At 45.0% G+C, this 143,238-nt stretch overlaps 4 protein-coding genes and 1 pseudogene across 7 annotated transcripts; 3 read left to right on the forward strand and 2 right to left on the reverse strand.

Moving 5' to 3' along the window:
* The first annotated feature begins 16,459 nt into the window (after nt 1-16,459).
* Nucleotides 16,460-59,113, forward strand: SLC25A48 (solute carrier family 25 member 48). 3 transcript variants are annotated; one of them, XM_060146255.1, is made up of 8 exons: nt 16,460-16,586; nt 21,028-21,071; nt 24,514-24,585; nt 26,569-26,827; nt 42,535-42,792; nt 45,323-45,456; nt 55,448-55,577; nt 58,748-59,113. In XM_060146255.1, the coding sequence occupies exons 1-7, from the start codon at nt 16,541-16,543 to the stop codon at nt 55,568-55,570; spliced, it is 936 nt and encodes a 311-aa protein (XP_060002238.1). In that variant the 5' UTR covers nt 16,460-16,540; the 3' UTR covers nt 55,571-55,577; nt 58,748-59,113. The 3 variants fall into 3 exon arrangements, with proteins under 3 accessions (XP_060002238.1, XP_060002239.1, XP_060002237.1); XM_060146256.1 differs by lacking the exon at nt 24,514-24,585; XM_060146254.1 differs by lacking the exons at nt 55,448-55,577; nt 58,748-59,113 and having other exon boundaries at nt 45,323-45,666.
* A 17,035-nt stretch (nt 59,114-76,148) lies between these two features.
* On the reverse strand, nt 76,149-79,180 carry IL9 (interleukin 9). Its single transcript, XM_060146258.1, has 5 exons — nt 79,067-79,180; nt 78,912-78,947; nt 78,794-78,826; nt 77,443-77,574; nt 76,149-76,259 (listed from the first exon to the last, which is right to left on the reverse strand). Exons 1-5 carry the CDS (start codon nt 79,178-79,180, stop codon nt 76,149-76,151), a joined length of 426 nt encoding a protein of 141 aa, XP_060002241.1.
* Nucleotides 79,181-88,522: 9,342 nt separating this feature from the next.
* On the forward strand, nt 88,523-89,342 carry LOC132518385 (small ribosomal subunit protein uS2B-like; annotated as a pseudogene).
* A 30,358-nt stretch (nt 89,343-119,700) lies between these two features.
* On the forward strand, nt 119,701-124,815 carry LOC132518256 (F-box/LRR-repeat protein 21). The gene is made up of 4 exons (XM_060146259.1): nt 119,701-120,066; nt 120,554-120,676; nt 123,655-123,826; nt 124,172-124,815. Exons 1-4 carry the CDS (start codon nt 119,701-119,703, stop codon nt 124,813-124,815), a joined length of 1,305 nt encoding a protein of 434 aa, XP_060002242.1.
* A 5,270-nt stretch (nt 124,816-130,085) lies between these two features.
* LECT2 (leukocyte cell derived chemotaxin 2) lies at nt 130,086-138,091 on the reverse strand. Of its 2 annotated transcripts, none has more exons than XM_060146260.1 (4): nt 138,046-138,091; nt 136,286-136,381; nt 134,666-134,812; nt 130,086-130,252 (listed from the first exon to the last, which is right to left on the reverse strand). In XM_060146260.1, the coding sequence occupies exons 1-4, from the start codon at nt 138,089-138,091 to the stop codon at nt 130,086-130,088; spliced, it is 456 nt and encodes a 151-aa protein (XP_060002243.1). The 2 variants fall into 2 exon arrangements, with proteins under 2 accessions (XP_060002243.1, XP_060002244.1); XM_060146261.1 differs by having other exon boundaries at nt 134,666-134,802; nt 136,285-136,381.
* Nucleotides 138,092-143,238: the final 5,147 nt, after the last annotated feature.

A 143,238-nucleotide genomic window follows, 5' to 3' on the forward strand; every position in this document is an offset into this window, starting at 1 on the left:
TTAGACCTTGATAAAGTTGATGTTTTAAAAGATGACTGTATAACATGAATTGAAATTATGATAAAACTAAAGAGATCAAAACAATATGGTATTGGGACAAAGAGAGGGACAGAGCAATAAATTCGAGAAACTGACTTGTGTTTGAAATAGTTAAGAACTTAGAATGTAGGTTTACTTTGTTATTTCAAATCAGGTTGGGGGAGAAATAAATTATTCATAAATGATGTTGAGTCAACTGACTAACCATTCAAAAGATAAAATAAAATTAGAGCCTTATCTATTACCACTTACAAAAAATCACTTCCACATGGATTTGAGAGTTAAGTCTATTAAAAGAGAAAAGTGGGCTTAAATGGCCCAGCAGCCCATGGGTCCCAGGGCAGAGAGATGGGGGAGACCCGCCTGGGCCCCGGGGGGTCTGCTGGGTCACGCTTTGCCTGGAATCCTGCACTGCGGAAGCCTGAGGTCCTGGAGACGCCCAGACCTTGTGGCTTCCCCATGGTGGGCTGGGGCTGTCCTGTCTTGAGCCCTCAGGCTAAAGTGTAACTCTGAAGTCCTCTTCTCCAGGCTGTCCTAGTGCTGAGGCTCAACTCTCCAATCTGTAAAATGGCCTAACAGTGATGCACTTTCTGACTTGAAAGTCTGTAGTGAGGACTGCATGTGGGAATCACCCAGTGGGTGGGACACTTGGGAGGTGACCTGGGAGAGAAGCTGGGGCTGCTGGCTCCATGGGAGAAAGCAGGCATTTGGCGTAATCAGTCCTTCCACAGCCGTCTCACGTCGTGCTCACTGGTGACCAGGGAAGGACAACACAGGAGGGGCTGCTGGGATGGAGAGCAGAGATCCAGGTCTCGGCTGCATCCCCGAGGGGACTGGGGCCCCCAAGTAAGGAGACGTCCAGACACTCTGGGCGGCAGTCCTTGGGACTCCTCCTCACCTCCTGCCAGAGGCCCTGGGGGACTCCACAAGTCTCGGGGCACAAGGCCCTGAGCAAGCTCACTGGCCCCGTCGTGGAGAACTGATCTGATTACAGAAGATGTCCGCCTTCCCTTTGTCCCCCTGAGTCTCTGGGGGAGAGCTGGATTAAGCTGAATTAAGAGGCAGGTGATGAGCCCAGGTGTTGGGCGCTTGGGCAGGAGTCTCCATGGTAACAGAGCCATCTGGCTTTCTTGCCTGGCACCAGGCCTTGTGACTTCACGATGGAATCTTCTCTGACAGGCAGAGGGGGATTTGCTAGGGGGAAGGGGAGGTCAGGAGGAAGGCACCTGCTGAGGAGGCTCTGTCTTTTCAGCCCGACTGTGAAGATGAGACTTGATCTTGTCATGACTCGGGGCTACTGCTGACTCTGGAACGGCCTCTGGAGGCGGCGTCCCAGGGACAGGGCAAGCAGCATTGTGCGTGTGCCATTTTGCCGAGCCCCTCTGGGGACCTGGAGGCACACCTGGCCTCCTTCAATCCAGGCCTGGATGGTGAAGTGGAGCCAGGACCCAGGCGGGAAAGGCTGCGGTTCAGGAGAGCTGCTGGCCCCCGGCAGGGAGGTCCACGCTGGGCCAGCACTACCACATGGCAGGAAGGGTAAGGCCTAGGTGAGCCCAGCCCACAGAGGGGGCTGCCGTCATGGCGATGGGCCTCTCCCCACAAGCTGCTCGCCAGGTGGGGCTGAGAGAGTGCTGCCAGTCTCCACCCTTAGGCCAGATCCCTTCATCCACGCAACCAGCCATCCAGCCAACCTGCGTGAACTAGTGTCCTAGGGCTGCCGAAGCAAGTCACCACAAACTGGGTGGCTTCACACAACGCAGATTTATTCTCTCACGGTTCTGAGGTCTAGGAGCGAAAATCAAGGTGTGGGCGGGGTTCCTTCCTCGGGGCTCAGAGGGAGCACCTGCTCCTTGCCTCCCTCCTGGCTTCTGATGGCTGCTGGCGATCCTTGGCATTTCTTGGCTTGTGGCAGCGTCTCTTCAGTCTCTGCCTCCATTGTCACGTGACATTCTCCCTGTGTCTGTGTCCAAATTCCCCTCCTCTTATAAGGACACCAATCATTGGATTTAGGGTCCACTCTAATCCAGAATGACCTCATCTTAACTGGGTTCCATCTGCAAAGAGCCTATTTCCAAATAAGGTCTCATTCACAGGTACCAGGGGTTAGGACCTCATTTCCTGTGGGGGACACGGTTCAACCCACGATACCGTGTAGGTCACAGTGAGAAGACCACAGGCTTCAGAGCAGGGCAGACTCGGGCTCAAACCCCAGCACTGCTGCTAGTCTCTCCTGTCTCTTTGGCACAACAGAGCTGGAAAGGCAAGTCTCTCCTCACAGGCCTCTTTAGGATTCCCGGGGAGAGAGGACTGCACAGCGCAGTGCCCATGGGGTGTCTGGGGAGTGGTAGAAACTCAGCAAAGGTGGCGTGAGCGAGACACGTGGAACTCAGAAGAGGGCCTGGTGCCCACTCTCCAGGAAGTTGCAGTCAGCAGGACAGCAGGCATTTAGCAAGGGTTAAGACTTACGATGGGGACCATGGGCTCAAGCTGCCCACAGGAGTGTGTGCCACCACGTGGCCTCTGGTGAGGGAGGGGCACTCAGGCCCAGAGTCCCCATCAAGGATCAAGAAGACCTTGGCCAGACCACAGTAGGTCCCTCCTATTGGGAGGGTCCTCCAATAGGGGCCCAGAGGCCACGCGTATACCCCAGGGACCCCACCATGTACTCGTGGCCCTGACAGGCAAAGGTGGAGCATGGGCTGGCTTTTCACTGACAGGTGCTCTGGGTCCCTATGTTCCCTCAGGGCCTGGGAAGTAATTCCTCGTTCTCCACCCTACCCTCCCCACAAGAAATGGCTTCTCCCTCCTGTCGACATTGAGTCTGGCAAAGACTTTGTTCCTGGCCAAGCCCAGTTCAGTACTCTTTCTTTCTTCCTCTTTCCTTCCCTCCAACCTTCCTTTCATTTCTTCCAATATTTGGTATCTACTGTACGCCAGGGCTCTTCTAGGCTCCAGGGATATGGAAGACAGATGGGCTTTGCCTTGGTGGACTTTATAAATTGTAGGATGAAAGGCATTAATCAAGTAATCATGCAGACAAATGTTTCACAGCAGAGGACTGGGTGCCTTGAATGAGAGGAATCAGGATGGTGGGAGTCAATGGTAGAGTGATGCAACCAGACCAGGGGACTACAGGAAGAGACCTTAAGCCAAGAGCTGGAGAAGTTGTCAACTAGGAAGAAGGAGAGGGGAGAGATTCCAAGCAGGAGCATTAGCAAGTGCAAAGGCCCTGTGGCAAGAGGATGCTTGGCAAGTAAGAAGCACCTAGAGAAGGTCTATGTGGCTGAACTGGACGGAGTGAAGGGCCTATGAGATGCACTGAGAGCAGACTAGACTGATCATTTGTTGCAAAAGCATAGGCTGAGTGCCTACAATGAGCCAGGAACACCAGACAAAGACCACCGCACACACGGAGCAGGCAGACCACTGACTAAGAGAAATGCTTCAGTGCAGAAGTGAAGGGCGAAGTGATCCGGAGTCACGTGGGGGAGGCAGGGGCTGGGAAGGCTCCTCTGAGCTGAGAGTCTAAGAGAGTCTTTAGAGCACAGGCTCTAAAGCAGGACCTGCGTGGTGTGACTGACGAAGGGCAAGAAGGCTGGTGTGTCCCGCGGGGACCTTGCAGGTGAGGCTTGTGGGTAAGCCGACCCTGGATGGGAGCCACCCTGGGTTGTAATGAGGACAGCCGCATTTGGAAAACCCCTCTGGCCTCCAATGTAGGCAGGAGCTGGGGTGGGAGCTGGAGAGGCTGGGGGAGTTGGGTGCAGTGACAGATGGAACTCCCTTCTCTTCCCAGACGTCCCAGAAGAGCTGCGAGGCTGAGCCCAGAGTCTTGCCCTCTCAGAGCCTCCTGCAGGAGGACGACCCAGAGCCCCCGTCCCAGCAACTGCAGGCCACCGGTTCAAGGGGCAGTGAGCCCCGCAGCAACCTTGACCTCTCCCGTGGGCCCCTGGTGGCCTTGGAGTACCTGCCCTTCTTTCGCACCTACGGGCAGCTCCTGGCTGAGGAGGAGCTGGCCCCGTGGCCCGAGGTTTGCAGGGACCGAGGAGGAGACCAGAGTATCAGAGAGGAGGACTCAGAACCACCCAGTGGCTTCTTCCCTTACTACCGCTCCAAGGAGGAGCGTTTTTCCAGCCTGGCCCTTCCTGGCAGGTGGTGTGCAGGCTCCCGTGACCCGCCCGCCAGGAGGGAGCTGCAGGCTTGCTGCTGCTGCAGGACGACAGTCAGCGGCAGGTGTTCCGTGAGTTGGGGAGGCCACAGAGGGTGCAGGGTGCAGGGTGCACTGTCCCAGGGCCCCACACCCCAGGAGGCTTGACCAGGCCCCCGAGGTCGGCTGGGGCTCCTGGAGCAGCGTGTTGTTAGATAAGGGCACAGAGCCTGGAGGCAGGCTGCCTCAATCCCAGCTCGGCCACTTGCTCAGAGAATGTGTTTTAAGCCTCATGACCCTCAGTTTCCTTATAAAAGACAGAAAGTAATAGTAGCTACATTTGTTTAGTCCTTAGGCTCCCAGACAAATGATTCGTGTGTGTCATTTCACTTTTCCTAGTAATAGTCCTATGAGGTAGGTCTTGTTATTTATTCCCATTTTATGGAATGAGCCTTGGAGAAGTTAAGCGACTTGGCCAAAGACACTGCTAGCAAGAGCAATCCTGGGATTTGACCCAAAGCCCGTGCCCTCCAGAGTTCCTAAAGCCACTCCAGCCCCACAAAGCCGGCAACTTGCCCTGTGACTGCAGGATGGAGGAGGTGGGATGCGTGGGTTCTAATCCCAGCTGGGAGCCCTGGGAGGGCTGAGTGACATCACATCGCCGAGTGCTTCCCTTCTGTAGAAGGTACGGCCCTGGCTTCTTCCCCTACGCTACTGTGGAGTGGAGGCACAGGCCAATCCTGGGAGCCTGGCTGACCATCTTGTCTCCTGCTGACCCAGGCTGGCCCGGCAGGCCCAGACCTCATCTCTGGGCTCTCTCGCTCACCGACTCGCTGCCCCACCCTGCTGGTCTCGGCAGGGCACTCCCGTGACAGCGGCTTGGATGCGCTTGTCTCCAGCGACGTCGCCTTCGGGGGCCAGGCCCTGTGTGCTCCAGGATTCGTGCCTTACTACAGAAGCCCTGAGGAGTGTCTGCGCACGAGCCCTGGGCCTCCCGCCTGTCCACTTTGGGGCCAGGAGTCCACAGGGAAGCTGCCCGGGCCTGGTGCAGCCTCACTGCGCCGGAGCAGGTGCTGGGGGCGGCAGGGACGACTGAAGAATGGCCCCCAGCACCTGATGATTAGCACACAGGCGGTGAAATGGCTGGCGGTGAGTTACCAGAGCTCAGTTCGCCCTGGACCTGGAGCTGGCCTGGGACTGCAGCCTTCAGGCCTTCATTTTCCCTCCCGGCGGGAGGACTCCAAGCCCCGGCAGGCTCCCCTGTGGGGCTGGAAAGAAGACCCTGCACCCTGCTAGCCAGTGGCTCTACCCTGGGGTGACTCAGCAGAGGGGAGAGCTCAGCCTGTACCCTACGTTCAGCCCCACCCCCAGGAAGTGACCCTCCAACCCCGGCTGCTTCCACTCATCTATCCTAGCTGGGAAACCTGCCCAGTGGAGAGCAGCTGCCCCAAAAGTGCCTCCACTAAGCAGAAGGGGCAGGGCTGGCTGGACACCTGGGAGGCACAGAGACCAGAGATGAGTTTGTAAATAAATCATTCGACTACAAGGGTTGGCGTTGGTGCGCTAATTTGATGCTTTGAAGTAATACCTGTGGCTTCCGTGTATTGCGCATTTGCTATGGACTAGGCACCTCACAGAGACCATCTCCATAATCCTTAGGGGCATACACTTGTGTCATCGCCATTCTACAGTTGAAAAAACAGGCTCAGAGAGGTTAAGTAACATGCCCGAGCTCACACAGCTCACCAGCAGAGGAGCTGGGAGTCACACCCAGGTCTGTCTGACGGGGGGGGTGATGTGGGGGGGCTGAGTGCTTGAGCACTTCCCCACATGCCCCTCCTCCGTGAGTCTTTACACGGCAAGGACAGAGCCAGCTGCTGCCTGCCAGGCTCCCTTGGACCCACCCCCAGCTCTCCTTTCCTCACTGCCCCTCTGCCTTTCCTTCCCCAGCTTCCTCCTCTTTGGAGCAGCAGGCAGGACACAGCGACACAGCACACATCTACCGAGGCCCTGCCTTCTTGGACTTCGCGGATGTGCTGTCTGGTGCCCTAACTCCAGGTTCCCCCCACGCACCACAGCAGAGGGCCCTGAGGCTGAAGCACATGGGATGAGGACACATGGGTGTGTCCCCCACCCCACCCACTCCTGGGACTGAGCACACGGACGTCAGCTTCTGTTTGACGCTGTCCTTGAGTGCCCAGTCATACACGTCATGTCCCACCTTCACAGCCAGTCTGTCCCGCGGCGCGGATTCCATGACCCACACGCCCCTGATGGCTGATTCCTGTTCCTGCACCAGGGCAATGCCTGCACCTCCTCCCCACTCTTCCTGAGGATGAGGAAGTTGAGGAGGAGGGGAAATAAATCAGTCGGTCACACTTCAGGTACGTGGAAGAATTTCTTCTAAAAAAATCCACTTTTTGATATTTCCTGCGACTTCCCTTTGGGCTGGGGGACTTGGGGTTGGGAGTATGATGGACGAAATCTAGGTACCTTTGCTGGAAGACTCCTTGGCTTTGCTCTTGGAGTGGGGGAATTGGCCTGGTCCCTTGTGTGTTCCTCAGGGCCGAGTCTGGGCTGGGTCTGTGCTGGCTGGCATCCTTGAGCCCTCACTGCCCTCAAACAGTTGGGAGGTGTCTGGGTGTGAGTTAGAAACCAGGGCGGGGTGCCACTCTTTCTTTGTGTTCTCCGAGCTGGGTCCCAGGTACGGCTCCCTCGGTCCGTGTGTGGGGCTGGTAGAGAGCACAGGTAGGGCTGGGAGCCCTGCAGCCAAGCGCCAGGGCTGAAGAGACCCTGGAGCTTTGCAAGACTGAGAGCTCTCTTGAGGGAGTGGTTTGCAGGAAGGATCTGGGGCAGAGAGGTCCTGGGTAAGTGGATGGGCTTCTCTGCAAGAGCAATTTGCTTCTCATCCATCCAGCTGGCACTGGCCAGGAGCTGCTCTGTGCCGACTCAGACTTGAGCACACATGAGGACGCAGAGGCCGGAACAATGGTGAGAGTTAACTTCTGTTGAGTGTTTACTGTGCACCAACCACAGTGCTGAGCACTGCACACTGATTTTGACTTTGGTTAGGTACAGTTAGCAGCCCCATTTGACAGAGGAGGATGTCCAGGCACAGGGAGATTAAATGGCCAACCAAAGAATACAGAGATGGAAAGCTTTAGAGCTAGGATCTAAATACTATCTAGCTCTGGAGTCCATGCTCTTAACTGTTATGCTTGTATTAGATGTCTATTTCCTTGTAATAAATTATCTCAAAACTTGGGGGCTTAACATAACAATGAACACAATTTCTCACAGCATTAAGGTTCAGGAATCTGGGAGCAGCTTGGCTGGGTGATTGTGGCTTGAGATCGCTCGTGAAGCTGCAGTTAAGGTGTTGGCCAGGGCTGCACTCATCTGAAGGCTTGACTGGGCCTGGAGGATCTGCTTCCTCCCTCACATGGCTGGCAAATTGGTGCCGGTTCCTGGCAGGAGGCCTCAGCTCCTCACCTCGTGGGCCCCTCCACAAGGCTGCTTGAGCAGCCGTGCAACATGGTAACTGGCTTCCCCAGAGCAAGTGATCCCAGAGACCAAGACAGAAGCTGTAATGCCTATTAACAGCTGAGCCTCAGAAGTCACATATTTCTACCTCTGCCATATTCTGTTGGCCACACAGGTGAGCTCTAATTCAGTATAGAAAGAGACCCCACAAGGGCATGAATGGTGAGAAGCATTGGGGAGCATCCTGGAAGATGGGCTACCATATGCTCTAATATAAGGTATAGTGCCAAATTCTGGGGATTCGTGGGGAGAGAGGGCTCATTCACCAAAGCAGGCCCTGGAGTTGGGGTGCGGCATCAGAGGGAAGTGGCATTAACACTGTACTTGGGAGGGATGTGCTAAGATAACACATAACCCAGCATTATGCCTAGTTCATGGGAGATACTCAAGCATTCATGGTTGGATGAATGGATGAGGCATCAATAAAGGCAGAAAAGGGGGCACATTCTGGTTTTATGGGGCCTAAACTTAGGGGAGGAGTGGAGGAAGGGGGATGGAAGCCTCCTTGGTCATTCTGAGGCAACTTCGGAGGCTGCATGCAAGAGGAAAAAGGTGGAGCTCCTCAGGAGAAGGTGGAGAGGGGGCTGGAAGAAGTGACAGGCAGGGGCAGAGCCGGAGCTCGGCTGCTTTGCTGGGAGACTGGATTGCAGCAGAACCGTGTAAGGCATGAGGCAGTGGGCAATTTCCCTTCTGCACGCCCCTCCCCAAGTGGACTGGTACCTCATTTAAGGCTGGTTCTCCTCAGCCTTCTCCCTGGCTACAGATTTGTCACTTAGGAAATCTCTACTTTGGAGAAAATTGAATCCACATGGTTTTGAGATTTTGTTCTTTTAAGTTTTTGCTTTGTACTTGCATCAAAAATGAGATGTCCTTGGAGTCCTTTAAATCACCCCTCTCTTAAAAACAGGAAGTTCCTCTTTGCCATGTTCACACTGACCCTGGAGCAGAGAGCAGTGGTTTGGGGTGGGTTCCAAGCTCAGAGTTTTGTCACCCCGTCTCTTTCTTTGAGGTGTGGGGTCTTAAGTCTGGCCTTTCTTTTAATAGATGGAGAAACTGAGGTCGGGAAGGAAGAGTGCATCCAGAGACGCACAGCAAGTGGGAAGACCTGTGCCATCTCTGCGGACGGAACGTGTTGCTGGTTCTCGTGCCCACGCCCCACCCTCACCCAGAGGCTGATGAGTGTGCTGTGCATGTGCTGGGTGAGGGGAGCGAAGGGACACCACAGCCCTTCTGAGAGGCTGGACCAGCACAGGCCTCAGCCTCCCCAGGCAAGCCCGCCAGGTTCCCACAGAAAGCAAGGCTGGTGTGCAAGGAGCCCAGGCCCGCCTCAGGGTGGGCCAGGGAGGTCTGTCCAGGTGAGATGCAGCTAGCCCCCAGATGGGTCCTCCGTCCACTCACAGGGGCAGCAGGAGGACTGCGGACCGCCGATAGACAGCAGATGCCACTGCCCACAGAGTCACCTGGCCAGCCAGGGCCCTGGAGCTCAGACTCCAAGCCTTCAGCCTCCTCTCCCACAGCAGGCGAGCTCTTTTGGCTCCCGTGCTCTCTCCTGCCTGGGGTCACTCAGCTCTGCCCTCTGCCTGTGATGTGATGGAGGCCCTCTCTACTGCCTCCGCAGGCCAAAATCCAGATCATCTTTTTAGAACCAGCTCCTTCCTGAGACTTCAGAGTCTGGCTCCTTTTCTTTTCAGCTCAGGCATGAGATGAGGTTTCCTGGTCTCCCTCAGAGTTCTGCCCCTGAAGTCTGAGCTGGCTGGTGGAGGAGACTCGCCACACAGCGGCAGAGATGGGGCCGCCATTCCCAACACAGACTCCTCTCTCACCATCCGAGTCACCAGCTCTCTGCACCCCAGGCAGTTCAGCACACAGCAGTGCTCAGCAGGGGCCGCCGGATGTGACCTCAAGAGCTGCAGTGGAGTCCCCCGGCCATCGCCCACCTCATGCCCCTCTTCTCCTGCGGAAATCCCTCAATCCCAGATTTCCTGGTCCCCGACTTGCCCAGCCTCCGCTTGTCCTCAGCACAAGCCCGCTTATGCCCATCAGCTGAGAAGGAAAGGGCAGGCTTGCCTTGTTCTCAGATGTGCACAGAGCCGTCTCAGCCCACAGGACCCTGGCAGGGAGGCAAGGACTGAGGGCAGCCCGGGGCGCTCCCCTTGATTCCTGAGACATCTGCTCCAGCAACTCTAAGAATGTGAGCGTAGTTGGCAAAGGTTAATACCATCTCCCTGATGATGGAGAAGCTGAGTCAGAGAAGTTAGGACATTTATGCACAGGGGCCAGGGCAGGGAGGGGGCAGGGCTTTGGGGAAAGTCACCTCCACTTTCTGAGGCTTGACCAGGAGGCAGCACCTCGGTTATGCGCTGGGTCCTGGAGTCAAACAAAAGGTGTGAAGCCTTAATCCTCCACTCATGGAGGTTTTGTGTGGTTTTGGAGAAATTGTTTAACTAATCTGAACTTCATTCTTCTCACCTGCAAAGTGGGGAATTGCCTCACAGAATTTGATGAGCTAGTGTAGGAGGAACATATAGCACTGGCCCAGCTTGGAGCCCTGAGGTGGAAAAGAACCTGGTAAATCTGAGGCCTGGATGAGTCAAGGCAGGTGAAGAGATGGAGGTGTCACCTGCCCTTACTGGGGCCTCTCCCTCCAAGTACAGAGTCAGCTCCCAGGAAGCCTCAGATGGGTCCACATCAAGCCCCTCAGAGGTCCGCTCTGGCACCCTCAGACTCCTCCTGAGCCTCCCGTGTCAGCGCATCTTCCGTTGCCCAAGTGTATACTGGCTCTGACTCTGCCAGCCCAGTGCCAGGGAAACTGGGCCGGGAACCTCTCCCCCTGCTGCAGCCAAGCCTGTCCTTTCCTCCTGGGAGTTCCAAGTGCTGTGCCGCAGCGCCCTCTGCTGACAGATCTTAAGAAGACGCCCACAGCCGGCATCTCCAGGGCCCAGAATTTTAGACTTCTCTGGACACTGAGGAGGCCCGTCTCTACTCTACAAAAAGCAGAGGGGAAATTGAGCCCTGGACTTGCCCAAGGTGCCCAGTGAGCAGCAGCACCAGAAGCAGAGCCCAGGCAGCCCAGCCTCCCAGCCTCCCAGCAGCTGCTTTGCCCCCTCACTTCACAGCCACTCACCTCTGTTACTTGACTTGGAGCATCAAATTGAAGGGGCACTGGACCAAATACAGAACATGCTCTGAACAGACTCTGTCAAAGAACTGTCAGTAAAAGAAGGAATCCTGCCCCAAATGAGAAACTCCAGTGGCACCTTCAAAATCACTCATCAGAGTCAGGGAAGGGACCCTAGAGCTCCCATTGTCTGAGGCCAGCACAGGAGTGATGCAGCAGGTACAAACACCCAAAGAAGAAAGACAAGACATGCATGTGTCCCACTTCATTCATTCATTCGCACTCAGTCATTAGTCATTACCGTTCATCTGCTCTGCAGCAGAGGCTTAGAATGCAGCAGCAGTGGACAAGGCGGACAGCTCCTACACTCCTGGGCCTCCCAGGCATTGCACAAAGACTGACCAACACGGTGAGGGCTGGAAGGAGAAGCAGGGAGCCTCGAGAGGGGCAATGAGAGAGCCCTCTCTGCAGAGGATGTTTCAGCTTAGTCCTGAGGGAGGTAGAGCTGGCCTTGAGGATGGCAAGAGGAGGGAGCTGCAAGCAGAGGGAGCGATTAGTGCAAAGGCCCTGAGCTGGAAAAGCATCTGGAACTTTTGAGGGCCTGCAAGGAGCCGGGCTTCTGTGACATGCCAAGAAAGGCCCTGGTCTCTTCTGCTCTGCCTTGTATCTAGACTCCTTCTTTGACTGCCAGCAGTCAGCAGGCCCTTCAGACTTGGTCTCTATGGCCTCCCCTTTTAAGGCCCGCTGAGCAGTGATGTCCACCGGGCCTCTGCCAGGCTCTGCAGGTCCAGAGGAGAATAAGGCAGTGCCCTCTTCTCAGTGTGTCCATAGTCCTGACGGGAAGGCAGACTATAATCCGTAGAGCGTGACGGCAGTGCTATGCATACGCCTGGAATGTTCTGGAAATACAGTTGAAAGATAGCAGATCCAGCATGGAGTGGGCCGTGAGTGCTTCAAGGAAGGCCTATCAGGAGAAGCTGAGCTGAGTTTCAAAGGAGTAAGGTGTGAGGGTTAGCTAGAGAAGAAGTGGGGAAAAGGGCGTTCCCAGCAAGGGAACATGTGGGCGGGCACACATGTGAAAAGCGTGTGGGGCGTGCAGCACATACTACTCAGCTGGGGCTTTGGCCCGCGGGGGGGGCGGAGGTGGTAGGAGGTGAGAAGTGGAAAGGCAGCCAGACCCAGGCCCACAGACCCTCACATGCCAAGCTAAGGAAGTGGAACTAGACTCAAGGCCGTGGGGAGTCATTGGAGGTCTGTCAGCCGGAGAGCAGGGACAGATTCAAGGTCTCAGAAACTCACTGTGGCAGCTGCTGGAGGGACAGAGGATTGGGGCAGAGGGACCCAGGGGCTTCCGTCCACCATGATCCAGACAGGCAGAGGCACAGGGCGGGGCTGCGCCACACTGGGAGACGTCAGAGAGGGATGGATGTCGGGGCCAGGGAGGAGATGGACCCTGGACTTCACAGCTGATGGAATGAGGCCTTGGGGGAGAGAGCTGAATCGAGGGTGATGCCCAGCGTCTGGTTTGGGTGGCCAGCTGGGTGGGGCACTGGAGGGATAGTTAGAGAGTTAGTTAAACAGAGAGTCCATAAAAGGATGTGCTGCGTTAGAGATGACATGGGGCCATCTACTCCTCAAGTAGAGGAGTTGAGGAGAGGAGAGACAGGTAGGAGATGAGGTGTCGAGGTTGTGATCTGAGAGGTGATGGGTGTGGCTGGGAGAGGGTCCAGGTGAGGACCCTGAGAGTCCCCAAACAGAACGAGGGGCAGGAAGTGAGTACTGCGGACAGAGAGAAGGAGGGAGAGCGCGGTAGTCAGGGAGAAAGGCCGCCCCACCGGGTGAGGGCACGCTTCCAGAAGACACAGGAGAGCAGGGAGCAGGGCCGGGTCTCTGCCATGGGGTGTCAGGTGGGAGCACCTGGCCCAGGTGTAGCAGGTGGGGGACCTGGGCTTGGCCAAGGAGGTGGAGCCATGGGGCTGGAGAGACTCAGGGTGCAGCCAGGAGGCTGCAGGCCGGGAGTCGGGGGCCGGGGGGAGTGGGGGGCCTTCCCTGACTGCTGACTGACACTTGACTCCCCTCAGTGCTCTCACAGCCGCCCCCATGTGGCATCTCAGGCAAACGGTCCCCTCTCTGCCAGAGCCCTTCCCAAGAGCAGAGACTGACACAGAGTAGGTGCTTGGGAAACCGTTTACCTGAAAGGGCAAATGAGAAATGGGAAATGCGCCACTCATTATCAAAGACTGTCGGCATCGCCCATCTGCCGATCCCCACTGCGGGGGAAGATGCTCTGGGGGTTATCTTTGGGGAAGGAGCTGAAGGAGAAAGGAAATTGGGTTTCCTTCTGACCCTAGCAACCGAGGGAGTTGATCTCTCTGTGCCTCAGTTGCTTTACCTGCTCTCTCCCAAGGGCGGAATACAAGTGTGCATGGCAGCACTACAAATGCTGCTCCAAAGCGGGGAAGCCAGGAACACGTAGCGGCTCAGAGCCCTCCCCAGAGCCAGCGTTCTGCTGGGTCTAGGATCCTCTGGCCAGGCCGTTGGCTGCCACGAGACCAGACCTGGGTCCTGCCCCTACCTCCCTTGTAGGTGTGCCTGCTGGGCAGATCTGTGGCCCACATTTGGGAATGGAGCACAGAGGTGCCTTCTGGAAAGGAGCCCACACCCTCCGCTCTGCTGCAGCTCATTAGCAGTTCAAGCAGCCGCTTTCTGGGCCCGGGAGGCTGTCCCAGGGCTCCGGAGCCTCTGCCTGCCAACTCAAGGCTTTCTTACTTGGTGCCAACACAGGACTGAGGGAACGACAGTCCGCCTGGCACCCTCTAGGTGGTCCTCCAAAAGAGCAGGCAGGCCTTGGTGAACTGGCAGACTCTCCACCTGTGGACTGGCTTCAAGGTGAGTTCACACAATGACCACTCTCTGGAGACCTTTCGTTTCTCATAACTGTCCTGGTACACGTCCCAAGCATGGCAGGGCACAGCATGGTGAGGGGGGAGAGGTGCTGCTGGTAGCCCCACTCCTCTCAGCCCTTTTCGGATCAAGCCTCAGGGGCAAACTTTGTCTTGCTTTGGAACAAGGAGCCCTGGGCAGCTTCCACACCATGATGGTCTTGATGATGTGACATAACTGTGGCAGTGGGAGAGGCCCCTTCCTTCAGACATTACCCCTCACCATTTTTGGCAATCCCAGGTGCTAAGGCTGGGCCCCTGCTGGAAACTAGCAGGACACTGAGGTACACCAGTCCTCCTCCTTCTTGGAGGGCGGCCAGGGAGCTCTCACTGGACCAAAAGCACCTCCACGTAGCCAGGTCACATTTCCCAGCAAGCATGGACCTCCAGCTGGGACCTGGCTGGGTGCAGGGCTGCCTACAGAGAGGAAGTCTGAGAGGGAGGTGACCGCCCCTCTGCCTTCCTTCCAGGCTGGCTCAGGCTGAGCCTGGGCCTGGAGGGAGCCGGGCCCCTGCAGAGTCAGACCCTGGCCTTCCAGGTCTTGCCTGCTCTGGGGCCAGGGCCTAGGATGTGGCTGGAATGTCAATAAGCAACACTGCCTGGGGGTGAGACAGGGAAGAGAGAGCCCGTGGCTGTTGGGGGTCAGCACAGGCTCAGGGAGACATGGGCACACCGTGAAGCACCATTTCAGGACAAGGGGCGGGATAGGAAAGTGGAGGGCGGGCTGAGAAGTGTGTGGAGAGAGGTCCAGAGCAAGGCTGTCCCTAGAATCCCTCCACCAGCTCACAGCTGGGGGGCATGAGACCCCCTGACTGGTTAGGGTTTCGTGAAACCTCCCTGAGTCTCCTACGAGCCGCCTCGTCTCTATTTTACAGGTGTACACAGTTAGGGTTCTACCAGAGAAACAGAAGCAGAGGGAGATTCTATGTTACATAATTGTAGGGTCCGGCTGGGCAAGTGTGACATCTGGAGGGCAGGCTGGCAGGCTGGAAATGCTCATCCCACAGGTGGCATTTCTTTCTCAGGGAAACGTCCATTTTGCTCTAAAGGCTTTCGGCTGACTGGACGAAGCTGACCCAGATTATCAAGGATGAGCTCCCAGACTTAAAATCAGTTGGTCGTCACCTCCACAGAATCCCCTCCCGGCAAGACCTGGATGAGCGTTTGATCAAATCACTGGGTAGTGTCACGCAGCCAAGTTGACACATAAAAGTGACCATCGCCGGGATGACCCCCAGTGCCTGCTCACAGCTGCTGTGAGGGGGAGTGAGGAAGTAAGACTTGGCACAGACTCTGGCTTGAAAACATCCTCAGGGCAAGGCAGCTCTGGCTCCCTGTGCTTGTCTGGGGCGTGCGGGGAGTGCGTTTGCAGGCTGGTCGGAAGTGTTCGAGCCAAGGAGGCTGAGCTGGGTTTGGGTCTGCTTGTCTGCAGGGGGTGGGGACTGGCTCAGAGAGCCCTGGGGGCTTTGTGGGTGGGGCATCAGCGGCTTCGGGGAGCTTCAAGGCAGGCACTTCCAGAGGCACAGCGTGCTGCCTGGCCACCCAGACCTCACGCCCAGGCAGCTCTCAGAGGAAATTTCCAGGCTAGCCTCATCCCTCCTGAAAGCCTGGCCAGGGGCAGGCTGAGAGTTTTCAGGGCTCTGGAAATTCCCACCTGGCCCGGGGTGCTCTCAGCAGGGGGCTGGGTGCCCTCAGCCGGGGGTGCTGCAGGACCTTCAAGTCTGGGTGGGGTCTCCCCTGGGCTCTCCACCGTGGCAGCTGGATCTCCTGGGAAAAAGCTCAAATCTGTCCTCACACAGCTAAACCTACAACTCAGGTGCGACAAGTTTCGTCTCCTAATCTGGACCAGTTTTCTAAAAGATTAAAATCTATTGTCATACAATCATTTCCCTAGGAATGAGGATAATAATAACACCCATCTCACAGGGCTGCTGTGAGGGGTAAGCCCAGGTACAGTGAAGGGGGCCCGATGTCAGTGCCCAGGAAATGTGGCACATTATTAAGAGCGAGTACTTAGCGCTGATTTGGAGACTGCCCCTGGGCTAGGTGCTTTCCACACATTATTTCAGTAATTCAGGAATAGATAGGGTTTTGAAACCTGGGGGCTAGAGAAAGGTGTGGAGTGCAGGCGGAAGAAGAGCCCCTGACCACTAAAGTTGTTATGGAAGATTGTGTGTCCTTTGTATTTTATAGAGAAACTGTCCATGGCTTTCAATCAGCTCAAAGAATTAAGAACTTCTGGTTTAGTTGATAGTTGGACATTCAATTATAATTATTTCAGCTCTGTTTTCGCTAAAAAGAGGATGTGTCCACCCAGCTAAATAATCCTATCACAGAGAGACCTTGGTGTTTGTAATCAAATACTTCTGGACTTCGGATAAAGCCTTCCTCTGTACCTCTTGTCATGAACTTTGAGAAATGTCCCTGAAATCATTTCCAGTGTCTCGGAGGAGATGTGAAGAACTACCATAACTACCGGTGGACACTCCCTCGCCCGGCCCGCGCGCTGCGCCTTTAAGGTCTACTGGGGGCGTGATGTCAGCTGCCCGCGGGCACTTGGAGCGCGAGCCCGGCGGCCCGCGCGCTTCGGCGATTCCGAGCCATTCCGAACCCGTTGTGGAGAAGGACCTGCCTGCCGGTAGCTCCGCGTCCCTGACTTCGCCCGTCCGGCGCGCTCGCCCGTGGGCCATGACCAGCAGACCCTGAACGGGCACCGACCCGGCTCCGGGAACGCGAGGCTCCGCGGCCCCGGCCATGGGCAACTTCCAGCTGGAAGACTTTGTGGCGGGCTGGATCGGAGGTGAGCGCATCCCCGGATGGGAGGGACCCCCAGAGGTGAGTGCGCTGACGGGACAGCCCGGCCCGAGAGGAAGAGAGCGAGTCAGCCGGGAGTTGCGCAGGCGGAGTTTCCACGCCGTGCCGGGTCAGGGAGCTCCGCGCCCGGGCGCTGCCCACACGCGCCCTGGGTGCTCGCTGCCCGCCGCCCGGCTGGTCTTGCCGCTCCTCGTCTGCTGCCGCGACCCCGGGGGAGATTCATCCCGAGCCTGCGATTTGCCTCAAAGTTTGGGTCCGCGGAACTTGATCCTGTAATGATTAAACCAATGGTCAAAGCGGACAGCCAATGGAACGTCCCGGCGCGTACACACCCTTCGGCGCCCTGGTGCGCACTTGAGTCTGGGGACTCTGGGCTCACAGGAACTCGTGTGTGAGGGTGGCGTTTGACCGCCGCCCGCCCCCGCGCGCGGGATGCGGAGCCCGGCCTGGCGCTCAGGCCGGCCCTTGTGGCGTCCGGCTGCGGGGAGCGGAGCGCAGAGCTGGGAGCCCAGCACCGGCTGCAGGTGTCCGCTGCCAGATAGGAGGAACCCTTCACGTTTTCAGCCACAGCCAACTGTCATGCCTCTCCTCGGGCACTGTTGGGCCCGCCGGTCCCTTCCTACCACTCCTGGAGACGCTCTCTGCTGAGCCTGGGGTGTGTTTGCTTGGGCAATAGTCGCATCCATTGCCTTGCTTCTCCATTATTCTCTTTCCAATAGGTCTGTCCCTCCTCTTTGCTCAGCTATTGGGGGGGGGCGGGGGTGAGGGACTTTGCTTATTGTCAGATATAGCCTTTCTTTTGGCTCCATCTAAGAGGACCATCAGAAAAGAGCTGTTGGCGAATGCAGTCCCTCCCCAATGTAAAATCCTGAGACGCTCGCTCATGTAGAGGCTATGGCTAGCATGTTTGTGCCCCACTAAGTGTTCTAGGTATGGAGACCAGGAGATTTGTAGCAAAGGGAAAAAAAACAAAAAAAAGCAACTAACCAGCTAGGATCCCGGGTGGTTCCCCTTCTGGTGGCACCCTCCCACCTCCTAGCAGGAGTCCATGTCTGTCCCCCGCAGGTGACAGGTGGCTGCAGGGCCCCTGCTTCTCACCCTCCCAAGCAAAGGTGATTCCTCTCCCTGGGGGCAGTTCCGTTGCACAGGCTCCCTTGGGTAGGGCTGAGACCTGCCTCTCCTAACTTTGCCAGTCAGGGGACTGTGCCCAGGGACCTACCAGGCACATCCAGACCCTCTTCGGACAACCTTTCAGCCGTCCGGAGGGAGAGGCTTTCCCCGGCTGCCCTTTAAATAGTCAGACCAACTTCAGTAGGGCTGCCAGGGGCTTGGTTTGAGAAATGTCCTGGAGGGTAAGACTGTCAGAGCAGCTCAAAATCTCTGATGACACAGAGACCCTCCCCAACTCACACAGCAAGTAGTGGGTTGTCCTTTATTCTGAGATTGCCCTTACTTTGTTGATGTCAACATGGTTTTGTTTGTTTTTGTTTTCGCTTCCATGAAATGAACACGAATGTAGTAGCAGTGAATGCTTCGTAAGTGTCAGGTGCTGTTTAAATGCTACATGGATACTTCTAAAGCAACTTTATTGAGGTTATTTTACATATCATAAAATCCACTCATTTCAAGTGTACAATTTAGGGATTTTTAGTAATTTTACCAAGTGTTGCAACCATTACCATAAACCAGTTTTAAAACATTTCATCCCCCAGTAAGATCCCTCATGCCCATTTACAATTAAACCCCATCCCCTCCCTCTCTCTCTGGGCAACCACTTTCAGGCTCTATAAATTAGTGTTTTCTGGACACTTTATATAAACAGAATCATACAATATGTGGTCTCATGTCTACGTATATTTCTTTATAGCTCTAATGAGGTAGCTACTATCATTACATCCCCATTTGACAGATGAGGAAATGGATACTCAGAGAAATTCAATGACTTTCCCCAAACCATACATCTAGGATGAACACGAGGATTCCAACCCAGACAGTCTGGTACCAGGGCCATTTTAAGCCCTGCACTCGTCTATAGCTGTTTTCTCTCTCAGTGACCTGTCATGATAAACTTTCACCATTACATCCTTCACATTTTGCTTGAAATTTTACTGGTCTGTAATATCCCAAGGTCTGGAAACCACTGACCTGATAATTCTGTTTCTTATCTTGTATCCCTGCTTTCAGATGGGTGGACTAATGAGTGTGCAGGGAGATAATGGCCCAAGGCTGGGTCTGGGGCTGCTGCCCTGGGCTGAGGGATACAGCCAGAGCCTGAGGACCAGAGCTCCTTCCTTCCCCTGAAGGGAGGGGTTCCTGTAGAGTGAATGGCCCGGCTTTCCGCCGCCCACCATCTTTCTGCCTCTGCCCCGTTCTGTGGGAAGGAGGGGTTGAGAGGGGCCTGGAGGTTCTAGACCAAGGGAACATTTGTTCCGGAATAGCTGGTTTCTCTGCCCTGTAGATATCTAATGTTCCAGGACCCCTGATCTGCCCTACCTGGTGCAGTCACTCCTGCTGGCAGAGACACTGCTTCCTCATCAGCATGATGGGGAATGGGTCTCAGAAGGATGGCTCCTGCTTCAATCTCACAATCATTGCCTTCTGCGGTACGGCCTCAGGGCAATCTTGCTTGCCTCCAAAATCATTCTGGCCTTGTGAAGGTGTGTGTGGATGGGCATTTTTCATTGAAAAGATCCGGAGTATCCATCACCTTTCCAAAGAGGCCTTCTTAAAAAAAAATCAATAGGGATGGCAGCCCCTCTGAGCATCCTGTAAGTGCCAAGCTCTGCTGGCCCTTTACCTTTTCTACTTCAGTTCATTCTTAAAATGGAACCGTGAGGTAGGTGCTAATGTTATTCCCACTACACATGCTACAAGGGAGGCGTAGAAAAGCTAAATAACCTGCAGGTACCTGAAAAGTTTCTGGGTTTTCTCTTCATACCCTCCCTCTTTTTTTTTGAGGTGAGATTCACATAACAAAATGAATCATTTGAAAGTATACAATTCAGTGACATTTAGTACATTCACGGTGTTGTGCAACCATCTATCTAGTTCCAAAACATTTTTCTCACGCCCAAAGAAGTTTCTGGACCCATTAAGCAGGTACCCCCATTTCCCCTCCTCCAAACCCTGGCGATCACTAACCTGCTCTCTGTCTCTACGGATTTACCTATCCTGGATAATTCCTATAAATGGAATCACACAGGATGTGACCTTTTGTGTCTGGCCTCTTTCGCTTTGCACAATGTTTTCCACGTTCATCCACACTGCAGCACGTATCAGTACTTCATTCCTATTTATGTCTAGGAATATTCCATCGTATGGATACACCACATTTTATTTAGCCATTCATCCAGCAGTGGACATTGGGCTGTTTTTACCTTTTGGCTTTTTTGCATAGTGCTGCTATAAACATGTGTGAACATGTACTTGTTTGAGTGCCTGTTTTCAGTTCTTTTAGGTATATTTCTAACAGTGGAATCCCTGGGTTATAGGGTAATCCTATGTTTAACTTTGTAATAAGCCAAACCGTTTTCTACGGCAGCTGCACCATTTTACATTTCCACCAGCAATATATACGAGTTCCAATTTCTCTATATCATCACGAATACTTGTTATTTTCCTTTCCTTTTCTTTTTTTTTTTATTATAACCATCCTAGTGGGTGTGAAGCAGAATCTCACTGTGCTTTTGACTTGCATTTCCTTAATGACTAATAATGTTGAGCATCTTTTCATGTATTTGGCCGTTTGTATATCTTCTTTGGAAAAATGTCTATTCAAGTCCTTTGCCCTTAAAAAAGTTTTTTTTTTTTCTTTTTAGTTGTTAGAGTTCTTTACATATTCTGGATATTTGACCCTTATCAAATGTTCGATTTGCAAATATTCCCCCCCCCCCGTAGGTTTCTTTACCTTCCTGAGAGTGTTCTTTTATGCACAAACGTTTTTAATTTTTATGACATCCAGTTTATCCAATTTTTCTTATGTTGCTTGTACTTTTGTTGTCATATGTAAGAATCTGTTGCAAATCTCCATTCGTGGAGATTTCCCCCTATATTTTAGCGTATGATTTCTGTAGTTGCAGTGCTTCCATTCAGGTCTTTGGTTTCTTTTAACTTTTGTATATAGTATGAGGTAGAGGTCTATTTATTCTTTTGCATGTGGGTACCCAGTTATCCCAGCACCTTTACCTCCCTTTTTTTAGGGTACTTGTTTCCTGAGGCAGGGCCCAGGTTTTACTCCATTTTCTTGCCTTCCTCCATGCGTGAGCCTGTGCCTAACACACTGGGTGGGGGTTGTCCCCTCTGGTGACTGGGCATTGACTGAATAAGTGAATGTAAGCGTCTGAGTCCTCTGTTCTGTCCTAAGAACCAGCCAGTACAAGCGAGGAGTCCAGGGACTGAGTAACCAGGACGTCCTCTTTGATCCACAGGTGCAGCGAGCGTCATCGTCGGCCACCCTCTGGACACAGTCAAGGTACGGTAGCCATGTTGCCATTACCTTTTGGAAAGGGGCCTGGAGTGAGTCTGACTCCGGGAATGAGCCTGCTGTTTCTGACCCCCAGAAAGCCACCAGCGCAGGGCAGGCTCTCTGTGCCGGTCCACGGGGGCGGAGCGCTAGGAGGCCCAGTTGGAATGCTCCCCCGTCCTTGCTGGGCAGTGATTTTGTTTTTGTGAAGCTCCATTTCTGCCTCCAGGCTCTCATGAGCTGCAGGGGAGGGATGGGGCACTGTGAGTGCTCTCCTGCAAGCCTCTATGGAGCGAAGGAACCAGAATCTGGGCCCATAATCTAAGGTTGGGCCATTGGAAAAGATACTCCAGGCACAGAGAACGGCACGGGCAAAGACAGTGAGGTGGGGACACCACCGGGGGGGCCATGCTTTGGAAGGGCCAACACGGCCACTTCTGCTCTTGCATCAGGTTTCCGAAAGCAGCTACGGATCGGAATCCAGGACTGGTAGGTCGGCACTCAGTCCTTGGAGGCCTTGACCTTCAGGTTAGGACTCTAGACTTAGGTTGGGAATGGGAAGCCGTTATAACTTGACGGAGGCAGCAAAGCCACCTGGCATTGGGGTCATCCACGCTTCTTGTTCTACACGTGTGGAAACTGGCCCAGAAAGGGGAAGGGTGTCACCTCAGGTCATACAACAAATCGAAGCATTGAGGAGTGAGATGTTACAAAGGGACATTCTTTGGGTCCACCCCTACCCCTGCCACCTGTCCCCATGGTGACCAGCACTCACAACTGTACCCTGAGAACGTGGCTGCAAATGGCGCCTCCTCACCCTGACTTCCACATTTGTATCTAACGCTGTGCCAGGATCGTGCGCAAAGAGGACCTGCCAGGCCCTTCTCCAGTGGTCACTGTGGTCCCCTTTCTCCCCGTCTTCCTCCCTGCGTGGCCGTGGGCCCCGCCTCAGCCAGAGCCCGGGCCTGCTCTCTTCCTGATGGGGAGGTCAGCCTATGTGTCTAAATAGTTAAAGGTGCTTCCTGGCCCCTCACACAGGCCCGGCCTTCTGCTCATACCTCAAATGCATCTTGGATGCTTTCTCTGTGCAGGCACTGTGGGGCTGGCAGGGCAGCAGTGGTGGGCAAAGCAAGTCCAGTCCTTCCCCGGCAGGCCTAACAGCCACATTTCTGACCCAGGCAACCAGTGTCTCTCCCTGGTAGAGCATCCTTCCCTCACCTGCAGCTTGGTTAGGGGAGGGTAGAGCTTGTTGGAACCCCCATCCTCATCCCCTGCCCCTGGCACAGGAAAGCCTGGCCACCCTTTGCCTGGCGACATGTCACCTGTAAAGACCAGGACTCTCCTTCTTTTCTCCACTCTGCCCCCTGAGCCTCTGCAGGGAACCTTTCCTGATACATAAAATCTTGTCTCTGTTCAGCCTGAGAACCTCTCTGCTGAGGGTCCCAGCCTAAAGATGCTGGCTTACATGGCTGGCCTCTGGGTCCAGCCCGGGGCTGTGGCCTGGGGCCCTTGTTTCTCTCCAGAACATCCTCCTTCATTCTGGCTGGCATTTTCTCTAGAGTTCCTGTTCACTGAGAAAGGTCTGGGCAAGAGCCTCAGAGTCAGAATAACCTGGAGTACAGCTCCAGCCTCCCACATACTCTCCTATGCCTAGGGCACAGCACTTAACCTCCCCAAGCCTCGGTTTCCTCGTCTGTAAAATGGGCAAAGAGCACCTCCCTGGTGGGGCTGTCATGAGGATTGTCAAGTGGCAGTGAGGATAGAGCGGTGAGCAATCCCCTCCTGTCCTGAAGAATACACACATTAGAGTGTGGGGAGGCAGATGAGTGACTTGTCCCTGGTTCCCAGGCTCGCCCCTGGGAGAGCCAATCTAGAAGGATCTGGGCTGCTGACCTGGGTCAAAGACTCATTCCCTGCCTGCAGCTGCCTCACCACAGGTGGGAGAGCCAGCACTGGCTACTTGGTGGCAGTAGAGCTGGGGTCAGGATTCACTGCTGGCTCCAGGCACAGCTGGTGCATTTAAAGTTTATGTTTGATGCAATGTGACCAAGGTTTTCTACTCAGGGCTCAGCTCTCTATAGCCCAGCTAGAGCACTATAAGAGAATACATTTGCATTGTTTTAAGCCACTGAATTTATCATAATTTGTTACAGCAGCAATCGGAAACATATACAGGGAATCAGCTTTCTTCATCTGTGAAGTGGGGATAGTATCCATGCCTCAGAGCATTTGTGGGATTCTGTGAGAAAAGTTCCATAAGATTTCCAGTGTTTGCCCAAGTATGCAGTTGGTGCATACGAAATGCTAGCTCCTGTTGCAATTGGAGTCCTTAGAGGCTTGAGCTGTGCTGCTGGCCTCGGTGGCAGCTTCCTCAAGAGCTGACAGACTTTTGCTCTGGTCTAGACCCAGAGTGAGGTGTGCCCTGGGCTCTTCTGTGGCTTTTCTCAGACCCTCTGCCTGTCTACGGATGCCCCCAGTCACCAGGGCCAGCCTCCATTAGAGGATGCCACAGTTTCACCTTCCGGCCCCTCGGTTAGCCAGTGCAAAGGGCCGAGTGCCACAGCCACGCTCGGCTCCGGGGACGAGAGGGAAATACAAGACGGCCCTGCCCCAGAGGGGGAACCCAAATAAACCCTAAGTAAACAGACAAACAGATCACATCATTGCAGCATGTAAGCTCAGACCCAAGAGATGAGCAGAAGCTGGAGAAAGAGCCTTCCAGGGGAGGAAAGCAGGTGGAACGTTCTGGAAGTGAGAAGCAACGGATGCTCCAGGGTCCAGGAACGTGCCGTGTGGCAGACCCAACGGGTGCGGAGGAAATGACATGCGGGTGGTGAAAGCCACGCTTCTGGGTGCTGGTTAAGGGTGGAATTTATTCTGAGTTTGGTGGGAGGCCACTGGAGAGCTTGAAACAGCAGTGACAAACATTCATCGTTGTTTGGAAAAGATTAGTCTGACTGTTGTGTAGACACAGGCAGAGGAGTTGGGGTGGGGGAAGCAGGAGGCCAGCGAGGGGCCCAGCCCATCATCAGGGTGAGAGATGCAGGGGTTCTGGAGATGAGAAGAGCAGGTTGCTCCTGGGAGTATTTAGGAGGGCAGACTGACGGACAGCAGGTGGGCCAGAGCCACGGGTTAGCTTTTTGTACTCAAGATGCAGCAGCATCATGTGTCCCCACACAAGCGTTGTTTTTGCACACCAAACTGGCCTTTGTTCTTCTCTCAGACCGAGGGGACTCCTGCTGTATTCAGCAAGGTGAGAACGGGACTTGGTGCAGGGAGAGGATGCAAGGCCAGCCAGGCCGGGACTGAAGTCCAGGCCTCCTTCCTGACGGGGTCACTGGGGCAGGGCCTTCCCTTCTCTGGGCTTCAGTGCTGGGAGCCCAGCGCCGTGAGGGAGGTGGGGATGTAACCTGTCTCCGGCTGGCCCTCACGCCCTTGCCTTTCTCCGCAGGCTCGCCTGCAGGCCGGCACTGGCTACGGGAGCACCCTTAGCTGCATCCGCACTGTGTACAGGAGGGAGAGTGTAAGTGCTCCCGGGGTGGGGTCTCCTCCTGGGGACCGAGGTCACAGCCCCTCACACCGGCATGCCCAGCAGGAGGCCTGTTTATTCCGCTCATCACCTTCGGCTCAATTTTCTCTCTTCATCTCACACCATCCTCAAATATTATGTGTTACCTAAACTTAACCCTGCCCCCAAGTGGGATGTTATTGAGGAAAAAAACTGGTTTGGCGTCACCTCTCTGGAGAAATTCGGAGGCATTTAGAACCACAATGTGGAAAATTCCTACAAAAACAGGAGGACCTGCCAGGTTTTCAAAACCTAATGTGTGGCGGTAAACCATGTGTTCACAGGCTCCCTTTATCCCAGCCTGGGGCGGCGGGTGCGGGGAGCAGGCTCTTCTGATCCCAGACACCCCTAACGGGCTTGCACCCCAGGTCGCTCCAGACCATGGACCCAGGGGTTTTCTCTGCGAAGGGGAAATTCTGAATAGCATTTTGTAGAAGAAGCATCAGGTGACCTTCTTGAGAATGAGTATGTGCTTTTGGAAGACTCCAAGGCTCCTCCTTGGGGAATTTAAAATAAATTTTAAAATTTAGAATGAAATGACCTGTTGGTTTAAAGAAATAGTCGGGTGTAAGCCCTGTGGCAGCCCTGGGCTTCTCCTTGAGTCACTGGAAATGTGGCCCCGTTATTGACTGCTGTCCCCGCCCAGGCTCCATCCTAGGAAGTGCCCTGGAGCTCGGGAGCCTCCTGCCTGCACCTGGAGGTTCTTCTCTTCAGTCAGAATATGTCTTGTGTCCTGGTGTTGTTCTGACTCTCTTGATCGTCTGCTTTAAAATCAGGGGGAGCGCTGTAAACCCAGCACTCGTTGCTCCGGGGTAATGTTGTCCGATTCCTGTGTCCCCTGAACGGCAGCTGTTGAGCCTCCTTTTTGGCACATGTTCTCCGCAGTGTCTGCCAGCCTGCATCTCCGCTCTGGGGTTTCTGTGGGGACTGTGGGTGTTCCTCTGACACACAGCAGCTCAGAGCTAAGTGATGTCTCAAGTTATCTGAGGGACCTTGTTGTAGAGGAAGAGGCTGAAGCATGGTGCGTGCGTGCATATGTGTTTGCGTGCACATGCGTGTGTGGACGCCTGTGTGAGGAGGTGTCCTGCCCCTTGCAAACAGGGGGCATGCGTTCAGGTCGGGATTAGTGGGTTTGAGCACAGCCTGGAGTTTTTACAATGGCTTCCTGGTGCTTCTTCATCTTTGGTGCCATGTGTGCTGCACTGACTCCTCGAAGAGCCTGTGGAATTTTCCAGGTTCAGTGGAGCATCTGTGGTGTTTGCTGAGAACGCAGTGTGTATGGACAGAAGCCACATCGTGCTGTTCATCCGGGGACTCCCCCTCTGGCTTTTTTCCAATAGACTCCCATGCTCGGGGCACCCAGCTACATGCTGGCCCAGGTGCCCCTGGGATGCTGGGGGACCCTTCTTACCCCATCACTACAGGCTTAGCACATTATATTTTAATTGCCTGTCAGTTTGTCTGGGTCCCCCCTCCCCTGCCCCCAGACTGTGAGCTCAGTGAGAGCGGAGAGTGTGTCTTTCTTGTTGTCCTCCAGGGCCTGGCACGTGCCCAGAGAATGCTTTTGTTGGAGTGACACATGAGGAAAGAGTGTGTGGTGCTTGGTAAGCCCACTACCCACTGGGGCTCCATGGGCTGCCCTCAGCCACAGCCCAAGAACACTGCCACTCCAGTGACAAATGCAGGTTCCAGGCCCAGCACATCACGGCTCAGGAACCAAAGCTTCATGCAGAAGCCGGTTCCTCCTCGGGTTAAGGATGCTCTCGCCCTCCCCTGTCTCTCCCCTCACATCAGCATCCTCTTTTATTCTTTCCACCAACGTACTGGTTTGCTTCTCCTATGGTGTCTCCCCTGCCAGCCCGCAGGCTCCAGGAGGGCAAGGTCTCTGCCAAGGGCAGCATAGGCCCTCATGCTTCCTCCCCCTGGGTCTCCCCACAGGTGTTTGGCTTCTTCAAGGGCATGGCCTTCCCCCTCACCAGCATCGCTGTCTACAACTCAGTGGTGTTTGGGGTCTTCAGCAACACACAGAGGTTCCTCAGCCACCACCGGTGCCAGGAGCCTGAGGCCGGCTCACCCCGCGTGCTGTCTGACCTGCTCCTGGCCAGCATGGTGGCTGGCGTGGTCTCTGTGGGGCTGGGTGCGCCCGTGGACCTCATCAAGATCCGGCTGCAGATGCAAACACAGCCATTTCGGGAAGGTAAGCGGCCAGGGGAAGTGGGCTGGTGTCTGGGGACCTGTGACCCTTTCCTGGTTTCCCAGGTCTGGGATTTGATTAATAATCTTTTTATGGAGCAGGGCATCTATGTTGAATCATTTTATCTGTAGTGGTAACTCTCACTGGTTAAGGATTTTCTACGCGCCCGGTGCCTGCAAAGAGCCCCGCATGGGTTCTCTTAATTCGTCTTCAGCACAATTCTCTGAGGCAGGTGCTGTGATTTTTTCCATTTTACAGATGAGAAAACTGAAGTTCCCAGAGGTTAAGATGCTTATTCAAGGACACACAGTTAATGACTGGGCAGTCAGGACCAGCTACATAACTTGCAGCCCCCCAGGGTGAAATGAAAATGCGATCTTTTGATCACAAATTAGTAAGAATTTTAAAAGGGCGACAGCAGAGCATTGAGGGGCCCTGTGTGACTGCCCAGGTCTCAGACCCACACCTGCCCCCCCCACACCAGGGAGTGCAGCCAGGGAGGCCTCAAGCTGAACTGGCTGCAGGGCCATGAAGCGGGCCGCCCCTCCCTCACCCTTGGTGTTCCATTAGAGCTTCATTTCTTTTTTTCTTTTTTTTTTTTTTTTTTTGCGGTACGCGGGGCTCTCACTGTTGTGGCCTCTCCCGTTGCGGAGCATAGGCTCCAGACGTGCAGGCTCAGCGGCCATGGCTCACGGGCCCAGCCGCTCCGCGGCATGTGGGATCTTCCCGGACCGGGACATGAACCCGTGTCCCCTGCATCGGCAGGCAGACGCTCAACCACTGCGCCACCAGGGAAGCCCAGAGCTTCATTTCTTATGTGCTGCGTAGCTACTCCTGCGCCGCGAGCTGGAGCTCTCATCTCCTCCCTGCTGGGAAAGAGGTTTCTGACTCCTCCTGGAGCAGTTTTGATAAAGGAGGATGGAAAGAGTGGGAAGGTACTTGCTGTGCAGAGTAGATAGCGCCAGCTCCAGAGGAGGGATGAGCTGGGGGTCTTGGACAAATTTCAGTACCTTGGGGTTTGGTCCTTGGCTCTCATTTTACTCTGTCTCCTCAGGGAAGATATCCCTTCCTGGGCCTCAGTCTCTTTTCTGTATAATGGAAGGATTGCATCCCAGGTCCCTCCTTCACCTCAGATATATACCTGACAGATCTCATGGGTAAGACCCCTCTCCTCGGCAGCCTCCTGAACGGCCTCCGTGTGAACCCTCTGCCCACAGAGGCGGGGGGGTCGGCTCTGCCCCATGGCTGAAGCCCCAAAAGCTCGCTCAGGAGCATCCCAGGCCAGTGCCTCTCCTGCCCCCAACCCAGGTTCCTCGATTCAGCCTGCACTCCCTGCTCAGCCGGGGAGGGGTCTAGGGCAGGTCTGCACACACTCTGAGCACAATGCTAATACTCCTCACAGGGGTCCCTGCTACCCCAAGAACATGAGTCACACCTGTTGGGTGCTCAGGGCCCCTGTCAGCATGAGGGGAGATGCAGGGCGACAAGCGGGTTGGCTCACCCAGAGGGTCACAGAGCATACTCCCATGGGGGCCGCCCAGGGAGACACGGGGCAGGCAGGTCCTTACCTCCATCCACCTGACATACTGAATCGTGTCTTGGTACAGCTCAGTTTGACCAAAGAGGTCACACCTCTGAGAAGAGTTTGGAGCTCGCTGATCTGGTCTTATCCCAGAGGCAAAAGCAAAGATGTAGAGAAATGAAGGGCGTCGTGGACAGGCCTAGAACCCAGGAGTCCTGGCCCCCAGGCTGGTTTTTTGCGCTATCCTGTCTACTTCCAAAAAGCTGTGTTAGTCTAGGGTGCAGAGGAAATCTCTCCATAAGCCTTAAAGCTCTTTGGGGTCCAGATGTTGCAAGAGTCTCGGTGATGAGGCTCCTGGGGGCAGCCCCACCTCCTTCACAACCAGGGCACCTTGTCCATGGAAGGGGAAGAGAGAGGAGTAGGCATGCTTTGTACGTGTGAGGGGGCCCTCAGCCAGCCTAGACACCAAGGAAGGTGTTTCTCAATAAATGCCGGGACGTTTGGAGGCAAGTTAATGGGTAAACTTTCTTCACCGTGTTTGCTTCCATTCTCTGTTCTGTCCTCGCCCACCTACACTTTTCCTGCAGAGGGTTCTAGAATGGTGGCTGACTTGGCAGGCTAAGGCCTGAGCTGCAGGGGTCCTGAGGCCAGGCTAGAAGCCTCCGGAGACTGGAGGAAGGATAGGAGCAGAACAGCCAGGGCAGGAGCCTCACTTTTAGGGAGCTGAGCAGCCTCCATGAGCAGCTGCCTAAGTGTTCATCGTGTCCTGACACTGTGTTAAGCGCTGTGTGTGCATCATCTCATTTAATATCCACCCGACAGTGGGAGGTCAGCATGACTGTTAGCCCTGTTCATCTACCCAACGCACAATAGTTATGTACCTGCTGTGTGCCAGGCTCAGGGCTAGGTGCTGGGGACACAGCGATGAACAGAAGGCTCCGTGCCTCTTGTAGTGCTCTGTCCAGCAGACGGGCAGACAGGAATTGGGCCACTCCAAATAGGGTGGGTGGCAGGGAGTGGGTTGGGCTCTCAGCCAGGCTGGGGGTCAGGAAGGGCTCCGGGGCAGGTGGTGGGAGGGGTGGAAGGAGAGCGTAGAGGTCAGGACGGTACACCTGGTTAGGGCAGCATCGAGGGCCACCCATGCCTGCTCTCCTGGGCCATGGGAGTCTGAGGCACAGCCCACCTGGGCTGGGACTCTCTAGAACTGCCCGTCCAGGAAGTCGGGACCCTTCTGGAGCCTTGTTTCCTGGAGAAGCCCGCTGAGCAGGGAGAACATGGGGATGGTGTGCCCCCCCCTCTCCTCCAGCATCTGGGCGGGAGGTGGTTCCGTGACCCTACTCCTGTCCAGACGGGACCATGGCCTCAGGCTGTAAGTTCATCCGCGTGGCGCAAGAAGGAAACCGGTTCTTAAGTAAACCGCTTGAGGCAGCGACAGAAAACGAAAATGTGTTTGTTCTGTCTTCCCCAGTGTGTGCCAGGAAGCTGATCTTTGGGGAGCTCAGGGAAGGCTCTTAATAAGAGACCAAGGGAGGTCCTGCACACAGATTTTTCTCAGCCCTGCAAAGCTCCAAGTCATTAGCGCCTGATCCCAGGGGCTTAGCTGGCAGTGCGGACACAAAACGGTTGACCTGAGTGGGCGGAGGGAAGGTAGAAACCGAGACTGGAGGGTCCGCCTCAGCTGTGCCCCTAGAGCCTCTGATCTGGACTAACCCAGAAGAGTCACAGCCATGGGGGCCGAGCAGCCAGTATTTACTTAGCCCTCACCACGTGCCAGGCACTGTGCGAAGAACTTGGTGTGTGTTTAATCTTCACGACAACCCAATTCCTAGACATTTACAAAGGGGAGACTGAGGCACAGAGAGATTCCATCACCCGCCTGAGGTCACTGCCCTAGTGGAAGGTGGAGCTGGGATACAGACCCAGGCAACTGACTCAGAGCCCACTGATGCTGTTTCTGCTTCTGCCCCAGGGTTCTGTAGAAGCTGAGGCTACAACAACTTTGGTAATATCTGGGCCTTTGCACAAAATCATCATGTACAAAACCAGTTGCAAACTTTGCGGGAGGAAAGGGGACTTGGAGGATGTCTCCAAAATGACAGTGTTCAAGTAGTGGACATAGCTTGTGGGCTTCGAGGGATGGGTCTGAATTCTGTGGCTTTGGGCAGCTCCGCTCTGCGTGGCCCACTCTTCCTTACCTTCCCCTGTCCCCCAGATGCATGGGGAAAGGGCTTTGGCGACTACAGGTGCTGGTCAGGATCAACTATTGGGGATAAAGCATGGGAGGCAGGCAGTGGGTCATCAGGCAGTACTTTCTGCCAGGAATCTCTCCAGAAGATGAGGAAGGGTGTAGTTATCTTTCACTTGTTCCTCGGGAACCCTCTTGGCCAGAGATAGAAAACTCAAAGACTCGCTGGGACCAGGGAGGTAACATAAGTAAGCACAGGTACCTGGAAAATGTACCCTTTTCCATTTTTTGGACACCTACAGCCCTCCTAACCTGTGTTTCGTTTTTCCTCTTTTTATTGAAACACAGAACATACTTCACTTTCCATATCACTCTGCTGTTAGAAACACAGCAGTTCAAGCACATGTGTCAGCCTTGGTTCTGGGAAGGCAGTCGGGAGTGGTGCGCACAGTTGCAAGCTGCCCAGATCCTGTGGGAGGGGTGGCTGCAACCCGGCTCTGGCTGACTGTTGCCATGTGGCCTGGATCTTCTTTTTAAGAGAAGGCAGAAAGCTAGATTTTCCCAGGATCTTCCAACTGGAAATTGTCAGATAATTCAAGTAAAAACAAAACCAAACACAAACCAATGTAACACCATGCAGCCGAAAGCATTGTGTGGGCTGGACAGTGTGGGGCTGCGGTTGGCTGCGAGCTTGTGGTCTCTGCTCTGAGTCAGGCCCGCTCTCCGTGATAACTGGGCTGAGATGGGTAATTGCAGGCTACCCTGTGCAGGGCTTGTGGGATTGCTCATGGCTTGTGGCTTTACCCCAGAATTGCCAGTCCACTTCCCCGGGTGGTGACAACGGGCTATGAGAGACTACGCCACGTTGGAGACGTGCAAATATAAAGCCATTGAATTCATCCTCACTGTCTGAATGTGGAGGGAGAAAGCGCCCACCCACCCAAATACAGTCACCGTTAACACATTAATATGTTTCCTTTTTCTGTTCTATATGCATGGATTAAATGTTTTAAGAGGTTGTACTAATGTTATATGGACAGTTTCACATCCTGTTCTTAATTCAACGTAAAACAGAAGCATCTTCCGTGTTACTAAAATAGAATTATAAAATTAAAATAGATGGATAATATTTAAAATAGATGTACAATATTCCATCAAATAAACACACGCACACACGCACACACACACTTTGAGAGGGATGATACAGTGTAGTGAGAATTCAGTTTCTGGAGTTAGGCCACCTGTTTCTAATCTTACCCCCACCTGTTGTCGCCAAGCCTCAGTTTACTCATATGCATAAAAGGCGTAACAGGAGTAGCTCCTTCATAACTGGGATGGGATGGGATAACATGTAACACAGGAAGATCTTAGCACAATGTCTGGTACGTTGAAAACACGAAATAAATGTTAGCTATGCAACTAAACTTATTAGTTAGAAGTCTTCCTACTAGTGAACATTTAGGTTGTTTACAGATTTTCCTCTTCTAAAAATAGTGATGTGATCAGCAAATTTGTCCATAAAGAGTTGCCTTCATTTACAGTCATTTCCCCAAATGTGTGGGCTCTTTGATTCGTGACTGGGCCAAAGAGTACAGTCATTTTTAAGATTCTTGGTACATATTGTGAAATTTGTTATACAGAGGGGTTTTACCAAATTACATAGGCAGTTGCTAAAGTTTAAAGGGAGTGTCCGTTGGGCGCTGCCTACCAGTACATGCTAGACGGCAGTTATCCTCGTGAAAACTCTTCCAACTTCACGGAGGTTCTCTCCTGGGGCCTCTGTCATTTGGCCTGAACTAATTCAGGTCTGGCCTTGACAGTAAGGTGTCTGTAAAGGTGCCGTTTTCAAGTTATCATTACCCTTCGCCCAGGCATGAGCCTCCCTAGGCACCCTGCTGGGCCCGAGCTGGAATTCAGGGGTGAGGTCCCTCTGCTGCCTGGGCCAAGTCACATCCTGGAGCCTGGTGGCCAATGACATTCACTCCTCCCCCATCTGGGAGCTTTCAGGTCTGTGTTTTCATTAAGAGCCTAATTAATGTGCAGATCACAAAGCCCTCAACACCACAGGAGGCCAGAGTTTGCGGAATCAGAGGAGGACTCAGCATTAACTCTGTGCTGACCATCATAGTAATTTCACCAGGCCCAGCTGGAGGCAAAGGGCTGAGGGTTACACTTGATTGAATTCACTCTTTGATTCATTCATTCACTAGCGTTTCCCGAGGCCCTGCTCTGAGCCAAGCAGAGTAGGTAAACCAGGTATCAGACACGCACAGCCCCTGCCTTCATAGAGCACTCAGTCTGGTGGGGAATCAGCTGTGCACCAGAATGAGAAGGGCCCCAGGAAGGCTCTGGAACCTCAGAATCTGGCTCTGCAGACCGGGAAGGCTCCAGAGAGGAAGTGGCTATTCATTGGGTGTTTGAATACTGGCTAGGATTTGGAGGTGGGGATGTAGGGAGGGAGAGCTGTTTCAGACTGAGAAACGATGTAAGGAAAGAGTCAGTGGCAAGGGACTTCCCTGGTGGTCCAGTGGTTAAGACTTCACCTTCCAGTGCAGGGGGTGCGGGTTCGATCCCTGGTCGGGGAGCTAAGATCCCACATGTCTTGCAACCAAAAAGCCAAAACATAAAACAGAAGCAATATTGTAACAAATTCAATAAAGGCTTTAAAACTGGTCCACATTTGAAGTGAGAGAGTGGCATGGACTTATATATACTACTAAATGTAAAATAGACAGCTAGTGGGAAGCAGCCATATAGCACAGGGAGATCAGCTCAGTGCTTTGCGACCACCTAGAGGGGCAGGATAGGGAGGGTGGGAGGGAGATGAAAGAGGGAGGAGAGATGGGGATATATGTGTATGTATGGCTGATTCACTTTGTTATAAAGCAGAAATTAACACACCATTGTAAAGCAATTATACTGCAATAAAGATGCTAAAAAAAAATGGTCCACATTAAAAAAAAATCTTAAAAAAAAAAGAGTCAGTGGCAGGAAAGGCAAGCATGTGGCAGGATGAGGGGGGAGGGGTGGAAGATGCAGGGTCAGTTGTGAAGAGCTTGGATTTTTAGCCGAGTATGGGTTTCCTTTCTGTTCTGCAGGCAGTGGAGCGTCTTGGACAGCAGCATGACCTGAGCACAGCTGTGTGGTAGGAAGTGAACCTGGCCTTCAGAAGGGATGGGAGGGGGTGGGAATAGTAGAGGTGAGGAGGCTGATTTGGAGGCTGCTCCACAGACCAGGCGAGAGGCTGGGAACGCCAGACCCGGGGCCGTGGGCTTTGGGAGTAGAGGGGAGCGGCAGATGGAAAAGGCATTGATGACGTAGAACCAACAGGCCCAGCAGGAGAGAGGAGAGTGTCGAAAATGACCCAGGATTTCAAAGTTGGGTGGCGATGAGGGAGGTGGTACCTCCCACGCAGGGAATTCACCAGCAGATGAAGCATGCAAGACAGAGCTTGGCGTGGAGTGGAGCACACATACTCATCGTTGCTGCTGCTGGTTTGGACCCTGGCTGGAGGGGTAGGCTCGAGTGAGAACTGTGGGGACTTGACCTTGGTTCCTGTCGAGGGAGGGACTGCAAATGGAATGTCAGGGCTGGAGGTCTAGACAGGGGTGCGACAGACATAGAAGTGACAGCTGAAGTCATGGCGTTAGATGCAAATGCCAAGGTGAGCTGCAATAAGACCTGGGTAGACGTCAGTGAGAAAACGCTGTAAAGGAGTTCGGGAGGGAACTATACTGATGCTAATAGCTGTAGTTAACAAGTATTGCGCCCCAGCCATGTGCTCTGTGCTAACACAAATCCCGTGATTCAGTCACCACAGCAACTCTATGAAATCCGCACATTCTCCATTTGACAGGTGGGGAAACTGAAGCTGGGCTTAAGTGACTTGTCCATGCTCCCTGGGCTCTTCCGCCCCGGGCCATGCAGCTCCACACCCTGGGAACACAGTCCTGAGAGACTCGTGTCACCAACGTGGGGAAGGAGAGGGTAGAAGGGAGAGTTGCTGAAGTCAGGGTGACAGTGAGACCAATGGGCAAAGAAGGAAAAAGACTTTCTTTTCCAAGTTGGGAGGGGAGAAGGCAAGAGACGATTGCGAGAGAATTTTGAGGCAAGAGGAAGGAAGTTGAGGAAGCCTGACTCTACCATACTTAAGATAATCTGATGGAATGAAAGGGACAGAGTGTGGCCAGGATTCGAGGAGGAGAAGGTCCTAATATCTGGACATGCCGAGAGGAGACAAGCTGGACTGGATGGTCACAGTGGGAGTGCCAGCTGAGGGGTGATCTGGGCAAGTAAGATCGTCAGCCACACACCTGAACACAAAGCCCGTTTGAGCTCAAGAATCTGCATGACGACAGAATGGGGCAAAACCATTTCTCCCCGGATCTTCTGAAATGTCTGGCTGAGAAGGTCAACAGCTGTGCCTCAGAGGCCCTGACGACATCAGTTTGTCTCTTTGGCAACACAGTTTTATTGCTCCCATAAAGATGTGTGGCTGCCAAGAAGCATACTTATCTCCAGGCAGGTTAGCCTTTTGATACAGTGGACTTTCTAAGAATTTCCCAGTTCAGGGCAGGAATTATTGATGCTAAGCTCCGTAAAGAGATACACATTGCTCCATTCAGTTCCTAAAGAAGGAAGCCTCTGGGAAGGCAGGAACCCTTGGAATGTGATAAGGGGCACAAAAACCTGGAGACTAGCCAGGACCGTACAGTCGGGGCCTTCTTCTCAAGTAGGCTGTGTGCCTGTAGGAAGTGAGGGCTGGAGCAATGGCAGCCCAAAAGTGGAGGGAGGGGCTTCCCTGGTGGCGCAGTGGTTGAGCGTCCGCCTGCCGATGCAGGGGACGCGGGTTCGTGCCCCGGTCCGGGAAGATCCCACATGCCGCGGAGCGGCTGGGCCCGTGAGCCATGGCCGCTGAGCCTGTGCGTCTGGAGCCTGTGCTCCGCAACGGGAGAGGCCACAGCAGTGAGAGACCAGCATACTGCAAAAAAAAAAAAAAAAAAGTGGAGGGAGGAGGTTTGTGAAGAGGCCAGGCATATAGCCATGCAGTTCAAGAGGTGCCCTTGAGTTCTGGGCAGTGTGACTGAATATTTTTCAAACTGTGGTCCCACATAGCTTGCCAAGATTAATGAAGGTGTACACAACATAACACACCGTTGTGTAAGTTACATACAGTGGGGATACATCCATTTGTTCTTTCAATCAATTGACAAGGGCAAATATTGTCCTGATTTCTAGACTTGACACTAGTGTTGGTAGTTCTCAGAGCTGGGTTGGTATCTACAATCTTTCCACAGTAGGCTTGGCAGGTCATGGCAGGTGACAGCAGGGCATGGCTGCCTGAGATTAGCAAGTCCAGCACTTCCGGAATCTGAAGTCACATCAGGGCAAGGTAATAAAGACAGGAATGATAACTATTTGCCTTAAGTAAAGTACATTTGCACAACACACATTTTAGTAAAGTACATTTGCCAACATTCTCAGTTAATTTTCACAAAAGCCGAATGATGTGGACAGGCCACTGATTCTTCCCCTTTTGTGTATGATGAGGAAACTGCAGCCCAGTGTGGTTGAGTCCTTTGCACCGGGTTGTACAGTAAATAGAAACTGAGAAACAGAGCAAATCCCAGCTGCTCCTAATCCAGGGCTCTTTCTACTAAACCATCTGCCTATCATGGACTCTTTAGATCATGAGAAAACTGCTGGACTCTTTAGAAACAGGAACTGGGCCAGAGCTTCCCAGTTCGTAATACCCTGGGGAAGTGAACTGAGGGGTCCCTCAGCTTGTTGAAACCCAAACCACAGAGGTTATACCCAACCTGTTTGTTGGAGGATGTCCATCCACATTACTGGATGCTTCCATAACATCTTCGACAAGTGTGGCAGCTTATGATTTGGAAGTTTCTTTTAGCATCTGTAGTCTCTGGCACAAGGACCAGACAGGGCTGGGCTTGGAGGAGTGCCGAGCACAGGAGGTGAAGCTTTGGGAGGCCCCGGTGCTAGAGCTGCCGATCAGATGCTCAAGTGTTCACTGAACGGATGTTGAGGCACATACGGCCCACAGTGTCAGGCACAGGGCCACAGTGCCTGGGACAGGCCACAGTGTGTGATTCCCATCATCAGGAAACTCACTGAACTCACGGTTAAGGCAAAACAACGTGCTCAGGAAACAGCAGCAGCCAGGACAGACCACGGCAGGGGCACAGCCTTGGCATGGACTAGGGGTCCCAGCTTTTTCTACGAGTACCTTTTACATATATACGATGGAGACCAACCCATAGAACGGCTGTTCACTTTGTGTCCACGGATTAAGAAAACACATATGACAAGAAGCTACCATGGATCATCAGTGTACTTAAGTAATTGTTATTGTGTTCCCACAATAGCACCTACACATATGAGAAAAATGGCCAGACATGTATGTGAGATATTTCAGGAATTCTGTCAATCTATAATGCTTGTGGATGGGTGGGTCCCTTGAAATAACCCCATGCTGCCCCCTTCCATTTGAGAGCCTGCTGGCCCAGAGGCATTCGAGCACAGAACACTTGGTGAGCCTGCATGTCGTTAACTGGGGACCAGCAGGACCTCATCAGTGGGTGGCGGACTTGTTAAGGATTTTCTGGAGAAAGTGACCTGTTGAGAAATGATGTTGTATTTCCACCCCACCCTAACATAGGCACACAGAGGAGGATTGGTGGCGCTCTCCCTTCCAGAGAGGCTCCTGAGGCCTGGGCCCTCCTTACCTCAGTGGATCAGTGACCAGTCACTGTGTTTCAGCTGACTTTCCTGTTTCCAAGGTCATGACCCACTGAAGAAATTGAACAGCATTGCCTGAAAAAAGAAAGAAGTGAAACTTGTTCGTGTTTGTGTCTGGGAAGGGTACAGCGGGAAGCAGTGACAGGACCCTGGGTTCTGAGAAGAGGGGCACTAGTGGCAGATCTGTGGGGACCTCAGCCTGCATCTGGGCCAGTGCAGCCTCTCTGAGGTAGGAGGACCCCCAAGGAGTGGCTGCATGTGTACCTGTTAGAACTGACCAAACTGGACACCCGTACTCTCTGCAGAGCTCCCTGCAGAGGCACCTGCCTACAGAGGGACCTCCTGGCCCAGGCAGGAGCCAGCAAGCAAGGCAGCAGACACTGCTGCTGAGCGGTGGAGCCAGACTGCCACAGTGTGTGCTCCGAGGAGCGATGGCGGGGACTGAGCTGGACAAGGCAGGGGAGCCCAGAGGAGGGGTCTTTTTAGAACTGTGTAGGCCTTCCTAAGCTCCTAGGTGAAGGTTAGGAGCAGGGTGGGGGGCAATTTTATCAACTTTGAACATCCTGCTTGTCTCGGTGTAGGGCGCTTGAGTTGACCCTAAATGAATTTGGGAAAACAAAGAAAACCACAGGCATCCTGAGTGTAACTCTACCTATCATAGTAAAAGACTCTTGATTTAGAGAGTACAGCAAAAAATGGCCTTAATGACAAAGTGCTCATGATAAGAAATAATCAGAATTTGATTCATCATCTTATCCTCATTTTAGAACAAAAAATTCTCATTAGAGAAACTAAATACATTTCATTCTAGAAGGAAATATACCTAATGTGAACCCTTCACTTGCATGTGTGCACCCCAAGCCAAAGCCCTGAAGGTTCTAGAACAACAGGCTGAGGGGCAATGGTTCAGTGTGAGCAGGGTGCCTACTTCCTTCCTTGGGTTCCTTGCACAAAGACAAATCCACATGTATCAGATGTGCATATTTCCAAGAGCTGCTTGCCAGCAACCTCCCAAGTCAGTTCTTAAGGGTCACCAAAATTTGTTTTACACAAACTAAATTTGGTCCACTGCTAGAGTTACCAGAAGCTCTGATTCGGTGCTTTTCTAAGTCTAGCTGCCAAGACTCCTGGGCAACTCCTTCCCCAGCTGAGCCACAGAGCATCTTGTGGTCTGAGCAACTGATCAGAATCCCAGTGGTCTTCTGCCTTGTGGTCCCTTATGAATTGTCCATACCACTATTGCTAAAGTAGGTGGGCCCATAACAGAGATTTGCTTCTCATTGAGTGACACGTCATTGATGTCACAGAATCCTTTTGCCTTGAAAAGCAGGAGAGGCTAGGTAGGCTTCTTTGCTCTGCCTGAGTAACCAAAACAGTTTATTTCAAGTCTAAGACGTCATTTTCTCAGTAGGATATGGTGTCTGGTGCATGCCATGGTCAAAACTCACCAACTGTGCACTTACAAGCTACACCTTTTATGGAATGTAAATTATACCTCAGTTAAAAAAACAAACTAATAACAACAGGCAGAGGAGGCCAGAGGAGAAGACAAGGGCTATTAAGAGTGATTGGTCTTCATGGGAAAAAAGGTGAGACTTAAGAACAGGGAAGAAGTCCAGCCAAGAATGCATCATCTCAATGTAATAACAAGGACACATCAAACAAGCCTCAGATAAGGAAAGTTCTGTTAACAAGAAAGGGGGTGGTGTGGTCTTGAAAAGTGGCAGTGTCATAAAAACAAAACCCAAGAAAGGCTGTGGAAATGCTCCAAATGAAAGGAAGCTAAAGAGACCTGACAACTAAATATAATACATGATAGACTAGATCCTGTCCTGGGGGTTGGGGAGGAACACTCTAAAGGTCAGCACGAGATCACAGGAAGGTATGAGCATAGACAGTACATTAGATACAAGTATTGTCCATGTAGATTATGAACCCGGCTGTTGTCCCACAGTATGTAGAATGGTATCCCGAGTCTTAGGAAACACAGACTGAAGTATTTAGGGGTAAAGGACCATTTTGTATGTAACTCACCCTGAAATGGGTCAGAGAATAAAATTATGTATGCATGTGTGTGCAAAAGAATTTCCTTATTGCTTATTTTGGGAGAAAAAAATGAAAGTACAGATTTGGTTCTGGTTTGGGTCTTGATGTCAAGGCCGGTTCTCGTTTGGCCAAGTGTTTTTCCAATTTTATCAGATTCTCTCCTTCTATCAGTAACTCCTGAAAGCCACATTGTACCCACAGCTGATTCGTGAAAACCCTGACTCCAAGTCAGGTCACTGTTACCTGGAGATGAGCATGGCCCAGGCAAAGTTTAGGCACTGGGACAAAGGCATCTGTTCAGTTTAATTGCACACACGTGTTTGAGTGAAAAGTGAGGGGGCGGAGTGGGAGAAGAGGGGGAGGGAGGGAGAGAGCATACAAACCATAAAAAAAAATAAGGTAAAATGTTAACAATAGGTGAATCTGGATAAAGGTGTTCTGTGTACAGTTTTCCTTTTTTGTACTTTTTTTTTTTTTTTGCAAATTTGAAATTATTTCCAAATAAAAAGTTTCTTTAAGTATATTGGGGTTGAGGGAGCTGGAAGGAGTTCCAAGGGCTTCACAGTATCAACTTGTGTCCAGAAGGCCTTGGCCACCAGTTCAGACTCATGTCAGTATTCCAGGTCACCATGACAATTCTTTTGCTGTAATAATTGTAAATGGATCATTTTCAAGCAATAAAAGCTAGATCACTTATGTTACAACCCTGGGAGAATGTGAGAGAATTTCCTTATTGATTATCCTGAAAAGAAAAGGAAAAAAGTACAGGTTTTTTGTTGACAAAGTCAGTTGGAGGTTAGACAAGTTTTTTTTTCAACATCTGTCCCCCACACAAGCAGAATGTTATCAGGACATTCTCTTTCAATCAGTAACTTCTGAAAGCTACATCATACCCACAGTTGATTCATGAAAACCTTGACTCCTGGGACAGATCACTGTTACTTCGACATGAGCATGGCCCAGGCAAAGTTTATATGTTGGGACAATTAACATCTATGTGGGCTAATGTCAGAATTTCCCAGGATGACCCTGGTGGTATCATAGTGGATTTGGGAGAGAAAGGGATGTTCAGTGACCTCTCAGTGGATTCTCAAAGACCACAGTGTCTGATCTTGCTCTGAGCTCAGCGGGCCATGTGCCCCTAAAATTGGCCACCACTCCTGCTCACTCCCTGCTATAGACTATAGAATGAGACTCAGCCTCCTGCCCACGCTGTAGTTGGCCTAATGTACGTGACCAGGATGCCTCTGTTCCCCCAACATAGAAAGAAAATACGGGATTAGTTTATTCAAGCATACTTTCCAGGCAAATAGGAACCTCCCCCTGGACCTCGCCTACTTCTGGGTTGAGTGAAAAGGACAGGTTGTACTTTACTCCTAAATCTCCGGTTTGGGCTGTGGCATCATGAAGCTGAGTATTTTTTCCTAATCTTCATTTGATAAAGATGGGGCTCTGTAGGGGGCTTGGATGTTCACCTATATAGCAAAAGTGATCTGTCTCTTAGCCAGCATGTGTAAAACCCCATTGAGAGGGTGATTACAGGGCATTAAACCCAGGTGGCAAAATACGCATGTGGTCACAGGCAAGCTTCATTCTGTTTCTGTCCTGGCCATGTCATGTTAGTTCTTCAAGAAGGGAAAGTTGAGAACATGAGTCCGCTTTATCTGCACTGGGACTAGGAGGTCTCTCTGGCCATGAGTCAAAGCTGTGCTAAAAGGTCCGTAGCAGGGGCCTCCCTGGTGGCGCAATGGTTGAGATTCCGCCTGCCGATGCAGGGGACACGGGTTCGTGCCCTGGTCCGGGAGGATCCCACATGCCGCGGAGTGGCTGGGCCCGTGAGCCATGGCCGCTGAGCCTGTGCGTCCGGAGCCTGTGCTCTGCAACGGGAGAGGCTGCAGCAGTGAGAGGCCTGCGTACCGCAATAAATAAATAAATAAATAAATAAATAAATAAATAAATAAATAAATAAAAGGTCCGTAGCAGAGTAGACAGGCATGAGGCAGGGAGATGGAAGAAGCCCGATGGAAGAATTAGAGGGACAGACAGAGTCACTACTTGCTGTCTACACACGTCCTGTAAAGAAGCTACTGATATAACAACTGATGATCTGCCAGCAGAGACCCCAGAGGTCAGCTAAGGAGACAGCACCCTGTGCCCCTGGACTTTGAGGGCCAATGGCACCAGTACTGCCCTACAGCTGTTTCAGGGCACAGCCTGGCCAGGGCTGGAGAGAGTCAGTGAGAACATGTCCAGCCCTCCAGCCAGTGCATCCTGCACCCAACTCACACCAGTCAACTTGGTCTCAGTAATAATCTGGTGATAACATTGCGCCCCTACAGTGTTCCTAGCGCCATGCTGAGCTCTTTATAGGTATTACCTTGTTGATACTCACAACAGCCTGTTCTCTTTTTTATTTAAAAAATACAATTTTCCAACTTTATTGAGACACAGTTGACATATAGCCTTGTGTAAGTTTAGGGTGCACAATGTGATGATTTGGTACACGTATGTATAGTGAAACGATTACCAAGATGAGGTCAGTTTACACATCCATCACCTCGCATAGTTACCATTTTGTGTGTGTATGTGGTGAGAATGTTTAAGACCTGCTCTCTTAGCAACTTTCAAGTATACAATACGGTATTGGCCTGTCCCCTTTTCAAAGGTAAGGAAACAAAGGCTAAACAGGTGCCTACCAAGGTCAGAAAGTTGGTAAGCAGGGCCAGGATTTGGAACCAGGACAGTGCGTCCAAATCTCATACACTTTTTACCACACTATGCATGAGTACACACACACACACACACACACACACACACACACAGGGTGTTGGATTTTCCAGCCTCTGCTTCAAGAAGGAGCTTGGTATGCCTCAGCATATTTGATCCAAGGCATCGTGCAGTCACATTTACTTAAAAAGACATAGTGATGGTTGACCGAGAACCTCTGGGCATTCTAAGGCAACAGGTGCTTTATCACCTGGCTGGGATTTTGTCCAGTCTGGCTGAACATGCTGGCAGGAGCTCCCTGCTGGGACTTCAGAATACCCATTTGAGTTGCCAAGACGGTCAGAAGTTTTGGTAAAAATCAATTGGTGACGTGAGTGGGAACTGTCAATGGGCTGGGCTGACTCCAATGCCAGACAGTGGTCATTCTCTTGCCCCCAGGTCACTTGCTATCTTTTTGCACTGTCTTTGCAGCCAACCTCGGTTTGAAGCCCAGGGTGGCAGCTCTTGGGGAGCAGCCAGCCTACCAGGGGCCTGTGCATTGCATCATAACCATCGTGCGGACTGAAGGCCTGGCAGGGCTGTACCGGGGCACCAGTGCCATGCTGCTGCGGGACGTCCCAGGCTACTGCCTCTACTTCATCCCTTATCTGTTCCTGAGTGACTGGATCACGCCCGAGGCCCACACAGGCCCCAGCCCCTGTGCTGTGTGGCTGGCGGGAGGCATGGCAGGTAAGGGCGGCATGGCTGATCCCTGCCCCCGTGCTGACCATGGCAGCAAGACAGCTGGGGAGCCTACCATACCCTTCTCAGCCCTGGGGAAGGGCAGGGTTCATCCAGCCACTCATCCAACAATTCTTTGTTAAGTACCTGCTATGGCCAGACCTAGCCAGGCAGACAAAGGGCTAGGAATGGGGAATGGTCCCCCCTCTTTCTCCCATCCCCTTCTCTCTGAGTCCCTATTTGGACTCTTACAGCTTTCAGCTGGAAGGTATATTTTGAGCACTTGCTCTGTGTCAGGTATCACTGAGCTTTGAAAAGAAACTCTGTTATCATGGCTCACCTTTTTTGAATACTGGCACCCTGCAAACCTTTCCAATGTGAGATTTTCATTGGCCCCAGAAGGTAGGAATAAGTCTCCCTATTTTTCAGGTGAGAAAACAGGTTCAGCGTGACCAACTCAAGGTCACACAGCTAATGCAGACAGTATAGTAGGGACTCTGCAGTCAGAAAGATCCAAGTTCAAATCCACACTTAGTCATTTTGTGACCATGGACTGGTTACTTAACCTCCTTACTCAGAACCCACGCTGCATGCCCATTTCACCTTGGGTAAAAGTCAATGACCTTGCAATGGTTTCAAGACCATCAGCATTCCAGCTGCCTGTTACCCTTCCGCACTCATTTTTTTTGCTACCGTCCCCTTACTTTGCTCTGCTCCAGCCACGCTGGTCTCTTTCCTGAAACTTGACTGTGCCTGGCTCTCTCCCCACCACAGGGCCTTTGCATTTGCTATTCCCACTGCTTGGACTTAGCAATGCAGTAGGTCACCAGGGACTTTGACAAGACCCATTTTGATGAAGAGAAGGGTGTGAAAACCTGATTGAAGTGGGATCAAGAGAGAATGGGATGAAAGAAACTGGAGAACCCAAGGACAAAAAACACTTCTGAGAGATTTGAATGTGCTGTATCGGGAGAGAGAGAAACACAGCTGTAGTCAGAGAGGGGTATGGAAGTCAAGAGAGGATTGCTTCTCAAGAAGGCGGATAACTGATGAGAACGTACTGTATAGCACAGGGAACTCTATCTGATGCACGGTGGTAATCTAAATGTGAGGGAAGTCCAAAAGGGAGGGGATGTCTGTATGTGTATGGCTGATTCATTTTGTTCTGCAGTGGAGGCTAACACAACCTTGTAAAGCAACCAAACTCCAATAAAAGAAAAAAAGGCAGATAACATGGTATGTTTGATGCTGATGGGAAGGATCCACCGGACAGAAGAAAATTGTCATCCCTCCTCCTCATTATCTAATCAGCTGTGCTTGAAACTTAGGAAACACATAACAGAGCCCACATCTTAGCCACCAGACCCCAGTGTTCCCATTCCCCGCCTTGTGCCTGAGGCCTGGCCTGGGCCAGCTCCCAGTAAGTGCTCAGTAAGTACTTCTTGACTGAGAACGCAGACAGGCCCCGGCTGCTCTCATTTCTGGTGAGAGCAGATGCGTGTAGCCTGGCAGCCAAACCTGGTTTTGTAATACCCTCGCCCATGGGCTGAGAACAGGGGAGTGTGCCAGGGCAGCACCTGGGCTGACTCCAGGGGAAAAGCGGCCCCATTTATCCTGGAAGAAGGCAGGAGGGACGAGAGGTCCAGAGGGCTCCCAGAGGACCAAGGGCAGGAGGCTGGGATGGGCAGGGGGCTGGGGACAGGCTAAGGCCTCTTTTGGGAGCCGCTGGGCCGCAGTTACAAAACCTTGCAAACCAGCTGCCTTGGACTTCGGCATCGGTTTGTTTTTCTCTCCCCATCAAAGAATGTGCCAATTTCTCTGTTTATACAGTAACCTGGCGTTGTTTTCTTAGAGTCCGTTAAAGTCACAAAGTACTCAAACCAGGACACCTGAACTTATCCAATGAAGATGACCCAGCGGCCCATGGTCCTAAGGCTTCTATTCCACATCACTGGAAAAGATAAGAGCTTTTTAAAGACCTGACCCTGCTCTTCTCTGCAATCCCTAAGCTGACCCTTCCTTGGCAAGCAGGCTATGGGAAAGTGTTTGTTTAGCGTCTTCTTCATGTTCAGAGTAAATCCTGCCTCTGGGGAGCTGCCAGCCTTCAGCCTCAGGCCTCACCCTGGTCTCCCTCCCCTGTGCCCGGAAAGTACTATGGGGCCTGTTCCTGTTCCTCCAATAGAAGCTGCTAATAAATCCTTCTGCTTAGGAAGCACTAGCGATGGACCTGGCCCTGGGCTAAATGCTTCACATGCCTCAGGTTATTGGTCCTCGTAGCAGCCCCATGAAGATAGGTGCTGCTGGCCCATTTTACAGAAGACAAACTCAAGGCCTAGAGGTGGCAGGAGACTTCTGCAAAGTCCCACAGCCAGTGGCGAGGGAGGATCAAGAACCCCCTTCATAGGTCCTGACCTTGAGCTGTTTCCACGTCCCCCAGCAGCATATGAAGCCTCTGAATGGTGGAAATCTGCAGGGAGCCGGGTCCCCTCCAGACCCCAACCAGCCAGCCCCTGATACCTATTTGTCTCTCTCTTAACAGGAGCAATTTCTTGGGGGACAGCAACTCCTATGGATGTCGTGAAGAGTCGACTGCAAGCTGACGGGGTTTATATAAACAAATACAAAGGTGTCCTGGACTGTATCTCCCAGAGTTACCAGAAGGAAGGTCTTAAAGTAAGCCCCACAGCAGTCATGCAGGGTCAGTGTCAGTCCCTGGAAGGTAGGGTCAGAGATTTTGGAAGATGTGAGACTACAGAGAAGAGAATCAGGAAACCGAGGTGCTGGCTTTTAAATTATGAAGCACTTGTTTCATCCAGTCCTTGCCCCGGCCTGGAGGAGGAAGTGGGTGTGCACCCAGCTGATGGCTTCAGAGAGGACTGGTAACCTACCTGAGGTCACACAGCTGGTATGTGGCAGAGCCGGGGTCTGGACCCACATCTGTGTTACCAAAGCTGGCCTCCTCATCCAGAAAGGCGAGGAGCTCCTTCCTCACTCCCTGCTTAGCACCTCAGCCTCACCCCTCCTGTAAGTGGGAATTCCCAGAACCACCTCAATCATCACATCTTGCAGGTTCCAATTCCCTGATCTGTCTTCTGCTTTCCACCCCACACAAGTCCAGACCCCATCACCTCTGGTCTCGGCTACTGAGGCAGCCTCCAGCCTGCCCTTGTCTTCCTTCTCCTGAACCTAAAGGGCTTATCCTAAACCCAAGCCTCTACTTGCCTCTAAACTATCTCAGAATGAAGATCAGTTTTCCACATCTACTGTCCAAAGTTATAAACATCCCCATCTTTCTTGCCTCCCACTATACCCCCTAGTACCCTCATGCTTGCTCTTCCTTGAATGGGCCCCTGGCTTTCTTGGCATGCCTCTTAGTCAGCAGACTTAAGTGCAAAGCCAGGTCTGGCTACTTGTGAACTGGGGGAATCCAGGCAAGCTTCCCCTCTCTGGGCCTCAATTTCTCCAATGATAATCACCCCTACCATGAGCAGCAGAGATATTTGTAGGTTAAATTAAATTAGGCATATAAAAAGTGCTCAGTTTAATGTATAACACATAGAGAACATTTAGAAAGAGTCATCTGTTTATCATTAGCATTAGTATTCGTAGTTTTATTAGTGTTAATGTTACTATTGACCTATGAGGCCTTGCCTCATCCCAAGCCCTCCAATCCTTACTAACTGCCACTCCAGTGTGTCCAAACTTCTGCTTTTTCGCTCCAATGGAGTGCCAGAGCTTGTCCTCTGGAAAACTGGACTTCCACAAAGGCTCTCTCATCTCTGTGTGACCTCCCAAGTCAGTGTTCTCCAGCTGCTCCTGGACTACAGCCAAGAGTGGCTGGAGCCAATTCACAGGCTACTGCAGGTTTCGCTGCCAGTACTGAGGTCTGTCTGCCTATTAGCTGATGCACAGGTGGGAAAGACTCCTCTCGGGTCCCTTGGTGTATGGTGCTGGATCCCACAACTCCCACAGAGGCACTTTTGTTCATGGATGGATGCTGAATTTTTGTTGTTGAACTGAGGACAAAATAAGGGACATTTGGGGCTGCCATGATGCTAGTGTCACTCTCCCCATGTATTTACCTGTTGTGAGATTTTTACAATATCTCTTCATACAGCTGCAAGTTACTGTCTAGTGATTTTATTTCAGCCTGCAGGGCTCTCTTGAGAATTTCTTACCGGGTAGATCTAGTGGTAATGAACTCCTTCAGCTTTTGTTTATCTGGGAATGTCTTGATTTCTCTCTCACTCTTGAAGCATAGTTTTTCTGGATATAGAACCCTTCCTTGACAGTTTTATTCTTTTTCTTTCAGCACTTTGGTTATATTCGCCCATTGCCTTCTGGCTGCTAAAGTTTCTGATGAGTAATCTGCTGAAAGTCTTACAGAGGATACTTTTTATCTGCTTTCAAGATTCTCTCTTTGTCTTTCAAAAGTTTATTATAATGTGTCTTCTTGTAGGTCTCTTTGAATTCATCTTGCTTGGAGTTCATTGAGCTTCTTTGATGTTTATATTCATGTCTTTCATCATATTTGGGAAGTTTTTGGCCCTATTACTTCATATATTCTCTCTCTCTCTCTCTCTCTCTCTCTCTCTCTCTGTCTTCTCCTTGGACTCCCACAATGAATATGTTGCTCTGTTTGATAGTTTCCCACAAGTCCCTTAGGCTCTGTTTACTTTTCTTCAATGTTATTTCTTTCTGTCTCTCAGACCCAATAATTTCTCTCGTCCTGTCTTTAAGTTTACTGATTCTTTCCTCTGCCTGTTCAAATAAACCTTTGAATCATTCTAGTAAATTTTTCATTTCAGTTATTCATTCATTCATTCAGTGCTTTTCAGCTCCAGAATTTGTTTGCTTTCTCTCTGGGTTTTCTATTTCTTTATTGATATTTCTATTTTGTTCACATATCATTTTCTTGACTCTCTTCACATCTTTCTTTAGTTCTTCAAGCATCTTCAAGAAGGATATTTTAAAGTCTTTGTCAAGTAGATATGCTATCAGGTCTTTTTCAGGGACATTTTATTTTGATTTTTTTTCTTTGAGTGGACCACACTTTCCTGTTTCTTATATGCCTTGTGATTTTTTATTGAAAAGTAGACATTTGAATCTAATAATGTGGTAACTCTAGAAATCCAATTCTCCCTCTTCCCCAGGGTGTGGTGGGTTTTGTTATTATTTTTGATTGCTGTAGACTATCTCTGTGCCAGTGATCAATCTGAGGTGTAAACTTAAGGTTTTCTCAGTGTTTTTCTGAGCCTGTGCCTTTCGCTGGGCATACGCAGTCACTTTCTAATTTTCCTCATACATGCAGTCGCTTTTGAATGTCCTAGTCTTTAATGTCTGGCTCCCAAAAGAGGAAAAATAGAGAAATGAAGAGAAGGGAAAGGGGCACCATCCCTTTAAACTCCCTGGAAGTCACTTCAGCCAGTGAACAAGAGAGTTGCAAGATGGAGGGGGAGGTTAAAGAAGAATGACTGCCCTCCTCTTTGCACCTCATGATCAGAAACAGCCATCAGTGACCAGAACACAGATGTCCAGTATTTGGAGGACAAGGTTCTCATTGCCCACCCTGGTTCCCACAAGCTGTGTGCAGGTTACTCCAGGAACATGTGCATAGATGCCTGCCAAAGGGCTTGGGATGGGGGATGGGTAGCTGCTACTGTGCTAAATGCTGACATTGACTGAAATTAACCACTGCCCAAACCCTCTCCTGGAAGTTGGAAGCCTTCAGTAAACTCCAGAGTTCTAAAGTAGTTACATCAGACAAATTCTGTCTGTGTAATAGTTATCTAGGTGAGGAGACAGAGTCCTGGTATTTTCTACTCTGTCATGTTCCTAGAATTCTCACCTCAGTTGTTTTTTTTTTTTCTTTTCCAGTTTTATTGAGATATAATGGACATACAGCACTATAGATGTTTAAGGTGTACAGCATAATGATTTGACTTACATATATCATGAAATGATGACCACAATAAATTTAGTGAACATCTATCACCTCATATAGGTACAACTTAAAGAAATAGAAAAATACTTTTTTCCTTGTGATGAGAACTCAGGATCTACTCTCTTAACCACTTTCATACATAATGTACAGCAGTGTTCATTATATTTATCATGTTGTACATTACATGTTGTACCTCCCCTCCCACCACCCCTCACTTCTGGTAACCACAAATCTGATCTCTTTTTCTCTGTTTGTTTGTTTTAGAAGTATAATTGACCTACAACACTTTGTTAGTTCCTGGTACACAACACAGTGATTTGATGTACCTATGCATTTCAAAATGATCACCATGATAAGTCTAATTACCGTCTGTCACTATACAAAGATATTACATAATTATTGACTATATTCCTCACACAGTACATTTCATACCCATTACTCATTTAGTTTGTAACTGCAAGTTTGTATCTGTTAATTTCCCTCACCTATTTCTCTCCTCCTCAACATCCTTCCCCTTTGGCAACAACCTGTTTGTTCTCTGTATCTATGACTCTGTTTCTGGTTAGTTATATTTGTTCTTTTGTTTTTTAGACTCCACATATAAGTGAAATCATACAGTATTTGTCTTTCTCTGACTTATTCCACTTAGCATAATACCTTCTAGGTCCATCCATGTTTTCACAAATGTCAATATTTAATTCAGTCTTGGCTATTGTAAATAATGCTGCAATGAACATAGGAGTGCATGTATCTTTTCTAATCAGTGTTTTTATTTTCTTTAGGTAAATACCCAGGAGTGGAATTGCTGGATTGTATGGTAGTTCTATTTTTAATTTTTTTTGAGGAACCTCCATACTATTTTCCATAGTGCTGCACCAATTTACATTCCCACCAACAGTGTGCAAGGGTTCCCTTTTCTCCACATCCTCACCAACACATGTTATTTCTTGTCTTTTTGATAATAGCCATTCTGACTGGGGTGAGGTGCTATCTCATTGTGGTTTTGATTTGCATTTCCCTGATGATTAGTGATTTTCAGCATCTTTTCATGTGTATGTTGGCCATCTGTGTGTCTTCTTTGGAAAAATGTCTTTGCAGGTCCTCTGCCCAGTTTTTAATTGGGTTGTTTGGTTTTTTGATGTTGAGTTATATGAGTTCTTTGTATATTTTGGATATTAACCCCTTATCAGATATATCATTTGCAAATATCTTCTGCCATTCAGTAGGCAGCATTTTCATTTTGCTGGTAGTTTCCTTCACTGTGAAAAACCTTTTTAGTTTGATATAGTCCCATTTGTTTATTTTTGTTTCCCTTACCTGAGGAGACTGATCTCAAAAAATATTGCTAAGATTGATGTCAAAGAATGTATAGCCTATGTTTTCTTCTAGAAGTTTTATGGTTTCAGGTCTTAGTTTAAGTCTTTAATCCACTTTGCATTTATATAGGGTGTGAGAAAGTAGTGCAGTTTTTCCAACACTATTATTGAAGAGGCTTTATTTTCCCCATTGTATATTCTTGCCTCCTTTGTCATAGATCAATTGCCCATATAAGCATGGGTTCATCTCTGGGTCATCTATTCTGTTCCATTGATCTATGTGTCTGTTTTTGTGCCAGTATCATACTGTTTTGATTACTGTAGCTTTGTAGTATAGTTTGAAATCAGGGAGCATGGTACCTCTAGCTTTGTTCTTTGTTCTTAAGATTGTTTTGGCTATTCAAGGTCTTTTGTTTTTCCATCCAAATTTTAGAATTATTTGTTCTAGTTCCATGAAAAATGCCATTGATATTTTGATAGGGGTTGCATTTCATCTGTAGATTGCCTTGGGGAGTATGGTCTTTTTAATAATATTAATTCTTCCAATCCATGAGCATGGTATATCTTTCCAACTGTTTGTGTCATCTTCAGTGTCTTTCATTTATGTCTTATAGTTTACCAAGTACCTTTTACCTCCTTAGTTAGATTTATTCCTAGGTATTTTTTATGCAGTTGTAAATGGGACTGTTTTCTTAATTTCTCTTTCTGATAGTTCATTGTTAGCAATAAATTTCTGTGTATTAATTTTGTATCCTGAAACTTTACTAAATTCATTGAAGAGTTCTGGTAGTTTTTTGGGGGCATCTTTAGGATTTTCTATGTATAGTATCATGTCATCTGCAAACAGTGACAGTTTTACTTCTTCTTTTCTAATTCAGATTCCTTTTATTTCTTTTTCTTCTCTGATTGCTGTGGCTAGGGCTACCAATACTATGCTAAATAAAAGTGGCAAGAATGGATCTTCTTAGAGGAAATGCTTTCTGATCTTAGAGGAAATGCTTTCAGCTTTTCACCATTGATTAAGAAGTTAGCTGTGGGCTTGTCATATATGGCCTTTATTATTTTTATCATAAATAGATGTTGAATCAATTGTCTTTTGTATTTTTTTAGCAGAAGCACAGTTTGTGATTCAACCAACAAATACAGAGTGACACATAAGAGAGATTCAAAAGAGATGCTCAGTTTTTATTTGAGATTTTTTTTCTATTTCCCCAAATATTAATGTATCATTTTTCCAAAAAGTCCTGTAGAAGCAAAATATATTGCTGATATTATTTCCTCCAAAAATTTACTGTGTTCTGTTAAAAGCAAAGTCCTAGAAAACAACTGAGGTCAGATGATTGATTTCTTAACCTCAAAAGTGTCTGACCCAAAGTTTATAGTCAGAGACAGGTTTTAAGCAGAGATAGCAATATTCAACTTGATTAACCACATCATTGACTGAAATTATTTTTTATTAGTTGCTTAAAAAATGTGTAGTATGTAGGGCTTCCCTGGTGGTGCAGTGGTTGAGAGTCCGCCTGCCAATGCAGGGCACGTGGGTTCATGCCCCGGTCCGGGAAGATCCCACATGCCATGGAGCAGCTGGGCCCGTGAGCCATGGCCGCTGAGCCTGCGCGTCCGGAGCCTGTGCTCCGCAACGGGAGAGGCCACAACAGTGAGAGGCCCGCGTACCGCAAAAAAAAAAAAAAAAAAAAAAAATGGTAGTATGTGAACATAGGAAGCTTCAAAAGGTATAAGAGGATATACTGTCTAAATGTCCCTCCTGTGACCCCCTGCCAGTCTTCTCTCAAAGGCAATCACTGTTATAAGTTTCTTGTGATATATTTTCAAAATATTCACAGCCTATGCAAGCATATATGTGTGTATGTATATTTATGTATGTTTGTATATGTGCTTGCATATAAACATACATAGTAACATGATTCAAAAAATAATCTTATACAGCCCTGGAAAGTTGGGTGGTCTCACAGTCAGATCCCCAGCTGCGGCAGGTGGAGCATCTTTTCCCAAGGCCGAGGGATGGCGCCAATCCTAGTGAGCTTGAGTGCTGGCTTTGTGGAGTACGCATTCCCAAACAGTTTTACTGCAGCTCACTGAGGCTGCAACCTATTCTCACTTCCCTATGGAAGAAGAACTCAGTGATAGTAAAGAACTGGAAAGGAGTGAAATAATGGCAATGGTACCCAATCTTAGTAGCCCCTTGTAACTCAGCGATTACCAGTAAAGCAGTCTTTATGGTAGGGGAACTAGTAAGTCCATGGACTTCTGGGGCATTCCCAAGTCAGAACGGAAGAAAGGTGGGGTAGTTTTGGATCCATTCTCTGCCTGCTGCGAGGATCGTCCTAAACCACATGAGCCATGGCTCACACTTGGAGAGCTGTCGTCTGCAATAAGGAGGCTGGAGGAGTGACTTGATGTCCTCTAGCTCCACAGAGGTGACTGTTGTGAGGGGGTTTGTGACAGTGGGATGAGACTGGATGACTCTAAGGAGAGATGGAGGGGACCATTTGTAAGTAGGCACCAGTGTTGGTTACTCTTTGGTTCTGCCACTTGGGGGATCTGAAGGCCTCCCTCTACTCCAGGAATCCCCCACTACCACCAGGATGCTTTCAGCCCAGAGACCATTTTTTTTTTCACATCAAGGAGTTTGTTCGTTCATGCATTCATTCATTCATTCACTCCTTCATTCATCTGCCCGTCCATCCATCCATTGATTCATTTAATAAGATTTATAGAGGATCCTCTAGTCCAAGCACCGTGCAGATGCTGGGGATTCAGATGTGAGCCACACACACAGCCCTGTTGTCACTACTCTGACTGGGACTTTTTTTTTTTTTTTTGCGGTACGCGGGCCTCTCACTGTTGTGGCCTCTCCCATTGCGGAGCACAGGCTCCGGACGCGCAGGCTCATCGGCCATGGCTCACGGGCCTAGACGCTCCACGAACCTGCGTCCCCTGCATCGGCAGGCGGACTCTCAACCACTGCGCTACCAGGGAAGTTCTGACTGGGACTATTAATGAAGGGATAGACAAGTCATAGGTGATTGGAGGATGGTGTGAGAAGTGCTGTGATGGCAGAGATACTGAGGGCACAGAAGACAGCGGGCCATAATCCTACTTGGGGTGGCCACGGCAGGGCTACCAGAGGGTATAGCCGAGTCTGGGGAGGATTCCAGCAGAGGGGACCAGAAGAGGCTCAGTGGTGAGAGAGAGCTGGCCTGTTAGGAGGAATGAATGGCAGGCCAATATACTGCCCACAGTGTCAAGTGTAAGAGGCAGCTCAGAGCAGTGCAAGGAGAGAGCATGTGGGTCCTGGCAGGCCAGGGAAGGGTATAGACTTGACCTTGGGAAGTGGGGAGCCATTGAGGATTCATGAGGAAAGACTCTGTCTACTGTTTTTGTGTTCCAAAAGCCAAGGTGATAGCCAGTAGCTCTGCGCTATTTTTGCCATCTTTGGGCCTCACAGCAGAGCAGGCCATAGCTAGGGGTAAGTAGGCACCAGTGTTGGTTACTCTTTGGTTCTGCCACTCGGGGGATCTGAAGGCCTCCCTCCACTCCAGAAATCCCCCACTACCACAACCACCACCAGGATGCTTTCAGCCCCAGAGACCATTCTTTTTTCACATCAAGGAGTTCGTTCGTTCATGCATTCATGAACTCTGGCTGCCTGAAGTGGCCCACGGCTCCTGCACGGCCCAGTGCTATGGGAGAGGAGGGTCACATTCCAAGCTGCGTCCTGCCTGGCTTGCCTCGCCTTGCAGAGCCAAACCCCGGTGCACACGGGAGCCTCTCTGTGCACCCCGCATGGAATTTTCCTCTCAGAGGCTGACCCAGTTCCTTGCTGCTATTCAGTCACCCTGGCTGAGCCTGTGGAATTCCATGAAGGTTAGACATTAGAGAGGAGTCCTAATGTTACAAGGAGCCTTCCTGCCCCCTACCTGAATTGCTCCAGGGTTAGGCTGGGCCACTTGCTCACCTCTGGGGATCTTAAGCTCCCTTCCCTGGGGCCAAGGCTCCCTCACCCCCCAAGGTACACTGAGGGCCTTCTCTCTCCTTCCTGACAAAGCTGCATGTCCCAGGCTGCCACGAGTGCCATGGTGTAGGCTCCTCTCCTGAAGGGATGTCTGTCACCTGATGTCCTGGCCCATGACAGTGGCCTGCACCTACCCTGACATCACAGTGTCCAACAACTAAGAAAATTGGGGACATGTAAGGGATTTCTACCTTCTGAAAATTATAGTACCAGGTCTAGGCCATAAACAGTAAATTATACAGGCATCAATAAACAAGTTTACCTCTTACACCTGACAGTTAGGTCATTCACACTTAGGTAGGGATTTGCCTTCAGACACGTGATCTCTTCCCAGAGAAGACATTTAATGACAGCTCCTCCCCATTCCACCCCTCACCAAGGCCTTTATTTATTCTCATCCTGTTCTAGGTTATGCTGTAGTTACTCCTGAATGGGGCTTATCTTCCCTAGTAGGTTATCAACTTCCCAAGGGCTGGAACCACATCACAGAGATCAGTGTCTACCCGGCACCAGGCAGGAAGATTCAGGGTGGAAGGGAAGCATCTTACCATATTCCCTAGGGGTGAAGACAAATACAGTCTTCTTGTATTAAAGGCTCATACTAATGAGCAAAGTGGAGTGCTTACTCTGTATGAAGTGGTGACTGCTGATAATAAGGATGGTGGTGTGATTGTCAACAGTTAAGGAGTGCTTTACTGCTGGACAGGCACTGTGAAAATGCCTTTAAAAGCAACGTCTCATCTATTCCCTCAAAAACTGTAGGAGGTCAACGGTATTATCACCCCCATCTGACAGTTGGGAAAATTGACTTCTAGAGACTTTGCTATTTTCCCAAGTAACACAGCTACTAACTGGCAAACTGTACCTGGACTCCAGGTGTGTCACCTTGAGCAGGGCCTGAGTTCCCCCTACCCTGCCCCTCTGGGGACATCCTGTGAAGCACCTGTCACAGTTGTTGGTCATGGCCGGGTGCTCTACCACTGCAAAGCGTGTGGAGCTCTGACTTGCAGAGTCCCGAGAACCGAGCATGTGTGCGCATGCTCACGAGAGAGCGCAACAATTAAGCAGAGCGTATGTGGTGTTAGCGGGACTCACCTGTGGGCGCATCGTATGTAGCGCATGCGTACCGGGCCTGCGAAGGAACGCGCCTTCAGAAGTGACGCGGCTGAGGGCGGGGACGTGGCTGGGGTGTGTGTGTGCTGAGGGGGGAGGGTCTCCACCTTCCCCGTCCTTTGGGCTCTGTAGGGTCCAGCCTGGGACAGGGGGCTGCGTGGGTGGGCAGCAGCGCCGGCCCTGGCTCTGCCCTCGGTGGCAGCCCTGCGGAAGGTGCAGGTCAGTGCCCTGTGATAACGCCGCCTCCTGCCAAAGGTGTTTTTCAGAGGCATCACGGTCAATGCCGTGCGGGGCTTCCCCATGAGCGCGGCCATGTTCCTTGGGTACGAGCTCTCGCTGCAGGCGATCCGCGGGGACCACGTGGCGACCAGCCCCTGAGCGCAAGGTCAGTGCACCTCCTTCCCAGCCACTTGTGCCCTCCTGGAGCTTAAAACTTTGTTCTTTGAGGTGAAAATGGTGTGGCCTTCTGAAATATCCCTCTGTCATTTGTTTCCTGTTTAATCTGTGTTAATTCTGGGCTAGAATTGCCACCCTTCTTGTCATCAAAAAGCCCTTCTGAAATGCCCACCTGTGGCTGATGGTGAGCTGGACGCTCAGTAACTGAGGTCGACACAGAACTTACCTGTTTATAGTGAGCTCACCTATCTTGTTTCCCATTCAGTAGCTTCAACAGCCCTTGAAGAGACGCGTGTTTAGCTTCACTGTACAATTTAAATAACCCAGGCTCAAGACTGAGGACTTGAACCAGGGTACCCACAGCCTGTTACACAGGCAGCATCTCCCCACCTCCCAACTGAACTCAGTCTAGGTCTGAGGACAGGCTCCCAGAGCTCTAGAGGACAGCCTCTGCTATACCATCCCTGCCTCCCTCGCCCTCTCCTTTTCCTGTTCTCATTGTAGAAAGGTCACTGCAGCCAAAGGGATCTAAAAACAGAAATCTGAACAAGTGACTCCCTTGCTCCAGTGTCCTCAATGGCTTCCCATTGCCCTCTAGGTTATGTTTCAGTCCTTAACAGCCTCGTTCTCACCAGCATCTTAAACATACCATCCTCACTCTCGCCTCTGGGTCTTTGTGCATGCCACCCTTGCCTGACACCCTCTTCTCAGGCCTTCCTCTTGTTTTTGGCCTCACCAACTCCTCTTTGTTGTCCGAGCCTTGGTGTAGAGGTCTCCTCCTCCAGGAAGCCTGCCCTGATGTCTCAGCCAGGAGGATGTGTGCCTGCTATAGGCTCTGCTGTGTCCCTACCACATGCCCTTGCATTATAACTGCCTGCCAACTTTCCTCACTCCCCAGCCAGCACGAAGGTCCCAGGAGAGCTGTAACTATGTTTTCACCTCTGTATCACTAGTGGTTCTCACGAAGCCTGGCACACAAATGGCCACTCAGAAACACCGTTGAGTAGACGGATGATCAACTTCCAATACCCCCTCAATTCCTCCCCTTCTTTTCCTCCCCTGTTTCTCCTTCTCTAGCCCCAAACTAGATGTGTGCAGAGCTCAGAAGACAAAGTGGGATGAGTCACTGAATTTTCTAGAAAACAAGAGACCATTTTGCTTCAGTCGTGGTGACTGCAAATTCTCTCAGAAAGGATTGTCTTCATTAGGAAGGTCTAGCCAGCCTCCCTGTTGACTGCCCTGGGGCATCAGAGTCTGGCTAGGATGCATGGATGGGGCCAGACCCTAGAGCCAAGGGAAGGATGGATGAGAATGAGCCCAGGCCCAGCCCTGGACGCTGGCTTTAAATCACATGCTTGAGCTTTTCACTAAAGCACCTATATCCGCAGCTTTTGCTGGCGTTTTGCCCTCTCTTACTAAAGGAAAAGGGCAGCAACACATTTTGCATAATTAAATATCCTGGGTAAAGAGTCACTGAACTTGGGTTATGTCCAAGACAGGGAAGAGAAGTCTGGTTCTTAAAGCTGTGCTCAGATACTGGCCACATCCCCCTGTTAACAGATGAAAGTGACTTTAAAACAATCCTATCATAAAATCAATGCATTTTTATTGTAGGAAAAAATAGAAAATACAAATAAACAGAAAGAACAAAATAAAAATACCTGTAATCTCATGACCTTGTTAATATTCTTCCAACTTTTTTATCCCCCAAATGGGATCCAACTTTACTCAGTATTTTATAACTCACTCCTCCCATTTACTAGTTCAGGACCATTTTTCCATGTCATTAAATCTTCAGCCGCAAAGCGGGTTTAATGCCAAGGCTTCACAGATCCCAGAGTCACTGGACGCTTGCCTGAGCCGTGGCACCCTGCCACTTGTGGCCACCCTGGTGATTGGCTGCTTCAGGAGGGAAGAAGGCGTTGCTAGCAAGCCCCATCCTGATTGTCCTGGATTTGACCTTTCAGAGCAGTGCCCCAACTGGAAGCTTTTCCTTCTGAAAGCGCTCTGATAGGACAAGGGGCACAGCTGTCTGTGTGCCTTTTCTTTGCTGGGGTGGCAAGGGGGCTGGTGCCTCTCAGGTGGAGGAGGACGTTCCCAGTGACTCTTCCGGAGCCTCGTCTTGAGCAAGCCTCACCCAAGGAGTTCAACTTCCTCATCTAATCCAAGAACACCAAAGCCCTTTAATGAGTCCTGGATCTGAATTTATCAAGTCGCGCTGAGGTCTCGGGCAGGTCATGCCCCAGGCAGCAGTAAAACCCACTCTTTGAAGACAAGGCAGCCAGTGCCCGCCTCGTAACCTAGACTGAGGACAGAGTGGGATGAGGTAGTTAGAGAATTAGGGAGCCTAAAAAGTGGTTGGACGCTGTCTATCGCGATTGCTGGGCACAGGTGGTGGGAACGGCGTGGAATTGTTTCCAGGTGCCTGCAGGGAATAGAGTCCAGCCCCAAACAGCTCCAGCCCCCTTCCAACCACCGGATACAGAGCCCTCCCCCGCCCGCCCCCCCCCCCCCCGCTCCCACGAAGTCCTGGGAAGGAAGAGCACTTCCCTCTCACTCATCCACTCAGTTATCTCGCTCCCAGATCACACATATGAGTGACCCAAGGATCATTTGGAACCCAGTAAATACCGCACAAGATGGTGGTTTTGTGATGTGGTTAGTTTTGTCTGTTCACATGGAGAAACCAGGATCAGACTGTACGAGGAAGATGACCTTTGGTGGTAGAAGTGGGGTCCCAGCCACTGCTCAGTGGTCAGCACTTGTGAATCCAAGCACTGACCTGAATTCTCAGGTCCGAGACCTGTGAATCCAACTGCACCATCCCTACCGGCCCGCCAGCATCCCCTGCCCCCAGAACTTTCCTGGAATGATGCTGGCCCGCCCTCTGCTGTGATATTCAAACTTCATTGGCCCACTTTCAACTTCAGGAAAATTCATCTTTCAAGGCAGGAAGATACATGTTTTCCTACAATATCTTTTATCGAACTTTTACAGATAACCCCGGACAACCTCATAGCCTTTCCCCAGTCTGTTCTCATGGCGATACTTTGCCCAGTGTTGCTTCACTAAAACAGTTTTCAGATGGATTGACTCCTGGATCTCGCTGACTGATAACCCCAGTTAGATGAAAGTCTTGCCTTTCCTCTTTCTTCCCAGAGCCAGCATCACCTGACCAGGGCCTCATTCTCCTACAGCTGATACTGATGGCGGCATCTCTAGAACCTGCGGTAGCGAATTTACTGAAGAGGAAGAACGCCTCCCCGCCGACCCTCAGCCAACCGGTCTCACCTCCGGAATCCCTGCTTTCCAGTTGCAAGCACTCTTCCTCACCTCTGGGCTGGGGCCGCTGAGCTGCTGCCTTGGAAGGACCTTTGATTCATGACCATCTATTGCAGATCCTCACTGGCACCTGATATCAAGCAGGATCAAATAGACCCTGCCCCCAAGACTGCTGTAAACTCACTGGGAATTCACAGAGGAGCTGGAGTTGTCTCGAAGCTCCCAAATAAAAACATTTCTGTATCAGATGCTTCCGCCTGGCTTCCAAGAGACTGACCACCCTCATTCTTCCCTCTGCTTAGACCCCTGTGGATGTCACCGGCCCAGAGGAGCCCGCTCGACACAGGTGAGGAGAGGAACTCAGATGGCGCGCTTCTTTTTCCCCAGCTGCCTCAGGTGGGCAGGGCGGCGGGGAAGCCTTGTAGCAGGTTTCTCTTCCCCGGACAGTGACATGCGCGGCTGCAACGTCTCCGGGATGGCGGCATTGAGCGCAGGTTGGGTGGGCGTTCTCTGGGCCTTATTTTCACATGGAGGACAAAACAGAACAAAATGAACTCTTTGTCTACAGTCTGATTTCCATTATGATGTCATTAATCTAAATTTTACTTCTCCCTGGGACCACGTGGGGAGGCCACTGCTCTTTTGCTGTTATGTGTCCATGATGTCACTGCCACTTCCACGCCCCCAAGAGCGTCCCTAATCAGTCATACAGCCCCTTCCTCGTGAGCTGAATGCAGCTCCCGAATCCTCCTCAACACAGGGCCCTGGGAAGCCGCCACCAGCCAGCGTGATGCATCTATTCCTGGCTTAAATCCTGGTGGGGAAAATATCCTTAGATTCCCCCCCCACCACCCCTTTTTTCCCCCTTGAAAGGGTCTTCCTTGACTTTTCCACTGTCTCCCATCCCCCTGGAGTGATTTGGAGAATGTCTCTGAAAATCCCCTCCCCCAGCAGACCCAGCACCAACACAAAGCATGGCTCTGGCACCGAGTTGAAAGTGTTCAGTCTCCTCAGCTTATGCTGTTACTGTAGCAAAGGGTTCCCTGCTTGAAATAAAACCCTCCGTGTGGTCTCCTTGATTTTTCTCCTTTACTATCCCTGGCACTGCGGGGTCCCCGGGCAGCTCTGTAGGCTGTGGTCTGAACTCTTCACCCCGTTAGCAGCAGGATGTTTGCTCATTCCTTCGGTCATCAAACATTTTTGAGCATTTACCACATGCAGACGCTGTCCTTGATGTTGGGGACAGCCATGAAGGGCCCCTGTGGTACTTCCATTCTGGCGTATTAGAGACGGTTGTGTTTACATGAGAGATGGGTCTGCATGCATCGCTGGGCCCGGCGGGCATTATGGATGCTGGTGAAGAGAGGCTGGCTAGCATCTGGTTCATTCCCGGGGGAACCTGAGATGTTTTGTATAGCACAACCCAGAACATGTTTCTTAAGTCCTCCTCAGCTAGACCATTTCCTGGCGCTGCTGCTGGCTGCCAGTTTGTTCAGAAGAGTGTTGTATTCACGAGGCCAGGTGGGGTCTTCTGCTGGGTGCTCCTGATGAGCTGAGATCCACAACAACCTTCTGCAGGTGTCAGAACCTGTCCCAGTTTCTTTTGATCATCTTGGCTCCTCTGCGTGATTTAAGGAGGTAAGTTAACATGGAAATACGATGCTGGCCGTATATTAAGTGCAAAAATGAAGTGGAAGGGTAAAATGTATGATGTTACTCCTTTAAAAATATACATGTTGGGGCTTCCCTGGTGGCACAGTGGTTAAGAATCCGCCTGCCAATGCAGGGGACACGGGTTCGAGCCCTGGCCCGGGAAGACCCCACATGCCGCGGAGCAATTAAGCCTGTGCACCACAACTACTGAGCCTGCATGCCACAACTACTGAGCCCATGAGCCACAAGTACTGAAGCCCACATGCCTAGAGCCCATGCTCTGCAACAAGAGACGGCACCGTGAAGCCCACACACTGCAACGAAGAGTAGCCTCCTCTCGCCGCAACTAAAGAAAGCCCACCCGCAGCAACACAACACAGCCAAAAATAAATTAATTAAAAATATATATATGTTATATAAATATATTCTAATTATGCATAATTATATAGATATTGAAAAGAATCTGGAAGGATACACACCAAACTTAATAGTGGCTATTTTGGGAATATGGAATTGGGGGAAGGCTTTCAATTTCTACTTTGATGATGATGGTGATTTCTCTGTGCACCACTATAGTGTTTCAATCTTTTATAGTGAGCATATATTGATTTTATAATTTTTAAAAATAAAGCCACATCTATTTGCAGAGCTGAGTTCCATGCTGGGCACTTATTTCTCGGGCTCCCGCTGGCTCAGCTGCACAGGCCAACTTCAGGCTCTAAGTAACAGCCCTTCCTCTGCCTGCCCTGCCCACCCCCATGCCAGTTATACACAGCCTGCAGCACACTTTCTGCACACACACACACACACACACACACACACACACACACACACACAGGAACACCTGGACAGCAAAAGGATGGGCCTCAACCTTAATGAAGGCACTCGACCCCAACCCAGACAAACCTCATGTGTAGCCAGTACTGGGAGGGGTCAACCAGCAATGGCCCCACTTCCTGTTAGATTCTCCTGGAGGAGATAATCTTGTGGAATAATTGGGACCAACAGTTTGGGGGTTTTCCTTAGTCCACACGTCATACACTCAACCCAAAAGATGTGTGTTGAATCTTACTCTGTACCAGGTGCTTGTGCTAGGCATGCTGGGTGACCACGGCAGGGATCCTGCCCTCGGGAACCTTAGTACAGGCTGATCTGTGTCATCATCAGGAATATGTGTACAGACAGAATTCCATTTGTTTTTTCTTTTTTTTTTTGGCTGAGCCTTGTGGCAGGTGGGATCTTAGTTCCCCGACTAGGGATCAAACCTGTGCCCCCTGCATTGGGACTGCAGAGTCTTAACCACTGGACTGCCAGGGAAGTCCCAGAATTCCATTTTTCAGAGAGGCTGAAGACAGAACAGACTTTCACGCTAAGCACCAGGTTTGGTGCCTGTGTCCTGGTCTTGGAGAACTTCAGACTTGCCCTTTTGCCTTTCTGGGGACGGCAAAAAGAATACCAATAACCATTGTTCTACAGCACAGGCTCTCCACAGCAGTCCTTTCACTCTGTAAAATTATGGAGGGCCGCGAGGAATTTTTGTTTATGTAGATTATAACATTTACAGAAATTAAAACAGAAGTTTTACAATGTTGTGTTAGTTTCAGGTGTACAGCAAAGTGAATCAGTTATATGAATACATATATCCACTCTTTTAGATTCTTTTTCCATATAGGTCATTACAGAGTATTGAGTTCCCTGTGCTATACAATAGGTCCTTATTAGTTATCAATTTTATATATAGTAGTGTGTAGATGTCAATCCCTATCTCCCAATTTATTCCTCGCCCCCTTCCCCCCGGTAACCATAAGTTTGTTTTCTACATCTGTAACTCTATTTCTCTTTTGTAAATAAGTTCATTTGTACTATTTTTTTAGATTCCACATATAAGTGATATCATATGATATTTGTCTTTCTCTGTCTGACTTATCAGTACTTCACTCAGTATTACAATCTCTAGGTCCATCCATGTTGCTGCAGATGGCATTATTTCGTTCTTTTTTGTGGCTGAGTAATATTCCAGTGTATGTATGTACCACATCTTCTTTATGCACTCCTCTGTCAATGGACATTTAGATTGCTTCCATGTCTTGGCTATTGTAAGCAGCACTGCAGTTGGGATGCATGTATCCTTTTGAACCATGTTTTTTTTTCCAGCTATATTCCCAGAAATGGGATTACTGGATCATATGGTAGCTCTATTTTTAGTTTTTTAAGGAACCTCCATGCTGTTCTCCATAGTGGTTGTACCAATTTACATTCCCACCAGCGATGCAGGAGGGTCCCCTTTTCTCCACACCCTCTCCAGCATTTATGTTTGTAGACTTTTTGAAGATGGCCATACTGACTGGTGTGAGGTGATACCTCACTGCAGTTTTGATTTGCATTTCTCTGATAATTAGTAATGTTAAGCATCTTTTAGCCATCTAAAAACTGAGAATTTTTAAAGTATTTGTTTAAAGTATAATAAGCCCATTACATGTTAGCACACATATTTTAATGAAAACAGTTATTCTTTCCAAACAAAAATAAATAATGAGAAAAGTTGCACTGTTTTACAGTTTTGCAAATCTCCTAATGTCTGGCTTAAACAGAGGACAGTTGGATTCCCATATTTGCTTCTGCTTTCGGTCGGCTGCGATATCCCTTGCCATGTAGTTTTCTGAAAACTCCATTGTTAGCTTGTGATAATGTGAGGATAAAAAAGGCAGATAATATCTTGGTGTCATATGAAAATAGTTTTGAGCACGGGTCTCCCTTTGAGAACTCCTGCTCTACAAAACAAAATCAGTCACCCAAAAGCGCTCTCGGCTGATGAACTGTAGAATAGCCACTAGGTGGCAGCAGAGGTCAACTAAATGCACCGCAGGTCGGGGCTTCTGTTACCTAGTGACATTGGTTTCAGTGGTTAGAGCATCTGGGGCCCATGACACTTCTCTTCCTGTTTTTTTGGGTCTCATCATCTTCGTTGTTGTCATTGTTCTTTTACTTCTCTGTGGTGGAACTAACTTCAGACCAGGGAAACCTTGCCTTGGGTTCCAGCTCCGGGTCTGTAATCAGCTACCTGCATGAACTTGGCAAGATTTGGCCCTCCTGGACCTCAGTTTCCTCATCTGTAAAGTGGCCACACTGGGTGGACCTCCCTTACCTATCTTCCAGGGATTCAGTAAGACTCTATTGCTAAAGTGGTTTTCTAAACTGTGAAGTGCTAAACATAGGGGTCAGAGGAACGTGGTGGAGGTTGGGTACTCTGTGATTTTTCCTGTTTCAGTTTCAGGCTGTCTTCCTCTCTCTGAGTCTGGGTTGTTGGCGTTTTTCATGGGGTGACACAGAGTGGCTGCATCAGTGGTCCCTGAGCCTTGTCTCTGCCTCTAAAACTCTGACTTCTACAGATGCTTGGCTCCTAGGCCTCTGGACCCCCAAGTAGACCTCCGATATGCATGCTTGTGGGGGGTGGATGCAGATGCTGATGTGACCTTTCTGATGCCCAGGATATCTGTCGAGTCATTGATTCAAGTCCTCCAGGGTTCTGACTCCCAGTGCCTCTCTCTGACAGGCTGATATCAATGAAGTTTCCAGGAAACATTTGGTCAAGCAGAGGAGTCCAACCCGTGAGCACCTGGGAGCCAGAAAAACCATCCAGAGAATGTCTGCTTTTTCCGGCTGCTGGTGGAGAGTGGGGAGAGGCCAGCGTGCTCTGGGCCCAGTCACCCTCACCAGTCACAGGACCCACCCCTAACTGCCTTGTGCCGGGTGTCACTCCCCTCCACACCTGTAGATTATGAAGATACCACTGTGTCTTACTCACCGCTGTGCCAAACCCAGCACCTGGCACTCCTTGCGTGCTTTACTGGTGTTTGTTGATTGACTCGGCCACATCCTCAGGTGTACAAAAAATAAAAGAAGCTTGCTTTTTTTTTTAATTTAGTTTTTTTCAAGCTTCCATTCTACCTGGTGGCAGAAAAAGTAATTTTGCCATTTCAGATGTAAAACTCAGAAATTCCAAGTTAAATACAGCCAGTTCAGGATTTTCTCCTTCTTTGCCCTCTCCTGGGGTGACTTTAGATTCTCAGGGTTTGGGATATAGGGAGAGGCTTCTTGCTCTTGGGAGATGCTCCATCCTGTACTAGCATTCTTCCTGTCTAGTCCTGGGGCATGGCCTTCCCTCCATGGTGGCTTCTGTGGAAGCATCTTCATTCCCATCTGGTCCTGGCCATATGGTTCCTGTCTGCCATATCTGCCAACCCCAAGGCCCCTCTGTCCTTACTGTGCTCCATGACACATCCATGCCCCTCTCTGTCCTATGGGAAAAGCCTTGCCTTCCACACTGGAACTACTCAAGGGCCTGCATCAGGCCCACCTTCCTGGGGCTCCCTATGCCACACCATGTAATGGGAGGCAGGAGACAATTTCTTTTCCAATTGTCATCTCCCAGGGTACACAGGACATGTGGCTCAGGAGCCCTCCCTTCTCAGGTCCTCAAGCCTCCCTGGAGTTCTGCCACCACCACTCCAAGCTCAGCTGGGGGAGAAGCACTCACCAGTGTCTGCTATCATCTTCTCTAACTTCTCTTCCACGGTCCATACGATATTACTTCCTCCCCCTAGAGCTAGGAGCTCTACCTTTGGAAATTCAAAAGCCAAGAATTAACATTTATATTAATAAGTAAAGGACAGTCACCTCAGTCGATGTAGAAAAAGCATTTGACAAACTCCAGTACTTGTTCATGATAAAAACACTCAATGAACTGAGAACAGAAGAGAGCTTCCTCAACCTGATACAGGGCATCTACAAAAAGTCCACAGCCAACATCAAACTTACAGTGAAAGGATAGGTGCTTTCCTACTAAGATCAGGAACAAGACTCTGACCACTTCTATCCAACATTGCACTGGATGTTGTAGCCAAGGTAATTAGGCAAGAAAATGAAATATAAGGCATCCACATTGGAAAGGAGAGCTAAGCTACTTCTATTTACAGATGATATGATCTGGTATATAGAAAATCCTAAGGAATCCACTAAAACCTATTAGAACAAATAAACAAGTTCAGCAAGGTTTCAGGATATAAGATCAACCTACAAAAATCAATTGTATTTCTATATCTTAGCAATGAACATACCAGAAATGAAATTAAGAAAATAATTCTGTTTACAATAGTATTTGAATAATGAAATATTTAGGCACATTTTAATAAAAGTACAGGATTTTTACACTAAAAACTACAAAACCTTACTGAAAGAAATTTTAAAAGATCTAAATAAATAGAAAGATACTCTATGTCATGGATCAGAAGACTAAATATTGTTAAGATAGCATTACTTCCCAAATTGACATACAGATTTAATGAAACCTCTCTCAAAAGCCCAGATAGCTTTAAAAAACAAACAAACAAAACTGAAACGCTAATCTTAAAACTCATATGGAAATGCAAAGGACCCAGAGTAGCCAAAGCAATCTTGATATGGAAGAGTCAACTTGGAGGACTCACTCTTGCCTATGACAAGGTTACAGTGATCAAGGTAGCGTGGTGCTGGCATAAAGATAGACTCATAGAGCAACGGGATAAAATTGAGAGTCCAGAAATAAACCCTTATATTCATGGTCAATTGGTTTTTGATGTGGGTGCCAAGATAATTCAATGGAGAAAGAATAGTCTTTTCAACAAATGGTGTTGGGACAACTGAGTATCCACATGCCAGAAGAGTGAAGTTGGAACCTTATCTCACACCATATATGAAAATTAACCCAAGATGGATCATAGACCTAGATGTAAGAGGTAAAACTATGAAACTCATAGAAGAAAACAAACAAATCTTGTGACCTTGAGTTAGGCAAAGATTTCTTAGAATACCAAAAGTGTAAGTGACAAAATAGAAAATAGACAAATTGGATGATAACTTAAAACTTTTGTGCTACCAATACCATGAAGAAAAGGAAAAAGACAAACCACAAAATGGGAGAAAATATTTACAAATCTTATATCAAATAAGGGACTTTTATCCAGAAGTACAAAGAACTCTTACAACTCAACTATAAAAAGACAAATAACTGAATTTAAAAATCGGCAAAGGCAGGACAGACAGCAGAAGCAAGAAGAACTGCAATCCTGCAGCCTGTTGAACAAAAACCACATTCACAGAAAGAGAGACAAGATGAAAAGGCAGAGGGCTATGTACCAGATGAAGGAACAAGATAAAACCCCAGAAAAACAACTAAATGAAGTGGAGATAGGCAACCTTTCAGAAAAAGAATTCAGAATAATGATAGTGAAGATGATCCAGGACCTGGGAAAAAGAATGGAGGCAAAGATCGAGAAGATGCAAGAAATGTTTAACAAAGACCTAGAAGAATTAAAGAACAAACAAACAGGGCTTCCCTGGTGGCACAGTGGTTGGGAGTCCACCTGCCGACGCAGGGGACGCGGGTCCATGCCCCGGTCCGGGAGGATCCCGCATGCCACGGAGTGGCTGGGCCCGTGAGCCAAGGCCTCTGGGCCTGCGCGTCTGGAGCCTGTGCTCCGCGGAGGGAGAGGCCACAGCGGTGAGAGGCCCGCGTACCACAAAAAAAATAAAATAAAAAGAACAAACAGAGATGAACAATACAATAACTGAAATGAAAACTACACTAGAAGGAATCAATAGCAGAATAACTGAGGCAGAAGAACGGATAAGTGACCTGGAAGACAGAATGGTGGAATTCACTGCTGCAGAACACAATAAAGAAAAAAGAATGAAAAGAAATGAAGACGGCCTAAGAGACCTCTGGGACATTAAACGCAGCAACATTCACATTATAGGGGTCCCAGAAGGAGAACAGAGAGAGAAAGGACCCAAGAAAATATTTGAAGAGATTATAGTCGAAAACTTCCCTAACATGGGAAGGGAAATAGCCACCCAAGTCCAGGAAGCGCAGAGAGTCCCACACAGGATAAACCCAAGGAGAAACATGCTGAGACACATAGTAATCAAATAGGCAAAGATTAAAGACAAAGAAAAATTATTAAAAGCAGCAAGGGAAAAACGACAAATAACATACAAGGGAATCCCCATAAGGTTAACAGCTGATTTCTCAGCAGAAACTCTACAAGCCAGAAGGGAGTGGCATGATATACTTAAAGTGATGAAAGGGAAGAGCCTACAACCAAGATTACTCTACCTGACAAGGATCTCATTCAGATTCGATGGAGAAATCAAAAGCTTTACAGACAAGCAAAAGCTAAGAGAATTCATCACCACCAAACCAGCTCTACAACAAATGCTACAAGGAGCTTCTCTAAGTGGGAAACACAAGAGAAGAAAAGGACCTACAAAAACAAACCCAAAACAATTAAGAAAATGGTCATAGGAACATACATATAGATAATTACCTTAAATGTGAATGGATTAAGTGCTCCAACCGAAAGACACAGGCTTGCTGAATGGATACAAAAACAAGACCCATATATATGGTGTCTACAAGAGACCCACTTCAGACCTAGGGACACATACAGACTGAAAGTGAGGGGATGGAAAAAGATATTCCATGAAAATGGAAATTGAAAGAAAGCTGGAGTAGCAATACTCATATCAGATAAAATAGACTTTAAAGAATGTTACAAGAGACAAGGAAGGACACTACGTAACGATCAAGGGATCAATCCAAGAAGAAGATATAACAATTATAAATATATATGCACCCAATATAGGAGTACCTCAATACATAAGGCAACTGCTAACAGCTATAAAACAGGAAATCGACAGTAACACAATAATAGTGGGGGACTTTAACACCTCACTTACACCAATGGACAGATCATCCAAAATGAAAATAAATAAGGAAACAGAAGCTTTAAATGACACAATAGACCAGATAGATTTAATTGATATTTATAGGACATTCCATCCCAAAACAGCGGATTACACTTTCTTCTCAAGTGTGCATGGAATATTCTCCAGGATAGATCACATCTTGGGTCACAAATCAAGCCTCAGTAAATTTAAGAAAATTGAAATCATATCAAGCATCTTTTCTGACCACAACACTATGAGATTAGAAATGAATTACAGGGAAAAAAACATAAAAAGCACAAACACATGGAGGCTAATCAGTACGTTACTAAATAGACAAGAGGTCACTGAAGAAATCAAAGAGGAAATCAAAAAACACCTAGAGACAAATGACTATGAAAACACGACGATCCAAAACCTATGGGATGCAGCAAAAGCAGTTCTAAGAGGGAAGTTTATAGCTATACAAGCCTACCTCAAGAAACAAGAAAAGTCTCAAATAAACAATCTAACCTTACACCTAAAGGAACTAGAGAAAGAAGAACAAAGAAAACTCAAAGTTAGCAGAAGGAAAGAAATCATAAAGATCAGAGCAGAAATAAATGAAATAGCAACAAAGAAAACAATAGCAAAGATCAATAAAGCTAAAAGCTGGGTCTTTGAGAAGATAAACAAAATTGATAAATAATTAGCCAGACTCATCAAGAAAAAGAGGGAGAGGATTCAAATCAGTAAAATTAGAAATGAAAAAGGAGAAGTTACAACAGACACTGCAGAAATACAAAGCATCCTAAGAGACTACTACAAGCAACTCTATGCCAATAAAATGGACAACCTGGAAGAAATGGACAAATTCTTAGAAAGGTATAACCTTCCAAGACTGAACCAGGAAAAACAGAAAATATGAACAGACCAATCACAAGTAATGAAATTGAAACTGTGATTAAAAATCTTCCAACAAACAGAAGTCCAGGACCAGATGGCTTCACAGCTGAATTCTATCAAACATTTAGAGAAGAGCTAACACCCATCCTTCTCAAACTCTTCCAAAGAATTGCAGAGGAAGGAACACTCCCAAACTCATTCTATGAGGCCACCATCACCCTGATACCAAAACCATACAAAGATACTACAAAAAAATAAAATTACAGACCAATATCACAGATGCAAAAATCCTCAGCAAAATACTAGCAAACAGAATCTAACAACACCTTAAAAGGATCATACACCATGATCAAGTGGGGTTTATCCCAGGGATGCAAGGACTCTTCAATATATGCAAGTCAATCAATGTGATAAACCATATTAACAAATTGAAGGAGAAAAACCATATGATCATCTCAATAGTTGCAGAGAAAGCTGTCAACAAAATTCAACACCCGTTTATGATAAAACCCTGCAGAAAGTGGGCATAGAAGGAACCTACCTCAACATAATAAAGGCCATATACGACAATCCCACAGCAAACATCATTCTCAATGGTAAAAAACTGAAAGCATTTCCTCTAAGATCAGGAAAAAGATAAGGATGTCTACTCTCACCACTATTATTCAACATAGTTTTGGAAGTCCTAGCCATGGCAATCAGAGAAGAAAAAGAAATAAAAGGAATACAAATTGGCAAAGAAGAAATAAAACTGTCACTGTTTGCAGATGACATGATACTATGCAGGGAGGATCCTAAAGATGCCACCAGAAAACTACTAGAGCTCATCAATGAATTTGGCAAAGTTGCATGATACAAAATTAATGCACAGAAATCTCTTGCATTCCTATACACTAATGATGAAAAATCTGAAAGAGAAATTAAGGAAACACTCCCATTTACCATTGCAACAAAAAGAATAAAATACCTAGGAATAAACCTACCTAGGGAGACAAAAGACCTGTATGCAGAAAGCTATAAGACACTGGTGAGAGAAATTAAAGATGATACCAACAGATGGAGAGATATGCCATGCTCCTGGATTGGAAGAATCAGTATTGTGAAAATGATGATACTACCCACAGCAATCTACAGATTCAATGCAATCCCTATCAAATCACCAATGGCATTTTTTACAGAACTAGAACAAAAAATCTTAAAATTTGTATGGAGACAAAAAAGACCCCTAATAGCAAAAGCAGTCTTGAGGGGAAAAAAACGGAGCTGGAGGAATCAGACTCCCTGACTTCAGACTATACTACAAAGCTACAGTAATCAAGACAATATGGTACTGGCACAAAAACAGAAACATAGATCAATGGAACAGGATAGAAAGCCCAGAGATAAACCCACACACCGATGGTCAACTAATCTATGACAAAGGAGGCAAGGATATACAATGGAGAAAAGACAGTCTCTTCAATAAGTGGTGCTGGGAAAACTGGACAGCTATATGTAAAAGAATGAAATTAGAACACTCCCTAGCACCATACACAAAAATAAACTCAAAATGGATTAGAGACCTAAATGTAAGGCCAGACATTATAAAACTCTTAGTGGAAAACATAGGAAGAACACTCTTTGACATAAATCACAGCAAGATCTTTTTTGATTCACCCCCTAGAGTAATGGAAATAAAAACAAAAATAAACAAATGGGACCTAATGAAACTTCAAACCTTTGCACAGCAAAGGAAACAATAAAGAAGACGAAAAGACAACCCTCAGAATGGGAGAAAATATTTGCAAATGAATCAATAGACAAAGATTAATCTCCAAAATATATAAACAGTTCATGAAGCTCAATATTACAAAAACAAACAATCTGATCCAAAAATGGGCAGAAGACCTAAATAGACATTTCTCCAAAGAAGACACACAGATGGCCAAGAAACACATAAAAAGCTGCTCAACGTCACTAGTTATTAGAGAAATGCAAATCAAAACTACAATGAGGTATCACCTCACACCAGTTAGAATGGGCATCATCAGAAAATCTACAAACAACAAATGCTGGAGAGGGTGTGGAGAAATGGGAATCTTCTTACACTGTTGGTGGGAATGTAAATTGGTACAGCCACTATGGAGAACAGTATGGAGGTTCCTTAAAAAACTAAAAATAGAATTACCATATGACTCAGCAATCCTACTACTGGGCATATACCACAGAAAAGCATAATTCAAAAAGACACATGCACCCCAATGTTCATTGCAGCACCATTTACAATAGCCAGGTCATGGAAGCAACCTAAATGCCCATCCACAGATGAATGGATAAAGAAGATGTGGTACATATATACAATGGAATATTACTCAGCCATAAAAAGGAACGAAATTGGGTCATTTGTTGAGACGTGGATGGAGCTAGAGACTGTCATACAGAGTGAAGTAAGTCAGAAGGAGAAAAACAAATATCGTATATTAACGCATATATGTGGAACCTAGAAAAATGATACAGATGAACCAGTTTGCAAGGCCAAGGCAGAAGTTGAGACACAGATGTAGAGAACAAATGTATGGACACCAAGGGGGGAAAGCAGCGGGGGGGGGGGGGGGGATGGTGGTGTGCTGAATTGGGTGATTGGGATTGACATGTATACACTGATGTGTATAAAATGGATGACTAATAAGCTGCTGTATAAAAAAATAAAATTAAATTAAAAAATTTAAAAAGAATGGGCAAAGGATTTGAATAGATATTTCTATACAAGTGGCCAATGAGCACATGAAAAGATGCATCACTAGTTATAAGGGAAAAGCAAATCAAAGCTACCACGAGAGACCACCTTATACCCACTAGGACGGCTATAATCAAAAGGACAGATAATAACAAATGATGACAAAGCAGTGGAGAAATTGGAACCCTCATACATTGCTGGGTAGAAATGTAAAATGGTGCAGCCACTTTCGAAAACAGCTTGGCAGTTCCTCAGAAGTTAAATATAGCATTACCTTATGACCTAGCAATTCTACTCATAGGTATATACCCAAGAGAAATGAAAACATGTTCACACAAAAAACCTTTAAATGAATGTTCATAGCAGCATTATTCATAATAGCCAAAGAGTGGAATCAACACAAGTGTCTATCAACTGATGAATGGATAAATAAAATGCCGTATATCCATGCAAAGAAATACTATTTGGCTATAAAAAGAAATGAAGTGGAACTTCCCTGGTGGTCAGTGGTTAAGACTCTATACTTCCACTGCATGGGACGTGGGTTCTATCCCTGGTGGGGGAACTAAGATCTCACATGCAGCACGGCGTGGCCAAAATAATAATAATAAAATTAAAATTAAAAAAATAAGAAGAAATGAAGTACTGATACATGCTAAAACATAATGAACCTTGAAAGCATCATGGAAAGTCAAAGATGCCAGTCCCAGAAGAACACGTCATATTCCAATTATAGGAAGAATCCAGAAGAGGTAAATTTATACAGTAGAGACAGAAAGTAGATTATTAGTTGATTAGGCTGGGGGAAGGGAGGATGGGGAATGGCTGCTAATGTGTGCAGGGTTTCTTTCGTGGGTGATGAAAATGTTCTGAAATCAGATTGTGGTGATGGTTGCACAGCCCTGTGAATATACTCAAATCCACTGAGTTGTACACTTTCAGTGGGTGAATGGTCTTTGCATTTCCGCTGAGCGCTCCCTTTGCAGAGGAAGAAAGGTGTTGGTCTGGGGTGAATGAGGAGGGGAGCAGGGTAGGAAAGGAATTGCAGGGCTGAGACTGCACAGTATCCTCCTGCCTCAAATGGGATGGATGGGCAGAGAGGGAGAGACAGACAGACGGATGTGGACTGGTCAGCTTTCAGGCCAGAAGCATCTGGGCTTGGCTTTGGCCAGTGACAATGTGCCCTGCTCTGGCATCTCCTGGGCACAACTCTGCTGGGGGCCTGGCAACCTGGACAAGGCAGCCAGGTTGTTGAGACTGTCTGTGTTGAGAGCCGACACCCTCCTGTGGGTCAGATTTAAGAATGTAGCTCTAGAGTCAGTTACCTGAGCTGGAATCTTGGCTTTTCCACTTGTGAGCAGTTTGCCCCTGGCAAGTTATGTAACCATGTAAACTTTCTGGGCCTCGGTTTCCTCATCTATGCACTAGGCATAATTGCAGACAATAATTCTACACCGACCTCATGGGCTTGTTGTAAGGATCCAACTAGATATTGAACAAAACATCATTAACCAAGTGCCTGGTACACAGCAAACAATAAATGTTAGTCCTTCTTTTTCTCCTTTCTCCAAGGTGACTTCTAGGTAAATCTCAACTCCTCCGGCACAGGAAGGAGAGCAATGACAGGGCACCTCATCACAGGCAGGCCCTGAGAATCCTGCTTTGAGCTGGCTGCAGGGGTGCATCCGGTGGGTAACGCCACCTTTGCAGAAAAGCCAAGGGAAACCGCCAAGCTCTGCTGGTGACTAAGCTGTGACAGTGGGTTGCAGCCTATCTCTCTGCCCATCTTCTCCGACAGCTGATTGCATCCCCAGGTTGTGTTGTGAAACCATCACCAACCACTAGCGTCTGTCCTTGTTGTGATGCCCGTGTGGGGTGAGCATTGCTGAGGGGGCGGCTTCCAAGGCTGCAGGCTGTAAACCATGTTGTATAATGTGGCACAGCTCTGCGTCTGGGGCCAGTCATTCAGAAAACCCAGATGGAGGAGAGGAGAGGAGAGGAGAGGAGAAGGCCCTGCTGCCACAACCTGGATGCCACAGCGGGCTGTCCAGGGAGCCACAGAGGTCTCCGTCCCTCCTGGAGGTGCCCAGTGCAAAGAGAGGGCCCCCCTTTCTGTAAGTGGGGCCAGAGCTAAAGAAATGCCCACAAATCCCTCATCATTATGTTGAAATCCAAGCAGCTCTGAAAGCCCAAGATTTGTTGAGATTCATTTGGTTGCCAAAGCTGACTACCTCATGGGATTGCTCCTCTGTTTTCTGCAGAATATTAATGTGTTTAATTACAGGATCCTGCCCCAGGCCCTGCTATGGATGTTGTGTAATGTAAGAAGTGTGAACTGTGTATTCTCTTTCTAAACAGGTAAACAGTTTGAATTCTGAAAGCTCTCTGGTCCCCAGGTTTTTGGAAAATGGAATGTGGACCCTTATTATTATGAATCTTTTTTACTGTCAGGCTGTAGTCAGAGGGAACACAATGCAGACACGATATATAGAGTAAGAAAAGAGCAGGATGGAGAGAGCAACGCGTTTGGAATCAGAGGTAGCTGGGGTTGGATCTCTACTCTAACTCTTACCACCCGTGGGACCTTGGGAAGGTCACAACGTTTCTGAGCCTTAATTTCCTCATCTGTAAAACAGAAATAATAATACCTACCTCCTACAGTTTACTAGGAGATTAAATGAGGTAATGCATGCTTAGTACATAGAGAGTAAGGGCTTAATCATTACATGATTAATATTAATAAATAATAGTCACTATGTTATTTGATAGACCATTTTCTCAGTGCTTTGTCCATGGGAATCCGCAGGCCAGCTAGGGAGCCGGCACAGCAGCCACAGCCGGACCCCGCATTTGACTCACCCTGCAGGGCAGGCCTCCGTTGCTGGGGGCTGGGTGCCAAGAGGAAGGGCACTGAGGACACTTAGGGGTCAGACTGTGCGTCTCGGGGAGGAAATAATATAGGAGATGCTGGGAGATACTCATTAAAACAGTAATAGCTGGAGCACGAATTCTCATGCTATGAGAGGTCCTGAGGAAACGTCCTCGACAGAACCTATACCCCACTCCCACCCCCCTGCCATGTGATGTTTTCCCTTTTCTGGGGAAGCCGATGGATCAACAGACTATGACTGTTGTCTGTCTGTATGGAGGTCTGTGTCCCCTGCAACGTGCCTGATGGCCTTCAGCACTGAGGGAAGACAGAGTTTAAACCAGTGAGCAGAAAGCCTCTGGACTTAGAGACCCAGCTTGTTGCCCTTTGATAGACATGTCACCATCAGTTAATCACTGAGAAACTTGGCTCTTTCTGTCAAAACTAAGACTAAAATAATTATGATTGGATGTACCCATGGACCCACCATTTCTGCACCAAATAATAAAACACTCCCCTGACCTGGGCCCCCTTTGCTAAAACTCCTCCACTTCCCCTATGCGGGAGGGGCGTGGCTGCAGGTGGAGGGCGAATTTCATGCCACCCCCGTCACTAACGGAGCTGCACAGCTACAGGGACCACACTGCCCATATCATCAGAGAACCTCACCTCTGGCCAAGGCCTGTTTGCTGTGCAGGTCACATGGATATTTCTTGACATTGTAACCGACAGAAATCCCTTTGAGGAATCCTGGCTCTGGGTGCTCTGAACTTTATGTATTATTGACACCAAAAGTACCAAAGGATGGTCTAGCCCCATAGGGAGAAGCAATTTTAATTTTACCAGTACCTAGAAAAATACTGCCCTTGGTAGATTCCTCTAAACCAGCGGCCCCCAGCCTTTTCGGCACCAGGGACCAGTTTCGTGGTAGACAATTTCCCCACAGATGGGGGTGTGGGGGGGCTGGGGGATGGATCAGGCAGTAATGTGAGCCATGGGGAGCGATGGGGAGCGGCAGATGAAGCTTTGCTCGCTTGCCACTCTCTTCCTGCTGTGCGGCCCTGTTCCTAACAGCCCAGACACGGTTCACGAGGCTTCAAGTCTGTGTTGAGGATAACGAGTCTTACTGTTATTACAGGAGTATTTGACCCATCAGCCCATTGACAGACTTGTAGCTTTCTTTGTTCTGAGCATCAAGGAACAAATAAGCACCTAGAGACCAGACTTGAGTTTTTTTCCAAGATCTGTTTATTCCAAAATAAAGATATAAAATTTTAAACAAACTATTAAAACTGATTTTGACTTAGCATGGCTTATTTGGTTTTTTAATTGCAACAACTTAAAGAGGAGGCTTTCTAAATTCAATAAATAGAATAAATAACATTTCAGTTTCACACTCTGCCTCTCATCCTTTCTTTCTGGAAACTTTCCAGGACAGTCTTCAGAAATGTCAGCATGTTGCCTGTTGTGGTTTGGTTGCATGGCTGTTCACAGGAAAAAGACTGTTGGGATAAAAGTTGACAAAGGCAGAGTGACTAAAACAGTATGGAACCCAGCAGCCCCAGGAACCACCCTGCCCAGAGCCTGGTGAGTGGATGGGGGGGGATGGTCAGTGGGGGTGGGGGTGTGCTGGCAGTGGAGGGCTTGAGGCATGGAGCAAATGGATGGGGAGTTGCTAACATTTTGTGTAGGCGGCATAGGTGCTTGACTTTGAAGTAGGATTTCAGGGATCTGCTTGCCACACACACACAGACACACACACATCAAGTGGCCCTAAATCTCTAAATCTCCTCATTAGAGGAAATCTTCTTGGGATGCTTTGAGGCTTAAAATTTTGTTTTTGTCCTTTTTGGCTGTCCTTCCAAGGTCATTTTATAGCACAATGACTAAGAGTGGGATTTAGGAGTCCCATAGACCAGAGTTCAAATCTCAGCACTGCCACTTATTAAATATGCAGCCTTGGGCAAATCAGTTAACCTCACTGAGCCTCAGTGCCCACCTCTACAGCGTGAGGGTGGTAAATCTGACAGTTGTCATTAAGGTAGGTATTCAATGAAACGGTATATATTAAGCATTTAGAACTGCATGCTGTTGATGGCAGAAACCCCCGCAGTTCAGTAGCTGAGCGAGGAGGGGCCCTCACAGGGTGACGGTAATGAAAAAAGTTCACTCCCTCCCCTCTCCTCCAGCGACCAGGGTGTATGCTCAAGAAGAGGACGCGCTGATGGACATTTAGGGCAGATGACAAGCTTCCACGTGGATGTGGATGTGTCTTCCCTTAAACACCTCCTTGGCCGACGGAAAGAAAACTTTAACTTACAGGCCGGAATATCCACTCGGCAAACTGAATCTCTAAGATTATGTAGAACTGTATGGCCTACAGCCCTGATTCTCTAGATTTTAGCTTCTAATGACAATCAGGCTAGATTCTTTCATTATTCAAGAGGTGGAGAGAAGTAAAAGCCAACACAGGGGTGAGTGTTTTTTAAAGGGAGAGGGAACAATGAGCCATCCGGGCAGATCTCACTTTAATTCTCTTGCTCTAATTAAATTTCTTATATGTCCCTAATCAACCTTGAACTACCAGTTCCAGCTTTATCACCCTTTCTCATTCAGATGGAGTTGGCATTGACATTCACACAAAAATAACTAACCAGAGCACATCACAGATAAAAACACACTCACTCCACACTTGTTGTTCTGGAGGGCTTCAACTGTTTTCTTCACCCGATTGAAAGTCAGCAGGAAATCTGTATTCACTGTGGTGTTGGTCATCTGCGACAGACCCTCCTGTAAGCATGCTGAGGTGCAGTTGTCCTGGTAAATAACAAGGATTTAGGAAAAGAAACACTCGGAGGACAGCTTTGAGTAGGAATCACAAAGAGAATGCTTTTAGAGGCTATTTTAATTTAACCAATGTAATCTAAACTTGCATTATTTTTTAGACAGGTCCCTTGTCAGGCTAGGAAATGATCTTCAATATTTCAAGGTAAGGCCCTTTTCCCACAGTGACACTCCCTGAAGATTTCCAGTATGTTGCACCCCAGGGAACATGAGGCCTGTGGACCCCAGGAAACAGCCAGTGCTGAGTCTACTTTTCAAAGGATGCTTCCTTGTTCCAAGTCTTGGCATAGTGAGTTTGAAAGTACAGAGAAAGGAAAAGCCTTTCCACACCAGCCTGGTGGGATGTGCCAGTTGAATGCTGCCCTTGTTTCAGCCAAAACCATGGATTAAAAACTGAGGGAATGGGCTGGGCCATAAATGTGTGGTTCCTCCTCAGAAGGCATAATAGATGGACTGTGATAGGGAGTGACACCTGACCTCAGCTGTGGTGAAAAGCTCGGGTTCTCCCAGGCCTGGCTTGTGAGAGAGTCAAGCACCACAGCACCTTGGGTAGGTGCTGCTTCCTCGCCTTAACCAGGAAATTCCTGCCACGCTTCCTCTCCACCAAAGTGGGGAATGACTCCCTGGAAACCCTTTTCACTTTCCCTCCACCCACAATCTCAGACACCCTATCCTCCTGGAAGGCAGGCTTCAAACCTTCCAATAGCCACTCTAAATCAGCTAAGCAGAAGGATAGGGAGGGAGGGAGGGAGGGAGGCAGGGAGAAGGCAAAGTATGTAGAGAGTTTAGGCCAGTGGAAGGACAAAAGGATGTCATTTTATTTACATTGTTTTGCAACCCTAGAGATACCAGCAAATGGATTAGAAAACTGTGATATGAACTATATCATTTGTTATATTCTCAGTCCCAGTTTGATTTAATTGTGCACATGGCCACTAATCTAAAAACACATTCAAGATTCTTTTTTAAATATTGAAGTGTTCAGACTTCTCAAGGAGACTAAATGCAAAGAAATGTATATATCAATAGCATAGAATTTCAAGATTTTGAAAGCTTTTTAAAATTGTTACTAATCTGTAACAATTGTAACTAAGTAACGGTTTCTTATTTCAGATATCAAATAGAACAATTAATTTTGACTTAAAGCCTTTAAAAAAACATGATCAAGATTATTTTCTTTTACTATACTTACAGAAGGAATGGGCAGACACAAACAATCAGTCACCTGCGAAAGAGAAATTTCAGAGTGAAGATTCCAGATGTGAAAACTAAAATTAGTTTGGAAAGATCTTAGAAGAGCATTTACTCACATTGGTGCTGCAGTTGCATTTTGAAGATGGATGTTCCTAAGAAAGTAAGTAGAGAAACAAGAACCCATGGTGGGTGGTGCATTTTTCATCCTCTTATATTTCACTTAAATGTCCAATAATTGCCTTTCCCGCTGGCGCCCCCGTCTGCAGCTTACCTGCAGGTTGTTGATCAGGTACTCAACATACTTGATCCCTGTAAAGGTCAAACACGTCTGGCTGGCGGCAGAGCAGAGGAGCAGGGCAGAGGCAAGGACCACGGCCAGGAGCATCTTGACAAGGGGCTGGAGCTTGGCCTTCAAATGCCTTCAAATCAAGTTGTATTTAAAGCTGCCCTGCAAACATGGAAAATCCCTGACATCAAACTGATACCAATGCCCACTTTTTCTCTGTAAACTTGGGCCACTTGACATCGAAAAAATATTTGTGTGTGTATATATCTCAAACTGAGTCACTTGGCAAAGACTATGTTACATTGTCCCACGAAATACCATTCCTCAGAAAAGATGCTTTTCGAACAGTTGGGTATCAAGTTGCTGCAGGAAAAGTTAAAGATCTTAAAACAATAATTTTTTTGAAGGCAGGAGATTCTGGTTGTGAGAGTGAAAATACTTTCCATGAAGGCCCAGGTCTGTATTTTCCCCTTTTTACTGATAAATGCTGATATAATAACCAGTCACTGGTGTTCTGACGAAGGCGGGTGTGGAGGATGAGAAATAGTGCAGGAGAGCGGTTCTGTCATCAGGGTTTTTGCAAGCTCAGTCTCATCGTTGCTACCTCAATCTTACTATACTTTACTTCCAAATCTTAAACTTGTCTTCCATGCTTGGGGCCAGATTCCCTACCTCACACAAACGCATCCTGGAACAAGTGACTGAAGGAGGACGTCTTCAACTTAAGCACAAGAATGCAGCAACAGTGCCTGTTAAAACTGGCCTGGAGGATTCCTTAGTGTCTTTAGGGAACTTACATAGCACTGTGCAACAGCCAGTAAAAACTCCATGCTCAAAATAAGATAATAGTTAACATTTATTGAGTACTTATTACATACCAGTCACAATTCTAAGCACTTTATGGGAATTAAACCATGTAATGTGTACAGTCATCAAATGAGGTCTGTACTAATTTGTCATCCCCATTTTTTTACCTTTTAAAACGCTGTCTGCCCCTTAGCTTCTTGGTTCTTTGGAGAAGTCGTTCTAATCCCTATGAGCCAGGAAGCAGTCTCACTGTAGCCCTATGAAGGAAGTAGTATAATTATCCTCATTATTTTATTTTATAGCTGTGGAAACTGAGGCACAGAGAGGCAAACAATTTGCCCAAATCCACACAGCCAGAAAGCAACAAAATTTGTATTCAAACCCAGAAGTCTGATTCCCAGGTTCAGTCCTTAATATTCTGGCTTTCCTGCTTCTCTGTGTTTTTTGTATGCCTCTTCCATCAGGATATATACCTCTTGTGGGTCTATTTCACCCCTGTATCCTTAGCACTTGGGAAGGTGCCTGGGGAACAGTGGGCCATCACTAAATCCTTGTTGGGTCAAATCATTAATGTGAAAAGTTTTTGAAATAGTAAGAAATGTGCACATAAACTGAGATTTTATAAGACTTCAGACCTAGTTTCTAGGGTACATATTTGGAGGTGTGTGCGCTTAAGAAAATATATCTTCTACATAATAGAGACTGAAAAGGCACTTTGCTTGGCACTTTGTGCCGTAGTGGCCCACGGGGACAAACCCGTAAGATTTCTCACCACTACTCTTACTACTGTAAGAGCGTGTGACATTATTGCTTTTCTCGTTGCACGTTGTTCCTTACGAGCGACGATGGATCATTGGTGTTTGGCGGCTCTATGTGGCCACATTATCTTGGTGGCAAACAAGGGAAAAAGAAATTGGCTTTCTGCTTAGTTCCCCAAATCCTCCCGCATCTCTAACTTCCAGGCCTGTCCTCTGCAGGCACTAAGAAGAAGGTTCAAAGGCTTCCCAGCCTATGGCAAACACTTTTATTACTAAGTCCAGTATCTATGCCCTTTCCTTGATGGTAGAACCCTGATTAGTTCAGGGTGGCAATGTGTCCAGCCAAACATTCACTTTTTCAGCCTCTCTTGCTGCTATAGGTGACCATGTGACATGTTCTGATCAATGCAATGTCTGTATAATTCTTTTGCTTTCTTGGTACTAGGAGATAAAAGTAGCTGAAACCTGCCCTTACCCCTTGTTCCAGTTTGGGCATGGATGTGATGGCAGGAGCTTCAGCAGCAATCTTATAACCATGAAGGAATGGAAAAGAGAATTGCAGCAATAGCAGCACTAACACTTTACATAAATAGAAATTAATCATAAAAAACAATAACAATAAAACCATGAAAGCAACACCAGAAAGTAACAATAAGAATAGAATAGTGATACTAAATTCTAGCTAGATATCACCGCCTACTGAAGACGCTGAGCCTTGAAACTCAGTAAAAATGGAAAGCTGTTATAGAAATGGAAACTACCATGTGCTGGAGAGATGTTAAAAGATATGCGAGGGTCATATTGAACCTTTTTCCCTGACATCATTGGAAGATTTAAGAGACTTGAAAGGACAGTCATCTCACTGTGTGAATCAACATTGTTTAATGCTGTGTGTATGAACCATGGAAATCATTCCACACAGCATCAGGTGTGCCTCTCACACTGAGGAAGACCCCTCTTACTGCACAGATGGGGGCTGTACCCAGAAAGACGAATGGATTTGTCCAAAGCCGTATCTCTAGTTAATGGTGGGGGATAGTATTGTGTTGTGATTAAGACCAGGAAGCCTGAGAACAGACTACCTGGGTTCAGACCTTGCTTCTATCATTTGTTAGACACATGGCCTTGGGTGGATGTCTTGACCTCTCCAAGCTTCCATCTCCTGACCATAAAACACCAATGAGTGTGGAAAATGGGGATAGGGTTGTCATATAAGGCCTATCTCAGAGAATTCTTGTAAAGATTAAAAGAAATGTTTATGCAGCTTGTCATGCAGATTAAGTAGCCTCAGTTTGAAATTTGACAGGGCAATGTAGTCTAGCTTAGGACTCAACAAACTGTAACCTACTTGGCCAGATTCAGTGTAAACCCTGAAAGCTAAGAACGGTTTTTAATCCTTTTGAAGTGTTATTAAAAAATAATTAACAGATAAAAACAAAGAAGAATGTGTTACAGAGACCGTATAGCCTGTGATGTCTAAAATATTGACTATCTGACCCTTTACCAAAAAGGGTAGTTCACATACCACATTCCTCATTTTCAGAAGATACAATCTGTTATCTCCCACTCCTGGGAAGGGCACAGCTAGGAGCTGGTGACTCACGTGTCTCTTCTCCCACTGTCCTTCTCTTATTCAGGTCAGCCCTCCATACAGAGGGGAAGGGTGTGGGGGCCCTGGAATCTTCGGCTGCCTGATTCTCTGCAGTGCTGGAGGCCCATCATTTCCTGCAGCTGTCTGTGGAATGAGCTCGATGGTGTCAGGAGCAAAACACCTTCTCTTGGTGTAGCCATGACCCACCATCAGTGGTATCTAAAGTAGGCCCTGGTTTACTGAGAACAGTTTTGCATATTGAAGTCAGAAGAAAAGTGGGTGAACTAACATCCTTTTCTTCCTGGGCCAAATCCTGGCCTGACCAGCTAGCCTTGCGTCACCCACCCTCCTACCTACCCCCTAAGAGCTGGTGCTGGGGATAGGTGATCAGGGGACATTGGTGCTACTTGGGCAGGTTATCTAGCCTTTCCAAGCATCAGTGTACCATCAGCACTCAGCCACACAGGAATCTGGGGCAGATCACCTAGGCCTACCTCACGGAGGGATAGGAGTGTCCCATTTGGAATACTTCTTCAGGAATGAGACACGTTTCCATTTGGAAATTTGGTCTGGTCTGATCCAGTCTCTACTCTCCCCTCACCTACCACCCTCCAGTCATGCTGGTTTCTTACTATATCCAGCCTCCAGACCATTGCTCTTGCTGAGCTCTGCCTGGAATATTCTTCCTCAGCTCTTCCATGTATGGCCCATTCTCATCCTTCAGGTTTCAACTCAAAAGCCACCTCCTCCACGAAGCCCTCCATGACCATAGTAGTCTTTGCAATCTGCATGATTCTGTCTTAAGGTCTATTCCTCCTTGTGGGCTGTAAGTTCCATGAGAGCCAATACGATGACTGACTCTTGTTCATTTGTATTCCCAGGGTGCTGTCTATATTAAGCATTTAGGAATTACTGGTTAAATGAATAAATGATGAATACATTTAATCTTGTAAAAGCTTATTAAATTTATATTATTTACGAAATGACCAATACATATTCTCCGTGGACCAGTAACAAAAAAAGAGCAAATGTAACATTTTAAAAACCTGAGCCAGGAAAGTGTTTCAGCAATGAACAAAATAAACCTTCCTGTTCTGTAGTCCCTTGAGAAATTTGAAGTACTTTTTAATCTCTTCTTCTTTTTCAATTCTCATTGAACTACATGAGGAAGGCATATCAGGTGTGGGAACTCCAGCTCTGTAAAGGATGAAACAGATAGAGAGAAAGAGAGGTGACTATTCTTAACAGTTCTTTCCCATCTCCCCACCCACTCAGTTATAAAAAAGAAAAGAATTAAAATTACTTAAATGGAAGCTCTGCAATTCAAAACACCATTAAACAGCAGATGTTTATCTACGCAAAGTCTACAACTTTTGAAGTTTAGCTTCTAGGATTTCTTTCAGTATCAAAATGTATGTACGTATGCAAATGATCTCTTACAAAGGAAATACACCAAGCTCAGAAATTAATTACTCACCTATTTTATCAAGAAGATTGGAGAGTAAGATGCTTACCAAGATTTAGCATAGATAACATATTTTACAATAAATGACAAAAGGCTATACTCAACCAGTTATTTTGTTCTAAAGATAAAGTTTGACATTTTTGTTTTGTGATAAAAACCCATGTGTCATGGATTATTTCTCTGGGAATAAAACAAAATGGTGATTTGTTCTAGGAAGCCACAGCACAAAATGATACACCCCAAAAAAGGTACTCAGTTTCTAAGTAAAACCCATTCTCCTTTTTTCAGTAAACAACCAAGCGATAACTAGTTATGAGAATCCTCAAGCACTAATTTCTTAATCAAATAGTTATTTCTAAGTTAGTATTTCTCAATCAAGTGTGCTGGGGCAAACCCCACTGGATGTGCTGTCATCCCTTTAGGGGCTTCTCCCCCAAGGAGGTGATTTCTAGCTGGGTGCCCAGCACCCTCCCCTTGCATCTATCCCTCCTAAGGAAATTCTGGGTCCCAAGGACACAGAGCCTACTGCTCCCAGACTGGCCCCTATGCAGTTTCCAGAGCTCCGAGACCAGCATCCTCTCTTCCCTCCCCTCCCCTCTTCTCCTCTGCACTGTTGGTGAATAACAATCCAGGCTACCTTTGTTAATGGAATTTTCACACCCTCCTATCGACATAGCCCATCATTACCTGAAACCTGCCCCTACATTAGTTAAAGACTGTGGGACCCCCTATGCTGTGGCTAGTTTACTAGTGTCCATCTAATTAAGAAAGGATAAGAACTCCTGTTCTGGATCCCATTGGGGAAGGCACTAGAATTTGTTGAACCCTGACTACATACAAGGTGACATGTTAAGCACTTTATGTATATTATCTGACTCAGGCCTCTTGACAATCTTTACTAGCCCCATTTTTTTTTTAATTTTATTTATTTATTTTTGGCTGTGTTGGGTCTTCGTTTCTGTGCGAGGGCTTTCTCTAGTTGCGGTGAGCGGGGGCCACTCTTCATCGCAGCGCGCGGGCCTCTCACTATCGCGGCCTCTCTTGTTGAGGAGCACAGGCTCCAGACGCGCAGTCTCAGTAGTTGTGGCTCACGGGCCTAGTTGCTCCGCGGCATGTGGGATCTTCCCAGACAATGGCTCGAACCTGCGTCCCCTGCATTGGCAGGCAGATTCTCAACCACTGCACCACCAGGGAAGCCCCTACTAGTCCCATTTTATAGATGTGGAAATTGAAGCTCAGAGAGGCTGAGAGTCACCTTAGTCACACAGCTGGCAGTGTGAACTGGATTTATCTGCTTAGCTGGACTCTCCGATTCGTCCCAATGACACGTCTACTTATATTGGTGCTATTGTACCATGACCTTTCGTTTCTGTGGCTCTTCTGTATATCTAAGTATATGGTTGGGAATATCTGCCTGCTTCTTATTACTTGTCATTTTCAAAAGTGCCTTAGATGGCTTCAAACATTTATAGTTCTAGATTGGTTTTAGAATCCTTTTGATAAGGTTCCTCCCCCAAAAAATCATATTAGGATTTTAATTGGGATTGTGTTCAATATAAACTGAAGTTAGGAAAAAATGATGTCTTTGAAATATTGAATCTCTCCATCCAGGATGATGATATGTCTCTATATATTCAAGCCTTTTTTATTTCCCTCAATTCAATTTTATATTTCTTTTTTCATACAGGTTTTGCAGAGTTTTGTGAAGTTTATTCCTAGGTCTACCTATTTATTCAACAGTATTTATTGAGAACTTATTATATCCTGAGCATTGTTCTAGGCCTCTGGGGATAAAGCAGTGAGCAAAACAAAGTATCTGGTCTTGGGAAGCCTACATTCTAGAAAGCAGAGAAAGACAATAAGCAAACAAATATCTTGGTAATATGTCAGGTGGTCATAAGTGCCATGAAGATCAAAAGCAGGTAAGGAAACAGTGAGTGGTAGAAGGTGGGAGTTACGTTCTTTAAGGTGGTCAGTGATTTTGATCAGTATTAAATCTCTGATACGGTGATTTGAGTGGAGGTCCACAGAAAGTGGGTGAGTGCGTCAGGCAGATATCTTGGAGAATATTTCAGGCAGTGAGAATAGAAAGCTCAAGGGCCCTGAGGATAGAGTGTGTCTGCCATGCAGGAGGAACAGCATGGAGGCTAGTGTTTCTATAGCAGAGTGATTGAAGAAAAGAATGGAAACATTGGGGTCAGAGAGGGGACCAGAAAGCAAATCAAATAGAGCATGACAGGCGGTGAGGAGGACTTAAGATTTTACTCGAAATAAGGTGGGAGCCATCGGAGAGCTTTGAGCAGAGGAATAACATGATCTGACCTATAGTTTAGGTCATGAAGAATAGCTGCTGCATGGAGAATAGCTGGGACACAAGAGTGGAAGACTTGATCGCCTTTTACAGTTAGATCTGATAGGCTGGTGGGCTGGCTAAATGATGAGACAGAAAGAAAAGAGTCATTAACTGACATAAGGAAGACTGCAGAAGAAACAGGTACTGGAGTGGAGGAGTTGCGGTGGGGTGAATTTTGTTCTGGACGTGTTTAGTTTGAGATGCCTATTAAGCATCCAGGGGCCATGTTGAGTAGGTAGTTGGGTAAAAAGGGTAAAGAAAGAGATGAAGTGTTTTCTATTTTAATAGCTATTGAGTGCAGGGTTACATTTCCTAACTGGTTATTGCTAATATTATAGGTATAGAAGTTAGCTTTTGCTATGTAGCAAAAGCCCACAACACCTTAGTGGCATGCCACAATAATCGTTAATTTCACATATATTTATGGGCTTCAGGTGGGCTTGACTGCACAGCTCTGCTGATCTTGTTTGGGTTCACTTATATATCTGCAGGTTTGCAGGAGCTGGTTAATCTAGGCTGGGCCTGGCTTCCACATACCTGAGACCGTTGGGATAATCCCATGTAAAAGTTCTTCTCGTGTAGTGGAAGACATGTAGGAGTAAAGCCCAGCGCTTAGTTTCATCTCAGGCCTCTGCTTGCATCACTTCTGCCTACATGCCAGTACCAAAGCAAGTCATATGGCTGATCAATGAGCGAAGCAGGGCACCTTGCCCATGGTGAGAGGAGATGTAGCAGTTATATGGCAAAGGGCATGGATACGGGGAGGAGGGAGGAACTAGGCCAAATGATGCAATCCAACACAAGAGAAAAATGATTAATGTTTGTATCTTTATCTTATACCCACCAACTACTGAACCCTCTTATTAGTTTTAATGATTTTCAATGGATTCTCTTGGTTTTTTTCCTTAAGTAGATGTTCTCATCTGAAAATAATAATCCTCTAGTCCAGGGATCAGCAAATTTTTCTTAAATGTCCAGCTAGTGGATATTTCAGACTTCGTAGGCCATATGGTCTCTGTCCCAACTCCTCAACTCTGTTGCTGTAGCAGGGAAGTAGCTAGAGACATTACATACATTAACGGCTCTGGCTTTGTCCCAATAAAACTTTATTTAAAAATAAACAAGCAGTCAGCCCGTTTTCTGACCCCTGCTGCTATAATCAATTTCTTTAGAATACTATGTCTTGTTTCCTTTTGTTGTTATTATTTCACAGCTAGAATTAAGGAAATGCCATTTTTGTCATAGCAAGCCTCGTGGCCATTTTCTTCACTTTACTGGGAATACTTTCAGTGTTTTCCATTTAAATATCATGTTTGCTATTGATTTCATCATAAAGAATGGTTTTGTATTTCTAGTTTACTAAGTTATTAGAAATGTCTCTCAATTTTACAGAGTGTCTTTTTAAGTTCCTGTCAGGACCGTGAGTTTTATCTTTTCACTTATTCACGTGATAAATTATTTTAATAGATTACCAAATGTTGAATCATCCTTACATTCCTTGAATAAAATCTGTTTGGTCATACTATGTTACCTTTTTAACACATTGCTGGATTCAATTTGCTATTCCTTTATTTTGAATTTTTTATTTGTAATGCACACTGGGAGGTCTTCCTAGGCTTAATCAAACATTCAGCTAAATGTGGACTCAGCTAAACATTCAGACTCACAAGACTATCCTAGGTCACACTCAGTACCTGCCTCCTCCAAAGGGTAGAGGATGGACATAATTTGCAGGAAGGCAGCGTTGGTTGCTTCTCTCCATGGGAGCGGTCATCCAGGAGCCATTCCTTTAGCCCTCCACATGAGATGGCTCAGGTGTGAAGTAGCAAGACTCCCACTGCAAGGGGATAGGATGGTGGTGGCTTAAAGGCCTTGTGCCCCATAGGAGTCAATATCCCTTGGAAAAGTTCCAATGGGGGGGGCTTCCAAGTCCCCTGCATTCAGGGGAGCCCAAGGCTGTGATGTCCCCGTGAGGAATTTATAGTTCATTGGTAGTCCTCCCAGTCCAGACACACTTTGCCAATCAGGCCCAGTTTATATTTTACCTTCATCTGGTTTTCAGGGAAACAGAACTAAAAAATTAGCGGAAAGGCCAAATTCTCTTTTGGAAGGGGAAACTGTTGTGTTAATACATTACGTGCATCATCTATATCCATAAGTTCATTCTTAATTTTCTCTTTTCTGTGCTTTTTCAGGTTTTGGTCAGGATTATCCTATCCTCATAAAGTGCGTTAGGAAGCTTTCCATTTTTCTCTATACTTTGTAAGAGTTTCATCAGCCTGAGAATTTTCAGTGTTCACGCCTCCATGGAAAGCAGGGGATTTTTCTTGTTCATTTCCACAAACCCAGTGACAACAGTGCCTGGTACACAGCAATTAGATTATTTGCTGTCCTTTCTGTTCTACCTAGACAGGGGTGCGTGGCATTGTTCTGGGTTCCTGTCGTAACTTAAAGGGAAACTTTCACAATGTCTGGAGCCCTTGAGGTCCTGCAAATGAAAGAGGGTATGTCCTCAAATTCCTTGCAGCAGGAACCCAGTTAGGTGGCACCAACCTTGACTTCCAAATGGAACGGTACGTTTACACAAGAAAAAGTAATGGTATCTACATCATAAATCTGAAGAGAACCGGGAGAAGCTTCTGCCGGCAGCTCGTGCCGTTGTTGCCTTTGAAAATCCTGCTGGTGTCGTGTCATATCCTCCAGGACTACTGGCCAGTGGGCTGTGCTGAAGTTTGTTGCAGTCAGTGCGGCCACTCATATTGCTGGACACTTCACTCCTGGAAACTTCACTAACCAGATCCAGGCAGCCTTCTGGGACCTGCAACTTCCGGTGGTTACTGATCCCAGGGCCTGCCCCGCCATCTCTCTGGGTAAGGCACGCTCTCCTCTGCGCCGTGTGGACGTTGCCGTCTCACACATGCGCAAGGGCGCTCACTCAGTGCATCCGATGTTCTTGATGCCTGCCGGGGAAGTTCTGCGCCTGCGCGGCGCCATCTCCCGTGAGCACCCGCGGAAAGTCACACCTGATCTACGTCTACGGAGACACTGAAGAGATGGCAGAGGGAGAGCCGGCTACAGCTGAAAAGGTTGAGAGCACGGAGGAACTTCTGGGTGAACGGACTGCTCCAGCTCCCAAATTTACGGCCCCTCAACCGGAGGTGGCAGGCTGGGCTGCAGGCACAGGGGCTCTCTGCCCTCTTCGGCGACTCACCGCTGAAGACGAGTCATCCCGCCTCCCAGGACGGCACTGCAGCCAGTGGGTAGGGACATCCGCCAGGTCACCTTAAGCTGTTCTTCCGCAGACTGTGAAACACAAAATGCAAATCAGGTTGACGGAAAACAACCGTTTCTTTTTTAAAAAAAAAAGCATTGCTGAACGAATTAAGTTCTTATAAGAACTTGCCCATAAAATCTGGTTCTGATGACTTTCGGAGGTTAACGCTGGCATTTTCTGTTTTTTTTTTTTTTTTATCTTTTTAGTGCTCTATTAGGTTTTTCACTTCTTGATTTTTTTTTTTTTATTGTGCATTTTCCTAGAAGATGATCCCAGATTTTTGCTAACAAAGTAATGATATTGTGCATTTTGCCCACATTTTCTCTTTGGTGAAACTTGTAGGAAAGTTTGTATAGTTGATTATTTTCAGAGAATCAAGTTATGCTTTTATTTATCAATACTGTGTATGATTTTTCTTATTCTAATTTAGCATTTTTGCTGTTATAAATGATTATTGCCTTTATTAATTCCTTCTTACCTGATGTAGATTATTTTATTGTTCCTCTGCTAGCTCCTTAAGTCACATGTTTGCTTCATTTTTTAAACAGATAGTAGCTCCAGTTATTGAGTACACTATCACATGTATTATCTCACTGAATCCTCATAACACCCCATAAGGCCTCATAAGAAGTCTTTAGTGTAGTGGTTATGAGTGCAGACTCGAGCTACAGTTGCTGCCATTTGTAACTTGTGCATGTGACTTCTCTGTGCTCCTATTTCTTCACCTGTAAAATGGGATAATCATATAATCTACATTATAGGCCTGTTAGGGGAGATAAATAAATTCATACACATAAAGCCCCTAGAACCGTGTCTGGCACATAATTTGCACCATGGAAGTAGTTGATATTATTATTTAAAGGTGAGGAATTGAAGCTTTATAAAGTTAAGTAACTTGCCCGGGATCACATAGTTATTACTAGATAAGAAGCCAGTCTTTTGAACACAGCAGCCCTGTGTATTTTGGGGTATGGTTTGCTTGTTCTCATTAATTTCTTAATAGTCTATAATTTCAGTTTTGTTTTCTTCATGAAGTTTCTGTTGGTTTCTTCCTCTGAATGAAACCTTTTTGTTTCTTCCTATCCACGTGATCTTCATCCTTGGAACTCAGATATTTCACCAGAATTTGTGTAGTTGTGGCTATTCTTTTTGCTCCTGACCAGCAAATAGCCCATTTGATCTGAAGATCATAATCTTTCTTCCAGTTAAAATCTTTTCTATTAGTTTTTTGATCACCAATCTTCATTTTTGTCCTCCTATAATTCCTATTGTACATATTTTGAAATGTCTTAAACTTAGTTTTCTTGCCTTTGTTTTTCCCTTAAATTTCTTACCATTGTTTTTACTCCTGATTTCTGGGGGAACTTTTGGATTGGGTCCTTTAATTCCCAATTCAATCATTTGCAGAATCCAATCTGTTGTTTAAACGCCTCTATTGAGGGTTTTTTCCCCATCAATGAATATTTTAACTTAAAATTTTCAATGTGCATTCCAAATAGTATGTAATGAGCTCATGAAGCCCATCATGCACCATTTTTATAAAAATGATTAATTAAGAATTCCACCAAAGCTTTCATTTCCATTAAAGTTCTTTGACCCTGGATACAGCCATCCAACTTCTCTTTCTCCAAAATCTGACACCCACTGTCAGACCCTAAACCAACTTATTTGGTTCAGGCTCACTCTCCCCCATACCTTACTTCAGCATCTTTCCATCTTCTTTTTTGATCTTTAGTAAAGTTTTAATTTTAGAACAGTTTAAGCTTTACAGCAAAGTTGTGAATATAGTACAGAAAGTTCTCATATAGCCCACATCTAGTTTCCCCAGCTATTAACATCTTACATTTGTTGCTTATGTACATGGTACATTTGTTACAATTGATGAACCAATATTGATACATTATTATTAACTGAAGTCCTTACCTTATTCAGATTTTCTTAGTTTTTCCTTTATGTCCTTGTGCTGTTCCAGGATCCCATCCAGGACACCACATTACGTTTAGCCGTTATGTCTCTTTAGGCTCTCCTTGGCTGTGACAATTTCTCAGACTTTCCTTGTTTTTGATGACCTTGACAGTTTTGAAGAATACTGGTCAAGCATTTTGTAGAGAATGTCTCTCAGTTGAGATTTGCCTGATGGTTTTCTCACGATTAAACTGAGGTTGTGTGTTTTGGGAGGAAGACCACAGAAGTCAAGTGTTGTTTTTGTCACATCATATCAAAGGTACACACATCAACATGACTTATCTCTACTTATGTTGACCTTGATCATCTGGCTGAGGTAGCATTTGTCAGGTTTCTTACTGTTGGTTATTCTTTTCTCCTTTTTCCATACTGTACTCTGTAGAAGGAAGTCACCATATGTAGCCCACACATAAGGAGCAGGGAGCTGTGTTCCATTTTCTTGAGGGCTGAGTATCTACATAAATTATTTGGGATTCTTTTGCATGGGAGATTTGTCTCATTTATTTGTATCAGTATGGACTCATGAATATTTATTTTACACTTTGGGTTACAATCCAGTACTGCCTTATTTATTTGGTTCCTCAAATTGCTCCAGCTTTAGCCACTTGGAGATGTTTGAATTGTCTTCTGTGTCCCTTTTGACCCTATCACTGTGGGTTTTTTCGTTTTCTGAGCACTGTATTACTTTCTGGTACTGTAAGATATTTCAGGCTCATCTTGTCTATTTGCTTCCCCAGTCCTAGAATCAGCCATTTCTCCAAAGAGTGCAGATTCCTTTTATTGGGGAATGGTATTAGAAAGCAAGATGGAAGCTAGCTTTGTTCATTGCTGCTGGGGTTTTGTTTTTTTTTCTTTTCAGTTGTGCAATTGTATTTTTTATCTTCAAGAATTGTTACATATTATTTGTTTTCCTAACAGCCTGCTCTTGCTTTATTGTTACAATGTAAGAATAAGAATTGTTAAAAATATATACACAGGAAGTGGGGGAGGGAGAAGCTCTTTTATTAAGCGCTTTTCATTCAGTATTATTTACTCTGAATGTTCTATTTAAACCGCTGAGTATTTTTATATATTTGGTAATTTTTTGCTCTGCTGATGCATATGGACAGTTGTTCAGAAAGATAATCAGGACGGGCAGCTGAGATGGGTTCCAACAGAGACTATGTAAGCCAGTGTAATTTCTTTCAGTCCTTAACAAACATAGAAGACAGATTTAGATGTATAATTTTTCTTTAGCAGCTTACAGATTGAATGGTTTGTTCAGGACAGGGATGGTGCTGTAAGCAGTGCTAAGCTGCTTGGGTGGAATTTCATGTTAGCTCAAGAGCAAGGTCTCCTTCTTGTCTTGGAAGTTGGACATCAGCTACCACAGAGCCTCCCTCTAGGTGACATCTTGGCCATCACAGAGTCTTCTTCCACCCAGAGGACAAGCCCTGTCCTCAGCAGCCTCAAGGATGCAGATTTTAAGCAAGGTTAGTGGATTCCACTCCCCTTGGTCTCTAGCACCTGCTCTAGGTACTTTAGGTAAAAGACTCAAAAAGAAAAAGTATTGAACTTTGTCTCTGCTCACTCCTTTTTTTAAAAAACGTCTTTATTGAAGTATAATTGCTGTACAATAGTGTGTTAGTTTCTGCTTTATAACAAAGTGAATCAGCTATACATATACATATATCCCCATATCTCCTCCCTCTTGCGTCTCCCTCCCACCCTCCCTATCCCACCTCTAGGTCGTCACAAAGCACTGAGCTGATCTCCCTGTGCTGTGTGGCTGCTTCCTACCAGCTATCTGTTTTACATTTGGTAGTGTGTATATGTCCGTGCCACTCTCTCACTTCATCCCAGCTTACCCTTCCCCCCGCCCCGTGTCCTCAAGTCCATTCTCTACATCTGTGTCTTTATTCCTGTCTTGCCCTTAGGTTCGTCAGAACCTTTTTTTTAGATTCCATATATATGTGTTAGCATACGGTATTTGTTTTTCTCTTTCTGACTTACTTCACTCTGTATGACAGACTCTAGGTCCATCCACCTCACTACAAATAACTCAATTTCGTTTCTTTTCTTTTTATGGTGGAGTAATATTGCATTGTATATACGTGCCACATCTTCTTTATCTATTCATCTGTCGATGGACACTTAGGTTGCTTCCATGTCCTGGCTATTGTAAATAGAGATGCAATGAACATTGCGGTACATGACTTTTTTTTTTTTTTTTTTTTTTTTTGTGGTACGTGGGCCTCTCACTGCTGCGGCCTCTCCCGTTGCGGAGCACAGGCTCTGGACGTGCAGGCCCAGCGGCCATGGCTCACGGGCCCAGCCACTCAGCGGCACGTGGGACCCTCCCGGACCGGGGCACGAACCCGCGTCCCCCGCATCGGCAGGCGGGCCCCCAACCACTACGCCACCAGGGAAGCCCGACTTTTTTGAATTATGGTTTTCTCAGGGTATACGCCCAGTAGGCTGATTGCTGGGTCGTATGGTAGTTCTATGTTTAGTTTTTTAAGGAACCTCCATACTGTTCTCCATAGTGGCTGTATCAATTTACATTCCCACCAACAGTCTGCTCGCTCCTTTTACAGTAACCTGCTCTATCTCTAGCTCCCTGAGGGGGTACAATGGCAATCCTTTCAGTTACCCCAGGTGAACATCCTCTCATGGTGGGATGTCTGACCAGCCCTCCCTTACTCCGCTCCTACCTGGGTCATTCCAAGTGAAACCTCATAAAATAACAAGGTTGGCATGTTAGTTATTTACTGCTGCGTAACAATTTACTCCAAACTTAGCAGCTTAAAACACACATTTATTATCTCGCAGTTTCCGTCTGTCAGGAATCTGGGCATGGCTTAGCTGGGTCCCCTACTTCAAGGTCTCTCACAAGGTTGCAATCAAATGTCAACAAAGGCTGTGTGGTCTCATCCAAAGGCTCAGTTGGGGGAGGATCTGCTTTCAAACCCACATGGTTTGGGCAGGAATCAGTTCCTCTGTTTGGACTGAGGACTTTGATTCCTCTCTTGTTGGAGGCTGCTGTCAGTTCCTTGTCACGTGGGTCTCTCCGGTATAGCAGCTGGCTTCACCGAAGTGACCAATAGAGAGCATCTGCTAAAAAAACAAAAGATCTTTTATAAAACAAAAGATCTTTTATAACCTAATCACTGAAATGACACCCTATCACTAGGTCCAGCTCTCACTCAAGGGGAAAGGATTATACAAGAACACAAATACCAGGAGATGGGGATCACTGGGGTCATCTTAGAAGTTGGCCTACCACATGTAAGGATGGACCCTACTCCAGTCTCCAGCTGGGATACATAATTTTTTATCTGGTATGGTTGGGTTGTTTCTGTGGGACTCTGGGAAAGAATGCACATTAAAAAAGTGGGCTTAAAACATTTATCTAAGTCCTGGTTATGATGAACTTTATTTTTTATATGCTGAGTTTGAAATATAGAAAGAGCTTCAGGTGAAATTTTTCATTCTGTTGTTCACTTAACAATAATTCTTTTGCCATTTTCTGTAAGCCAGCTTTTAATTTAGATATTCTGTGTACATTATCTCACTTTAAACCTCACAACAATTGTTTGTGGAAGGCATTACTACCTGGAATTTTGGGGTGAGAAAGTTGAGGTATAGAGAATTGAGGTAACTTTCCAATGTCTGGGCATCCCAATACCCTAAGCAGCTCCCTCCCAGCCCCAGGATTGGCTGACTCATCCAGCTGCAGTCTCCATCTCAAAGGGGACAGGGCTCTGTGTATCAGCACTTGAGGATTGTGGTAGAATCCACTTCCTATGCACCCCCTCAGATCTGTTAACTCTATGTAATTGGCACCTATGCACCCCCTCAGATCTGTTAACTCTATGTAATTGGCCCCATATGCAAACGATTGGCCTCTGTCTCAGTTTCCACCTCTGTATCCTGCTCCCTTGGATGGAATGCATCAAAATGACTGTGTCCTTATACATCTCCTTATACAAAATGACTGGTTCCTGACTCGGTCTCCTTATAATCATGGCAAGCCCTGCTCCTCCTCCACGGCTAGTGACAGGTCCTAGAAACCCAGCCCAGCTTAGAGGGCAGGTTTCTCACTACCCACCCCACAACCCACTGGATTACTTAGACCTCCAGTATCACTAAGCTAGTGAGAGGCAGAGCCAGGATTCAACCCATGCTCTTTGTAGTATCTCATTCTGTCTCTCAGGTTGACCATTAAACAGTTCAAACTCAATCACTGTTTGTATTGTTCTTTCCATAGTCTAGATAGTATTAACTTGATTAAATAGGTAAAATGGAATAAAGGAACTTAATAAAGATACAGTGGCCACAGTCACAATTACAAGTGAAGGTCAGGGTAGGGGCAGCAGGCACCATGAACTAAGAGCAATGGTGCGGAGAAGCATGAGGCCACAGGCACCATGCACATCCCAGGGGTTTATTTCACGGCTCCTTTTGGTGGAAAAAAAGGACCATCTCTGGCTACATTTCTACTGTTTCCAGAATGCCTGGGACACCAAGCATGGGAGCCAGCAGAGGCCTCACCCACAAAACCATGTGCTTTAGTGTCTGCCTAAAAGAATGAAAGACTAATGTGTTTTCCAAGTTGATTTCAGAAAAAAAGATAAGCAAAGCAAAGAAAGTCACCTTGCTCTTCATGACGCTGCATAAGAGGCAGACTGGAGATCCTGTGCAGTACCTCTAAAAGTTCTCAGTAAGGGCAGGGGATCTCCAATAGCCAGCGTTCACTTCAGTCGTCCTGATGGGGTTTCAGTTTGGCTCAAAGAGTGCAGAAATTGCTGAATAGAGTATCATCTTAGTTAACAGTGGTTACACGATTTTATGAAGTTTTGCTACTAATGGTCCTTTTAGATAATATATTTGGTTTATTCATTCCAACTTGTCCGTATTATCCTTCTAAGGAAGCATTGGGGGTCTGAGGTAGGGTCAGGGTCAGTATCAGAGTGTGGGTAGGGTCTTTTTATAGGCTTGTCCCACTGGGAATGTTTGATTCAGTTGCACACTCCCTTTTTCCGGAAGCTGGCTCCTCTTGTGGCCCCAGTGACAGCACACGCTCGTAACTTTCTTCTGCCTCGTGCACTACCTCTCAGTGTCCTTTGCTGGCTCCTGGCTCCGTCCAGCCTCTCTGTACTAGATTGCCCCAGCACTTGGTTCTGGGCTCTCGGCGCTTTTCTACATGACTTAGATGCTCTCCTTCCTCCCTGGCTTTACCCCATCCACATGCTGGTTTCTCTCAGTTGTATCTCCAGCACTGGCAGTTTCAGTGAGCTCTATACTTGTGTTACAAGTGTAATATATTTAAATATGTCTAGATTGCATTTCCCTCTGAATAATCATATCACCATTTCCCATAATCCCTTGGCCATAGCAATGTGACTGGAAAGAATTTTTGTATCCTTCAATTACATTAGAATTCTGTATATAGGGAGAAGATTCTCCCTGCCCCCACCCCATCTCTGCTGTCTGGGCTCTGATGCTTGCTTCCCAGGGCAGAAGAAGAATGGACCAGGATGAATGAAAGTTGGGAAGCCCACCTCTTCTGGTACCAAGGGCTTGTTGGGAAAAGAAGATGGGGCAGAAGAGGCAGACAATGAGAGTTTTTGTTCAGGCTACTTTGGAGGCTAAGAGAGGAGATTGTCTGCCATCTGGGCCTGATGCCAGCTTGGGTGATGGGAAGCAGATGGTGGACAAACATATCAGAGTACAATCAGTGGTATGGCATGGTCAGGCAGAGACAGGGCTGGGTGGTCACTCTCTAAAGGTATCCTCAGTTCCCATGTGATGAGGATGGGACTCAGAAATGCCCACATGTTCCGAAAGTGTCCGTGGACCATGGCTGGGTAGAGAGCTAGTAAACGTTCATAGGGCCACAGTGTGGTTTGGGTCAAGGGCTGGGTGGAGAATATGGCAGGCACCCAGAGGGCTGTACAGGGCCAGCTGACAAGAGGCTGAATCATCCAGGGAGTCCCAGAGCCTGAACCGAGCTCTCACCAGCCATAGGCTGCCGGTTTCAGCAGTGAACAGCAGCAGGGCAAGCAGTGACCAGGGCCATGCAAACAAGGTGCACTGCTGCAGAAGCCAGAGGTGGTAGAGGACACCAAAAGGAACAAAGACTCCTGCCAGGCACTGCTGGGAGTGCACCATGGGTGCCCACCATCTTGGGGGAGAGAGGGGTGATGGGATGGAAATCCGAGAGATTGAACCTCTTTAAATTCTTCCCTCAGTTGAAGAATAGCAGACTGGGCTGACTCTAGTTCTCTTCCTCCACCTGCCCCCATCCCTCAGTGGGTCAGGAATCTCGAGGAAGATGTAAGAGGCTATGATCTCTTCACACTTCTGAGTTCTACTTAATAGAATCAAAAATTTCCTCAACTCATATGTCTGACTGTTTGACACCTAACATGCATCTTAGGCTAACTTTGCCAAAATTGAATTCTTGACCCCTCTCCTAAAAATAACCTAGCCCACTCCCCGATTTCCCTCCCTCAGTCAGTGACAGCACTGTACCCCATGGGTTTAAGGATCAGCATTGATTTCTCCTTTCCCCTCGCCTCTCACATCTAATCCATCAGTAAGTCCTGCCAGCTCTTCATCCAGGCATATCCTAAACCCACTTCTTTTTTTTCTCCACCATAACTGTTATCCCTACAAAGATTCTTTCAATATCTTCCCCCCCTGTTCTCACTCCTGAGGCTGCTTCCTGCCCGTATGGTGCATTATGTGTGATAGAAAAATATATGCCTTTCTCCAGGTGAACATAGGCCCCTGCTGGACACAGGGCTTGGTGAGTCGTGCAAAAGCTGGATTTCAAGCCCACTCACCTACTCTGCGTGCCTTCCTCGCGTAGGATCCAACCTACATAAACAGAACCAGCACCCCTCCTCACTCCTAAGCTTCTCCCTATGGTCCGTTACCCACCAGCTGCCAGAGGGATCTTTTAAAAACACGAATCAGATATCACTGCCCTGGAAGACCCTCACTGTCTTCCCCAAACCCTTAGCACAGAGTTTCAGCTCCCCCCACCACCTGCTACCCCGTGACCCGTGGTGTCCTGCATGCTGGGACCCCTGCTTCCTCCTTCAGCCTCATCACGCTCACTGGTGGCCGCTCTCTCTCTTTCCCTCCTGCACAATGCCGGTCCACTCTTTGTGCTCCTGCTGTCCCCTCATGCTGGGAAATGCAGGCTGGCTCCTTGTCATCCAGGTTCAAGCTCAAATGTCACCTCCTCAGGAAGGATTTTTCTAAACGCCCCTATTCATACCGCCCTCCTCCCACACCCTTTATCATATTACCTGTTTTGTTTTCTTGAAAGCATTTACCAACCTCTAAAATCATCTTTTTAATGAAAACATTTCCTCTCTCTCTCTCAAGAATAAAAGTTCCAAAAGCAGGGAAAGCATTTCTGGCTGGTCTGTTTTCAGAGTCTTGAACAATGAATAGCACATATTTGTTGAATGAACACTTGAATTAAAGAATGAATGGTGAAGATGCATGTGGTGCTATTGTAGGTGTTTCATAAAAGGACTGCACTGCTGACTGGCAAAGTCAAGTCTTTAGTGTTTCTCTGAGAGACAGTGATGTGGCCCTCGACACACACAGAGGGAAGAATAACACAAGAAACCAGTGAGCAGTTTGCTGGACAGTGAACCATACACTCATGTTGTAAGTTTTTCAATAAATGACATGGCAAGTTGATACCAGTGCCATTGGCGAATCTTAACAAAAGTCATGCTTATGTAAAGTTCTATCAGTATTTCAAAAGTTCAGAAATAATTATTGTGATGTACTCTACTTGGAATATAAAACCGTTGATAGAAACTATTGATGTCTAGATTACCATATGAGTTAAGGCAAAGATTTCTTACCTAAAGAAAAACTTATTTTAACAAATAATTCACGTAGTGTATTCTATTTTGCTAATTTCATGAGGGTGAGAGTGAGATCTCCCCACCCCTTCCTTTTTATAATGTCTAAATTATATAATATGGTAAAAGATGCCCTTCAGTTCTGTGTTTATGATATTAAGGAATCTTTTGGGGTGTTGTTTTTCATTACTCAATTTAAAACTAGAAAAGAGCAAGTTTGAAAGTGTCTGGGTACTTTTCAAAGTGTCTGGGTACTTTTACCATATGCAAAATATGCAAAACATATTCTCCTGATGACCATCTTATTTTCTGACTCTGAAACTTATTTTTTCACCTTTTGTCTTCATCCTGGTTGTGGTTTAAAAAGTCTGATCACAAAGAATGATAATAACACATACTAAACAATAATTCAAATAGAATAATCTTAACATCTATTCATCATCAAGTGCTCAAGTTTTCTAAAACGTTATTCATTGTGTTACTAAACCCAGGAACCGCCCATTTTCACACAGTTTATTCCACAGCCCTTGTAAATGAATATTACTACTTGTGACTGAGCCCTGTCGTAACCAGTTCGTGGAACTACTACAATTAGGGCATTTATGAAGAGTCACCATCTTCTGTTACCTTATTTGTTCCTAACGTTCAATCCTCCAAAGATGGGCTTGTCGTCTGAGGCTCTGGCTTGAGGTTTCTCTTCTCACGGTTCCTTCTGTTCAATTTAGGAGAAGCAGTAGTGGCATAGCAGACTAGGTTTCATGGCATTTATTGAGATTACTGTAAGATACTAGTTACTAACTTACGCTCTGCTGAACAGTAGAAAGAACAGTTGATTTTTACTTGAAACCCACTCTACTTTTCTTCTTCTTTCCTCTTTCTCCCCCTTATTGCCTGCTTTCCTCCCTCCCTCCCTCCCTATCTTCCTTCCTTCCTTCCTTCCTTCCTGTGTATACTGAGTTTCAACTATGCATTAAACCCAGTGTGAAGTAACTACACATGAACACATTTATAAAAGACCTTATTCTGTGCCTGGAACACAGTAGATGTTCCATTGGCAAAAGAATAGAATCAAGTACATGGTTTCTACCTTTGATCCTGGCATGATCGAATCTTTTATTTGGAGTTACCTAGGCACAAATCAATTAGTTTAAATTGTCTTATCATATCACAGAATCTTTGGCAAATGATCCTTCATCTTTTGCTTAAATAAATGAATTTTGCCATGATGCAGTATGGTATGGAAAAAGACCTGTACTTCATTTAGAAAGTGTTGAATAATTCACAAGATAGAGTATATAAAGCACTGTGCAGTAGAAAATGTGTTGGAATGGAAATCAACAGATCTGATTTCAAGTCCAAATTTCGTCCCCAGTGTGCTGTATAACCTTGAGTCTACCACTCCCTCTGTGTGAACCCCACTTTCCCCATTTGAAAAATTAGAGGATGTATTACTCAGGATTCTTTTAATCAAAAGTGACAGAAATCTGGCTCAAGCTAATTCAGGCAAAAAAGAGAATTTTTCAAGTCAAACATCTTCAGGCATGGCTGAATCCGGGAATCAGACAGCATTGTTGGAACACTGTCCTTCTCTCTGCTCTGCTTATCTCTGTGTTGGCCTTACCTCTGCTCCTGCAGATGGACTTCCACTATGGGCTCAAAGGAAGGAGCCACTGTAACCTCACGTTTGCACCATCCCAACTTATTAACTCTAGAGGAAAGGACTCCTATTTCCCAAGATCTGTATACCAATCTGAGGAAATCTGAGAATGGTTTGCTTTGGTCACATGGCTATCCTTTGGCCCTATTTCTGTTGCTAAGGGGAGTAGGTACTATCCTTGTTTGCATACAGATCACATGTCTACCACTGAAATTGGTTTTGGGGAGGGATCTTCTTGGTTGCCACCTGGTGTCCGTTTTCTGGCCACAGAAAAGAGCTGGAAAGACTTGGGATGGCACAAGCGTGCTCTCAGCCTTCCCAGGCAATCTGTTTCTCCAAGCCTCTGATAGATGAGGAGACACTGAACCAGAGAGACATTTCTCCTTTAAAGTAAAACTGTGGCCCATTTGCTTTGCTCATTTCTCTGCCCTGTCCTAGTGGATGGTAGTAAGTTTGTCTGCTTACTAGGAGGGTTTCTATTTCCTAAAGAGATGAGGTACTCGCCAAAAGTGAAATGGCTAGACTGCGAATAAGTCTGGGCTAAAACTCATACCTACCTTCTCCCATCCAGCGTCCTCTCCACACCACTGTGCTTTTTCTTTGCTCAAGCAGGTAGTACTGATTTACCACTTGGTGCCTTAGGTCATGGGCTACCCTAGTTTGGAGGCAGTTGACAAGTTAATTCCTCCTGGGCCCAGCTTGAAAATCTTCTTATTAGTGTATATGATTTGCATTCCTAGAATACAGGCATTTTTGGAGCATTCTGGTTGACAAGCTCAATCAAATATCACTGCTTTTGGTGGTTGAGAGTCCGCCTGCCGATGCAGGGGAACGGGTTCGTGCCCCGGTTCAGGAAGATCCCACATGCCGCAGAGCAGCTGGGCCCGTGAGCCATGGCCGCTGAGCCTGCGCGTCCGGAGCCTGTGCTCTGCAACGGGAGAGGCCACGACAGTGAGAGGCCCGCATACCGCAAAAAAAAAAAAAAAAATCACTGCTTTTGATTAAGAAGATGTATAGAATGAATGATTATGTTGAATTACAGGACCTTTTGCAAGAAATGCAGTCAGTCATTTCCAGGCACACACAAAAGCAAGACATGGAATGTGCACTGAGGGGCTCAGAGGACAGCAGTTAACGTTTAGGAACCTCAATTTCCTCACCTATAAAATGGGAGAGTTACACTAAATGACTTCTAAGGTCCTCCAGAAGTCTGTGAATATATGATTCAAGGCCTGTTGGAGTCTCTTTCAGACTTTAGACCCATGGGGCAGAGTTTATTTTAATAAGTAGAGCAGCTGTGTGCTGGAGATGCTTGGGGTGCAGGGGTTGTGAGTGTTTGGCCTACTTGACTCTATCTCCAGGGCATTGGCAGTCAAAGTCCTGCCCCCAAACACAGAGGCCTGGCTTGTTGATTCCTGAAACGTCACTGCTGGCATTTCATTCATTTTATTTCTGGCTTTGATCTCTCCAAAAGGACATATAACAACTTTGGAAGAGGCAGCTTATTTGAGCCATAATCAGAGGCTTTCCTGTGTGCTAGTTTTGAAAGTAAGAAGAGTGAGGGTTCCGGGCATGAGAAGAGGGGATTTAAGGTGATGAGGGGCATGCCATTAGGAGACCAGGGCACCGAAGCCACACTCTAACCATATGACAGCTTTGTAGGGGCTCAGTCTCATAAAGGACGCTTGTCTTTAGATTGTAAGTGTGGTCAACACAGAGCATACGTGTCACTCACACTTTGACCTCAGGAAAACACTTATGGTTAAGAAAAAAGTGCCGAGAGTGAACCCCTCTTCCTTCGCCAAGCCTTCTCTGAGCAATCTGCTCAACTGTGATGTGGTAAGAAGACAGGAAAAACCAAGTGAAGTTAACTGAGGTCACTGGCTGGCCCAAGGTCGCCAAGACACTCTGTTGATAGTCAACACATCATTTCACTTTTTTCTCATGCTGATAAGCGAGGCAACAATAGACTTTCTAAGGCTTAAATGACATATTGTAAATGTCAGCCTGCTGCTTGGGCTCCTCTTTCATTTTCTGTTCTATTGCAAAGGTGTCAAAAGCCAGTGAGATCTTGAATCCATTAAGCCTTCTACTGCTACCTGATGTTTAAAGTGATGTATAAGTACATGTAATTATGGTGCTCTTTTTTTTAAAACACATTTCAAGATGTTCAAATGAAAGGTATTATTTAATACTTAATTTCTAAAACATATAAAATGTGTAATGATTATATGCTGTCCTTAGCCTAAAATGAGAAGTTCTGTCTGTAATTCTGTCTTAGTACTTCTGCTGTTTTTTCTTGGAGTAGGGGTGGGGGAGTGGTAGTGACAGGTTACACCAACCTATCTATATATAGGCTTGCTCTGTCTATCCATCCATCTATCCATCTTCTGTCTACTGGAACAATTTTGTGAGATGACAAGACATTCATTTACTCATGCCCTTTACAATTATGCTTTGAGTACTTCCTATGTGCCAGGCGCTATTCTAAGTAGTGAGGATACAGCAGTGAATGAAACAGGCAAAAACCCCTGCCTGCCTGGAGCTTACATTTTAGTGGGGGCAATCGATAAGCAGAACATATAGTATATTACACAGTGGTTAGTACTAAGGAGAAAATAAAGTGGGTGACATTTGAGTAAAGCCTTGAAGGAGAAGAGGGAGTAAGCCCTGTGGATATCTATGGAAAGAGCATTCTAGATAGAGGGCAAAGTGAATAGCAAAGGCCCTGAGGCAAGAGTATACTGGGAGGGTTTGAGGAACAGAGGGTAGAGTGAGAGACAGACGAGGGAGGAGGTAGTAGATGGAGTCAAAGGGATGGGGTGGCAGACAGCGGACTGCAGGGAGGCTTCTTAGGTCCTTATAAGGACTGCCTTTTACTCTGAGTGGAAGGACGCCATTAGAGGGTTTCAAGCAGAGGAGTGACATGGCTGACTTGACATTCTCATAGGAGTCCTCTGGCTACCGCATTAAGAATACATCGTAGCAGCAAGAGCAGAGGCAGGGAGGCCGTTAGGGGCCACCAAACACTCAGGAGAGATGGCGGTGGCTTGGATCAGGATTTTGGCAGTCAGGGTGAGGAGAGGTATTCAGATTCTGGACATGTTTTGAAGTTAGAGCTGAGATTTGCTGACATTTTACAGAAAGAAAGGAGAGAATTCTAAAGTTTTGGGCCTGAACGGAAAACATGGTGTTGCTATTTACTGAGATAGGAAAACAGCAAGAGAAGCAGGTTTTGAAGAAGAGGATCTAGAAGTCACTCTGGGCACAAATTTGAGATGACTGTTGGAAATCCAAGTCCAAGAGAGAACTGGATATAAAAGTCTGGGGTTCAAGAGAGAGGGGAGGACTGGAGATCTAGACATGGGAGTCAATAACATGTAGGTTGAGCTTAAAGTCAGGAGAAGGGGTGACGTCACCAAGAGAATCAGCATAAATAGAGAAAAAAGTGCTCCCAGAACTGAGCCAGGGCAGAGGTCGAGGAGCTGGGAGAGGGGGCAGCCAAGGAGAGGAGTGGCCATGTTAACGCAAGTTCACATGCCCCACACACAGTGAGGCCAGACAAACTGAAACGTTGGAGTTTGGAGCAGAGAAAGGCTTATCGTAAGGCCGTGCAAGGAGAGGAGGTGGCTCACGCGCTGAAAAGCCTCGAGCTCCCCGAAGGGTCGGTAAAGCATTTTTAAAAGCCAGGAGATGGGGGGTGGGGGTCACAGGGTAAGCGGTCAGCTTGTGCAGAGTTCTCTCATTGGCTGATGGTAAGGCAGCACGGTGCTGTCACAGGGGTTAACATTATCAGTGCTTAGGCTCCAGAAGGCCTGGGGCTATGTGCTCGGTGGTCTCCAAGTAGCTCTTCCATTTGGTGGTGGTGGTGTGGGGTTTCACATCCACAAAACAACTCAGGAAATTTGCATCAAATACTGTTATCTAGGCACTTCAGAGAGGAGCTAAAGCAGAGGATATGGGGGAAGGCCTGTCCCGGGAAGGCCCCATAGGGTCCTGCTCGGTTACAGCCAGAGGAACCAAGGGAAAACCAGAGACTGCATCCATAGTCTTTGCCATGGAATAGGACATAATTAAATAGTGTACCAAAAACATCATTATACGTTATTGTCCTATATTTAGAAAAGTGTCTGTGATTTGGGTTGAGAGTAGGACAAACCGAAGCTAAAAGAACAGGCAAATGTGATGTCTTCTGGTCAGAGAAAGGTGATGCCTTTCCATCATTTTTCCTGCTTTACAAGAGGCTGCATACCAAAGTATAAAATCTGAAGCATTTGTTTTAAAAACTATTTGGGGATTTTTTTTTTTCTGCGTAATTCAGGAGTAAAGTCATTATAATTCTCAACATATTTCTATGGAATATTAGCCAAACATTTTAAAATTAAATTTAGGCTATTTGAAAATAGGTTTTGTACAATGTCCAGAATATAGGGCCATCTGAGTCTGTGAAAAGGAACTTTTACTCAAATCCTTTACCTTTTATGGATAATGTTCTAACTCTGTGTTGAGAACATTTAGGAAAAGTGCGAGGGATGCCATGAATATTGCATAGGAAATGCTGTGATTTATTAATTAATGTTTTTAGCATAATTTTCTAGGTAGTTAATTCCAGGAAATGCAACTGAATTATACTCAGAAGTCAGTGAAGTAATTGCACATCATCACCGTCACTTGTCAAAGGTAACCTATATATGGCATTCTACAAGCTTGAAATTTGTTATTTTTTCTGGATTCAAAATGAAAACTGTTCCAAAGGGAAATACATCAATATAATAAGAGTTTGACTCGGTTCTCCTCTGAAGTACCCATACAATTTTTCTGCTAGAAAGAACAAATCACTTTCAGGATATGACTCAACGGCAACTTGCTCTGAACAAAACACACTTCATTCAATAGTGGATGCTGTCATGATTTCCTTTCAAAGATTTGAAAAGTTCCCTAAAGGCAAGAAGGTGTGATCGATGTTGATAAAGGAATATGAGTAACAGAGTTTTCTCTGAAGAGAAAACGTCTTTTATTAAACATAAGGGCAAAAATGCTCAACAAGGATTTGAGGATCTAAGATATACTCTTTCACTATGATTTGACCCACACTGAATACATATTCTGTGACTCACCATCAAGGGAAGAAAATAGCTCCAATTCTCACGCGTGAGATCTGCTCCCCGCTTCTGGAGGAAAATCGTTCCCCCTAAGCCCAAAGCTTTGTGCCTTCTCAAAAGCCTCAGAGACCATCTTATGAGCGCACACCACTCCACGTGCTGGATACGCATGTGGTCCGGAAAGTGGTTTCACTTAGATTTTTATTTGACATGTTTTGCACACCTCACCCCATTTTTATAAGGCTCAAATAAGAAGACTCATTTGAAAGATTTAAAGATGTAACTCTCTCTCTAAGTGTTGAGCTTTATAAGTTTACTCAACGGGGGAGTCCACACAGGGAAATGTAAAAACCAGACATGCTGTGTTCTGTTTGAATGTCTACTGATGCAGTAGTTTAATTAATACCACCATCTAGGAGCCTTGGTGGTAGGTGTGTGATCAGCAGTGACGTGAGCAGTAGTGAACATTATTGTCGTGAGCATCTGGCTGTGTTGCACAGGTGACTGTGTGGTTCAGTTTGTTCTTGCTCTGTTCTCTGTCTTGCACTGGTTACCATTGGTGTTGAGTGGCAAACTCTGTTGATGTCTATGAGCCTGTTTTTTCAGTGTCTCCTTATTACCTTGGTAACAAAGAGCTGCCCTGTTTCTGTTTGGGTACTTGATTGGTGTGTTCGCTGCCAGTCTACTGCTATGCTGTAGCATTTAAAATATTACTTCCCCTAAATATTATAGTATTTTTTCTATTTCCTCTGACAATTGTTCTACTTTTATGATCTAATGTAATTGACCGGCAATATAGTATATCCCTTACGATAATGAATAATAATCACTTTTAAAAAAAAACCCTACTTTGGAGCATTTTCTTTCTAAAACCAGGAGGTCAAATTAAACTATTGTGTAGTTAATTTCCAATCTTAAGATGTGTTGTTTTTCAGAGATTTTAAATTAACATAGGAAAATGTCATAAACAAGAAAATTTAATACACTGAAAGTGTTTACTGCTCTACATAAGGAAAATATTTCAGCGTTAAATTTTTCCTCTTGTTAAAAAAGCTAAGACATTTTCATTCTTGCTAATGACTACTTCTTGAAATGCTCTAGAAATGGCTGATCACCAGGACAGCTATAAAACATGACCTACTAACATACTTTTATCAAATGATTTGAATGGCTGACCCTGTTTCTCTCTATAATCCCGGATTAGTGCTGACAATCAAATTAATAATATACATTTTGCCTTTCATAAATAAAGTGACTGCAGAAAATTATCTCTAAATTAACGAAGTATTTCTATGACATATTTAGTTAAACATAGCAATAAATTAGTTTCTTTTTAAAACAAAGTATATTTGCAGAATCATTTACTTGAATTACAGCTTTTAAAACCAGATATCTGCGAAGTTGAACATAATTCAAAGTTATACTTTATTTTAAAGACTTTGCATATAAAAGCTTGACTAGAAAAGCATTAGTGAAAAGCAACAGGTTCAAAATCATTTTTCTTCTCTGTTTTAAGAAACGATAAGTTCAGATCCATGAGATGGTACAAAACAAGGCTACCTCACACCAGGTAGAACATGGTGTTTATGAAATCTTGAGCTCCGTGCAATCCCCTTGATTTTATTCACTTTTCAAAACAGGATAGTGGCTTTGAATCAGTATTGTCGGTGATGACTAACCCTGACCCATTTAGAAATGCTCATTTCATAATTCCCTCTTTTTACAGGGGCTTCATACTGTGTTTGAATACAGTAAAAACAGCAGCAAGTTCTTCCACATTTAGGGACACACTAACTGGCATTTCTGATTTTAAAATTAAAAGCCTTAATTTTTACTTTACTAATTTTACCTTTACTAATTTCCTTTGGGGAAAGCTTAATCTAAAGGAATATGAAGTGAAATCAGAAAGTCTTAACCTATTTAGAATAGCTTATATATCTTTTTAAATATTAAAAACCAAGTTCTTCAAAGGAAGGTAGGATAGATCTTCAGAGCATAATTATATGGATTTTAGGGTTCAATTGTGACAAACTGTAACAAAAACAACTTTTAGAGGGTCTTTTTATATAGGTAGTGTGTTTGGCAAATGTGACATTGTTTTTTCCCATCACACTACCAAAACTAAAGACTTTTTATTCAGTAGCAACTATTACTGATATAATTCAAATGGTTTTTTGTTTTTGTTTTTGTTTTTTTGCAGTATGCGGGCCTCTCCCATTGTGGAGCACAGGCTCCGGACGCGCAGCCTTAGCGGCCATGGCTCACGGGCCCAGCCGCTCTGCGGCATGTGGGATCTTCCCGGACCGGGGCACGAACCTGCATCGGCAGGCGGACTCTCAACCACTGTGCCATCAGGGAAGCCCTCAAATGTATTTTTCTTTCCAGTAGGATACAGAGACAACTTAATTGTAGAGTTCTGAAATGATGTTGAATCAAATATGATTTAACCCCTGTGTAGTACAGAATTATCCTTACCTGAAGAGAGGTCTCATCTTCACCCTCAGCTCCCATAATGTGATCTCTAAGTCCTTGGAATGTTCTGCCTGATAAGAGTGTCTTTGTTTACCTGGGGCTTTGGGCCACACCAAACAGTCTAACAGTGTGATTTATGGTGAGGGCTTTGGGCCATGTGGTATCATCTCTACCTCTGGTGGGGCTGGCCAGTAATCAGTCACACTGGCAGTCAACCATGTCTATGTGACCAAACCCCAATAACAACTCTGCATACCAAGGCTCAAGTGAGCTTCTCTGGATGGCAATACTCCATGTGTATTGCCATACATTGTTGCCTGGAGAATTTAGTGTTGTCCATGACTCCACTAGGAGATGACAACTGCCGGCTTGCATGGGGAACTCTCCTGGTCTTTGCCCCATGTGTCTCTTCCCTTGGCTGATTTGATCTGTATCCTATCACTGTAATTAACCATAACCATGAGTATAGCCACTTTCAATGATCTCTGTGAGTCATTATAGCAAATTATCAATCTGAGGGTAGTCTTGAGGACTACCTGAATGGTGTCAGAAGCAAGATGGTCTTGGGTATCCCTGATATCTGTAGTTGGTGTCAGAAGTGACTGCAGTCTTGGGGACAGTCCTTTCCTGAACTTGATAATTCCCCAAAGTGAGACATTCTTTTATCCTTGAAAATATTTTTGGTGACATTTTGGTTGCACAGTTTTACTAATATGACAGTCCTTATGGCTGTTCCCAAATATTCCAGGTTTTTCCTTCCAGCTATGTGATAGAATTGCACTTTCTCACCCACCTAAATTTGAGTGTGGCCATTTTGATGAGCTTTGACCAATGAAATGAGAATGGAATTGACGTGAGGTTAGATGCATAAGATACAATTATGCATCCCACTGCCTCTTCCCCTCTGCCACAAACTGATAACTTTCTAGTAGTAACTGTTCCATCATTCTTGGTCCCAGAATGAAGACAAGAGGGACCAGAGCTCCCAGCTGAATTATGAGAGAAACATAGCATGACTGAGAATTAAACCATTATCGTGTTAAATCCTTGTGGTTTGCAGTTATTTGTTATGCAGCATAACCTAGACTATTCTGATTCAAACCACCAAAATCACTATTTGTTCATAGCATGACAATGACATTCCCTACAAAAGGACTACACAGAGATACTCTTTTTAAAAATTATTATTGGCATAATTCTGTGGTCCTTAGCTTGAAATGAAGTATATCACAATTGTCTGTCCAGCATTCTTTTAGATATGGCCGTATCTGTCAAAATCTAATGTAGTTGAACAAATAATTCCATATCTAGGATTATTATTCAGTAATATCTGCAGAGGTGCACTAAGACATGATTTTCATAATAGTAAAAACTAAATTTCAGCGATAGGATAATAGTTAAAGGAATTGTGATTTTTCCATATAAGGGGAACTTCTCACTCATCCACTACAAAATATGAGGGGGAGACCTCCTATTCCAACCACGATAAACGGGGACTAGATTTACCCTCTATGGAAGAAAAAAAGGTGGGGAGGAGACAAAATATTAGAAACAACAGCTTTCAAGACACAAGACATCAGAAGCCCTATGAGTGCCGCCATTTTACTGCATTGAGAGCTTCTAGACTGCTATACAGGAAGGGGGAACCCGGGCTGAGTTTAGTGGACCCCCTGAACTTAGGTATTTGTGATATGCCACTAAAGCAGTACTTAGGGGGATAGTTATAGCACTGAATGCCTATATTAGAATAGAAGGAAAGTTCAAAATTAATGAACTCCACTTCCACCTTGAGAAACTAGAAAAAGTATATCAAATTAAACTCAAAGTAAACAAAGGAAATAACTATCAGAATAGAAATGAATGAAATACAAAACAGAGAAAACAATTCAGAAAATCAATGAAACCGAAAGCTGGTTCTTGGAGAAAAACAATAAAATTATTAATACTTTAGCCTGACTGAACCAGTAAAAAAGTGTAGAGACAAATTACCAATATCAGGAATGAGAGAAGTGACATCATTACAGATACTACAGACATTAAAAGGATAATAAGAGAATATTATGAACAATATTATGCCAGTCAATTTAACAACTTAGATGAAACGGACAAATTTCTTAAAAAATGCAAACGTCCAAAGCTCACTCAAGAAGAAATAGATAACATGAGTAGCTCTATGTCTACTAAAGTAATTGAATTTGTAGATAAAAACCTTCCCACAAAATAAACTCCAGGCCCAGATGGTTTCATTGGTAAGTTCTACCAAATATTTAAGAATAAATAATCCATTTTTATACAAACTCTTCTAGAATATTGAAGAGGAGGAAGTACTTCCCAACTTGTTCTATGAGGCCAGCATTACTTGTTATCAAAATCTGAGAAGAATACTATAAGCAAAGAAAATTACAAGTCAATATCCCCTATGAACATAGATGCAGAAATTCTGAACAAAATTTTAGCAAATTGAATTAAACAATAGATTAAAAAGATAATAAATTATGACCAAGTCAAGTTTATCCTGGGAATGCAAGATTGGTTTAAAATTTAAAAAGGAATAATGTAATTCACCATTTTAACAAACTAAAAAAGAAAACCGTAAGACCATCTCAATAGATACGTAAAAAGCATTTGACAAAATTGAATATCCCCTATTCATTAAAAAAACAAGAAGGAAGCTCTCAGCAAAGTAAGAATGGAAGGGAGCTTCCTCAACCCGATGAAGGGCATCTATCAAAAGGCTATAGGTAACAACATACTTACTGATTAAAGATTGAATGCTTTCCGCCTAAGCTCAAGAACAAGCCAAGGGTGTCTGCTCTCACCAGTAATCTTCAACACTGTACTGTAGGTAAAGAGCAGTCAGGCAAGGGAAAGAAATTAAAAGCATGTAATTTGGAAAGGAAGAAGTAAAACTGTCTTTATTCACAGACAACATGATTGTCTATGTAGAAAATCCAGTGGAATGTACTAGATTCCAATGGAAGCTTCTAGAACTAAAAAGTGATTTTTTTTTAGCAAGGTTGCAAGATATAAGATCAATGTACACAAATCAATTATATTTCTATATATTGGCAACAAATAATTAGAAATTTAAAATATAAAAAGAAATACTATTTACAACAACATTTTAAAAACTATAAAATACCTAGGGATATCTCTGGAAAAAAATGTGTGCAAGACCTGGATGAAAACTCAAGCATTGCTGGGAGAAATTAAAGAAGAGTTAAATAAGTGGAGTGATATATTGTGTTCATCGATTTGAAAACCTAATCTTTTTAAGATATCAGTTCTCCCCAAATTGATTTCTAGATTCAAGGTTATCTCTGGCAAGATCCCAGCAAGATTTTCTGTAGATATTGACAATCTGAGTCTAAAATGCAAAGAATATAGAATAGCCAAGACAGTCTTGAAAGAGAACAAGTTGTAGGGCTAAAACTACCTGATTTTAATAATTATTATAAAGTTACAGAAATCAAGACAGTGTGATAGTGGCATAAAGATGGGCAAATATATCAATTAAACAGAATAGAGGGTCTAAAAATAGACCCACACATACATGGATAAATGATTTTCCATAAAGATGCAGAGGCAATTCAGTGGAGGAAAACAATAGTCTCTTCAAAAGCTAGTAATGAAATAACTGGATATACATATACAAAAAAAGTGAACTTTGATTCATATACAAAAGTTAACTCAAATGAATCATACATCTAGATGTAAAATCTAAAATTATAAACCATATAGGAGAAAATCTTTGTGAACTTGGCTTAGGCAAAGATTTCTTAGATTTGACATCATGATCCTTAGAAGATCAAACTGATAAACTGAACCTCAACAAAATGAATATTTCTGCCCTTTTGAAGGAGTGTAGAAAGGCAAGTCACAGACTGGAAAAAAATGGTTATAAGTCATATATCTGAGAGGGAATTTGTATGCAGAATATATGAAGTATTCTCCAAGCTCAATGAGAAAACAGACAACCCAATTAAAATTAGGCAAAAGACTTTAACAGACACATCGCCAAGGAAGTTGTACAGATGGCAAGTAAGTACGTGAAAAAATGCTCAACAGCATTTTTCACTAGGGAAATGTAAGTTAAAACTGCATTGTGATACGTCTAGACATCTATTAGATTAAAAAGTGTGGGTGAGAATGCGGAGGAAATGGAACTGTAATACGTTTCTGGTGGGAATATAAAACAGCCTCATTGGAAAAGACATTGGCAGTCTTTTTTAGAAGCTAAACATACATGTATTATATAATGCAGCTCTTCCATACTAGGTGTTCACCCAAGAGAAATGAAAGCATATGTCCATACAAAGATGTGTAATGTTCATACCAGCATTATTTATAATAACCAAAACCCAGAAACAACCCAAATATCCATCATCAGGTGAATGTATAAACAAACTGTGTTATATCCATAAAATGGAATACTACATAGCAATAAAAAGGAAAGAACTATGTATGATACATGCAACAACATGGATGAATCTCAAAACAATTATGCTGAGTGCAAATAACCAGACAAAAAAGAGTACACACTCTGATTCAATTTACAAAAAATTCTAGAAAATGTGAACTAATCTATAGTGTCAGAAAGCAGATGGGGGAGGGGTTGAAGGAGGGATTACAGAAGGGCATAAGGAAACTTTCGGGAGAAATTCGTATGTTCATTACCTTCACTGAAGCAATGGTTTCAAGGTGTCCAAACTTATCAAATTGTACATTTTAAGCATGTGCAGTTTATCTTCTGAGTTATACCTCAATAAAGATGTTTGTAAAAACGAAAAAGAAGTAGGGGGATCTATATGTGTTGATAGAGAACTATGTCCATGGTGTAGTAAGCAAAAGAAGTTCCAGAACATTATATACAATTTGATCTCAGATTTTTTTCAAACTAACAAATGAGAATAATAAAATCCTTGCCTCTCACTGGATACTTTTGGGTGTGTACCAAAGGTCTAGTAATTTACACAATGAACAGTGGTTATCCCCAGGGAATGAGATGTGGAGCAGGACAAGGAAGTGATATATACATATTTAACACTGAGCTGTTAACACTTTTGATATTTTAAGTTTCAATTATTTGTATACTAATAAAGGGTGCACTTTCCAGGGAGGTTTTAAGTTCTAGAAACTGGAATTGCAAATTCACTCCCATTCGGAGAGGCTGGTAGTCAGTTTCACGGCGCAGGTGGCTACAGCGATTTCGGTGAAGGCGGCGGGCAGAAACTTCCCACTAACCAACTAAGAAGGTGCCCTGCGGGCTCCTGCGCAGGTGAGAGCTGGCGCGCACGGTCTCCCGCGAAAAGTGGAGCTGCGCGCATGCGTGAACGCCCGGGGGCGGTCTGGGAGACGCCTGCGGGCTCAGGGGTCTTCGCCACGGGCCCAGCGCACTCCGCTCCAGTGTAGCGGCTTCGAGCTGGGACGGCGTGGGCTGGTCCCGCCGCAGCAGCCTGGCCCACGAACACCGGGGCGCGCGCGGAAACACACGCGGTTCTGTGTTGCAAGGTAGCCTTTCCTTCTGGGGGGCGCGGTGGTGTGCGGGGATTGCGCCTCCGCTGGCTTTGCGAAAAGCCGCGGGCCGGAACGCGGGTCCTGACTCGGGCGGGTTGTGGTTTGGGGACCGGGAGGCGCCCCGCCCAGCGCACTTTCTCCGGGAACGAGGAGGTGTGACCTGGCCTCCGCAGCCGGGGCGCTGCTCGCCGAGGGCCGCCCGAGGCGGGGAGAGGGAGGGGGGGCCCCTGGCTAACGACCCCACCCGGCCCCAGGCCAGGCCACCTTGCCAACCTCCACCCCCGCATTTGACTTGCGTTGAGGTCGGGTCTTACGTCTGGTTTTTACAGCCACAGGTGGTTGGTTTTTTCCCGTGGTCGTTTTTCTGCAGGGCCCAGCTCGGGACCCAGGTTTCCCGAATTCAATCATTTTGTTCATCTTTGGAGGGTAAGCTCTGAAAGGATTGCATTCTTCTTAACCTCTCTCTCTCTCTCTCTCTCTCAAACGCGCATTACATGTTTCCAGTCCATGTAGTTGATGAGAATGCTAAGTGATTGATACACGCGTTTGTTTTTGCACGACTACTTGAAGGGTTTTCCTTACAGGAGGATCGTGTTAAGAGTTTAAATTTACAAAGGGTTGTCTGGGAGAAAAGTAGACTCAAGCCTTTCCTGTGAGTTGGAAGAATCTATTCTCTCTTAGGTATACTGGTTTTGTTTTTAGCACCTGTGCCCAGAAAGTTTCCCCAAAGTTGAAAAATTATGATTATTTCCTCAGAAAAATGTTGCAAAATGCCTTCCTGAACTCTTTGTATTAATTGTTGGATCCCTTGGTGTACCCAGCCCTAAGATAGGGCTTTCCCCATGTCAGAAGGCTTCCCCGTAGGGGGCCTGGCTTCCTGTGCTCGCTCCTTTTTCTCTTCCAGAGTTGGGAGTAGAGGTGGTGAGGGTTAAGAGAGGGGAACAGCTGGGCCTCCCTTTCAAGGATTTTTAACAGATAGCTCAGTTCAAGTGCTGTTTACCTTCTCCTTGCATCTCAAAAGGTGTTTTGAATCCACATGTATTTTGAAAACTTCAGTTTTCATGAGTCATTTAAAAGCAAACATACCTCTTTTAAAATTAAAAGTTTTCCTGAAAAATAAATATATCTTGATATAACAGAGACTATTGAGAGTGTATAGAAAATTGCTAAATCAATGAAAAAATATAACACCAAAAAGTTGGCAGTTACTGCTTTAGGAAAGATTTGTTTGACATAAATACTAATTTTTCTCCTGTTGAAACCTTGATGATATTGTAATTTGACTTTCATATTTTAAGAAATCGTAGGTTTTAGATTTAGAAGGGAACTTAGGGGTCATGTGGGCTGCAAAGAACATAAATATTTTTGAAAACATCCCTAAAAAGTTGTTTGTCCTCTGTTTGGGATATGTTTAGTGGGAGGATTTTGCCCCTCAGCACAATTTGCTTCTATTAGAATGCTGTGTGTTTCAAAGCTATATTTTGGAATAAATCTTCTGCTCTCCCGCCAGGCCACGCCTCCCTGGTCATTGCACTGGTGACTGGGATTTCAGACCCCTTAGCAGAGACCATGTGCCTGTGGTGGCAGCAGCCTGATTTCTCAGTGTACCACCTTAGAAAAGTAGCTTAAATAAAGAACATTTGCTCGTTATTTCTGTTCATCTTCATCTTGCTGCTTCCAACGAATTTGTCTAACCTTTTAGATAGTTTTGAATTTTTATTCTTTATCTGTAGTATTTACACAATATTTCTACTGTTGCGACTATTAAAAACTTGAAACTTTTAAAAGTGCCTTTTGTTTATTCATTTCACCAATCTGGAAGAATCTGGTGATGGTGCAGAAGATATGGCTTTGGATGTTTAGCTTTTCATCTAACCTGTCTTTGATTATCTTTCCCTCAAGAATACTGTGGGAGATTTCTTAGATACTTGTAGAGGCTCCGATTCACAGGGTCACCTTATCTACCAAATTAATAGACGTATCAAAAAAAGGAAATTGGGTTACGGTGGATAGTGGAGCCACCAAGTGGACTTTGAGTCATCATTGCATTCTTTCCCAAGTGCTTACAAACCTGCTTTATACTCTAGAATTGTGATCAGTGTCAGGCTTGCTCATCTCTCCCTTTTCCAAATTGTGGCATACCACCCAATGGGATTCTGAATTCTGGGTTTGTCTTCCACCAGCCCTCACACTTTCAGATAGTGACTCTAAAACAGCAGTCAAATTCCTTCAGCCACCAGGGAAGTAATTCATCTGATCTTAAAGACTCCAGTGAACTGATCTGAGTTAGGTACTTTGGTACCACCTTATGGGTCTTAGGTAGTGATTCCCTATTTATATACCTTTACTAGATGTCTTCAGTGTTCTCTAGCATAAAGAATGGGCTGCACACACAGAATCAGCCGTATTGATAACTCAGTAGAAAATTTTCTGCAGTAAATAAAATTGTGTGTCGTCTGATTAGGGAAATATGTCACTTGACTTTTCTTTCTCTTATTTGTGGTGTTCCTCTGAAAGTGTACCTGGTGGCTTCTTTCTGCCTACTTCTGGAGTGGAATGTAAAGGAGAGAGAGATGGCCTTGCCATTATCTGGAAAATAGTGTTTTGGATGATAGTAGAACAGCACTTGGCAGTGGGGAAATCAAATTGTGGATATTGACCTCTAATTCATTCTCCCTGTCTGTCCTCCAAAGTTCTATTTCAGGAGTAGGCTTCAGAGAGAAGTTGAGAGCTGGCAGGTGGTAGGCATTAGAGATTTAAGAGAAGTTTTTAGTGGACTGATAGGTTGCCTCCTCCACCTCCTGTGTGTAACTGAGTTAGGCTCACAAAAATTAGCACAATGCATTTATTTATTTTTACTTATGATACTTATTCATGATGTCCAGGCAGTGAGTTTTATCCTGGTGTAGACCTGTTATTATTTTCTTCCATGTCCATAGACTGCTTCTAATTCTGATAAGTCACTGTGCCTAAAATTGATCAAACCTCAAAGAGTATGAATCAATCGATTATGAACGAATCAATTATATGTCTCAATATAAGTGAAAAAATAAAAACCACAGAAGCTTATGTTAACAGCAGACTAGTCAAACAAACTACATTCATATGGGAATGATAAAAAATCAAAGTTCTGTCTGCTTAATTATTTTAACTGTAGTGGCGTTACGTGCTGCTAAAAACTGGAACTGAAAGATTTACACAGCCTATGAACAAATAAATGTAATCATGGGCTACCTTAAATGTTCTGTAATACCTCTCCATATGTGTTTGTTAAAATGTGGATTTTCAGAGCCCTCCTTTGACTGTTTGATCCACACACAGCCTTTTATTTGAGCAGAACTTCACATGTAATTCCTGGCAAGTGTTGCAGTATTTCCATTTATCAGGCTAATGTGGTTTTTTTTTGTTTTGTTTTTAATGGACAGGTTTTCTTCTGAGTAGAAAATAGTTTGGGAATCAGTAATTTCCGGACAAAAACTTTCAGCGTATACAATGATATTTAAATATCCTAAGCATAAAAATTATTGGGATTTTACTTATATATCCTGATAAATGTGTTTTTGTGCTGTTTTGCCAAGCTAGGAAGTGAAGTCAAATGGATGTTGGTGAGCACCCCATGGCAGCAGTCACTTCATTTCGCTTGTTCAGCGGGGACTCTAACTTGGAAGCCTTCTTTAGGTAAGACGGTAGTTTGAAAAGGAAATAGCAGTTTTGAAAAGTGATTGTATATGCTTAGGCTGGAATTTCAAGCTAATAAAGATCAACTTGTCTTGAGTTCTAATATTTTCCTGATGCTCATTGCTATAAAATTATTATATATAAAATTTATGATTTGTGGGTGGGTTTTATATTCTGAAAATTAATGTACATGAGGAAAAAGAAAACTAAGGTGTTATTTTTAATAGAATTATTGGTACCTAATATCCTTAAGTTATTTATGGTGATTCTGTCAGTGAATTGGCAATTTAATGATTGTAATAAGTAAACAGGTTTAACGTTTAATCCATGTTGATGCAGATTTAATGTATAGCACAATCCCCTTATTTAGAACTGCAAGGCAGTTTTCTAACTGGACATTTGGATGAAGTCTTTGTTTTATTTTTGGCTTCACTGCTTTTTAAATGACAGATTATGTTAGGGATAACTCTTTTGTAATTCCTTAGTAAAATTTTAACTCTCCATTCTGTAGGCTACCAAATAAATCAGTTACAAGCCAAATGTCAATAAACGTGCTCCACATCAGAGTTGAGAATCTAGTGTCCATTCCTCTACCTTCCCTGGGCCATCGTATTCCCTTTTAGGGAATTAGCCCTTTAAAATAGTATATGCTTTGAATTATCGGTGTCAGCAGTTTCATGTATTCTACATTGTATTGCTCAGTTATGCACGTAACTGGTTTAGTCAGATTAAAGTGTGTAGTAGCTCTTTTGCCTGATGATTGAGATACATGTGTTTTCCTTTTTTTCTCCAAACCCTAAAGATGACCTTTCATTTTGCTCAGTGACTTTATAGGTCATTCCTGTTTCTGGGATCCACCTCTATGTTGTGGTTAAGAAATGTTTCACATCAGACAGAGTGACTCACAGACAGAGATATTTACGTATTAAATAGATATTTCATTAGAGTTGAAGGTAGGTTTCAATTATGACACCAAGTCTTCCACATATACATTCCTAACATTCAGGGGTAAAGAGAGGGTTATATAGTCAACATAAGTTCAGAACTACTCTTATCATTATTTTACCTTTTAAATTATTGTATACTTAAAATACTTTAGATTCTTATGTAAAATCTATGTACAGGATTATATACTTGGGTATATCTAGACCTGAAATTTCTTGGAACTTAGTTGTGTCTCAAGCTGACTAATACCTGGAGAGTCATCATTTCTTTTCGTTGGGAAAGAATGCTCATTCCTTTGCTATTTTACATTGGCTGGTAAGGAACCAGTATGCTGGTCACACCGCTTCTGTCCCTGCTATATCCCACTTCTCTACAGCTCTTGTGTCCTGGGTGTCATCTGAACATTGTCACAGGTCATTTGACTTTTCGTTAGAATTGTGCTCCAACTTAAGTAATGTCATGAAATTTATTCAGGAAGATTCACTGGACAATTTAATATAACAACAATGACTGCAGCATATATTGAGCACTTACTGTGTCCTGGCACTTAAGATACTTTAATCCTCTCAATAACCTTATGAGATTGGTACTGCAGTTCTCCCTGCTTTTCAGATGAGGAAACTGAGGCTTAAGTTAATTTGCTCAGACAAGATCCCATGGTCAGTAAATGGCAGAGCTGGGACATACCCAGATTTATGCTTTTAATTATGTTTCACGGGCTCCCAGACCCCCTGGGAGTTCTTAGCACAATTGCAGTGTGATAGTGAGAATACAGTCATTGACGAGGAATAAACCTGGCACTTACACTGCTTCCTTGGACCTTTCCTCCTGGAAGCCTCCCCAACCACTCGCTCCCACATACAAACTCAAATACATGCCCTTCCCTTAATCTTCCATTGCAACTTGTCCCAACTTCAGTGATGGCATGTATCACCGTATTTTGCCGTTTCATCATAGCTCTTTGAGAGCAGGTCCCCTCCTATTTATCTCGTATCCCTAGCACATAGTAGTACCTATCAACGCATGAAAGTGGAAGGTTCTTGTCAAAATTATATTAAACTGTTTCTCATTTTCTAATGTTGTTATTCCATACAATTAAAGCAAAATATATGATGGAAATGTGGGGAAAATGGTCACTTAACATTGTTTAATGTTTACAGAATGAAGAGGAACAATTTATCTGTTGGGAATAAAGTTGTCCAGTCTTCACCAGCAGTGAAACAGCCTAAACTTGGGTTCTACTCTTCTCTCAACCAGACTCATACATACACTGTCCTTCTAGACTGGGGGAGTTTGCCTCACTACGTAGTGTTACGCATTTTTCAGTATCTTCCTTTAATGGATCGGGCCCGGGCATCTTCTGTATGTAGGAGATGGAATGAAGTTTTTCATATTCCTGACCTTTGGAGAAAGTTTGAGTTTGAACTGAACAAGTCAGCTACTTCATATTTTAACTCCACTCATCCTGATCTCATTCAGCAGATCATTAAAAAGCATGCTGCCCATCTCCAGTATGTCAGCTTTAAGGTAAGAGAAATAAACATTAAATAAAAACAATGACTTGGGTTTTCTTGACATTTGTGTATAACTAGATCATTATATTGAAGCAGTCAATGAATTTTGCAGAATTTTAATCCCAAACTATTTCCTATTTCTCTGTAGTTACTTGCATAGATTTAGGTGTAGCACTTGAGCTATAATTGAATAATTTAAACTTCAGTTTCCTTCATGTAGATGCCATTATTAAATTTCAGGTAATTGTATTTGAAAGTATAAATACAATTTGAAAGTGTAAATAAGATTTGAAAGTTTAAAGTGCTTAGAAAATTCACTTGTCATTTCTGTTTTTCATTTTTTATCTGAGATAGCGTGTATAGAGAAAAAATTCTAATTTATTTTATAGCTTGAAGGGATAAGTATGGTTTTGCAATTGAATTCTATTAAATAATTATATTGCCAATAACTTTCTGATAAGTTATATTCAGGAAATTAAGATTTTAAATTGTCTTTGTAGGTTGATAGTAGTACTGAATCAGCAGAAGCTGCCTGTGACATACTTTCTCAGCTGGTAAATTGTTCTATACGGACTTTGGGCTTGATTTCAACGGCCAAGCCAAGTTTTATGAATGTGTCAAAGGTAAAGATGCTAGACATTTTTGGGAGATCTACTAACATTCTTAAATATTGTCGAACTAGTCAAAAATAATTCTATTCCTAAAAACAGACCATAACCCTACTTGCATTCAAATAATTATTTAAAGCCGTTTTCTGTTGACTAGCACTTATTTTTGATGAAATAGCTGATGCATGGTTTCATTCTTTAGATATATTCTGTAATTTTAGTAATTGTTTCACAGTAGATGTCATTAATATAAAAGTTAGATGTTATACCTAGAATTTTCAAGTGCCAGTTTACTTAGTTGCTTTGAATGTAGAGTGTGTAGGGCCAATAGTGGGTGTCTTTCCTGTAATTCTATAGTCTCTACATTGGAGGTGGAACAATATAATGTTTAACTAAATGTCCTATACTGATGAGGATGATGATTGCATCCTTACAGTAGAAATTCTAAAACAGCAGTGGCTTGAAAACATGACTGAGGTTTATTTCTCTCACACTAAAGAAATCCATAGGTGCCACAGTCCATAGCTGGTATGAAGCTGTTTGGAACCCACGCCCCTTCTAGGCGCTCCATTCTCTCCAAGGTGTTTTCTTCATTTTCATTGCCCAGGATGGCTTTCTCAGTTCCAGCCATCACGTCCTTGTTCTAGACAGCCGGAGGGAAGAAATGGGGGCAGAAGGGTGTGCCCTCTCCTTTTTCAGGCTGTAAGTACCACAGGACTAGCCCTAAGTACCTCATGGTGCTTCTGTCTGCCAGCCAGCCTAGCTCTGTGACCATAGCACATTTCTGGGAGGCTAGGGCAGCCTTTTAGCTGGGTGGCAATGTGCCCAGCTAAAAATTGGAACCAGATTACCAAAAAAGAAAGGATGGACGATTCCTAGGAAGCAAGCAGCAGTCCTGGCCACAGAAACTGATGACTGTCTTCTCTTCATTCAGTCTTCAACTTGAAGGCCATTTCCTCAGGGAGGCCCTCCTTGACCACTTTTGCTAAAACAACACCCCTTCCTGTAGTTACTCACTAATGTATTACAGTATTTTCTTTTCTTTATATCCTTCATCAGGGCTTGAAATCACCTTGTTTATTTAACATGTTTACTCTCTTCTCCTCAGACAGAAAACATCAACCAACTCCTTGAAGGCAGGGATTCTATTTTGCTTATTTACTATTATAAACCCAGAATTAGAATAGTGCCTGCTATGTAATAAGCACTAAACTATGGTTGTCAGTAAAACTGGCTAATGGAAACCTTCCTATGGAAGAGGACAGAGGAAGAGTATCATCTCCTTTCTCCCTAACTGGGTCATGGCTCTCCTCTAGCAAGCATTTCTGCTAGCCTGAAAAGAATGGGTCTTTTGGGGATTCAAGTAATTTAAGTAACCAGATGAAAACTTACTACTTCTAAATAGTTATTTCCTTGTTTATGAGCTAGGGAATCAGATCAACCTGAAATTCTGAGATTCTGGGTTGTCTCTCATGTTGCACATCAGCTTCCAGGGCTAGCTTCTGGGTTAGCTGATGCAGTCACTAGAGTGGAGGACCAGCGATTAGCAGGCTTCGTTTCAAGCTCTGCCTCCACAGCAAAATGAGCTCTGTGGCTTCTGGCAAAGTTGTGGATCTCTCTGAGCCTCAGTTTTTTCATTTGTAAACTGAGGGAAAGTAATGTCAAGATACAGCATTTTGCTAGGCATAAGAAGTACTAAACTAATATATTGTTACTGTGATGAAATATGTACTCTAATGCTTAAATGTGTCCTTCAGTACTAAAAGAGTTGGGTGAGAGTTGATTAAAAGGAAAATAAACTTTATATTTCTTAAGGAAAATGAGTGATCTATTTCTATTCCTCTAATAATTTTTGGCACCATAAAATTTAGTAAAGAGGTTTAGCTGTCCACCATTTAAAAATTTGTGTAAATCAGTTTACAATTAGTATAAACCAATGTTTTGTTATAAATGAATTGAGATGTATAACCACTTTGGTCATTCTGATAGGGACAATAGAGCCTTTGATAGAATCCAAGTTGATGTTGAAAAAGGAAAAATGATCATGCATGGATTTCATTTCCATACTTTCTATCTGTGTCAAAAAATACTGGATCTGAAAACTTGTGAAATTCCATCCATTTTGAAGTCAAACTGTAAATAAGCTTTAGTTTGTCAATCTTCAAAACAGAGAGAGTTTTCAAACTGTATCTTTGTTTAGATAATCTGCTAGAAAAAAGTTTGGAAGAATATGACATCATTTATTCATTTATTCATCAACAATAAATATTGACCTTTTACTATGTGCCAGATACTATTTCAGGTGCTGGACATACAGGAGTGAATAAAACAGATAAGATTTCTATTTCTTTTAGGCTAAGGGGTTGAATAGGTCCTGAAAGCACAATTTTAGGTTTTGTGGGTGATATAGTTCTGCTCACCTCTAGCACTGTAGTGTGAAAGCAGACATAGCATTACATAAATGAGGCAGCATGGCTGTATTATGGTCAGACTTTAATTATGGACACTGAAGGAGCTTCATATAATTTTCACATATCACAAAATATTACTCCTTAAAAATTTTCTTTCAACCATTTGAAAATGTAAAAACCACGCTTAACTCATGAGTCATAGCAGTAACAAGCTGTGGACTGGATTTGGCTGGTGGACCATAACTTGCCAACCTCTATTCTAGGAAATAAATATGATTATATCCTTTTAATATTGAAAAACAAATCCTTAAGATTGAAAATAATTGGAAGATGTGTTTATGAAATCTTTGAAATTTCTTCCTTTCTCACCATTCCATTTATTAATGGTAAAAGTATAAAACTATACTTTGTTATAGATATGTCTTCTACTGGCTAATGGCACTGTAAAAAATAGTAATATGTTGATTGCTTTTATTATGTTACTGTAAGCATGTTGATATAAGTAGTTTTAATGAATTACTTAATTGAAGCTGTAGATGTTTAAATAATGTCTTTGTAATTTTTTTCTTATTGCCATGCTAGTCTCATTTTGTGTCAGCACTTACAGTTGTTTTTGTCAACTCAAAATCATTATCATCAATCAAAATTGAAGACACACCAGTGGATGATCCTTCTTTGAAGATTCTTGTGGCCAATAATAGTGATACTCTAAGACGCCTCAAAATGAGTAGCTGTCCTCATGTTTCGTCTGATGGTAGGTTATATTTTTTACGCTTGCATGATTTTTTTTATTATAGTAGTAGTAATAATGCAATTTCCTATTGAAAACTACATGCTTATGAGACATAATTCATTAATCTTTTTTCAAAAGACCTCTTAATGTATAAGCTACGTATAGTTTAAATTGCTTCTCCTAGGAGTATCTTAGTTATGGATATTTTTTATTACAAGTATAATTATATATATCTTGGCATCCATCTCCTCAGAAATCATTACGTCTATTTTAGCAAATAATGAATAATATCAAATTTAAATTCACAAAATGTTCTATTAGTATCCATATTCTTTGTGTTTAAGGATTTTTCCCCATTTCCTGCAGGAATCCTTTGTGTAGCTGACCATTGTCAAGGTCTTAGAGAACTGGCATTAAATTATTACATGCTAAGTGATGAACTTCTCCTGGCACTTTCAAGTGAGACCCATGTTAACCTTGAGCATCTTCGAATAGATGTTGTGAGTGAAAATCCTGGACAAATCAAATTTCTTTCTATTAAAAAACAAAGTTGGGATGTACTCATTAAACACTCCCCTGGAGTTAATGTTGTTATGTACTTCTTTTTATATGTAGAGGAATTGGAGACGTTCTTCAAAGAAGAAACCCCTGTTACTCACCTTTATTTTGGTCGTTCCATAAGCAAAGCAGTTCTAGGACGGATAGGTCTTAACTGTCCACGACTAATAGAGTTAGTAGTATGTGCTCATGGTCTTCAGGCTCTTGATAATGAACTTATTTGTATTGCTGAACACTGTAAAAACTTAACAGCCTTGGGCCTCAGTCAATGTGAAGTTAGCTGCAGTGCATTCATTGAGTTTGTAAGACTATGTGGGAGAAGGCTAACCCAGCTCTCTATCATGGAGGAAGTTTTGATCCCTGATGATGATTATAGCCTAGATGAAATTCATGCTGAAGCCTCCAAATACCTGGGAAGAGTATGGTTCCCTGATGTCATGCCTCTCTGGTAATTGATTACCAAAGATTCTTAACTTTTTTTTAAATCTATAAGATTAGCTTCTTTCTGTCTCTGCAAATGTAAATTTTAAGATGCATTGCTGAAATGTCTTAGGTAAAATAATTTATTGTTTGCAAACTGTCTTAATGGATTACAGCAGAAACATTTGAGAAAATAAGAGAAATTTGAAAAGACAGAAACCATATATAGGGCACAGACACTGGATTGTGTATTAGATAGTTGATAGAAACAGTTGGTTTCTAGATAAGTTCCTCAGCCTTCCTTGAAGGTATATTTTGGCTTGCTAAATAAATTTATAATATTGAGCTCTGGATCCCTTAAATTATGTCATTTACAACTTTATATTGTTAATCATTTTTGTTTCATCTTGGTATTGATATATTTTACAAAATATTCAGTCCTAAAAACTAAGAGTACAATCAAAATATAGATACAGAGGCTGGCTTAATTGTACTCCATTTTTAGCACTATATAAGATCATACTATGATTCAATAAATAACTTCTAATTTTCAGTGCACTTTGAATTCTACTTTATTATATTACTTGGGAGAAAATGGGCATTAGATTAAAATTAAATAATGCTAATTCATTTTCTAAAGATACTGTGATTGGTAATTAATTAAATACACTACTGAGATAAAAAGGTAAATTTTTCAGAGTGTGCTTGGGAGGGAATCAGCATTTATATTTACTGTGTATCTGAAACTATGCCAGATCCTTTGTAGAAGTGATCTTAGACTTTAATTAGTAACACAGCTAAAACTCTTTAACGGCTGTGTATTTGTTGCCTTTAAGGTGAACATATATCCTTAAAATGACCCACAAGACCCTACAAGGTCTGGCTTCTCCCTGCTTCTTTGACCTTGTTTTCTCCTACCAAGTGCCCTTTGCCCTTCTGCTCCCATTCTCTTTCAGTTCCTTAAGATTGCCATGAACCCTCTAGTCAGAGTGCATTTGTGCATATTCTTTCTACTTCAGTTACTCTCTTTGCTCCATCTTTCCTTTAGATGTCATTTCCTCAGGGAAGCCTCCGTGAGTCTCAGTGTTCTGTGATTTCCCTTTGTGGCGCTTATCACTATTGTAACTTGCTCTTCACTTGTATGATTATTATCTGCTTCAACCATTGTGCTGTAAGCTCCATCGTTGCAGGATCAAGGTTGGGTTTTACTCACTGTTGTATCCCCAGCATCTAGCATAGTGTTTAGCACATAGTAGGCATTCGGCAAGTTTTACATAAGTATTTTCTTTTTCAGACTTTTTCCTCTAAGTCCTCTCCCCAATACCTTAAATTTCTAAGAAGTCAGTTAAACTAAAAAAATTGAAATACGTTCATTATTTTCCAGTTTTGAATATTTTTATAGGAAAAAAATTTTAAATATTCTCATCTATTAAGGAATTAAAATATATTGTTATTTCTAAATAGTGATTTTAAAAAGTAGCACAGTTCATATCCCTTTATTTAGAGACTGTCCTTGTGCATACGCTCTCACCACTGTACCACGGTCTTTGTTACTGTGACTCTGAGAACAGGCATTTCATTCACCTTTGTGTTTGACAGTCTCAGCACACATTCAATAAATGCTTGTGGGACCGATATTTCTGGTTCAAAAATAAAACCCATTTCTTAAAGATAGTTATTACTATTGCAGATCATGTAATTTATACTTTGAGATTTCAGGAAAGTACAGAAGCAGCATATTATAGGGAGCTTAAAGTCTGATTAGAACCATAGGACAAACAACCATAAAGGAAACGGCGTGAGATGGAGAGTTCAGTCTGATTGGAGATCAGAGTAGTGGTGGAAACACTGCAGAGATGAACCTCCAGTCTCACCTGGTGTTACTTTAAGTGTATATACCTGAATGGTGAGGTGATAGAATGCCAGTGGTGTTTGCACTAGAGGATAATGAAGCAAAACAGAGAGGGGCTAGAGAAGGGAGGTGAGCCCACTAGCATTGAGGGAGAATGAGTACCAGTGGCCTCTTTCGCATTGAATGAGCAGTTGCTGCTCTAAATAGCGGTCTTTGGTGGCCCAGTATTCAAACCTAGTTAGCTAAGCGCTATAGTGACTCTTAGAACAAAACTCAGAGTAAAATTGATCAGCTCAGTTAAATGACCCTGGTTGACCTGGTATACTTTTGATAAATTGAAGAGCAAAGGTTTTAGGATAGCCAAAAGCAAGATGAGGAAGTAGAGCATTTTTGTTGCTCCATCGGATGAAAATGTCGCCATTACTTTGGAAGTCCATGAAAAGTACTGCTTACCTAAGCATAGAGGTTTCTAGATAAATGAGTGAGTTCAGTATTAGATGGATTTCAAGCATTAGCCTTTGAAAAATATTTTAGTTCTATAAGCAAACTTGTTCTTTAAAATGTTTTTTCTGCATGTGTTAGAGGGTTCTGGAAAAGTTAGGATAATTTTCTGGGCAAATTGTAAATGGAGAGAATGGGAGAAAAGGTTCTATTGTAGGTTATATTGAAGAGACACAAAAATAGGATTCTCTTTGTTTTTTTCCTTCCTTATAAGCCTTGCTTGCCTCATTTGTATTTTACTAAATATTGGGGAGATAGGCAGATTTTAAAGTTATATGTATTGTTGTTAATATGCACTAAGTGTGATAAATGTTGCCATAAGGATGTAATAATTCTTCCCTCTCTAGCCTTGGCCTCTTAAATTGGCCACTTACCTTGTTCTTTCATTAAATTACTTTCTTTTAGAAAACTCAAAACATTTTCTAAATAAAAATGGATTTTATAGTCATTTAACCTAATATCTGACACCAAAGTTTTAAGTATATACTATAATAACCTTCAGTAAAGAAAATTAAGTTAGTCAGGGCTATTACTTCTCTGTCATTTGAACCTTTACAATACTTTAAACTGAACACTTAAACACTCAAACCTAAAGGAAAAGGAAATTAAAACAAAAAACAAACGAACAAAAAAACCTCTGATATAATGCACCAGAGGGCGCTGTATTGCAGTGATTCCTAGGAAAGAAGTCCTTTAGTCTAAAGTTTGCATTTCCATTCAACAGATATGAGAGTGCTTGTGGAAAGCTAGGCAGAAGGCAGTGTTCTTGCTCTACCTTGGAGAAGCTCTCCGTTCCAGGTAATGAGTCTGGTTTTTAAAACAGTCACTTCAGAAGGTTGATTATTTAGAAGGGTAAGCATATATTTCATTGTTCAAACATTTTAGAGCTCCTTTTAAAATTGCCTTTGAAATCTGTATGCTATTTCCTTTTTTGTGATCTCAATGGGAACACAGCCTTTGTCTGTTGAAAACAAATGTAATCTTTGGAAACAATCTAAAGTTATTTGGCACTAAGGAGATGAGTAAGGTAGATGATCAAACCAGACAGCGCTGGTGTTATAGTTTTCTTCTTCTTTTTTTTTTTTTGCGGTACGCAGGCCTCTCACTGTTGTGGCCTCTCCCGTTGCGGAGCACAGGCTCTGGACGCGCAGGCTCAGCAGCCATGGCTCACGGGCCTAGCCGCTCCGCGGTATCTGGGATCTTCCCGGACCAGGGCACGAACCCGTGTCCCCTGCATCGGCAGGCAGACTCTCAACCACTGCGCCACTAGGGAAGCCCTAGTTTTCTTCTTTTTAACCAAAAATTAAAGTCTTAATTTGCTAGCCTTGTATAAGATGTTATGACACAGTAGAGAATAGTATCTAACTGGATATGAGAAAGTACTAATTGTGTTGTTATATAGACTCTAAATGGTCTGAGAGCCATCACTGACTCTTTCTTCTTCCTGGAGACCCACCTGTAAGTCCTGTTGCCTCCATAACATCTTCTTCATAATAATAAATACTCATGAAATCACCTCCCAACCATAAAACTACAGCATTGATAGTAACTTAAATTTTTCTGTGTGGTCATTCCCTATCCAGTCCTGAGATAACTAGTGTTCATTATTTGCTTGATTTCCTTTTTATATATTTTTATCACATATGTATATGTGTTCCTAAAAATTACATTTTGGCTTTAATTGTTTTGACTTTATAAAAAGAGTATTGTGCTATATGTGATCTTTTGGGCTTTTTTTTTTTTTACTCAGAATTATATTTCTATGATTCATCTATTTTGTTATGTTTAGCTGAGGTTCACTGCAGTATAATATTCCATCTATAACTAAACCACAGTTTGTCCATCTTCCTATTGATGAGCGTTTGAGTTGTTCCAGGTTTTGCTATGACAAATAGTGATTCATGAACATTCTTATACATTACGTCCTAGTATACAAATGCAGCCACTTCTCTCCAGTAAAAAAGTTCAATTGACTGCATTTCCTATAGCATATCTCCACTAGGAATGGAGTCATTCTACTGGAGTTTTCTACATTCCAAAGAGTTTAAGCAAAAATTCATGAAGAAAGTTTCCAGGATGATGACTTCACCTTACTTATTTCTTACTGACTGCGTAAAATCTACAGAGACATATTATTTCTGGTCCTTTGAACATTCATATGGTTTTATTTCTTTTTTGTACTTGTTGTCAGCATAACCAGGAAAGAATAATAAGGATATACAATGATGTGTAGGAATCAGTAGCTATGATAGGCGTATGGCTAGATGAGGTTGACTGACTTGGTTTCATGAGATACTTCAGGTTAGGATAGACCTCTTTCTCTCTCTAGTACTCCCTGTAATGCAGTCTTTCTGAAATCTAGAATATTCCATATTACCTTGGACGGCTGTCATTCACTACCTGGAAGATCAACTGCTTAGATAGAGCATGGGAATGTGTGGATATAAAGACCAGCCAACTCTGTCTTATCCGTGTAAACCCCTCACCCTCCAAGCACTTTGACAGACCTAAGGCTATTGCTGAAATTCTTTACTACCTTAACTCAAAAGAAGCCTCCAGTTTATTCACCTAATATTTGTCAGGTTTATGTGTCTAGCATTGTACAACACTCTATTCTTGTACCCTAAAAACACTTCAGGCTTTTTCTTATTTTGAAGCAGAAAGCTAGTGGGACCAGTTTGAATTCATATGTTTATTTATCTTACGTATTGAGGACTGAGTAATCTTTAAGAAAAAAGACACCCCAAATCCCAAAGATTACAGGTCAGACCTGAGAGATTAATTGACCCTCAAAACATCAAAGTGACAACGAGTTGAAACCAACGTGCTTTTTTCTTTCTTGCATTCATCACGTTTCTATTTGAACACAGGTTTCTTGAAAAGCAGAATATGCAGCCAGGTTTAAGAAGATGGCTCTCTCTTTAGAAGATCTGGTTATTTGTCTTCCATTTATAGGTACACAGTAGGATCACTCAGGTCACAGTTTTCAATGTGTACGTGAGATTGTATGCCAGGATAAACTTTCTGCAAGGGCAATAGAGTGCCCAGTTTTTCTCCCTTCTTGATAGAACCTTTATATTTAATTGGCTTAATGTAGAACACTTTAATACAGAAACCTAAAAGAAAAGAAGTAGTAAAATTATTCATTATCTGCGTTTTAGCAGCCTTGAATCAGAAATTGTAAAAGAAAAAAAAAAGCCAGAAATGAATAAAAAAATACAAAAAGAAAAGGTTGATTAAACTCAATGAATGACAGAATCATATCAGAAATGAAGATTAAAATTACAAGATGCCTAAGGAAGAATGGACTCAAATGAGTATTTTAAAAGGCATTGAAGAATAGCAGCAAAACACCAGGTAACTGAGAAAATTGATCCAGAACGATGTCAACTCCAAGACAGATTCCAATAAAACTATTAGACTTTAAAGACTAAGAAAAATGGAAATAACAGGCACACGAATACAAATCTTTTTAAATATCAAAAGAAAAATTTAAAACAAAGAAGACCCATCACATAGAGAAATAGAGATAATACCATTATAATACCAGAATTACAACATAAAATAATGACAGTGTTTGGACCAAATATATGAGTTGTATCTATAAATGTTAATTCATGTAGTAAAAAGATTTTCCTATTGGCTTGGAAAGCAAAATGCAATTCTGTGCTTATACAATAAAACAGTAATTGAAAAAGGCTAAAAATTCAGGACTGGAAAAGATTTGCCATGTAAATGGAAGGAAAAAGGATTATGATCCTGTTACCAGAGAGTGAAATTCAGGCCAAAACGCATTGAAACAAGACAAAGGAGGACAATGTATAATGCTAAATCCAATGAAGATATAATTATCCATGCAGTAAATAACACAGAAACCATCTATATAAAGGAGAGGATACAGGAGGTACAAGAATATATAGATAGAAACCCAGTAGTGACAGAAGACTTCAACACACTTGCATCAGTGAAAACAGGTCAAGTGGGCAGAAAACATAAGTAAGGCTATAGAATTGTCCTGTCCAACACTGTAGCTGCTACCCACATGTGGCTAGTCAGTGCTTGAAATAGCTAATCTGAATTAGATGTGCTTTAAGTATAAGATACACACTGGGGGCTTCCCTGGTGGCGCAGTGGTTGAGAGTCCGCCTGCCAATGCAGGGGACGTGGGTTCGTGCCCCGGTCCAGGAAGATCCCAGATACCGCGGAGCGGCTAGGCCCGTGAGCCATGGCTGCTGAGCCTGCGCGTCCAGAGCCTGTGCTCCGAAACGGGAGAGGCCACAACAGTGAGAGGCCCACGTACCGCCAAAAAAAAAAAAAAAAAAGATACACACTGGATTTTGAAGACAGTACTCCCCAAAAAGTAAAATATTACTAATTTTTATATTAATTGCATTTTGAAATAATAATTTGGAGGTATTAAGTTAAATATGTTAAAATTAATTTCACTGTTTCTTTTTACTTAATATGATTACTGAAAAGTTAAGATTGCCTATGTGGCTTTTATTATACTTCTGTTGGACAGTACTGCTATAGAAGATCTATGGAAAATTAATAAGGTGCATTTTATGTACATATATTAAACAAAAATATGTGCAAGACCTCTACATTGATACTAATACAACTCTAATTAAGTTACTAATACAACAGTGTAAGAAGACCTAAATAAATGGAAGATTTAACAAGTTCATTGATTGGATGACTTTCATTACTTTTAAGATATCAGTTCTCCTCAGTTTGATCCTGTATGATGAATGCAAACCCAAAGTCCCAGCAAGATTTTTGGTGGAAATTGACAAACTGATTCTGTAATTTATTTGGTAATGCAAATAACCCAAGAATTGCCAAGACAATCTGAAAGAAGATCAAAGTTGGAAGATTTATACTATTTATATCAAGATGTATTTTAAAGCTATGGTAATTAAGACAGTGCAGTATTTGTGGAAGATTGACAAACTCACCAGTGAAACATAATAGAAGGACCACAAACAGACCTATGTATATTCAGACCCTGATCTATGACAAGAGATACTGCCGTGCGGTAAGGAAAAAATGGTCTTGGCAAGTTAATGGTACTGAGTCAGATGTCGATATGGGGGGAAATTTTGATCCCTATCTCATTCCTTACACAAAAACCGATTCCAGATGGATTATAAATCTAAGTATGAACGATGAAGCAATAAAGCTTGTACACAGAAACATAGGGACAATACCTTTATGACCAGGGTGGGCAAATGTGTCTTAAACGGGTAATAAAAATACGTCAAAGGTAAGGGAAAATATTACTAAATTGGACTGCATTAAAAATAAGAATTTTTGTTTATTAAAAAACACTAGAAAAGTGAAAAGGAACCCATAAAGTGGGAGAAGATACTTATAATACATATATTGGACAAAGGACTCATATCCAAAAGACACAAAAAGCTCCCACATACCAATAAGAAAAAGGCAAAAAAGCCAGGGCAAAATACATGAATAGGCACTTTGCGAAAGACAATATCCATGTTATCAATAAATATGAGAAGGGGCTCAATATCATTAGCCATCATGGAAATGCAAATTAAATTTAAGTGAGATACCGTTACATACTCATCAGAATGGCTGAAATGAGAAAGGTAGCTAGATAACACCAAGTATTGTGTACGGAGCAGCTGGAACTTTCATACACTCCTGTTGGGGCTGTGAATTGGTACCACTACTTTGGGAAACTGGGTGGCAGTACCTTCTAGCACTGCAGATACATACACCAAGTAACCCAGCAACTCCACTCCTCCAGCGTTCTGCCAGTTGCTGAGTATATTGATTCCAGTTATGCATTCTGGTACTGGCGAAATTACCACAGGGTGGATGTGTGGATGCACTAGGTCAACTGTAAGATGGACCCTAGGAAAAAACTATGTTGATCACCGGACCCTAGAAGCCCCTAGTCTGATTGATGGACTACAGTGGCTTGGGTCTTTAGGAATTACTGTCAGTTTTGAGCGAGTCTCTTCTTCCCCAGTATACAATCATCCTGCTAAAAGGCTGCAGGTCCTTTTGGGGATGGCTAGAAGTACGGGTTACAGTATAAATTTATGGCATTGTAATAGGGCCCTTCCTCAGAAGTACTCAGCCTCCCTTTCATTCAAGGGGCTCTGGGGCTGTGAACTGGCTCAAGTCTGGGAATTGGTGGATGGTGTCGGGAGGAAGGTTTTGAGGCCCAGTATTGTCATGATTGAAGTCAGAATTTTGTTCATCAGACCTAGAGTGTTTCCATTTATACAAATCAAATAAGGCTTTAGTAGGTTGCCCATGTATTCAGTTCTAGGTCACCATGATTAACTAGACAATGCCACAGGTCTCTGCTTCTGATGTATCTGATTACTGCTTCAGCTCTTCTCCCTGTTGGATAACCATGCCAGCCTTGGCTTCTAAGTGGACTCCATTCAATGGCAGTAGTTCCTCTTGTCATTTCAGGCCTAGAGAGGATAGCCACCAGATAGCTCCTCAAGGATGTGGGCTCCCTCACAAAGTGTTTCTCACAGCCTTAGTGAGAGGAGTGTCTTCCGGATCCACTCCCAACAGGAATGCATGTTTATGTTAATGAAAAGAAATGTACAGAAAGTTCATAGCAGCATTTTCATAATCCCCTGAAACTGGATACTGCCCAGATGTCCGTTTAGAGAAGAATGATTAAATAGGTGAAGATATATGCATACAATGGAATGCTCTACATCGATAAGGATGAAGGGACTTAAACTACATGCAAAAACATGAATGAATCTCACAAACCTTACGTGGAGTAAAAGAAGCCCCACTCGAAAGACTGCACGCTGTTTAATTCTATTTAAATCATTTTCAGAAACAGGCAGAGCTAATGTGTGGTGGGATAGTCATCACCCTTGCTGGGAGTTATGACTAAAAGGTAGCACAAGGGGTCTTTGAACTGCTGCTGATATTCTTTTTCTTGATCTGATGTAACCAACAGGCTACACAGATGCGCTTACTTTGTGACAGTTCATGGAGCTGGCCATTTTTGCTTTGTGCACTTTGCTGTGTGTATGTTCTACGTCAATCCAGTTAAAACAACCAAACAATAAGCCCAGCACCTGGAGTACCAGGAGGCCCAGCTTTACCTAGAACATAGAGCATTTGAAAACAGTTCACATCAACTCTTGCAGAGATGCCAACATTTTCGAATTGTGGGATTTTGGTGAATGAAAGCGTCTGTTCATTACAGTTAATACCGCAATGCTGAAAGTGATTTTGCTTGTAGATTGTTAAGCAAAGCCACGTGGGCCTCAGGAAGAAAGCCCTTCAGTCAACTATAGAGTTAGGGGGGGAGTGTATGCATGAAGAAGATGACTTCAGGGAAAGTGGTGGAACATCTTTGAAAATGCAAGGGCTGCTTTAGTTTGGTACCCTTTGTCCTTTAGGTCCTAGGTTTTGTCACTTTGAAGGAAGAATGAAACGTCTTTGTATAGAATACGCATTAAATAAATAAGCATCAGACATCTCCAGTATGTGTTCCAGGTATATACACCACCCCTTACCTCTTCCAGAGATCCGAACACCATTATTGATGGCATTTTTGTTTTTATAAGGTTTCTCCTGGCCCACAATCATTCCGGTGAAAGGTGCATATGCAGTAGATCCATCCGAGCACAAGACATCCACACCCCGGTGAAGCCTATGATTTCCAAGATGTAAATAAGAATGAACAGACTGAGGAACTGCCTTGGGAATTTTATTGCCCAGGAACATGGTGTTAGCCCACTGTTCCCAGACCAGGGTATCAAAAGTTGAAGCTGCTGGAACGTGTTGGAATGTCCCAGGTTTCCTCACTCTGTTTACCCAATTTTCACCTCCTTCTCTGCAGGTTGTAATAACGATGTTATAAAGGTTAAAACGTTTAACATAGTAAAACACAGGAAGCCTTTAAAAATGTTAGCCATTATTATTATATGGCATTTTGGGGAAATGAGGCAATCTGTGTAAGTAAATTTTATAGATAACTGAATCTGGACCCCTGCAAGACCACTTAGAAAAGAGATGACTTTTTATGGGAACCTATGATAAAAGAATCATATGTTACCCTAGTCTTATTTTTCTCCCAGTGATCCATAAGTCATTATAAACATCATTTATTGTGTATGGTTTTAATATAGTGAGTGATACCTCCTGCATTTATTAAAGTGTGTGGAGCACAAACACAAAATGATCCCAGGTTATGAGATTTCTTGTCGTCTCCACCAGTCCTCACTGTTGACACTATGCCAGTTCTCCACCAGCCTCTTCTCCCTTCTAATAGTCTACCTGAAAGTCAGATTCACTAGGACTGTTAGCATTATGTGTAAAGCAACATTGAGCAGATTCCAGGTGAGGAGCCAGTAAGTTATTGTATGAGTCAAGTGCATAAAGTTTAGGGTATGAACTAATTGAGTCTTAATTTTGGCAATTCAGCGGCCATTTTCCCCTATGTCCTGTCTCTTAGCCCTATACCAGGTATGTGAGGTTGCTTTGTAAGTAGTATCTGTGTGAGTGAGAGTTGTTCTGTGATTAGGATGGAGATCAGTGATACAGTTGGACACATGGCTATTTCATCAGAAAGTGGCACTCCCAAGATAGTACTGTGCACTGTTGAAAGTTCACATGTGTGTCTCTCACTGTCTGGAAGAGATTACCTGCTTAGGGCCAGGCTCAGTTGTTCACCTCCCAGAGCCTGGGTCAGTAACACCATGGTTTGATGGGAAGAGGATCCAAAAGCCTGAATTCTAGTCCAGCCTTCACCACCTCCAACTGTGTTTGGCAAGTCCCTTAACCCTTTGGTGCCCCAGTTCAAGTTCCTCATCTATAAAATGGGACAGTAATGTTTGGCTTCCACCTTGGAAAAGCCAGGTGAGGTGAGTCAACGTGTGAAAACATTGAGAGAAAACACTGCTCTGCTCTCTCTTGCCCTTGTTCAATGCTCTGTTCCTAATTCAGAGCGCAGAGTTGATGCCCTGTTCTTGGAAGTTGCTCCAAACGTGGTAATGTAACTGGTTATATCTCTGAATTTTCCTGCTGTCGGAAGGGAGAAGATGGTGAGCACTTGAAGAAACTTCGGGCAAGGACACTAAGCAAAGAGGTTACGAGCCAAAAGAGGATATGGTTATGTGTGAAACCCTGTTACCTTTGAGCCGTGTACTGGCCACAGCCGTGGCTGTCACATGTCCTGATCTCATTGGAAGACTTGCCAGCACATATAGTAGCCCATGGCCCAGCCAGTGCTAAAAAGGAGAAACAGGAGAAGCACATTTCCTGACCACATATTCCCAATCTCTACTATCCTTGTGTCTCCCAGTAGATTGAAAAATTCTGTTTTCACTACACTTTCTCTCTAATTTTTCTGTAGTTTAAGGGGTGGGCTTCCTTTAACTCCTGATTCAGCTGTAAAATGGGCTTTTCCCCTGGTCACGGAAGTCTGTTTTATGGCATGTAGAGTATTTGTGTGTTTCTTTATAAGCATTTACCTTTATCATTATAGTTTGTTTCAGATTATTCATTAAACAGTGGTATAGGGCTTCCCTGGTGGCGCAGTGGTTGAGAGTCCGCCTGCTGATGCAGGGGACACCAGTTCGTGCCCCAGTCCGGGAGGATCCCACATGCCACGGAGCGGCTGGGCCTGTGAGCCATGGCCGCTGAGCCTGTGCGTCCGGAGCCTGTGCTCTGCAACGGGAGGCCACAACAGTGAGAGGCCCGTGTACCACAAAAACAACAACAACAACAACAACAAAAAAAAACAGTGGTATAGATTGCACTTTTCAAATTTTTTTTTTGCTCATGACTTGGTATGGGGACCACTATGTTTTAGTTAAACAAAATAAACAGCATGGCTCAAACAAATAATTCTAGAAATTCTTTAGTTACTTTAGTAACTTTGAAATGTTCTTTATTGCTAGTCTTCATAATCAAATCCAAGAAAATGTTTGAATTAAAGCAGAAGCAAACTCTGCACTATAGCAAAGTTTATTTAACAGGAAATAAATCTCTTTCATATTTGCAAACATAGAAGAGGAGATTCTTAGAAATAAGAATAATTTAGCCTAGAGTGGAGTGAGAATAGAAAGTAGGGAAGGGAGTAAAACAATTATTTAAAAAATTATGAAGCAGTAAAACATGGAGGAGCGCGCTGGCTCTCTTTGTGTATTTTGTGCAAACTTCGTTTTTAGTGCGATTTCTCTTTAATAGAGTAGGCACTTGATAAATGTTTATTTGAATTAAATTTCCTGGGTTTCCAATTGTTAACGTTCACAGAGAGATGCGTTAAGAAACTCGTCCTTTTACTTCAGGACAGACTAACCAAAGTAAAAGCAAGAATCTGCTAATTTGGTTGTTGATTTTATTTAAAGATATTTTGCTATTCATTAATATATGTGCTATGAAGAGAAGCTACAGAATATGGCCATTAAGCATATTCTTGAATGTATCTCTAAAAGGTGGGTTTCATAAGTCTTATACCTTGGAGCCAAGCTTTAGATCTCTTTGACAACTAATATTTAGCCTTCAGAATTGAGACATATATTAGACAGTTTATTAATTTATTCATTTTCTCTTGTGCTGTGGCAGTTCCCCTTGTCCTAATCCGTACTAGTCTCTGTATCAGGAGTTTTATAAATCAGATTCTTATACAAACTTTATTTTCTAAGTTTGTTCCGATTAAGTCCTAGACTAAGACGGAAAGACTTTTCTATTTCTCTCATGAAAGAAACAGAACATTCAGGTGGAAATCATTGAGGACCACCCCTCTCCCCCGTGTATCCTTCCTGTTCCACTTTTAATAACCAAATAGACAAGTTTCTGTTGTGATTATGATGTTAATGACTTTTAAATCTATCCTTGAAATTAGTTTTCAAAAGTCAGCCAAGATCGTAAAATTGTAATTTTGACTTACCAGGTGAAATCAGAACAGCCAGAAGGAGGACTCCTGTGGAAAACATTTGGCTTTGGTCTCCCTTAGGATGCTTCTTCCTCTGATACTTAGGATTGCCCCTATGCTCTCTTGGAAGAATACTCAAGTTTGAATTAGTATTTTCTAGCTATTTAGCCTTAGAATGCTGCATCTCTCATATCTTTGTTATGAGACACACAAAACAAATATGAGAACGGGGGGAATCAGATTCTGATATTCCATGGATAGCTGTTTGGCTCACATGCAGGACCTATGTAAAAGCTTTTGTTCTGAGGGAGTTAACTTTATTGGAAATGCTGACTAAATATTAACAGAAAGTGATAAGGCTGGGTGAGGAGTGACTCTTTCCTGGGCTGTGACTGGTGGGAGAATATCCCGTGAAAAATTGAATGCTTAGTACTATCTTCTAGAAGATCTACCTTTCATTTCCTGGGTAGGACATATTTCAGAAAAGACCATTAATAATGTATGACCCTCTATAACATATTCTTTAGTATATATCCCTTGGGTTTTTTTGATCATCAGTTCAGTTTCATCTGTGTAATGTTCGCAAATAGTTTTACTATTTTGATAAAATTATATTTTTTCCTTTAAATATACGATTTTAAATGTTTGCTTGTTTGTAACAATGTTACAAAATGAACAACATCCAAAGTATCCATAAGTAGAGGAAAAGATGACTTAGGATATCGTCATACAATGGAGTATAATAATAACATTTGGAATATAATTTAACAGTTCAAATGAAGGCAGTCTGTATGTTTTAAAACAGCTAGATCTACTGTTGAACACTTTTGAATAAAAAAGCTACTTTTAAAATGTTATGCACAGGATTAAATTTAACCACTTACTAAATTTTGAAAGCAAGTGTATTATCTTTGTGAATAGCTGCATGTATAGTAAAAATACAAAAATGTGCACAAACTAACTCTAGGATAATAGCTGCCTCTGAGGAGGGAGGGAAATAGAATTGTGCAAGGATATGCAAAGTGCTTAAACTCAAATACTTTATAAAAAAGAAAAAGATCAGAAGCAACTATGTTAAAACGTTAATTTATTAATTACTGAAGGTCAATACATGGGTATTTGTTATAGTATTCTCTTTACTTTTCTGTATATTCCAAACATGTATTAGCACCTCCGCCTTTGTATGCTTAATATTAATTGAGGCCCTGGAATTTTCTATGGAAACACCCCTATTTAAGTAATTTGTCAGGGTCTGCAGGAGACTGAGATTGTGGCCCTGGTTCTTCACCCCTCCCTGCATCAGTGCCCTTGCTGTGTCTCACTGGGGGCAGAGGAGCTTTCCCGACCTTCGATTTGTAGTTCAGTGATATGACTTGCTTTGACCAATAAAACGAAGCAGAAGTGGCAATGTGTCCATAGAGCCTGAGTCCTACAGGGTCTGTGTCTTTCCATTTGCCTTCTTGTGTTCTGCCATTGCTGTGAAGAGAGCGTTCCCAGACTCACCTGCCGGCCTCAGGAAGAGAATGCAGGTCACGTTGGAGCAGTCACCCTAGCCAAGTCAGCCCCCTGAAGCCAGCCTAGCACGCCCCACAAATGTGTGAGCAAGAATAACTGGTTGTCATTTGAAGCGGGTGAGTTCGGGGATGGTATGTTAAGTAGCAGTAACTAAACAATACCAGTTAGAGTATATTCCACTTCTTACTTCACACACAGTCTCTCAAGGAGGCATCTCATGTGTAAAGTGCGGACTGCCTATGCATTTACTATATCAAAGAACTTGAGTCTCTATACTAGAGGAAAAACAGTGCCAGCAAATCCAAATTGCTTTTTTTCCTTTGGGTTGCATTCTATTTGGTTTAAACATGTATGTATTTTAATCCATCAAAATGTAAAATCAAACACATATTCACATAAAATGTATAAATGTGTAGATTTGTGGGACGGTGTCTGGCAACAGTATCACAAACCATAAGGTGATACTATTAAGTCCAAATATGCTTTTTCTTTCTTGGGATCTCTGAGAACAAAAGTGAGGAATTAACATACGGAATTGGGCTGGTGTTTTTAACTATAGTGCCGTGCACTGTGTAGTGCAGCGTATGTGTCAGGCACTCTGCTCACTGCTTATCTTATTTCATTCTCACTAGAGCCGAGGATAGAGGAGGGCTGTGTCTCCCAGGAACGGGCCTACCTTAGTATCCTCCCTCCGATGCAGTCATTGGTGGGGAGCAGCCAGGTGGAGGCATGGTCTTTGGTGCAAATGAAGTGTTGATTTCAAAGCACAGAAGCTGGGGACCTTGGTCAATTACGCTCCCTAGGGGAGGCCCTGGGAGCAGCATTTTCACGGCCACCAGCTCCACGTTGCAGTAATTTTCAGAGCAGTTTTAAAAATACAGGCTTCGTCATTAATTTTCACACACGGTGTTGATGATGTTACTACCAGCCCTATTTTGAGGATAATGTTCGTGAAGGTGGGAAGTGTGAGATTTGAAAATCCCAAGGAAATGAGAATTAGATCCCAGTTTTCTCCAAAATCCGTATTTTACCACCTGCATCATAGTGCTTGTTCAAAAGAGCAACTGTCCCTCAGTTAGAATCTTAATTTCCAGCTGAATATCCTAAGAGCCCTAGCTCACTGATTGCAGAGTGAGGACCTCGAAAAGCTGAAATTGGGATGAAAATATTAACAGTAGCAATAACGGCAGCCCGCAGTTACTGAGTGCTTGCTGTTTGCTAAGTGGATCATTTTATTCACGCCTTTGAGTTGTAGGTACTATTGTAATTCCCATTTTCCAGAGGAGAAAACAAAGGCACAGCTTGAGTAGGTAAATTCACTCAAGATCATACAGGGAGGAAGTAGCAGATCTGGGATTCAAACCTAAGGGGAAGTGGGGAAGTTTTGCTGTGTTAGAATCGTCTAAAGACATTCTCTCTGAGGCATCTGTCATTTATCCAGAGCATTGATTCTCACCCGGGGTGGTTTTGTCCCTTAGGGAATTTGGCAATGTCTAGAGATATGTTTGGTTGTCACAGCTACAGGGGTGTTGTTGGAACATAGTGGATAGAGGCCAGGGGTACTGCTAAACATCCTACCAGGCACAGAACAGACCCCACGACAAAGAATTATCTGGCCCCAAATGTTAATTGTGCCAAGGTTGCAAAACTGTGATCTGAGGTACACCCAATATTTTGTTTGTAACTAGAATTTAGAACATGTTGAACTAAATTTGTCTAGGTGATTACTGACAGGTTTAAAAACATCACGATGGGCATTAGCATATTAAACCCGGACTATATTCCTTAATTTACATTAGAAAATCACCAGCTCTCAGTATTTTTGAACACAATAATTAAACTCCATTGTGTCTAAGGAAATAGTAAGGGAGTTAAAGCAGATATAAGCTAGCTAACAGAACATTTGTTCTGAATAAGGCTGGCAGATGTCCATTTTGGAGTAGGATCCCAGGGCCAGAAAGCACTGCCATTGTTCTTTGTGTATAATCAGTGATTGTGAGGAATGATCAGATGGTTGCTACATATGAGAGATCTTTTGACTAGAAACAGTTATCTGTTAATAGACAGCTTTTTAAATTAATTAATTTATTTTTGGCTGCGTTGGGTCTTCGTTGCTGCGTGCAGGCTTTCTCTAGTTGCGGTGAGCGGGGACTACTCTTTGTTGCGGTGCACAGGCTTCTCATTGCAGAGCACAGGCTCAGTAGTTGTGGTGCATGGGCTTAGTTGCTCCGCGGCATGTGGGCTCTTCCCGGACCAGGGCTCGAACCCGTGTCCCCTGCATTGGCAGGCGGATTCTTAACCACTGCGCCACCAGGGAAGCCCAGTAGGCAACTTTGAAGGAGACCTTTATCTTCTCTGAGCTATACTTCATAAAGAAATACATGTGGAAGTACACATTCTTGCTGGGCTACAATTACTGACGGGCATTTAACTCTTGCAAGAAGTAGTCAACTCTCAGCATTGTAAGTTGATCTCACATTTCTCTCCTACCCACCCCCACCTCCTGCCACCTCCACTGCCCCACCCCAGGCCTCATGCCTTGACCATTTTACTTTTCTTAGCACTTTCACCAAAGGAAGGGAGGCTCAGGATGAGGAGAAATTCAAAACTGGCTATAATTCAAATTTGAAGGCAGTGGTGATAAAACTATTTTTCCTATATTGAGATTTACTAAAAGTTACTTGCAGCACATCATTCTCATCTTTTGTTAGAAAAGCTTGAGATAAAGGAATGTAAGAGCTCACCCAGTTGCAAGGCTCAGTTGTTTCCTCCTGTCTTGTCTCTGCTTCTCTGTAAATGTCTTCTGCTTCTGACGAGGTAGGTAGTGAACTTGTGCTGAAATATCAAAGTGATAATACTGGCCAAATTGCGGGAGTTTATGAACAAATTGATTCTGATATGTTAATATTTTGTGTTCGTCTTGGTCTGTTCAGGCTGCTGTACAGATCCCCATAGACGGGGTTGCTCATAAACAGCAGAAATTTCTCTTACAGTTCTAGAGTCTGGAAGTCCAAGATCATGGTGCCAGCCCGGTCAGTTAGCATATAGATTAAAATCTATTTATCCCTTGATTGAGGTGAATTTACCTTAATCCAGAGTCTGGCCCTTAGTTTTTTCATTGTCTAAGACTTAGACGCAGGGAGAGTGATTCAAGTTCCTCAAGTTACAGGAAGCCAAATGCACACAGAGATAGATAGATAGATAGATAAATGATAGCTAGACAGACAGACAAATAGATGATTTTCAATGGAGATGATTCCTCTCTAATGGGAGGATATGCTCCCTTCTTGGTGTTAAAACCCTTGGGAAAGTGGTTTGATGAATGTAGAATGAGAGAAAAAGAGGTAAAGAATTTTAAGGGCTTTTCCAACCAACTTTGTGGTCTGTCTGAAGTCTCTTTTCTGCGATAAAATGGACTAGAAAATGTTTCTGCCTTCAGTGACACCAAATGGGCCCATAAACATCTTGCTCCTTGATTCCCTTTCTGGCTCCCTCGGCCCATGTTTTTCAACCAGGAGTATCTGGAGGTGGGCCAGGTAACACAAAAACGCACAGGATAAACATGGTGACACAGGTTGTCAATATTTCTTTAGGATTTGGAAATGGGCCAAAAGGAAGAGGCATAACAACAGTATACTTTTGTATATATTTATATACATATAAATATAATGTGTTTTTATATCTGCTAACATA

This window comes from Lagenorhynchus albirostris, chromosome 3, assembly GCF_949774975.1.
Source record: "Lagenorhynchus albirostris chromosome 3, mLagAlb1.1, whole genome shotgun sequence".
NCBI classification, from domain to species: Eukaryota; Metazoa; Chordata; class Mammalia; order Artiodactyla; family Delphinidae; genus Lagenorhynchus; species Lagenorhynchus albirostris.

Bases quoted from the DNA above. Each gene is read 5' to 3' on its own strand.
- LOC132518256 (XM_060146259.1), top strand. From the start codon at position 119,701: ATGAAGAGGAACAATTTATCTGTTGGGAATAAAGTTGTCCAGTCTTCA. The intron at 120,677-123,654 runs GTAAAGATGCTA...TTGCCATGCTAG, and splicing joins GTTTTATGAATGTGTCAAAG to TCTCATTTTGTGTCAGCACT. The intron at 123,827-124,171 runs GTAGGTTATATT...CATTTCCTGCAG, and splicing joins TCCTCATGTTTCGTCTGATG to GAATCCTTTGTGTAGCTGAC.
- SLC25A48 (XM_060146254.1), top strand. From the start codon at position 16,541: ATGGGCAACTTCCAGCTGGAAGACTTTGTGGCGGGCTGGATCGGAG. The intron at 16,587-21,027 runs GTGAGCGCATCC...TTTGATCCACAG, and splicing joins TGTGGCGGGCTGGATCGGAG to GTGCAGCGAGCGTCATCGTC. The intron at 42,793-45,322 runs GTAAGGGCGGCA...CTCTCTTAACAG, and splicing joins GCTGGCGGGAGGCATGGCAG to GAGCAATTTCTTGGGGGACA.
- LECT2 (XM_060146260.1), bottom strand. From the start codon at position 138,091: ATGTTTTCCACAGGAGTCCTCCTTCTGGCTGTTCTGATTTCACCTG. The intron at 134,813-136,285 runs GGTAACAGGGTT...ATTTACATCTTG, and splicing joins TGGCCAGTACACGGCTCAAA to GAAATCATAGGCTTCACCGG. The intron at 130,253-134,665 runs GTAAGGGGTGGT...CTTTTCTTTTAG, and splicing joins TGTTCGGATCTCTGGAAGAG to GTTTCTGTATTAAAGTGTTC.
- IL9 (XM_060146258.1), bottom strand. From the start codon at position 79,180: ATGCTCCTGGCCGTGGTCCTTGCCTCTGCCCTGCTCCTCTGCTCTGCC. The intron at 78,827-78,911 runs GTGAGTAAATGC...TCTCTTTCGCAG, and splicing joins AATGCAACTGCAGCACCAAT to GTGACTGATTGTTTGTGTCT. The intron at 76,260-77,442 runs GTGAGTGTGTTT...TTATCCCAACAG, and splicing joins TCCAGAACAACAAGTGTGGA to TCTTTTTCCTGTGAACAGCC.